Below are 138698 nucleotides of genomic sequence, written 5' to 3'. Positions count from 1 at the left end.
CAGGAGGGGCGCACAGAGGGTCCTGGGTGCTTTGAGGGGGTCTGGGGTCCAGGAGGGGCACACAGAGGGTCCTGGGTGTTGTGGGGAGCTCTGGGGTCCAGGAGGGGCACACAGAGGTTTTGGGTGTTTGGGGGGTTCTGGGGTCCAGAAGGGGCACACAGAGGGTCCTATGTGTTTTGGGGGGGCTCTGGGGTCCAGGAGGGGCACACAGAGGGTTTTGGGTGTTTTGGGGGGTTCTGGGGTCCAGAAGGGGCACACAGAGGGTCCTAAGTGTTTTGGGGGGGCTCTGGGGTCCAGGAGGGGCACACAGAGGGTTCTGGGTGATTTGAGAGGGTCTGGGGTCCAGGAGGGGCACACAGAGGGTTCTGGGTGCTTTGAGGGGGTCTGGGGTCCAGGAGGGGCACACAGAGGGTCCTGGGTGTTGTGGGGGGCTCTGGGGTCCAGGAGGGGCACACACAGGGTCATGGGTGTTTTGGGCCCCTCCATGGTGGAGCTTGGGGCAGACGGGCAAGCTGGGCTGTGCACCTTCCCCTCTGCACTATGGCCCTGGGGGCGGGGTCGGCAGGCGCCCTGGAATCCAAGCGCGGTGTTACCTGGGGAAGCAGAGGGAGTGTGGCGTGTGGCTGGTGCTGCCACGTGGTCAGGAGCTGCCCAGGAGCCACATCTGCAGGGCTGGGGCCTGGTGAGGTGTCAGGGGCTGGCCGGGTGGTCCCCGTCACCCACAGCTGCTGCCCCAGGGTCCAGGCCTTGGAGCTGCCCGAGGAGGGCGTGTGGGGGATGGTGGTGGGGACAGGCTGTTGCCTCGGGCTCGGCCCCACACAGTGTCCTGGGCTGTGCCTTTGTCAGAGAGCAGCACACCTGTGGGGGGGAAACTGAGGCACAGAGCAGCTGGGAGCTTTGCTGGTCACGGGCTTTGTGTGGCAGCACCAGCCTCAGGCCCCTGCCGTGTGCTGCCACACGTGGGGTCAGCCGGCCCCGTCTGCCGCAGGCTGGTGCTGTACTCATGAGGTGGCCTTGGGGTTGCAGCTACCATGACGACGGCCTCCCCTCAAGAACCCAGAGGGACCTGCTTGCCGTAGGGTGGGGAGTTCCAGGGTCGCCGGGCGCCTGCATGACGGGGTGCGGCCCGGGGCCCATGCAGGGACGGCGTTCAGCTGTGAGCCCGAGGGGACGTCCGTCCGCGCCTGCCCTGCCCTGGAGATCTGGGACCCTCTGCCTTCGGGACGGTAGCCGGGGCGCGGTTTACCAGGGTGGGCGCCTTTTCCAATTTCCAACGAGAGGAAGAGTCTCATCAGCTGTCACAGGACCCCCGTCTGCTCCCACCTCTCAACCGCGGAGGGAGGGAAGCCACACAAAGCGAAGTGAAACGGGCCATTTCAGAATGTGGATCAATAATCGTCCTCCCGGGGCTCCTGCCCAGGCCGATTTTACCTGCATGTTTCCGAGCTGTTTCTCCAGGACCCGCCGGGGTTCCTGCAGGGACGAGCCGGGACGTGTTCGCAAGTTTAGCTTTGCGTTTACGGAGCTGCGCAGGTTACGAGATTCGCTTTGAGGAGTCGGCTTACATGCGGACGGATGCCAGGGGACCGCCGGAGCCTCGGGCTGGCGCTGGCGCTGCTATGGGACAGCCCGCCGGGGCCGGTGCCCGACGGAGAGCTGCGGGCGGCAGTCTCCACGCAGGAGCTGGCCACCTCCCCAGGCCCGTCTGGGACAGGGCCAGACCGCGCCCCTCGCGGGTCCCGGCCGGCCTCTCCCGCGGCTGCTGCGGTGACGCTGGCTGTGTGCGCGCTGTGTGGCCGTCACACGAGTCTCCAGACACTGAGGTTTGGATTTCACATGATTTTCATGTGCTGCGAAATATTATTCTTCCTTCGATTTTTTTGACCATTTGAAACTAAGACCATCAGCTGACGGGCTGTGTGGACGCAGGCGGCCTCGCTCCCAGCCCTGCGGAGGAGGAAACCATGTTCTCAGAGGAGGCGGCTGCTTCCCCGACAGTCTGAGCGGGACCCAGTCAGGCCCTGGGGACGGGGCGGCTGCCTTCCGGGGGGGCCCCCCCAGCAGGAGCTGGCGCAGGGGCTCTTCCCGCCGCCGCACACCTGCTGCTTTCACACCGACCCCGTGGGGCCGTCCCGACACAGGCCCCCCAGCGCTGGAACTCGCTTCTGTAAGCCCCAACTCTGTGTGTGGCGGTTTGTAGTTAATCAGCATAAAAGACTCACTTTGCCCAGGTCACAAGTGTCCCCAACGTGCTTGGCGCTGGTCCCTGTCCCCTCCCTCTCAGCACACTGAGCTTCCGCCTCCCTTCCGGAAAGGTCAGATTCCTCTTTCTCAACAGGGGAGGTAACTCCAGGTGCGGCCTCACTAGGGCCTTGACCAGGGCTGGGGCCCTCAGTGGCTTCCCGACCTTGGTAACTGACGTGAGGCTGCGTCCCGCGGGGAAGACGCTCCGGGCACGGAGCGTGAGGGCGCCCGCCCCCCAGGCAGAGCAGGCCCCGCCACCACGAGGGCCTCAGTCACAAACACGGGGCCACAGGGCGCCAGGAGCCCATTTCTCTCCGGAAGCTGCAGCTGTTTGTGGGAGAACAGGGGATGGTCCCTGGGCGGCGTGGGGCTGGCTTCACACGTGCTCAGCAGCACCCGGCTCGGCCAGGGCCTGGACACGGCCCTCCGCCGTCCCGAGGTGCGGAGGGCTGGGTGCCGGGCACACACGCGTGGTGCCTGCTAAAAATACTGCGTGTCTGGAATCAGCACGGCCTCGGGTCGCTGCTGACGTCTCAGGCAGGACGAGCCTTTGCCGACACCCTGGAGGTCGGGGGGCTGCCGGCCTTCCAGCAGCGGCCTGGGGGTCTGAGAGCCGGGCGTCGGAGGCCCTCGGGGGCGGGCAACCTGGCCCGGGGGGCGCGGGACCCACGGCCACAGCCTCCCTGGCGGGCAGCATCCATCTGCGGGTGGAATTAAATACGGCTCTCTGGTTGCCATGGCGACCAGCCTCTCCCCCCGCAGTGTCAATGTGAATCCGTGCAGACCGTTTCCAGCTGAGATTCAAGCCAACAAATTCATCCGTACCCTGAGGTGAAGCCTAGTTTGAGAACCAAATAACGAAATTAGCAAACTTGAAACATCCTTGACGCCGACGCTTCTTTCACAAAACGCTTGTTGGGGCCCCCAGGGGACCAGGGCGAGTTCCGCTTCCGTCTGAAGCCGCCAGGCACTGCGCGAAGCTTCCCGATGGGCGGGCAGAGGCCGGTGTCCTGGGCCCCTGGCGGAATGAGGGTCCCAGGTGGGTTTACTCTGGAAACCCTCCCTGCCCGGGGCCCCGGCTCGTCCAGGCTGGGAGGCCAGGACCGCCTTCCAACGTCCTCAGCTGCCGGTGGGTGGACGAGCCCACGAGGTCTCTGCCCACCTCTGCCTGGGGCCCTTGGGGCGCGTGGGCCCCGGAGCAAATGTGACACCCACCGGGGCAGCAAATCCGCAGGAGGCCGTGCCTGGCACAGGGCGCCCCCCGCCACGGCGGCAGCTGGACCTCGGGGCCTGGGCAGCAGCACCGGCCGCCGGCCGCCCACCCGCAGGTCGGCTTTGTGGTGCCTCGTCCTCTGCGGACGCCCTGGCGCCAGCAGGGCCCCTCGGGAAGAGCGTGTTGGAGCTTCCTCGGCAGCTACAGGGACGCAGCTCCTGCTGGTTGAGGGTCCGGGCCCCAAGAAGCAACCTCCCCCGTCCGACCTCCCCCACGACAGCCCGGGGAACCCCGGGGTGCGGCAGACCAGGGGGCCCCGGTGCCTGCTCTAGAGCACAGTGGCCGCCCAGGCCGGCTCCCGCGTCTCCCACACGCGTTGCCGTCCACACCCCACAGGGCCGCAGGGTGGCCTGGGCTCCCAGCCGACGGCGCGGGGCCGGGAAGCCTCCCGGGAGCTCCTGCGGCGGAAACCTGTCGGCTTCCAGCGAGGGCCGGTCACGGGAAGGCGGAGCACAGGGAGCTGAGCTGCTCAGCTCAGCAGCAAACACGCCTGTCCCCGTAACCGTCCCGGTAACGTCACGGGCTCTCAGACGACAGAGCCCACGGCCGCCAGACGCTGGCTTTGCAGAGACACGTGCGGGTTCCCACTCCATGCACGTCACTCCCCGGACTCAGAAGTGACGCGTGTCCTCCGAACATTTGTAAACACGGAGCTTTGACCGCCGACCCCCCACGCCACTGCCCTGCATCGGAGCCGCACTCCCCACGTCCGTCCGGATCCCCGACGGGGGACGAAGGCGGCACAGAAATGGCCAATTAACCAGGTGCTTTTATGCTGTACGGCCTAGTCCAGTGCCCAGACCTCAGGAATTAGCCCAATGACCTGGTTGTCATGAAAACGTTCCCAGGTCGGGAGCCAGTGTCTCTTCTCTCTGGGGCCGACTGGCCTTTGACGTCCTCCCAGTCCTCCCAGTCAGACGGGCCTTTCTCTGCCCGTGGCTGCTGGGTCAGGGCTGGACGCCGCGCCCATGTGGCCCCGGCAGGACAGGTCCTGCCCCCACCGCACCCTCAGGTCCTGCCCCGGCCCAGGCAGGACCGGCTCCCTGACGCCGCCGCGTCTGCCCGGGCTTCCCCCGGTGCCTTCCCTGGCTCAGCCCGGGAGTCTGTGAGGTCAGTGGGCCCGGGCTGGGCCGTGAGGGCTGAAGGCTGAGCAGGGCGGTGACATCCGTCCCTGGGACCAGCCGGCTGGGCTGCAGGGTGGCCCCGGGCCTGTGGTCTCACCCACCCTGCGCCCCCTGGCGCAAGCCCCGGCCCCTCCGTCTGCCCGGCCCGTCTGCTCCGTCTGCCGCCCGGTGCCGCCCGGTTCCTGCCAAGGCTTCTGGCAATCGGGCCAAGCAATTTTACCAAATTAGATGTGGTCCAAAGCAGGTCGTTCCACCTGGCAATTTTGTTAAAATAATTATTTGAAAATTAATATTCCCAAATCCCTGGTTTTTCCAGGATTAGCAGTTTTGGAGCACCACACGACAGACTCTTTATATCTCAAAATGTTTCTTTCTCTCCTTTCAAATATCTTTGAGCCTAAAAATAATCTTTTTTATTTTAAAATTTTTAATAATGTTCCTGGCTTGAGCTGTTGGTAATGGCAGAAGTTTGGAACAATCTGAAAACCTAAGGATGGGGTGGGCCAGAGTGACACGTGTGCCTGTCCAGGGCCTCGGGGACGTCAGTGTCACCCTCATGGTCCCCTGTCCCCAAACACTGCTCTACATACGGGGACCTGGTGAGGGCGCAGTGGGAGGCTCTGCCCTCTGGAGTCACACGGGAGGTGGTTTACACGCACACGCACCAGCCACATCTGCAGGTCACGGAGAGGCGAGGCCAGGCCAGGGCAGCTGGTGGCAGTGACAGCCAGGGAGGTGCCATCTGGGTTGGGCAGTGGTGGTGACACGGACGTCCTCGTGGAAGACACGAGCTTCTGGGGAAGCACAGTGTCAGCCTCGCCGCAGAGACCGAAGGAGGGGTCAGCACCCGGCTCCAGGACACGCGTGGGCATGCACACGCGTCGTGGACCCGGGCACCTTCAGCTTCTAGACGCCACACGTGGAAAACTGCTGAGCCGACGTGGGGTTGGTTTCCTGCAGAGCCGCGAGTCCCCCCACGAGCCGGCGTGTTTGTGTGTTGTGGAAGTCTGTAAAAGCTAAAATCCTCATTAATTTCAAAATACAGTTCACAAACTCCAAATATTTGACCAGTGCGCCCATATGTTCCGCAGTTTCCCAGCTAGAGCAGGAGGCAGAGCAGGCGCTGAGGAAGGCGTGGGCGTGTGCGGGGCTGAGTCCGAGGCGGAGGAGCCGGCGCCCTCCCTGCGCTTCGGGCTGTGAGGGCGGGAGGTCCGCGGAGCCCCGGAGCAGCACACGGCCCGGGGCCCCATCCCTGCCACGCTGGAGGAAGAGGAGGGGACGGGAGGTGGGAAGGCTGGAGGCTGCCCGCGGCCGATGCGCCAGCACCAGCCCCTTCCTCCAGGAAAGCCAGGCAGGGCGCTTGCTGCCCCGCACCTGGGGTCCGCGGGGTCTGCTCCTGCCTGCTGCCCTGGGCGGGCACAGACCTGCAGCCCACGGGGGCCACCTGAGGCTGCCCAGCAAGGTGGGTGGGGGGGTGTCCAGGCCAGACCAGCCTGAGCCAGCGACCCTGGGGCCCCAGGGGCAGGTGCAGCCCCCACGGCTTCGGGTGGAGCAAAGGCTGCCTGGCTTCCTCCCGAGTCACCCCGGACCCTGCCAGCGGACCCCCAGAATGCGAGGGTGCAGCCCTGTGGTCTCTCCGTCCTGCGGTTGTAAAAATCCTTCGTAGCCTCTAAACTGATAAAATAAGCCTTCCTAATCCTCAGTCTAAAAAAAGATTCCTGATGAGGCCGTTTTCTCCAAACGCAATTTGGACACGGCCAGACCCAGCCAGCCGGTCTTTCAAGTCGACTTTCAGATCCCTCCCTCCCTCTCCACTCCCAGAATCGGCTCCCAGGCTGCCCCTCGGGGCCGGGACCCCTGAGGCCAAGTCCCCTGGCCGCCGCCGCTGCCCTCTTGGTGGCCTCGAGAGGCTCTGCACCAGCAGGAGGGGCCCCGGCTGCGCCTCGTGAGCTCCCGGCCTGGTCTCCGTGGCCAGCCGGGACCCCTCCGTGGTCCTCACCCTCGACCCCACGGCCGATCCCCGGGCCCCGGGGGCCTCGATGTCTCCCAATTTGCTCAGTGAAAAAGCCAAGAGGCAACGGCCAGCCGGGTTCGGTGAGCGCCCACACGGTGGCCTCCGGCACAGCAGCTGCCACGCGGCCGTGTTTGACTCACGCTGGTGCCGAGCCCGGGGCCTCGTGAAGCCCGTGTAGCTAACACCTCTCTACCTTGGGAGCTGCGAGAGCTACTCTTTAAGTTTCACATAACTCATGCACAGAAAACAATAAAAAATAAATTCGTCATTAAATTAGGAAGGATTGTTTTGTTTTTGAAGTTTTTATTCTATTTTTGTAATAAAACACCATGGCCCCAAGGGAAGAAATTTTTCCTCGCGTGGCACTCGGTGTGCTGAACACCACAGCCTGGCCCGGAGCCTGGGCTGGGGGAGAAGGCGGTTCCGGGCCTGGGGCAGGGAGAGAACTTGAGCCCCAGGTATCGTGCGCCGAAGTCAAGGCCACCCAGCCACAGCCCATCTCGGGGACTCGGGAGCACGGGCCACACAGGGCTGCGGGGGCAGAGGAGTCAGGGACACCAGCGTCAGGGCAGGAAAACAGCAAATGTCCCTCTGCCTGCCCGGGGAGGGTGGCCTCGGGGGTCTCCCAGCAGGGGAGCGGGGTGGCTTCTCTCTGCGGAAGTGTCCGGCTGTCAGGAGGCAGCGAGGACAGACCGGCTTTCTCAGGTCCTGACGAGAGCCTTGACGCGGCAGCGCCCGTCTCGAGGGAGCCACGCGCCGCCTCTGAGCCGCCGGGCCGCGAAATCCCCGAACACCGAGGCCTCGAGACGCGGCTGCGACTGTAAGACCCGCAGGGGCCCCGAGACCCCGTGGGCAGCACACGGGCCCCGCCCCCGCCCAGGGCGGACACGCGGCGGGACGGGCGACCGGCAAAACCCGTGCGGGCAAAACAGGAAGTCGGTGGAGGGCTGCGGCCGGTGCCACGGGAGGCCACACCGGCAGCTGCCACGCAGGGGCCCCTGTGGGTCCGGAATTGAACAGTAAACTGTAAACATCAGGAGACAACCCACAAAACGTGGACCTGGGCTTAATATGTGATTAAATGAAGAAATGTTATTGCTAATGTTTAGAGTCAGCAGCGGCATCGTGGCAATTTACAGCCGAGCCATCATCTTTCCGCGGCGCACTCGGAGTATTTATGGCCGATGATAAAATGTCTGGGATTTGTGTCAAACTGATCCGCACGGAGCAAGGCGAGGCATCGCCGAGAGGCGGGTGTCGCGGACGGTCGTGGTGCTGGGCTCTCTGCCCCCGTCCGAGGCAGAGGATGTCATGTAGAAGGCGAGCGTGTGCATGCGTGTGCGAGCGTGTGTGAGCATGTTTACAGAGCCGCTGCCCCTGACCTGCTGTGAGGCCTGGGCTGCAGCTGCGTGACGTCAGAGGGCCTTTGCCCCCTGCTGGGATGGGGCGGGGGTCCCCGGCCCTGGTCCCAGAAGCGCCCGGGCTCCTGCAGCCCCTGGGTCCTCGCCCGCCCAGGCCCCGGGACGCAGTGCTGTGCCTGCCCGTGTGGAGTGGGCAGGTGGGTGAGGCGCCTACGAGACGAGGTGAAAGTAACTGTCCCAGAAGCAGTTTCCGCAAACGAGTCACCGCCGCTGGCTGTCTGGTGACAGGAAAGTGGGGACAGATACAGACGCCGTTTTCTGGGCAGCCGCAGCTCCATCTGCAGGGCCGCCGGCTGCCGTCTGCGGGTTGACAGTCCAGGCCCGGGACCCCTGTGCGTGCTCTGGGGCGGGCGTCGTGCGGGAGGGACGGGAGAAGCCCGGGTCGTCCCACACGACTTTACAGACCGGGAGAGGGAAGACGCTGCCAGGTCGGTGGCATCAAACTGGGAACGGACGGAGAAGCTCGACACGTGACTCTGCCAGCGTGGCGCCCTCGGCCCTCCGGTTCCCAGCCAGGTGCGGGGAGCACAGGTGCGTCGCACTTGGCAAGAAGCCGGGGGCTCCGGTGGTGGCAGCGCGGCCGGCCCAGCGTGAGGGACTCGCCCCGATTTCCCACGGGTCCTCGCGGGTCCTCCCCAGGCCACTCGGTCTGGCAGGTCACAGCGCTGTGGCACAGGGCACAGCGACGTCCCTCACCCCCGGGTGACGCCCGTCTCGGCCAGGCTGTGCCAGGAACCGACTTCCCGCAGGGGAGGCCTGCGTGTGTCCGTCTGGTCTGGGCCCCCCACACGCTGACCCCGCGGCTGCCTACGTCCCCCGTCCCGCAGAGCTCCTCAGCCGCGCCCTGCCCCGGCCGGGGTGGAGCGCGTGTCCCTCCCGGCTCGGAGACAATCTCTGAAGAACGGACACTGCCCCTTCACTCCCAAGTACCGAGGTTCCTCCGAAGCTGCGGTAACTCCGCAGACACCTCGAGGACAGACACACGGCCACCGGAACAGAGGAGAGCCCAGAAACCGTCCACACGTCCGCAGCAATAGCAGAGCCGCGGCGCCTGGCAGGGAGGCTGGCGCTGGCAGCAGGTGCCACCGGGTGGACTGCGGTGGGAGGGGGAGGGGCAGAGCCGGCTTCACGCCGTGGACAAAACGCTGACCAGAGGCGCTGGCAGGCCTGGTGGGAAGGAGAGGGGAGCCACAGAGGAAGCTGTGACTTGGAAAAGATTATTGTTCAGATGTAGCTACACGTGATCCAAAACGCATCTAGAACGACAAATCAATGATAAAAAAGACCGATGATCCCCCCAAAAAGTGGGCAAAGACGTGAACGGCACTTCCCAAAAGCAGACACCTGAAAGGCTGGGAGCCCATCGTAAGGCACTTAACACCCCGAGTCACTGAGGGGCAAGACGAAGCCAGCAGAGTGCCCGCACAGCCCGCCTGAGCGGCGCCGGCAGAGCCCCGTGGCACGCGTGTGGCGCTGCGGGAACCCGGTTCTGTGCCGTGCGTGTGGGCACAGCCGCCTTGGAAAGCAGCGTCAGGTGGCATCTGCTGATGCTCAAATACGTGCTCTCTGCGACCCCAAACTCTAATCCCGGGAAATCACCCAGAAAATGAGTACTGACGTCCACTAACGAAAGCACAGGATGTTCTTACCAGTATTTCCCCTAAAAGCTAAACTTGGGAAACAGCCTAAATGCTCAACAGCAGAATAAATTATTTGAGGTGCATTCATATGAGCAATGCCACACAGCAATTAAAAGGGGGACAAGACCCTGTCCCTAAAAATAGGGGACTGTTGCTACGTGGATGAGTTTCACTGACGGAAAAGCGTGACATACAATTCTGTGTAGGTTATGTTCAAGGGCACCTGGGCCGGGCGGGTGGCCTGACGCTTGCGGTGGGTGCTCGGGGTCTCCACGTGGCGGGCGCTCTGGGCCTCCACGGGGCCAGGCGGGGGTGTGAGTCCCCGGCACGTGAGCAGCACCAGACAGAGCAACTGAGGGAGCCCCGGTCGGCACCCCCAGCCCTCCAGACGGTTCCTGGAGGACAAAGGCCACCCCGGAGGACAGGAGACAGCAGCCTGAGGCAGGGGGAGGCTCACGTCCCCACCAAGGACGCAGGGACACTGGGGTCCTGAGGAGAAGGGAGAGCCGCCGGCAGGGCTGTGGATTTCCAGCGGGAAACTGAGTCTGACCACCGGCGCCCAGGTGGGCGTGGGAGCAAACATGCAGCTTCACCATTGAGGGGACGTTGCCGCCTGGAGCCAGGGAACATGCCTGGGCTGAACGCTGTTCAGTGCCCTAAATTTAAACAGCTAGAATTATTTTTCAAGCACCATCATATTTAACCTTTAGAAATGATTGGCCTCTTAATGAGGTATCTGCATTCGACTGTAAGACTGGAATTTGACACAAGCTTCATGTTGGAGCACTTTCCTCCCTCTTACTCTGAGCACCAAACACCCATTGTGTGGGGGGCAGGGCTCAGAGGACGTCCTGCACCTGTCCTGTGGGGGGCGGGGCTCAGAGGACGTCCTGCACCTGTCCTGTGGGGGGCAGGGCTCAGAGGAGGTCCTGCACCTGTCCTGTGGGGGGCAGGGCTCAGAGGACGTCCTGCACCTGTCCTGTGGGGGGCAGGGCTCAGAGGACGTCCTGCACCTGTCCTGTGGGGGCGGGGCTCAGAGGACGTCCTGCAACTGTCCTGTGGGGGGCGGGGCTCAGAGGACGTCCTGCAACTGTCCTGTGGGGGGCGGGGCTCAGAGGACGTCCTGCACCTGTCCTGTGGGGGGCAGGGCTCAGAGGACGTCCTGCACCTGTCCTGTGGGGAGCGGGGCTCAGAGGAGGTCCTGCACCTGTCCTGTGGGGGGGCAGGGCTCAGAGGACGTCCTGCACCTGTCCTGTGGGGGGCAGGGCTCAGAGGAGGTCCTGCACCTGTCCTGTGGGGGGCAGGGCTCAGAGGACGTCCTGCACCTGTCCTGTGGGGAGCGGGGCTCAGAGGAGGTCCTGCACCTGTCCTGTGGGGGGGCAGGGCTCAGAGGACGTCCTGCACCTGTCCTGTGGGGGGCAGGGCTCAGAGGAGGTCCTGCACCTGTCCTGTGGGGGGCAGGGCTCAGAGGACGTCCTGCACCTGTCCTGTGGGGGGCAGGGCTCAGAGGACGTCCTGCACCTGTCCTGTGGGGGGCGGGGCTCAGAGGACGTCCTGCAACTGTCCTGTGGGGGGCAGGGCTCAGAGGAGGTCCTGCACCTGTCCTGTGGGGGGCAGGGCTCAGAGGACGTCCTGCACCTGTCCTGTGGGGGGCAGGGCTCAGAGGACGTCCTGCACCTGTCCTGTGGGGGGCGGGGCTCAGAGGACGTCCTGCAACTGTCCTGTGGGGGGCGGGGCTCAGAGGACGTCCTGCACCTGTCCTGGGGGGGGCAGGGCTCAGTGCAGCCTGGGGAGCCCAATGTCCTTCATGTGCTCCAGGTGACTTGAAATCACCGTGTCGACCCCGGTGCCAAGTGAACTCTTTATTCCCCAGGGAAGAGGGAAAATGCTCTAACCCCCTACGCGTTTGGGAAGAAACGGAAATGGAAACGAAGTTGTCGGGTGCTGCCTTTGCAGATGCCGGCGACCCCGGTGCTCACGCAGAGGCCTGAGCGAGGAGCCGTCCACGCACAGCCGCCGCTGACGCCCAAGTTAACCTGGAATTTATCAGTGATGTGGACGAATCAACGACACGCACAGGGAGGGCCGACCGCACTCGCCCTCCCCCCACTGCCCGCCCACCGCTGCGGAGCGTCCCCGCGAGCCCCACGCCTGGGTCTGGGCGCCGGGTGCACCCTGCAAGCACCAACTTCCGCGCATTCAGCCCCGGGGCTGAGCGGCCACACGCAGCACAGGTGGAGCAAAAGGAAGCTCCCTCCCAAACACGCCGAGACATGCCGGCACTGCACGGGACACTAAGAGGCCCGAGGTCTAAGATAATGTTATAACCAGAAACCCAAACAAGATGTTGGGGGAGAAGAAGAATCAGAGAAGGAAGAAAAGAAGACTCAGAAAGAAGGCGCCTCCAAAATTAAACATGAGATTGAGATTGCTGAGTGGGAGGACTGGGAGGAAAGGCGAGAAGCCCCCGAGAGGGGAAGGGGGCGAGGGGAAGGGCGGGGGCTCGGCCGCCTGGCCAGAGAGCCCGGAGGACGCGGCCACTCGGCCGGTGTCAGGACGGGGTGGGGAGAGCAGGGAGCCCGGCGGGGCGACAGGCCGGCCTGGCCCCATCTGCGGCACCTGACTCTGAGCTGAGCTGAGCACCCATCTGTCAGCACCGTGGCAGAATGAGGACAGTGTGACACGTAAGGACGGGGACAACGTATGTCCCCGTCCACCACGTCTCAGAGTCCCTTGAACAGCCCCTGGCAAGTATGGCCTGACTCTAGTTCTTGATGGGCAGCGGACAAAGCCCAGCTGCCCACGGGTGCGGAGCCAGGGGAAGTGAGACACTGCACACCTTCCCCTCCTCCCTGTGAGGTGCTCCCCTGCCCCTCCTCCTTGTGAGATGCTCCCTTGCCCCCCACCCTGTGAGATGCTCCCCTGCCCCCTCCTCCCCGTGAGGTGCTCCCCTGCCCCTCCTCCCCGTGAGGTGCTCCCCTGCCCCTCCTCCTTGTGAGGTGCTCCCCTGCCCCTCCTCCCCGTGAGGTGCTCCCCTGCCCCTCCTCCTTGTGAGGTGCTCCCCTGCCCCTCCTCCCCGTGAGATGCTCCCCTGCCCCTCCTCCCCATGAGGTGTTCCCCGTGAGGTGCTCCCCTGCTCCTCCTCCCTGTGAGGTGCTCCCCTGCCCCTCCTCCCCATGAGGTGCTCCCCTGCCCCTCCTCCCCGTGAGATGCTCCCCTGCCCCTCCTCCCCGTGAGGTGTTCCCCGTGAGGTGCTCCCTTGCCCCCCACCCTGTGAGATGCTCCCCTGCCCCCTCCTCCCTGTGAGGTGCTCCCCTGCCCCTCCTCCTTGTGAGGTGCTCCCCTGCCCCTCCTCCCCGTGAGATGCTCCCCTGCCCCTCCTCCCCATGAGGTGCTCCCCTACCCCTCCTCCCTGTGAGGTGCTCCCCGTGAGGTGCTCCCCTGCCTCCTCCTCCTTGTAAGGTGCTCCCCTGCCCCTCCTCCCCGTGAGGTGCTCCCCTGCCCCTCCTCCCTGTGAGGTGCTCAAGTACTTCGCTCTCTGTGTGTCCCTGTCCTCCACCCAACACGGAGACAGTCAATGAACTAGAATACCAGAATTGCATCTGAAAGCTGTGCTGCTCGTGTCACTGTGGTACCCTGTAGGGCAGCGGTCCCCGACCTTTCTGGCACCAGTGACCAGTTTCATGGGAGACAAGTTTTCCACGGACCGGGGGTGGGGGGCGGTGGAGCTCTACGCCCGTCCCCAGCAGGCCACGGACGGCAGGGGTGGGGCTGCAGCCACGAAGCCCCGTCCTTCCAGCCTTGCGGCGGCGCAGTGGACAAACAAGTAGGCAAGTACTCGCGGAGTCTGTGGCGTCCCGACCCATGTGCACCCTGCGGTGGTCGTCGCAGGCAGCCCCTTAGCACTGAATCTGCTGCAGTCTCCGAGTCCTGTCGGGAGAACACGTGAAATCCTGTGTGGGTAGAGGCTCCTCCCCCTGCCCTCCACGGTGCTCCAGTCGGAAGGGGCAGCGGGTGCCCCGTGCTGGCTGCGTCCTGCACGTCCCTCCTGCCACACGCATCTGCCTGTCTCTGCTGACCTCAAGGTGCCACCTGGTCCCCTCAGGGGCTCCTCCCCCCCTCCTTACCCGCCTCTGCCGCCTGCGGGGACACAGCGCACGCCTGGAGGGCAGGCCTGGCCCACGGGCCGCCCACCTGCGGCACCGGCTCTGGGGGTCTGTGGCAGTGCCAGGGGTCCCCGCGCCCGGCACCGTTTGGGTTCTGGTGACGGCTGCTCTGCCGAGAGCATCTCTGCTCCAGCCTGAGACTGTCCCCAGGACAGGTCCAGGGGGCCCTACCTCGATGGGCCCCTGTGCCCAGGCAAGCACCGCGTGTACTCAGAACATGGCTCTCGTCTGTCCCAAGGCCAGTCCATGTTCCCTCCTACAGCTGCAAGGGGGCCCTGGGCCATGTGGCTGTCCCTGGGGACCCACAGCCACGGGATGACAGATGCCGGATGGGCCGGGCCTAATCGTGGCCATGTGGCCTGGGCAGCTCCCCCTCCAGGATTGCAGAGCCTGAAGCTGCTTCTCTGTTCGTCACGGCTCTCAAAGTCCCCCATAATGTGCACGGGAGGGAGGCTATTTTGGACAAGGTTTTCAGCAAGGTGAGTATCATTCATTTTGTTCCTTCCAAATTAGCCTTCTCGGCTGCCTTTGGCAAGGACGTCCCGGCAGACTCGGCGGATGGATGGCCCCTGCCGCACCCCCCACCCCCGCCCCTCCTCACGAGTTGTGGCCCCCGCGCAGATGCGGGGCCTGGCATGGATGGTGAGCACAGGGACAGCCCGTGTGTGTGGACGACGGGTCCCCACGGCGTTGCTTTCTCTTTGTGGGACATTTCCCGTGACCTTGGGCCTCTGGGCCTTGTCTGAGTGTCAGGAATGGATCTGACCCTCGAGTCCTTGAGTGACCCGTGGAGTGGGTGCCCGTAGGTATGCAGGCAGGGCGTGTGGCCACGGCGAGGACCCGTCCACGACTGTGGGTGCCCATCCGAGACCCCTTCTGTCCACAGGAGAGTGACCCCTCCCTCGTGGCAGTGCCCTGGCTGGGTGGTTCCCCTGCAACAAGGCAGACGTCCCTAAGCAGGTGGCTTGAGGCAGGGACCCAGCACTGCCTGTGTCCTGATTTGCCCGGCCTGCGTGGGGTCACGGGGTTCACAGCTGGGCTCGAGGTGGGTGTGTGTCCAGGTGGGAGGTGTGTCCAGGTGGGGTGTGTCCAGGTGGGGTGTGTCCAGGTGAGAAGTGTGTCCAGGTGGGGTGTGTCCAGGTAGGGCGTGTCCAGATGGGGCGTGTCCAGGTGGGGAGTGTGTCCAGGTGGGGGGTGTCCAGGTGGGAGGTGTGTCCAGGTGGGGTGTGTCCAGGTGGGGGCGTGTCCAGGTGGGGGTGTGTCCAGATAGAGGGTGTATCCAGGTGGGGCGTGTCCAGGCTGCTCTCGTGGGCGGCTGTTGGGCTTTGGCTCTTCCTGCAGCAGAGCTGGGCAACATGCTTCCACACGCTTCCCCGTCGTGAACCTGGATAGGAAATTTCGCTTTGGCCCCAAAGGTCCCAGCGGGGCCAAGGTGGTGGTGGTGGGGGGGGTGTCCGGGAAGCTGCCAAACTCCCCCGACGTCGCCGTGGGCTGAGAGAAGCAGAGAGAAAGTGAGCTGGGCGCCGGCTCCAAGGGCGCTGCGGAGCTGGGCCTTCCCTTCCCGCCGATGCCCCTAAATCAGAGCGTCTCCGAGGGTGACCCAGCTTCAGCCCAGAGCTCAGGATTAATGACATGCTCAGCGAGAGGGAAAACCACATTTCCAGGATGTTTTCCAGTGTTTCCCTTTGATAAATGTGTTAAAATGTGCTGATGCGTCCTGTTTAGCCATCTTCATTACAGTTGTTCCCCGTTGTCTCGCGAGCACCCGATTCCCTGGCGCTCCACGCCTGGGAGGTTCCCCCCCCCCCCCGCCCAGCGCAGCCCTGTCTGCACGCACCGTGGGCCTGGGAGGGGCAGTTGGCACCGGGGCCTCTCAGAGCTGAGCCCCAGGGGACCCTGGCACTTAGCAAGGCAGGAAAGGTCCCCTGCGAGCCCCTGGCCGCCCCGGGTGGGTCTGCGCTTGCCCCCACGGCCTGGCCCACCCTCGGCGTGCACGGGGCCCTGGATGATTCCACAGCAGAAGGCTCCGGGGCATGTTCTGGGAGGCCACCGAGAGCAGAGGGACACTGGTGCCATCAGTCAGCACACGGCAGGCCAGACGCTGAGCTCCAGGTGTCCCCACCCCCCAGATGTGGCGTCAACTCCTGAGGCCACAGAGGGTGGGAGGAGCCCAGTGCTGAGCTGACACCTGTCTGTGTCCTCGCACCTCTGTCCCCAGAGCTCCTCACTTCCGGAGTCAAGGGGCCCCGCACGGAGAGAGGCCCCAGCGTCCAGGCATCCTTGCGGTGTCCTTGTGGATGCTGGTCACCCTGCTGGAGATGCCAGGGCACAGGCCCCCCCAGGGGCGAGGAGGTGAGTGTGTCCCTGAGAGGATGGTCCCAGGACTGTGGGGAAGGCCAGGCAGGGCCTCGGAGGAGGCGTTTCCTAGATGATGAGCTTCGGGCCCCCGCTGGCGCCAGCTCTGTTGCAGAGGGCAGCTGGCCCGCCCGAGCCCGGCCCCTTCCCCGGCACGGCTCCCTGAGTGGTGTGGAGAGGGCACCGGCCGGCCCTTGCTGGCTGGGTTTCCAGGGCCTGAGCCTCCTGTCCCCGGCCTGCCCTCGGGCTGCCCCGGCAGGAACGTGGCGTCCACGTGTGAAAAGGAGCCACCCGCCCTCGCCACAGTCCCCGTCCCTTGTCTGGGGCCCCCGAGGGCCCTGCTGAGCAGCCGCCTGGCCCTCCCGCCCAAGGGTGCCTCTGGCCTCGGCTCCTCCGTGTCTGCAGGGACAGCTGTCCAGTGTCGGCCACAGGAAGCTGCTGTGGTTTCCAGGCTGCCCTGGGCCGGGGCGCGGCTTGCCCAGTCCTGCGCCATCTGGCCGGAGCCTGCGGCGTCCAGGTGCCGGGCTCCTCTTGGGAGCTGCCCAGGACGCCAGTTGGGCCGAGAGTCTTGGGCCACCAGCCTGGGTGTCCTCGGCCCCAATTTAAGGCCCACCCTGGGTGTTCTGTGAGCGGCTGCAGTCATTTCGTCCCGAGTTCTCCCAGAGGGTGGGGAGTGCTGGCGCTGGGGAGTCGGTCATGGGGACAAGGGGCCGAGACTGGGCAGGGCGGACGTGCTCCGCGTGTTCGTGTCCTGTGCGGGGCTGGGGCTCGGGCTCTGCACACCGAGGACACAGACGCTGGCGCCTGACCGGCTCCTCCGGCTCCAGCCTCAGCGGCTTCCTGCTGGGCCGTGATTAATCACCATATGCAAATAGCTCATTTAAAAAAATTAATCATGCCAGGACGGTCTGATTCATTATTCAGCACGAGCTGTGCGCACAGAATTCCTAACGACCTGCCAAACCGAGGGTCGGGACGACTGTTTCAGACAGACCTGCAGTCGCCGGTCACCGGGGACGGCTCCCAGCTCCCCCTACTCTCCGGCTTGGTGACGGGGGCTTTCTTGCCTCGTCTCCATCGACAGGGACTTTGTGGGGCTCCAGGGCACTAGGGGGACCCAGGTCCTTGCTCGGGGCACCAGGCAGCCGGACAAGCCGGGGTCGGCATGGAGACCGGCCGAGAGCTGCCGCAGCCGGGCTCGCCTGGCAGACGGGTCCCGCGTCCCCCTGGCTGACGTGTAGCCGCGTGTGGCTCAGCCGGGGGCCCTGCCCATCCCCCTTCCCAGGCCTGGGTGTGGTGGCCCAGGGGTTCCTGGCGTTGTCTGGCGTTTTAGGGCCCCTGGGTGAGGCTCGAGGGGCGTGTGGGGCCCTCATGTCTACGGCCGGGGCCTGGGAGCAGCCCTCGCCGTGCAGGCTGGCGGCCCCGGCCCCGGGGTGGCAGCCAGGTTCAGTGTTGCCACGCAGGTTTCCTTGCAGAAAAAAGGGCAAACCTGCTCTGCGGGTTCACGTGAACCTTCTAATATTCCATTTAGGGTGTGAATTACCGCCGTGGGCTGCGCCAACGCACCGGCGGCACCACGCACACCCCTGAACCTTGACCTCGCCTCTGCGCACAGTGGTCTCATCAGAGGAGGACGGGCTAAAGCCAGCGGGCGCCTGGGGACACTGTTTGGGGAAGAGCGAGGAGCCCCGGGGCACCGCTGTGGACTCCATCTGCGGCTGGAGTCTGGGGGACTGTCCGGCGCACAGGGCCCCTCGGCCGGAGCTCGGTGCACACGGGCCGTGCACGCCCAGCCTCTTCTCCCGCGGCGTCTCTGGCCCGCGCAGGCACCACCGATGCTGCTGTGCAGTCGCTCGCTGGGAGGTGAGGCGTCCCGTCGTCACGCCCAGGCCAGCCTGTCCCAGGGTGTCTGGTGACGGGAGGCCCTGACGTGCCTCTCTGGGTGCCGTGGGACGCTGAGCTGTGGCCGTGTGCACGGTCGGAACGGGCGCAGCTGGCGCTCCAAGTGCTGCCCTGGGGCGGCTCGGTCCCAGCTCTGACGCCCACGAGGACGCACACCTGAGCCGGCAGACGCAGACGGCCCTGCCAGGAACTTGGGACGAGCAGGTCCACTGGCCAAGGCAGCCCCCGCCCAGCCGGCGTCCACGCAGCGCCGGGAACTAGAACAGCAGGTGCCACGACATTAGGGCACCCAGTTCAGCTCCTAGTTTCAGATGAACACTCTGGTTCTAGAAGCTTCCGTCCCTCTGCCCGAGACCACCACCAGCTGCGGCAGTGCCTCACTCTGACTCTGCCGGGACCAGGCCCTTCTGAGGGCCCCGAGCGAGGTGCAGAGGACGCGTCCCAAGGCCTCACAGGTGGCTGGTGCTCCCGATGGCACCTGCTCCTGAGGACGGACTCCCAGCCCAGACACACGCGTGTGGGCTGTCGGCGGCACCACCCGGGGGCTCAGCATCCAGGACGTGGGGACACCAGGCCCCTCGGGACGAGGCACCTGTTTCTGGCCTGTGCTGCTCCTGGGAGGCGTCTTCACCACAGACTCTGACTCCATCCTGGACGCCTGAGTCCAGCGGCAGCTAACGAGGTGCATGGAGCCTGCCCCACGTCCCAGAGGGCCACGGGAGGGGCCCAGGCCACACGGCTCCCCCTGGGCCACGTCCCCTGCATCCTCCTCTCAGCCTGCAGCTGAGTGAGCTGGGAGCATCTGGGGTCCTCGCCGGCTGGCCCCGTCCCCACCAGGACGCTGCTGCCGCCTCCGGGGGCCACAGCCCCAGCTGGACAGGGCGGGTGACATGCGGCAGGCGGGGCCTCCACCTGCAAGCCCGCGCGGAAGGTGCCAGAAAGAATCTCAGGGGCGTGTGTGGTGCACATTTATGCCACCTAGAAGGAAAACATTTCAAACCCAAAACAGCCTTCACCTTTATCTAAATCTGGAAAAATGTGTTTTTTCATTTGTTCAAGAAAGAGCATCTTGCCCAGGCAGCCTCGGCTGTGGCTGGATACTGAACCGCCAGAAGGAAACTCGCAGCCCAGTAAGTTGCACGGAACAAAAGAGAAATCACAGAGGCTCTTTTATAGATTTACAAAAGCAAAATGTCATTTTTTTTCAGGGTAGAAAAATCCTTTTTCTTCTTAAAAAAAAAACAAGAAAAAAATGCTGTATAAAATCATGGTGTTAGAAACCAGACTGCGGCCTGGAACTTTACCCCAGAGCAGGAGCAGGGCGAGGCCAGGACAGCGGCCGCGTCACCTCCCGTGTCGGGGAACAGAAAGCGCCCTTTGAGGAGAGAGCTCCTCTGGTGTCTGCTGACTGGGGAGGAAAAATCTTTAAAAAATGAAAAAAGAATTTTAAAAAATAGAGAGCTCTTCCTTAGAATATATTTAGAATAAAACTCAATTAAGCAAAAATTAAATTATGCATAACCTGTCAGAGCTGCAGCTATAATGTCAGGGAAAGCCGCGGTTCATCTGGCTTCTAAGTCATGGTCAGTGCCAGCTTGTGTTTATTGACTGTGACTATCTGCCCACCGTCCACCGGACACGCCGTGGCTTATGTTCTAGAAATCCACGTGCTAAGGGAAAAGGCCACCTATTCTGCCACGTCTGAGCAGGATTGTCTTACATCTCTTTTTCATACATTATTTTATTTTAAAACCAGTGGAAACAGAATTGGCTGGACAGGTGGCTCACGCCTGTAGTCCCAGGACTGTGGGAGGCTGGGGCAGGAGGATCGCTTGAGGTCAGGAGTTCGAGACTAGCCTGGGCAACATAGCTAGACCCCAGCTCTAAAAAAAAAAAAAAAATTAAAAATTAAAATTAAAAACATAAAACCAGTGGAAACAGAAATCTTTCAGTAGCACAAAGCCGAGTTCTGGGACCCAGGGACTGTTGACCCCACAAAACCTTTGCACAAAAAGGTTTCAGGCTGTTCCTGCAAAGGACAGCGTCACCTCGCACTCTGCCTGTGTGCGTCCCGGTCAGCCCTGCACGGGCCACGCTGCAGCAATCGGAGCCACGCAGTGTCCCGCACAGCGGGGGTCAGGGAAGCCGCCCTCCCCTGGTGGGGAAGCTGGCTGAGGACAGCGCTCGTGACGGTGCCCACCACAGCTCTGCTGTGCCCACCGGGGCAGAAGGGACAAGTCTGGACGGTGGGCGAGGAAGGGCTCGGGGACAGGGCCGTGGTGCCGCCCAGCTGGGGCAGGGAGGATGCAGCGTCTCGGGGCCTCTGCCCCACTCGAGGGCGTCCCCTTGGCTGGTGCGTTCCAGGCGGGGAAGGCAGGTGCCCGGTGGGGCAGAGCACGCCCCAGAGACGCGACTTGCCCAGAACGGCAGAAGGCACCGTCCCCGGCACTGCTCCCCACGGGGTGGAAAGGCCAGACCAGGCCCCCAGGGGCTCTGAGCTGGGGACAGCGGCCCAGACCCTGCCCAGGCCCAGGGCAGCATCCCCGGCTCCTGCAGGATGAGAGACCCCACTTCCGCTGTCCCCCGTGGTGCTGGCTCCCCCGCCCAGGTGGGGCCCGGCATGGGCAGGGGTGGAGGGGACCGGAGCGTGTGCAGCCGGCCCAGATGCTCCGTCAACACTCGGCAACGTCGAACAGACACGGTCCTGACTCCAGGTTCCTCTTGTCTCGCAGGTAACCTGAGGGAGGAGCCCGGCGGGCTGGCGGTTGGTTTTTCAAGTTTTGTCAGCATTTAAAGGCTGTTACTTCCCCTGTTCAGGCAAAACCCAATGGGAAAGTCAGAACCCGTGATTTCTGGATATTGGGGATTTTTTTTATTTTAGACAGAGTCTCACTCTGTCGCCCAGGCTGGAGTGCCGTGGCATCAGCCTAACTCAGCAACCTCACACTCCTGGGCTCAAGCGACCCTCCTGCCTCAGCCACCCCAGTAGCTGGGACTACAGGCACCACCATGCCCGGCTAATTTTTTCTATGTTTAGTAGAGACGGGGTCTCACTCTTGCTCACGCTGGTCTTGAACTCCTGAGCTCAAGCGACCCTCCCACCTTGGCCTCCCAGAGTGCTGGGATTACAGGCGAGAGCCACCGCGCCCGGCCATGGGGTTTTTAAAGATTGTGTTTCGTATTATATTTATTCTTTCAACAGCAGTGACTTCACCATCGGCAGATTTCTTGTGCAGACCTGATAGGAAAGGCTGGAGCGACTGGAAAAGCCAAAGCGATCGTTGGTCGGCCCCGCCGTGGGGAGCTGGCTGCAGCGTCGGCGGGCGGAGCGTGGACCTCGCAGAGGGCAGAGCCGAGTCCTGCTGGGATTCGTCGTCTCCCGGCCTCGAGGGCTGTGTGTGTCCCTGGGAATTCGGGAGCACACACAGGTTGGTAAAAGCAGCTCCCAGTCCCAAGGGCTGTCTCTCCCGAGCTCACTTGGTCCCCATTTGAGGACCTTACAGGCCGCGCGGCCTCTCCCGGCCCCAGCACCCTGCCGGGCCCACCGGGCCCTTCCAGACAAGCCGCCCCAGCACCAGGCGCTGAGGACCCTCGAGGGCTCTCCACGTGAGGGTCTCTGTCCCTGTGGGGGCAGGACTGCCCTGCCGGGGCCCACCGGCGCTTCCAACACAAAGCACAAAACCCACCAGTCCTCCCGGCTGGGAACACCCCCCTCGATTGGTCCCCCCCAGAAAAGGGTCTTTTTAATGCTTGTCACTTTTACTTCACTAAAATTTAAAAAACTGACCATGTCAAGGATTGGTGAGACCTGGAGGTACCGGAATGTTCATTCTCTGGGGGCGGAAACGTGAAACTTGGGAAAAGAACTTGGCAGTTTCCCGCAGAGTTGCGGGGGGCACCCCACGGAGCAGCTGTGGGACCGGAGCAGCCGGTCCCGTCACCTACGCAGGGACTTTTGGGTCATTTCAAGTTTACACCATGATGAATAAAGCTGCGATAAATATTTTACGAGTCTATGTGGGAACATGCTCTTATTTCTCTTGAATAAGCAGCCAGAGTGGAAGGGGCGGACGCTAGTCTACGCGGACAGTGTAGCCCCGTCTACGCGGACAGTGTAGCCTCATCTATGCAGACAGTGTAGCCCTGTCTGCACGTGAACCCCTCGCCGACCCCCACGCGCAGCGTCCCAGGGCCGCGGTGCAGCCCCTCCCCCCCCAGAGGCCTGGTGGCTGGTCAGGCTCCGGCACGAGGTCAGAAGGGAACCAGGAAAGACAGACACAGGGTAAGAGTTTTGCTGAATAGCAACATGCAATTATATGAAATGAAAGCCAGCGAAGTTCTAATCACTAAATTACGAGCTACATTTCCGTTTTCCTGTATAGCGATAAATAAAATAGAGACGGCAATTTAGAACTGTGGTGCAAGCAATTACTTCTCCACACATTTCCTTTTAATAAGCACATAAACAGCAAGTTCCTCATGGCTCAGGTTACCATAATGAAATGCACACACATCTCTCAGGCTCCCTGAGCCTTTCTGGGCAGCGTCTTCGTTCTTCCTCCGTGTTTCTGTTGGGCAGAGACGCTGCGGGTCCGGGAGCCGGGACTGCCCGGTGGGCGGTGCGGGCCCAGGCGGGCCAGCCAGGGTCCCCCGAGACCCCAGCGCCGGGTCTCCTCCCGGCCAGCTGCGCCTGATGGCCCTGGTCTCATGGGGTCGTGCGAGGGCCCAGAGCAGGTCACCCTGCCGTGGGGGTCGGGGAGGGCTTCCCGCAGGAGGGGCACCGAAGGGTCCGGGGGAAGGGTTCTGTGTTCTCCAAAGGGCAGGCCGTGACCCGGGAGCCAGGGTAGGGCCCACACAGAGTCCTCGTGTCCTGTCCAGAAGCGAGCTACACAGACAGCAGCACACGCCAGGCCCGGCCCCGACCCCAGGCTGCCCCTCCCAGACCCCTGCCCAGGGTCCATGCTCGCTGTCCATGCTCTGGCCAGGCCACGGGGAGTGGAGTCGTGGGTCTCAGGCCGCCAGCCCCCCGGCCCCTCCTAGGGCACCCTGGTGTGCTGTCCCTGGCGCTGCCGTCCCTGGCGCTGGCTTGGGGGCAGAGGAGGAGCCGGATGTGCACTGTGTGTGCGTTTGTGCCCTGCACGTAGCCCACCACTGCCGATTTCAAGCTGCCACTGGAAAACCAGCTCACGAAATTCCTGAGAATTCGGTGATGGGCCCTGACTCGCTAGTACCAGCTGGTGCCAGCACGTCGGGCTGGTGTGGGCGGCTGCAGCCCCTCAGCTCCCCAGCACTTCTCATCCTGCGGGGAGACCACCGCACTCTACTCCACCCCCTGGGGTCCACCCCCACCTGTGGGGGTTGGCCCCGCCCCTGATCTGGCCCCACCCATTGGGCTCTGGCCCTGCCCCATGGAGTACAGCTCCGCCCCATGGAGTCTGGCTCCGCCCCCACACCTGCCACCTGCGCTCAGCACACCTGGGACTCTGGCTGCCCAGCCCAGAGCTGCTCCTCAGCCTCCCACTCTGGGTTCCTTCCTGCCTGTGCGGGATTTGGGGTCCAAAGCCCAGCTATGCTGCTTAATTGTGGTGGCCCTGGGCGTCTCGAGCGTCACTGCCACCGTCCCTCACTTGGAGAAGCCAGTTCCTGCTCCTGCGAGGACCCAGCCAATGGGAAGGCCCCTCGCAGGACGCGGCCCCCTCCTAGGCCCTGCGCCTAAGAGTGGCCGGCACCCACGGGCCCTGCCGTCCTCGCGCCAGTTTGACCTGTCTCCACAGGAACACGGTGCGAGGACTCAGAAGTGTCATCGGCTGGAAGAGGGAATTCAGACCCAGGACAGAGCCTCCGGCAGGCCTGGGAGCCCTTCGGAAGGTGAAGCCACAGAAAGGCAGGCGGGATGACGGGGAATCCAGGCACAGCCCTGCCCGCAGCAGCGAGGGCCGCAGGGGCCAGAGGGCCGCAGGGCTGGGCACACTGTCCCCAGGGCACTGAGCCCACGTCCCGTGGAGCCGGACGCCAGCAGCGGGCAGGCCGGGGAGGTGCCACAGGACTGCGGAATGAGACGGACCCTAACCCTGGCCCCCTCCCCCGCCAGCAGGTAGGGTTGTCTTGGGGCCGGGATCTGCCCACCTCCTCAGGTGGCTTCTGTGGGGACTGGAGCACCTGGACAGTCCCATGCCTGAGCTCAGGTGGCCTGTTCTCCTCGGAGGGCTCCCCTACTTCTCCACAGAGGTGGCAGGGCTGTGCCCGCCGTGCCCACAGCCCCAGACTGCCCCCTGGCCTGGCTGCCAGGCTGCGGTCCAGCCCCTCTGTCCCCTCCTGGCGGAGAGTGGCGCGTGTGGTGCTGGCTGCTCCACTGCCTGTGAGGTGGCGTCTGCTACCCAGAGGGAGTGGCCTGGGCGGCCGGCGGCCACGGGCCTGTCCTGTGCACGGAGGGGCCCAGACCCTAGACAAAGGTCTGCAGAGCCCAGAGGGGGCTGTGGGGAAGGCGGGAGGAAAGGCAGAGAGAGGCACAGGAAGGTGACAGGAGAGCCAGGCGGCCTGGGGTCTGGGAAGGGCTCTGAGTCCCCTGGGGAGGAAAGGGCGTCTGGGGCTGCCCGGGGGAGGCCGAGGAAAGTGCTTTTAAAGAAGTGTCACTGATCATTGTGGCTCTAGCTTGCGTGTGGGTTTTCTTTTTTTTTTAGATAGCAGTAAATGATTAGGTTCCGCGTCACTTACGTTTGGCTGTCTCTGGCCGGCTCGGGAGCAGGGGTCGGACCTGCCTGCCCCGCTGTCAGTTCACCGAGGCCAGGCCTTCCCGGGCTGGGGCGTCCAGGGACCAAGGGGGTCCCGGGGTCATCTCCCTCTTCCCAAGTCCAGACCCAAATACGCGTCTGGTGGCCCGTCCCGCCTCCACCCTGGGGACTGGTCGGGTAGAGACGGGGCCTCCTGGCGCCCGAGCTGCTGCCCTCACTGGCCCTGCGGGAGGCAGGACCCCGGGACCAGTGCCCGCCCTCCGGGGGGTCTGCAGGTGCTGTGGGCCCTGGGCCCCCCAGGACGTGGCCTCCTTCCTGCACTGGTGGGTGAGACGCCGCTGCTGTCAGGACGTTCCCTGGGCTCCCGCCCTGGGGAGGGGCCCCTCCAGCACGCACCCCCAGGCCTCTGGGTTTGCAGCCATCTCCTCTCGGTCCCTTCAAGGGTACGGAGGTGCTGTCACCCTGGTCTCGTGCCCCCCACGCCGGGCAGAGAGGTCTCTGCAGCCTGCTCAGCCTCAGGCCCACCCAGGGCTGCTTTCCGAATGTCCCCCAGCCCCGGCACAGCCAAGCAGAGGGGCCTCCCCCGCCGGGGGTGTCCTCTCCCCCATAGTAGGCACAGCCTGTGCCCCGAATGTAGACGCTGCTGCCGGTGCGGCTTTAAATAGCCCCGAGTTTAGACAACTCGACTTTGAGGACAGTGGAAGGTAATGACACCTGACAAGTTTTATTTTTAAATGTATCTGCCCGGCTGCGAGAGGGGCTTACATAACTCAGGCCGGTGTGTTTCCTGGGTCCAAGGCGAACCTCTGGGGAGAAAAGGGAGGCGGGGGGAGGGGGGAAGCAAGGGGTCTAGGCCAGAGCAGACGGGGCTGGGACTGCCCTTGGCCCACGCCGGGGGGGGGGGGGGGGGGGGGGGGGCGGCAACCAGTGCCCAGTCAGCGCGTGGGCCCCCCGGAGGGCCGCTCCCTGCGCCCCCACCCAGGGCCCCTGTGCAGAGCCTGTGGGCAGCCCGTGAGACTCGTGACTCTCTGCGGCAGGTGTGGCGGGGAGAGAGCCCATCCAGCCCAGGGCCACGGGCCAAGCCCTGCGCTCCTGGGGGTCAGCGTGGCTAACGGTGGGGGGACACCCAGCCCTGGAATCAGCGTCTGCGGCAGAGCCGGGCGGGTCCCGGCAGGGCCGTCTCTGCGCCTGGCGGTGGAGGAAGCCTGCAGGCGCCGCGGGCACCACGCACGTCGGCTGTCTGGCCGGGCCCGGAGCACTGGCGCCGGCCACACGTGTGCCCCTGCTCTGAGGGCACCGAGTGGCATCGTGAGGCTGGGAGGGCCCCTCCCTGTGACAGAGGAGCCGGGGTGTCCTGGGGGCTGGGGACCGGTGTGGGTGGGGGATGCTTGAAGTCTGACGGGACGCGGCAGGTGGAGCAGCTCACGGACACTGGGAGGGGCTGGCGGGGGTCACACCCTGCAGCAGAGAGCCCGGACCTCAGGGCGGGGGTGAAAGGGGCCCCCACAGGCCCCCACGAGCAAGCCCGCCCAGAATGGGGCTCAGTCACCACCGTGACCGGGGAGCCCCGACTCCAGCCCAGCCCACGCCCTGCACGTCCGGCCCCCTTGTGACGTATCAGCAGCTCCGAGTCACCGGATCAATAGAATCATCCGGTCTACACAACACAGAGGAAAATGATGCCAACGGTGAATGCAGCCTGACAGTCAGGTGGTCTAACGTACCTGTGTCTGGAGCCCCAGAAGAGGAGGAGTAAGACAATGGGGTGGAAGATTTTTTGAAGAAGTAATGGCCAAAATTTTCCTAAATTTGATGAAAACATATAGTCACAGATCCAAGAAGCCCAGCCAACACAAAGCAGAATAAATACGAAGAAGCTACAGGTAGGTACATCCTAGCCAAACTCCTCAAAACCGCAAATAAAGGGAAAATGTCTAAAGCAGCCAGTGCAAAATGACAACCTAAAAGAGACCAAGGACAAAAGGGACAGCCGTCCCCACAGGAGATGGGACAGCAGCTTCAAAGTGGCGAAAGAGAGAACTTTTCAACCCAGAATTTGGTGTCCAGCAAACATACCCTTCAAGAAATAAAGGCAAAATAAAAATATTTTCATAAAGTGAAAATTCAAAGCATTTGTACCCGGCAGAGCTGGACCCCGGGAGCTGTCAGCGGGAGGGAGCTAACCCCGGACGGAAGCGGAGACTCCAGCACGGACGGCGGCACCACACATGGCAAGGACGTGCGCAAACGCAAAACACTACATGCTTTGCTCTCTCAAGTCTTTAGAAGACAATCGCTCACGCACACACCTGTTCACAGACTCACACACACACACTCTCAGACCTGCTCACACACTCACACGCCTCACACACACACACACACTCACACTCGCTCACACGCTCACGGGCTGTTGCACACGCTTGCCCAGCGTCCTCAGGAGAAGCCTCCACACTGGGCCGGGCTGCTCCTCCCGGGGCCCAGGGACAGGCCCGGGCGAGGGTCCTGCCTGTGCCGATTCTCACGGTCCCTCCATGCAGCCTCAGCCCCTCATTCTCGCTCAAGGAGCTAGAAATACCGTCAAAGCCAACCTCAGCTAAGGCATTTCCTACTTTCCCAAGACATCTGCTAACATCATTGACTGGTGACGTCTCTTTCCTCCCTGCTCAAAGCTCACACACAGAGTCCTGGGTGCGCGTGGGAAGCGACCTCTGCGGATTCCATCCGGGGTGGCCGGGGCGGCGCTCGGGCTGCGCTGCCTTGACACTAAGGTGCAGAAGCGTCTCCCCAGGCCGCCGTCCCCCCGGCCGGAGCCTGGACTCCCTCGCAGGCCTGCTCTTCCCCTGAAGCTCACCTTTGGGGCGTCCCTGTGAGCTGTGGGTCGAGCCCAGGGGCCTCTGTCACTTCCGAGGGAGCAGCAGTGTTTGGCGAGCGCGTCGTGCACCAGGGGCTGGCACCCCTTAGAAGGTGCACCCCCTGGCGTCTCTGGCCTGCCTGGTGCCCCGAGGTGGGACGTGTCCCAGGACTAGGCCTTGCTGCCTGTGGGACCAGGCTGAGCCAGCCGGGCCATCCACGGTGACCCTCCCACGGATCGAGGGGACAGCCAGGCCCTGGGCAGCCACCTGCTGCACGTCCTGTGCACGACCCACGCTGCCCGGCAGCCTCACGGGGACAGTGGTGTGGCCTTCCCCGTGGGTCACTGGGCTGCGGGGCTGGACTCCAAGCCCTTTCTGCTCCGGGCCATGGCCTGTTCCCAGGAGAGACCCTGTCCCCGTCGAGGGCTGGCCCCAGCTTCGGGCCTGAGACAGGGGTCCAAGCGTGCGTCCCCAGGCGGGGGGCAGGAGAAGCGGGGTGACAGTGCAGGAGTCTCCTGACGCCAGCCTGCGGCCTGGAGCTCAGTCCCACGGGGACGGGAGGGGCGGGCCCTCCTCCGTCCCCGCGAGGCGAGAAGCAGCCGGGCACTGACTGTCCCCTGCTCGGGGGGTGGTGACGGCCCGGGGGTTCACCCGCCAGAGACCTCTGTCCCACCGAGTCCCCTGGGTGGGAACCGGGCTTTGGGGAGGGCAGGGCGGCCCCCACGGTGGGCAGGAAAGACGGCAGGAGGGAGGAGGGGCTCCAGCCCCACAGGGCACCTCCCGGGAGGGGTATTTGCCTGTTCTAGAAGAGGAGGAGTTGAGACGGCCGGTGGGGCTGAGGGCTGAGCCGGCCTCGGGATGCAGGAATCTTCCAGAGCCGGAGCCGCAGCAGCAGCCAGCAAGGCCCTCCCGGCTCAGAAGGGGCGTGGAGTGCGGGGCTGTGTCCCAGCAGCACGGGCAGGGCTCGGGTGGCAGCGCCGCAGGACGGTCCCCGTTGCGGCTGCCTCCTTGCCGGGCCCCCCTGCGGGCAGACTCCAGACCCCACTCGCTTCCGAATGCCCCGGCAGGGCCGCCGGCAGCACCCGGTGCCTGCGGGTCACCCGGAGGGCAGGCCAGCGGCCCCGGCACAGCCTGCCGCCTGCCTCTGTGCAAGACGGTGAGGTCACCGCCTGCGTCCCAGTTTAGGCTCCGACTTCATGGGCATAATTGTGACATTTTCTCTCAAATCGCTGCATCCTGCCACAGCTGACTGATCCTGCGTTTAAACAGCCGCCCGCTGGGTCCCGGTGCTCAGGGAACAATAGGAGACGCCTGTGAATACCCAGCCTGTTGGCAAGACGGCAGCGACGCCCTTCAGAGCGGAGCCTAAGAATAGCCCAGGAATAGCACGGCGCCTGCAGGACGCTCCTCCTGAGCACAGAAGGGCAGTGGCCGCTGGCACCCTGTCCCATGCCGCGCTAAGGCACTGGAGCGAGCCACACGCGTGGCCGGTGCGGCCAGAGCCCCGTGCCAGAGCCAAGGGGCAAACCCAGAGGTTTGGCACCGTGTCCTGAGGGCCCCCCCCCCGCCGCCCCCGCAACACAGCCCCTCCCCCGCCTCGCAGCAGTCGCGATGCAGGCGGGGTCCCCACACAGCCCCTCTACACGGGCGGGCCGGACTTAGGGCTGGAGAAACTCGGGCTTGGTGGGCGAGTAAGTGGCCTGTGGTCACTCGCAAAGGAAGGGACGTGCTGGACCCGGCCCCCGTCCACAGGGACCTGGGGAGGGGCCCTGAGTTCAGGAGGCCGCGTCACACCTGGGCCGGAACCCGCGTGGGAGGGGGAGGGCAGGAAGTGGGCGGGTCCTGACAGTGGGGGAGGGGACGAGGACCCCTGGGGCTCCTCCCAGCAGCACCTTCTCCTCAGCCCAGGGGATGAGCCCCTCCACGCCCGTCCCACAAGCAGCGGCTGCAGACACCACGGCTCCGTCGCTGCCCACCGGGAACCTGGAGGGTGGGAGTCGGGCAGGAGCCCAGACAGGCCCGGGCGTCGGCCCCGCTGCTGCCAGGACCCGCCGAGGAGCCAGGCCCTGCGTCTGCCCTGGCAGGGGCCCTTCTGGGGGAGGCAGGCAGGAGGCCCCATGGCTCCAGGGGCGCTCCCGTCTGTGGGGCCCCACGGGCTCTGAACGCCCCATTTCCTTAGGGCACAGCCGTGACCACAGGCACCCGCGGTGGACACGGGAGAGAAGGTGGCCTGTGTCCTGGTCCGGCCGGAGCGGGGACGCCCAGGGACCCAACGCAGGATGTTACGAGGTGAGTCCCCGGCCTGCCCGCGACGGCAGGAGAGCGAGGAGGTCTCCTGACCACGGATCCCACGTGGCTCTCTGCAGTGGCTGCTGCCGTGAGCTCGAGCCTCCGGCCCCCTGAAGGGACGGCCCCGCACCCGGCCCAGCCCCTGGGGATGGGCAGGGCTGCCCTGGCCACGCTGTGTGCTGCAGAGGGCATCAGGCCACGGCACTCGGGCCCCACCGCACTTCTAGCAACAGCTCTGATCACCCAGAACTGCCACCAGGGCCACCACGGGCTGCAACACGCCTGCAGGGGCCGGAGCCAGCTCGCCCTCCAGCACCCCTGTCCTGGGGTCCCTCTGGGCCTCCCAGCTGCCCCCTGGGCCCTGTGGCTGCTGGCTGGCCGCATGCTCAGGGGTCAGTCGAGAGCCTGAGCGTCCGTCAGGCGCCATCTGGGCCTTGCCTGGCAGGTGCTGCCCAGGTACAGCTGGGGGCAGGGCGCCACAGCCCCTCTCTGGCCACTGCCCTGCTGTGCCCCCCACAGGACCGGTCGGGCCCCAAGAGGCCTCTCACCTTGCCCCTTGCCCACCCGGAGTCTGGTCCCAGGGGCATGGTGGGGGGGGGCACATTCCACAATTCCAGGTTTGGACTTTTCCCGCCCTCTGAGGTTAAAGGCTGGGGGATTCTAGAATCCCCCATTTGTCCCAAAAATGATCATCGAGTGCCCCCTCTCTCGGGGTGAGTGTGTCCCAAGGGCAGGAAGATGAGGGCCAGATAACCCGACCTCTAGCACAGGGGCAACAGCCGCGAACCCCCAGGAGACCCTCCATGCGGGGTCACCGTGGCAGGCGGGGGCGGGAGGGCGGGGCCTGCGAAGGGGAGGCGCCTTTAACAGGGTGGCTGGGCCAGGGGGACCCGAGGGCAGAACAGGCCCCTCTGGCGGAAGGAGCTGCAGACAGGAGCCCTGCAGAGGGGAGGAGGGGAGGTCAGGGCAGGCAGGATCCCTGCAGGGGGGAGGAGGGGAGAGGAAGGAGCCCGGGCCCCCCCCTGTCACAGCGAGGGTGGCAGGCCGAGGTGTCCCCTGGCCCAGGCAGGGGCAGCTGGCAGAGCTGGGCTAACCCCTGGCTGCCCCGCACTCCACCCCACGGCCGCCGGCCCTGAGACTCGCCTTCCTGGAAAGAGACAGCAGGACGGGGTCCCTCACACGCTGCTTCGAGAATTAAGAAGCGCTGGCAGCGCCAGCACACAGGTGGTGCCTAATAAACGTTAGGCACTGGGGCTGTGACTCTCAGGCCTGTGAGAGGGCTGGGCTTTCCCAAGGGGACTGTGCTGCAAGATGAAAGAGGGAGCATCCTCGAAGCCAGGTCTTCCCCTGGATCCCCTCCCCGCCAGCCACTGCCACCACCACCTGCCCCCTGCCCCCTGCCCCCTGCCTGGCCGTGTCCCCCTGGCGTCCTGGGTGAGCCCCTGCTGGGCCCCTTCCCGGGCGTTACTGCCTCTGAGCTTTTCTTGTCCGAGCTTGTGTTGAGCTGACGGTCGCTTCCTTACTGATTTGCAGGGACTGGCAAGGAAGGTGGCCCGGCATGGGCACTGTACCTGCCGATGTTCCTCGGGGCTCGTTCTCTCTCTGCCTGGTTGCGGGGAGGTCTGAGGTGAGGCGTTTCTGTGTGGTTGTATCTGTCAATCTTTCTTTCATGGTCTGTGGTTCTGTATCATACTTAGTCATTTCCCAAACCAGGAGTATGTATAATTTTCCTGCTTTCTTGTGGAATGTTTTAGACTCATTTTATGTTTCTGTTTAACTTGTTGATTTTTCTAGAATTTATTTTGTGTCAGAGCGCGGTGGAGCCAAGTTCATTTGTTCACACATTCCTAGCCCCAGCGGTCCCACGGCCGGCCTCATGCTCTCCTACGCGGGTGGCCTTTTACTACCCGGCGTTTTTGGGTGGTTTGGACTCGGTTCTGGAGACTCCAGTGGTTCCACTGATCTTTGTGGTGGGGGACGGGACAACCCGAACTTGCACGTCTTGATGAAATAAATGCCCGTCAGCCGGTAGGACCCGCCCACCCTCACTTCTGCTGCAGAATTTTCCTGGAATTCGAGTTTATTTGTTTCTCAAGGTAAAACTGAGACGGATCTTGCCCAGTTCTCTCTCTCTCTCTCACACACACACCGACATTGGAATCACACTACATGTATCCATTCATTTAGGGAGAATTAACATCTTTGCAATCCTGAGTCCTTAGATCCAAGAATATGGCAGTTCTGTTTTTTCCAGTCGTCTTTTTTGATCTTCAGTGATGTTTAAGGTTTTGTTTGGGAGTATCTTGCTGTCTTTTGTTAGATTTATTCCTGGGCATTTTATCTGTGTTATTGTGCTGGTTGTAAATGGGTCATTTTCTCGTTTTTCTTCTGACTGGTCGTTGTTTTTATGGGCCGTCTACAGATGGCTGCAGTCCGTTCTGCACCTGGCCTGTGGCGTCCCCTTCTTGGTCACCGTGTTCCTGGGAGTCCAGGTACGTAGCCCCCGCCCCAGTGACCGTCCTCTCACCCCCTCTCCTCTCGCGTCTGAGCCCCTCATTTCTCTCCTACCACTGCGTCCCGTGACCGGACGTCCTCGCCAGGCTTCCGCCTAATGAGAATGGCTATAATATCCCTGTGAGCGGGATCTTGAAAATGCTCTTTTATTCCTCATTTACTTAGGGTTTTTCCAGCACAAGTGGAGGCTGGATCTTGTCAAATGCCCTTTGGGCACATACGGAAATAATCACAGTTTTTCTCTTTAAGTTAGGGACAAGCTGAATTAGAACAATCAATCCTTACTGTCAAATCGTTGACTTTCTGGCACGAGCCCACCTGATTGTGATGCTTCCTTCTTTTTTATTTGCTGCTACATTTTACTGGCTAATGTTTTATTTAAGATTTTTACGTCAATATTTATAGGAAGATTGGTTGCAGCTTTCGTTTTTGTGCAACCTTTGTCGAAATTGAGTGTCAATGTTATTCTGTCTTCCAAAATTAATCTCACGGCTTCCTTCTTTTCCTTCACTCCAGAACTGTTTGAGAGCAACGGAGCTTCCTTTTCCTTCCCGTGAAACTGGCCTGATGTCCTGGGCAGGGCCGGGAGGTTCTTCAGTGACTTTCTCTGTCCCTGCTGTGGTGACTGGTCCGTCCCGACTCTCCTCTTCCTCCCCTCTTCCGGGGAGAGCTCTTGTGTTTGCGTTTCCTGGAAGAGCATCTGTGAGGGCGGAGTGCTCTAATTTTAGCAAAGAATGTGCACAATGTCTTTTTTATCGTTTGTTATTTGTACTTTCCTCATTTTTCTTAATTAGGCCGGAGCTAATCAGGTGCTGGATTTATCTGTTAGCGCTCTGGTTCTCTTGCTTTCTGTTGTCTTCCGTTATCTTCCTAATCCCTCCCTCCCTGTGCTTCTCTCAGGGCAACGTGATTCTTTTCCAAACGGAGCTGGGTGTTAAATATTGTGTTTGGTTTCTAATCACGAGGATTTCTCCGCTGAGCACTGTCTCTGGCAGTGATGGGGAATGATTTTTCTTCTTGTTTTTTTGAGATACTCTGTTCAGTGCGTTCAAGTTTTGGTTTGTTCTTGAACCTAAGAGTTGTTCAAGACAAGGCGTTTTTGTTTCGCTAGGAGGGCTGTTTGTTTCTGGTTGTGCTTTACATGTCTGACGTTGCTGTCTTATGCGCAGAGATGCTGTCTGACTGTTCATACTCTGGGGGCTCCACTGAGAGTTTTTGTTACCTAATTTGTAATTAATAATTAAATGTTCCATGGCAGCTAAGAAGATGGTTTTACTCTCTGTTTTCAGCATGAGGCACAGATATGGAGAGGACCAAACTCTGACCTTTTTTTTTCTTGCCCAAATTCCTTTCTAAGGTGCCTGGTGAGTCACACCTCACCAAACATAAAACCTCATTAAATGAGTCTTTGCGTTAACCCGTGTGATCTGGTTCACTGTCCCCCCGCCCTGGTCTGGCATCACGTGACAGGCAGCCAGCCCTCGACTTGAGCTCCCCTTTCCACCCACCCGACCCGGCGTCTTCAGACAAAGCTCAACTCTCAACCAGCGACCCACTGGAGGATCCCTAACGCCCACCCGTGACGTGGGCCCTCACTGCAAGACAGCTCACCCTTTCAGGCCGCACCGATGTATACACTCCACGTGTAGGTTTATGATTTTACCTGTAATTCGTGTCCCCATGAACTTATAAAACCAAAATGGGACCCGGCTGCCTCAGGCGCATTTTCTCAAGACCTCTTGAGATGGTGCTGCCCGGGCCTCGGTCACTCACACTGGCTCAGAATGAACCTCTTTAAATATTTTGGCAGAATTTGGTTTTTCTGTCAACAGTATCTCAATTATGGGTCTCTTAATATATAAAATCTTACAATTGTCTACTTAATCTGTCATTAACTGGAGACAGAATTAGAGTCTGCCATTATTATTTTTCTACTTTTTTTGATCAGTCCCTTTTTTCGTTCTAACCTTGTCTGATGCCATGAAACACCCCCCTCCCCATTTCCTCCTAGGCCTCTGCTCGCGTCTCGGGGCCAGCCTTCCCGGGTCGCTCGGTCCTGTGTCTCTTTCCACAGCCAGTACCCAGCGCTGCCTTGGGCTCCGTCGGAGTCTTTCTTTCAGCAGGTGAGTTTGGCCCTTTTACATTTATTGGTGTTACACAAACCTTATAGCATCGTATTTTACATACTTATGCTTATTCATGTTGTATTTTATTCATATTTAATCATATTTGAAAATTTTTATGTTATGCTTTCTGTACTTTGTTGGTTTTGTCTTTTTCTTTCAGCAAACTCAACCTGATCTGTGATTTCAGTGCTTTGGTTTGTGTAATTGTTCCTCTGAGATGCAGGATTTGCCTTCTATGGTTAAGTTTTTCTTGTGGTTTCGTAAAGAATTACAGCGTTATAGTAACACTTCCATTTCCTATCTTGCATGCCTCTCCCCTGCCCAGGGCAAAATCAGGGGCTTCTACTTCCTCCCTGCCCCCAGCAGAGTTTAACTGATGATAATATCTTTCTTAATTTGTCTAGAGTCTCCTCGGTACATTTAAATATTCTCATATTTTTATTACCTGATACATCAATAACAAATGATAAATTGAAAAGAAAATTGCTTTCCATCCTCTCTTCCTTTCCTTCCCTTCCCTCCCATTGTTACCTAAGCACTTTCCTTTCTGCGCTGGTGTTGACATCTGACCCCAGTCCTGGGCCCACTCCCTGCCCTGAGCTCTGTGCTGACATCTGCCTTCCAGCAGCTTCCGCGGTCGGCTCTGAGGCCTGAGATTACCAGAGAGTTACGTCGAGGGAGAGAGAGTATAGCTGTGCATAAAATTCTGAGTTTGGAGATTCTGGATGTGGCTCTCAGATAAAATACAGAGTGTCTAGTTAAATTTGAATTTCAGGTAAACAACAAATAATTTTTTAGCATAAGTATAATCCATGCAATATTTAAGTCAATGCAATATTTTATGGAACACACTTATATTTAAAAAAATGCATTGTTCATCTGAAATTGGAATTAACGAGGTATCTTTTCCTGTTTGGTTTGGCTGGTTGGTGGATGGGCTGTTTCCCTGCTTTTTGTTGGTTTCGCTGCATCTGCCGGCCCTGACTCTGGGCAGAGGTGGTGGGTGGGGGCACAGGCACTCGCTCCCGCACACTCTGGACGCTGGCGGCACCTGGACCCGTCCGGGAGCAGCGTGTTTGGTGCGGAGTCCAGTCTCGGCCCCCCAGAGACAGAGGACACGGTGGCTCGGTGGCCAGGGCTGTCGGGCTGCCCATGGCGGAGAAGAGGCTGGACCGGGCCTCTCCACCCCTGGGGCCTTCCTGTCTCCCCCCCTCCCGCTTTGCCACCAGGGAGCACCGACGGCCCCTCCCCCAGGCGCGCCTGAGGCCCCTCTTCCAGACGTCAGCCTGAGGCAAAGGATTTGCGACTAAGACCCCAAAGGCAAATACGGCAACAACAAAAATAAATAAATGGGACTTGGTTAAAATTAAAAAGTTTCTGCACAGCAAAGGAAATGATCAACAGAGTAAATAGACAATCTGCAGAATGGGAGAAAATATTTGCAAACTGCACATCCAACACAGGACTGATATCCGTAGTCTACACAGAACTCATACAAATCATTAAGAAACAAACAATCCCATCAAAAGGTGGCAAAGTCATGAACAGAAGTTTTTCCTTTTTTTATTTTATTTTTTTTTAATTTTATTTATTTATTTATTTTTATATGGAACGCTTCACGGATTTGCGTGTCATCCTTGCGCAGGGGCCATGCTAATCTCTGTATCCTTCCAATTATAGTGTATGCGCTGCCCAAGCGAGCACAGAAGCGTTTCAAAAGCAGAAAGACGTGACGCCAGCGTGATGCAGAGAAGGGAACTCGTGGGGTGGAGGGGTGCTGGGGTGCTGGGGTGCTGGGTGTTCCAGATGATTCCATGCTCTGCTCTGGGTCCTCCTAGGGCTGGGTCACATCACCCTCGTGTGGCCGTCTGGGAAACTGCAGGAACCCGCCTGTCTGGGAAGCTGATACTCTGTTCAGGGGCTGCCCCTTGGGAAGGGGCGATGGGAGGTGGCGGGTGCCTCCCCGACCCTCCTGCTGCTCCTGGGCATCCGGCTGCCCCTCCTGGCAACACTGGGCTCCTCCTCCCAGTGCCAGGCCGCGCAGTGCTGGGGCTGCCCGGGGCACACGCACACGCACACGCACACATGCACACGCACACACACACACACACACACATGTACACAGGCTGCACACTGCACGCGTCCCCACGCTCATGTTCGTGCTCACACACACGTGCACTCTCCACGCCCTCCCCCAGCAGTGGTTCTGGGGTCCAACCGACTGTCATGGACCCCACAGCCATCACGCCCGGAGTGGCCCAACACGTGGAGCGTGGCCCAGGGCCGCCTCTGACGCAGGCCCCGGGCGTACGCGGCTGCTCCCACCTCCCTCTCCACGCGCTGCCTGAGCGACCAGGCTCACACGGAGGTCCCAGCCAGCCTCCTTTCCAGACCCCACGTTTTAGTTCTCACACCAGCAGCAAAGTAGCCAAGCCTGCGTCAAACGGCCCCAAAGTGGAGCCAGAGCCGGTGCACTCCGGGGACAGGGGGCACAGCCAGGCCGCAGCCCCCCAGGGACTAAATTCGCTTATTGGTGATTGTAGTCTTGTCATAGATTCCACTGTGAACTAAACATCTGACGCCCCCAGCTGACTGAATGGACCCCTCCTGGCCCAGGGGACCCCAGAAACACCCTAAACCCCAGTTGCTGGCCGTAAGGGAGGTCAGACATGCCTCGTCATGCCCCTCCCTTCTTGGAGACGTCCTCTGTGACTCATTAACTCGTTAACAAGGCCGTGCAAGACAGAGCTTAACCCACACCTGCAGGTCATCCATTCACTTAACAGCACAGCTGTGTGTCCGGTGGCTCATCTCTGATTAGCAGACCTCCTTAGCTTAAAACATGCCCAGCCTTTAGACAAAGCTTCATTTCTTTAGCCAATTACAAATCAAAGAATCTTTAAGCCCACCTGAAACCTGCAATCGGCGGCTTGGAGACCTCCGCCTTCCATGTGTTGAATTCTGACTGTCCCTGTAATTCCTGTCTCCCTGAAATGCATAAAACCAAGATAATGAACCATGGCGAGACCACTTGCTCAGGGCTTCTTGGGCATGGCTCCGGGCCATGGTCACACATATCCAGCTCAGAATAAACCTTTTTAAATTATTCTACAGAGTTTGGGTTCTCTCCTGTTGACAACAGGATTTTTTGTGTATAGAATCATATTGTTTATCACTAAAAAAACCTATCAACATTTAAAGTTCTAATAATCCTGTACCTTTAAAGGTACCTAAAATTAACCCTCTCCAGACCCTGGGCCGTCCCCTGGGCACGGTCCCCACAGGACAGCACTGTGGGCGCAGGTGCCAGGCTCGGCCTGACCTCCAGCCAGAGCTCTGCCCAGGGTGCGTGTGTCGTGGTTCTGCATGTCCCAGACAGACGCCGGCCAGGTCGTTCCGAGTGCCCCAGGTCGGGGTTGGCCTCCCCAAGCCAGCCTGCTCCCCCCTGCAAAACCTGCAGCCCGACCCTCAGCTGCTAGACAATCTCCTCCCTCCTCCCTGCCCTGGGGCTTCTCCCCGCCCTGTCCAAGCGTTTGCCCCGACAGCGACACGACACCAGTAATGGGAATGTTTCTGGCATCACAGAAACGCCCAGGTGCAGCTCACACCTGGGAAGCCTGCTCAGGCACCCTGGGGTGGGGGCTGGGGAGGAGGAGGAGGCGGAGCCCCGGCCGGGTAGTGGGGGCTGTGCGCTGCGGCCTGCCTGGCCTCCCTCCTGCTCACTCCCTTCTCTTCTTCTTCCTCCCCTTGCTCAGGGCTCAGCTCGACTGTCCCCTGCTTAGGGACACTCCCCACCCCACCACTTGGGGTGAGAACCCCCTTCACAGGCTGTCAGGCTCTCAGTTCCTCATTTGCTGTCCTGTCTCCCCAGGGGGCCCTTCCGGGGGCCCCACCCACCCCCGCAGGTGCAAATACCTATCGTTGAATAAATGCACCAGGGAATGCTGGGAGGGGCCTGCAGGAATTTGGCCAGAAGGTCGGGGGGTGGGGCGGAGACGAACCCGGGGCCAGAGCCCCCCAGGGCGGCGCCGGCCGCGGCCAGGGCCACAGGGGAGAGGGGCGGCCTGGTCCGGGAGCGCTCACCTTGCCCCCTGCCGTGCCCCTCCGCTCCCTCGCCCCTGGCTCCCCTCCCCCTCCCCCGCCCGCCGCCCCCACGTCCTCGCTGGCGCCGGGTAACAGGAGGCGCAGGGCGGGCAGCGGTTCCCCCTGCAGCGACAGCGACCGCAACCGCGTGGCCCGCAGCGGACCCGGAGCCGCGTCCGCGTCCTCTCGTCGCTAGGCAACCGCCGTTGGTCCCGCGGCCTGGCGAGCAGACACCGCCGGGGCGCTGCGCTGAGGACCCCGGGGAGAGCGCCATGGACGCGGTCATCACGCAGGAGCTGGCCCGCGCCGAGAGCCAGCAAGGTGGGCCCGGGACCCTCAGCTCCCCACCTGGGAGGCCCCGGACCCTGCGACCCCCTCCCCGGGAGGCCCCGGGACCCTGCGACCCTGCCCCTGCCTCACAGATGACCCTTTGAAGCTTTCAGGTGGTCCCTGAACTTCCTCACCAGAGTAAAAGTGAGGAAAGTGCCTTTAGGGCCTCCAAAAGGGGCGGCCCTGACTGTGGACCCTCCGGCCCCAGGCCCCCCACCCCCCAGGGCCGGCCACAGGCCCAGCCAGACCCCAGCCCGACCCCAGGCCGACCCCAGGCCGACCCCAGCCCGACCCCAGGCCGCCCCCAGGCCGACCCCAGGCCAGCCGCAGGCCCAGCCCGACCCCAGGCCGGGCGGTCCCCCCTGTGCTCAAGGCGCTTCCCCCGCAGACGTCGCCGCGCTGCGGAGAGCCTACGAGCTGATCAAGGCGGCCAACCTGGGCAAGTCGGAGCTGGACCCCTGGGAGAGCTTCAGCCCCGACCTGTTTGTGCTGTGTGCGGAGCAGGCGCTCAAGGTAACTCAGCCCCCGCCCCAGGCCAGGGCAGAGGTGGGAGGGTCCTGCGTCGCGGCGTGGGGGTCTGGGCCCCCCGGAGGGTCCGCGCGGCAGGTGGAGGCGGGATCCCTCCGCGGCCTGATGGCCCGCCCGGCTCCACCTGCTCCTGTTCTCCCGCAGATGGGGCAGCCCGAGGTGAGCGATGACTGCATCCAGATGTACTTCAAGGTCAAGGGGCCAGTCACGCAGTTTCTGGGCCGAGCCCACCTGTGCCGGGCCCAGCTGTGCGCCCCGCGGTCCACGGACAACCTGGTGAGGGGCGCCCCTGCGCCTCCCCCGCCGTCCTCCCCACCCGCTCCAGGTGTCGGGGGAGAAAGTCTTAAAGCCGAATTTAGCGAAGTAAAGCACCCAAGTTCATTTTCACAGGGACGTGAAACGGGCACCGTGTCCTGTTAGGGTCTCGCCCCCGCAGTGCAGTCTGAGGTGCCCCGCGTGACCAGGGGTCTCTGCGCGTCTGCGCCCGCCTAGCGGGGCGGTTTCCGACCCCTCGCAGCCGGTCCGCCAGTCTCGGGTGGGCTTAGCTTCCAGGGCCGTGGCGGGGAGCGGCGACTGAACCGTGCATCCTTTCCGCTGTTTCAGGAGGAGTTTGAGAACTGTGTGACTCAGTACATGAAGGCCATAAACTTTGCGAAAGGAGAGCCCAGGTAGGCACCCTCGAATGGGCCTTTCTGGTCGGTTGTGTGGGGGGGCGTCAGAGCCAGGCCTGACCGAGTGGTTGTCTTCCTGTGGACTGTGGGGTGTTCTCCCGTTTGTGGTTTGTGTTTTTCATGCACTTGGCGTGGCGCGCGGTCGTTAGCGTGTGGAACGGGGCCTGTGCACGCCAAGTGCGTCCGTGTCTGCAGGCGGTGGTTGTCCTGATCTGCAGGTGGCTCCGAGAGTCCGTTCTCTCGAGGGCCCCTCTTGGCGGCTCCCCCTCCTTGGGCCACCCCCCAGCACCCAGCGCCTGCCTGTGCTGCCCCTGGTAGATGGTCCGGCCGGGCCTCCCGTCCCTAGAGGTGACCTGTGACACTCCAGCACGGTTTCTACTGGCCCATGCCTTCTCCATCAAAGATAAATGTCACTGTTGAAACTGCAGAGCTTGTGGACAAACTGGCGTGAACACAACACGTTTAAACAGGGTGCAGCACTGAAAGACGTGCAGCGTCTGCTTTCTTTCTGGGGATGCCTTCTCTGGCCACACCTCGACGTCAGTGCTGGGGCTACGGGCCCAGCCGCAGACCTGGCTCCGTGGGGACAGGGCGGTGGGGAGGCCTCACCTCAAACCAGAGTTCTGGGGTCAGTGGGTGTCTCCAACGGGAGCTGTGTCCTGGAGCCGTGGGCGCCCCCATGGGGGAGCCTGGTCCACGCTGCATTCCAGGGGTCTCGGGGCAGCTGTGGACGGGCCAGGTGGGTGGCGGGGAGCCCTGGAGGCTGTCAGGGGCACCTTCAGGAAGAGGCCTTGTTGCTCTGTGGGGACCTGGGGGAGGAGCTGAGCAGAGAGAGGGTGGCCCAGGGGTGTCCGCGGTGGTGGCGGGGGAGACAAGGAGCCGCATTTGAGGGCATGTGGGAGTTAGGGGAGAGCTGACAGGATAAGTCCCCTTCTGGTGTGGGTGACGGAGCAGGCTGCCGGGCCCTGGGAGCCACTCCTCCGGCGTGGAAGCCCCTCCAGGCCGGGCGACTCCGGTCGGGACACCTGGGCTTCCCCTCCTTTCCTGGGAAAGATGAGTCCTGTCTCAGGGTCATGCTGTGGCTCCCCGTAAACTCCCTGAGGGGATGTGACCGAGGCAGGACACCAGCAGGCACCTGTGGCCCTGCAGGGCCCAGCTGCCGTGATCCCCTCCACACGCCCTTCATGGCACCGGGCTGCCTGCCCCGGGAGAAGCCCAGACTCCCAGGAGGCGCCTCTGCTCACTTCTCCAGCCCCTCGTCCACTTCACCTGGATGCTGGGAGGCTTTGTGCCCGAAGTTTCCCTCCTGGTCATCTTCAGCCACGGCAGGATGTCTCCTCCAGGGAGCCTTCCTTGATTCCCTCGTCCCATTCTTGTCTGTCCCTCGAGAAACAGAGGAGGCCTTGCTCAGTGCTGTATTTTCATGGGGTCTGATCAGCTGGTGGAATGACTGACTGAAGAGGTCGTGGTCCACACTCGGGAGCCTGTGGCTGGGTCCTTGCAGCTGGGGCTGGGCTGGAGCCACGGGCACACTGGCAGCAAGGCCGCCACAGCTGCCCCGGAGATGGCTCTGTGCCGGGTGCTCACACAGGTGCAGCCCGAGCTGCTTAGCCATGGTGCTGCCATCTGCTGGACACGGGGAGGAATGCGCGACTCCGCGGGGGGCTCCGAGGGAAAGGGGAGGGCCCTGGTTCTGCAGCTCAGGCCGCCTCTCCTTGGGCCGTAGGTATTACTTCCTGGTATACAACGCCTCCGTCCTCTACTGGCAAATGGTGCGGCCCTTTCTCAAGCCCGGATACCATCACCACCTGATCCCCAGCCTCTCCCAAATCGTCAACGTGCTGAGTCAAATCGAGGAGGAAGACAAGGAGTGGCGAGCGGAGCTGATGCTGTGCGTGGGGGTGGCCCTGCCCTTCCGGGGGACGAAGTGGCGTGTCCAGACTCAGAGCAGAGGAAACAGGGTCCTGCGCCACCCGTCCTGGCTCATGGCTTTAAAATCCTAGTTCAGTAAATTCGTAATGTAGTAGACGCTTGAGCAAGATAAAACCAGAGCGAGTAGGCAGGTCCAGGGGCCCAGGCGGCCCCCGAGTAGCCAGGCTGTGGGGGCAGCCAGGGCAGGACAGTGGCTGCTGGGGCCTCAGCCCTGAGAAGCCACCACCGCCGCCATCGGCAAATGCTGCTGGTCACGGCGTGGGCCGGACTGGCAGGGGCTCTGTCAGAGCTTTGCCGTGTTTGGGTCGCGCTCTGCGCAGGCCGGTGCTGGGCGAGTGTTCACAGCAGGAGTCCTGATTGTGCCAGCGCCTGAGAGTCCGCACTCAAGCCCAAGTCCAGAGTCTGTAGGCTTTGGTTGCTGGCTTTGTAGCCATTGGGGAACCTTTAAAAGCAAGTAAATGCAAATAAGACCTTTCTTTAAAATGTCATTTTCAGGCTGGTGTGGTGGTTCACACCTGTAGTCCTAGCGCTGTGGGAAGCTGAGGCGGGAGGATTGCTTGAGGCCAGGAGTTTGAGACCAGCCTAGGCAGCAGAGTGAGACCCTGTCTCTACAAACAAATAAATAAAATATTATTTTTAAACGTCTTGGGAAATTAAAAGGCCTTTCCTGGTGAGCCACACACCCTGGTTATGGCTGGCGGAGCTGCTCCCAGTCTATCTTTCTGAAGTTGGTGAAACATAAAAATTATAAAAGTATAGTAACCTGGTTATTACACATTTGCAGCAGAACACTATTTCTGCAGGGTTTAATATCAGCCCTGTTATCTAGGGAACTTCTTGAGTGTTACCTGCAAGCTGGAAGAAAGGAGGAGGCCGCTAAGTTCTGTTCTACCGCGGCACCGTTCATAAAATCAAATGTGCCACAGAAATACCGACAGATATTCTCTCTTATGGTAAGTTGACATGTTAAAATATACAGATATGAGAAGTACTTGCTTAAAAGCCAGTGCTCAGGAAACTATGCATAAAAACTGCAAGCAAGTCCTTTAATTGAGAGAGATAAAAACATACATGAACAAAGCAAATGCACACAGAATAGCGGTTCATCCTATGGGAAGACATATAACCATGATATTTTGAAAACAAAACAAGATCTTTTGCCTTTATTGTTACCCTTTGAATATTTCCTTTATAACAGCATTGATTTTTTAAGTCAATACAAAATTTATAAAACTGTAAGAATTACTGTAATACAAGAATGTGTGTGAAAAACATTCATCAGCTATTCATTTTTATGTAAAAGGAATGAGCTTAAGTTGTATCTGCAAAAGCTAAATATAACAATGAGAAGATCTATGTTAGTTACAAATATTAATTACAGGAGGAATATTTACAAAATAATATCTAGACACAAAATCTAGATCTCTACCTATGGTTTAATCCAAAGTAATATTCTGTTCCATTTGATGACAGGTTCGTCATGAATTAATGGATGAACTTCAGTTAAAAGAAGAAAAGAAAAATTCCATTAGCCTTTCTGTCTCTTTCCTCATTAACATGCTAAAAGCGTAAGTAGCTGGGGAGGGAGAGCAGGAGTTGAGTTTCCCGAGTGCTGAGCTCAGGAAGGCTGTGCCTTCCACCTGGGCACGCCTGTGCCTGCAGGTGAGGGAGTTTGGGTTGCACGAGCTGGCGTGGCTAGGCGGGGCCTGGGCGCAACCTGGCGCCACCTGTGAAAGCCGAGCCACCGGAAGAGGAGTGCAGCTTCTCAGCCAAGCGAAAAGAGTGGCTCCAGGAGAAGAAAGTCACCAACAGTGTCAGATTCCTCTGACAAGTCATGCCAGATGAGTCTGGATTTCACTATGACATTGAAGAAAACAAGAGCAGTTTGTAGGAAAACCCTCACCCAATGGGTTAGAATGAATGGGGGAAGGATCGTTACCAGGGGGTCCAGGGAGGACTGTTGTGAGAAGTCCCCATGCAGGGCAGGAGAACTGCAATGCCAGCTGGAGGGAATTCGGATGGCGGAGAACATAGTGTGTTTTCTAGGAGTGAGGAGGTGAGAGTGTTTGAGGGCTGAGGGGAGTGAGGAGGTGACAGAGTTTGAAGGCTGAGGGGCAGTGAGGAGATGACAGGGTTTGAGGGCCGAGGGGAGTGAGGAGATCACAGTGTGTGAAGGCTGAAGGGAGTGAGGAGGTGACAGTGTTTGAGGGCTGAGGGGAGTGAGGAGATGACAGGCTTTGAGGACTGAGGGGCAGTGAGGAAGTGACAGCGTTTGAAAGCTGAGGGGCAGTGAGGAGATGACAGGATTTGAGGGCTTCAGGGAGTGAGGAGGTGACTGTTTGAGGAGAGTGAGATTATGAGTGTTTGAGGGCTGAGGGGAATGAGGAGATGACACTGTTTGAGGGGTGAGGGGAGTGAGGAGGTGACAGGGTTTGAGGGCTGAGGGCAATGAGGAGATGACAGTGTTTGAGGGCTGAGGGGAATGAGGTGACAGTGTGTTGGAGGGGAGTGAGGAGATGACAGTTTTGAGGACTGAGGGGAGTGAGGAGATAACAGTGTTTGAAGCCTGAGGGCAATGAGGAGATCACAATGTGTGAGGGCTGAGGGGAGTGAGGAGATGAGAGTGTTTCAGGGTTGAGGGGAATGAGGAGGTGACAGAGTTTGAAGGCTGAGGGAAGTCAGGAGATGACAGGGTTTGAGAGCTGAGAGCAGTGAGGAGATGACAGTGTTTGAGGGCTAAGGAGAGTGAGGATGGTGACAGTGTGTTTGAGGGTGAGGGGAGTGAGGAGGTGACAGGGTTTGAGAGTGAGGGGTAGGCAGGAAATGAAGGTTTGAGGGCTGAGGGCAGGGAGGAGATGACAGGGTTGAGGGCTCAGAGCAATGAGGAGTTGACAATGTTTGAGGGTCAGGGAAGTGAGGAGATGAGAGTGAGGACTGAGGGGAGTATGGAGGTGACAGTGTGTTTGGGGGCTGAGGGAAGTGAGATGACAGTGAGGACTGAGGGGAGTGAAGAGGTGACAGGGTTTGAGGGCTGAGGGAGTGAGGAGGTGACAGTGTGTTTTAGGGAGTCAGGAGAAGAGAGTGTTTGAGGGCTGAGGAAAATGAGTAGATGAGAGTGTTTGAGGACTGACGGGAGTGAGGAGATCACACTGTGAGGGCTGAAGGGAGTTAAGAGGTGACAAAGTGTTTGAGGGGAGTGAGGAGATGAGAGTGTTTGAGGGCTGAGGGCAGTGAGGAGATGACAGTGTGTTTGGGGGCTGAGGGGAGTGGAGATGACAGGGTTTGAGGGCTGAGTTCAGTGAGGAGATGACAGTGTTTGAGTGCTGCGGGGTGTGAGGATGTGACAGTGTGAGGGCTGAGGTGAGTGAAGAGATCACAGTGTTTGAGGGCTGAGAGAAGTGAGGAGATGACAGAGTTTGAGCACTGAGTGCAGTGAGGAGATGACACGGTTTGAGGGCTGAGGGCGTTGAGGAGATGACAGGGTTTGAGGGTCAGGGAAGTGAGGAGATGAAAGGGTTTGCGGGCTTAGGGGACTCAGGAAGTGATAGTGTGTTTGAGGGCTAAGGAGATTGAGGAGATGACAGGGTTTGAAGTCTGAGGGGAGTGAGGAGATGAGAGTGTTTGAGGGCTAAGGGGAGCGTGGAGGTGACAGTGTGTTTGGCTGAGTGAGGAGATCACAGTGTTTCAGGGCTGAGGGGAGTGAAGAGGTGATAGGGTTTGAGGGCTGAGGGGAAGTTAGATTACAGGGTTTGGGGGATGAGAGCAGTGAGGATTTTATAGGGTTTGAGGGCTGAGGAGTCAGGAGGTGATAGTGTGGGAGGGCTGAGGGGATTGAGGAGGTGACAGTGTGTCTCAGGGCTCAGGAAAGTGAGGAGATCACAGTGTGTGAGGGCTGAAGGGAATGAGGAGGTGACAGTGTATTTGAGGGGACTGAGGAGAGGAGAGTGTTTGAGGGCTCAGGGGATTGGGGAGATCACAGTGTGTGAAGGAAGAGGGGAGTGAGGAGGTGAGGTGACAGTGTTTGAGGGCTGAGAGGAGTGAGGAGATGACAGTGTTTGAGTCCTGAGGGGAGTGAGGAGGTGACAGGGTTTGAGGGCTGAGGGAAGTGAAGAGGTGACAAGGTTTGAGTACTGCAGGGAGTGAGGAGATGACAGGGTTTGAGGACTGAGGGGAGTGGGGAGATGAGAATGTTTGAGGGCTTAGGGCAATGAGGGCATCACTGTATGTGGGCTGAGGGGAGTGAGGAGATGAGAATGTTTGAGGGCTGAGGGGATTGAAGAGGTGACAGTGTGTTTTAGGGCTGAGGGGCAGTGAGGGAGATGACAGGTTTTGAGGGCTGAGAGCAGTGAGGAGATGACAGGTTTTGAGGGTTGTGGGGAGTGAGGAGAGGACAGTGTTTGGGAGCTGAGGGGAGTGAGGAGATGACAGTGAGGACTGAGGGAAGTGTGCAGATCAAAGTGTTTGAGGGCTCAGGGGAGTCAGGTGAGGACAGTGTTGAGGGTGGGGGACATTCAAGAGATGGCAGTGTGTTCGGTGCTGAGGGGTATGACGAGATCTGGGTGTTCATGTGCTGAGATCGTTCTGGGGAGAGTGGGATGCTGACCACAGGTCCTAGCGCGGATGAGGGGAGGGGACACGATTGTCCGTGGGCGGGTTCCGCGGTGTGGTCCTGCCCTGGTGGAAGGGCCTGTGCAAACCTTCCTGGGTGATGTTTTCATGGTGCAGCTGGAGTGAGGGCGGGTGAGGAAGTGTGACATCGTGTCTGGGACATTCGAGGAGACGAAGGACAAGGGATTATTTTAGCCCTTCTTTTTAGTGGGAAACAATTTCCTAGACCCTCTTCGGATAAATGGAATAAACGCAATAGGATCTTTTGATTATTTTGTGTTTGAATTAATTCCAGAAAAGTGGATAAAAATGAATTACCTGAAGATGTCAACAGTATTCTGAAAATGGCCTACAGATATTTGAGTCAGTACAATCCCCAGCACTTTCCTTCAATCAGAGAAGAAAAGTAAGTGTTTACGTTTTTCCAGCGTACATTTACATATATGTAATCTTTGTGCAAAATTTGGCAAGTACTGGAAAATGCGGAAAAATATAAAAACAATCAACTGGAACTTCTTTAGCAAGAGTCAGCCATGTGGATGTTTTAGTAAATTTCCTTCTCATCTTTTTTGTACTGAGGTTGGTACCGTTTGGGCAGTACTTTCGTATCCTACTTTTTGAAATCAAATTTAACTTCCCAGCATAAGCATTTGCAAGTTGTTACAGCATCTTCTTACACATTTCTGAATAGCTGCGTAATACCTCATTGTGTAGAGGAACACACGTTTTTCTCGAGCATTTCCCAGGCTAGTCGGTTCCAGTTCTGTGCTTTCTTGGCTCCTCTGAGCACCCTTGGAGTCCAGGGTGAGTCCTGCGCTAGAGTCCTAGAAGCAGGGAACTGAGCCGGGGCTGCCTGCGGAATCTGCACAGCACCCCCCAGGTATTTTCACGGAAGTGACAGGGTTTGTTCCCTGACCCCACAGCTGTTCTGTCACATCCTCATTAGCACCGTGTGTTCGTTTAAGAGATGAGGTGGAGCCCTGTTAACGTAGTGGGCTGAAGTTATCTCATTGTTTCGGTTTTATGACAGCCCTGGGAAAGGCATGGCTGTGCAACAGATTGCCACCAACTTAGCAGCTTGAAACCACGCTCGTTTGTAACCTCTGCGTGGCTGTGGAATTCGGAATCCAGGCGCAGCCGCGGTCAGGGTGTTGCCGGGCCGGGTCTCTTGTGGAGGCTGGATGGGGAAGGAGCGACTCCAAGCCCACGTGGGCATTGGCAGGATTCTGTTTCTCATGCAGTGAGGGCCTCGGGTCCTCGCTGCCTGGGAACCTCCACGTGACAGCTCGTTTGTGGCAGGCAGCCAGGAGGGTCGGCGAGCGCACCAGACGTCGGAGTGGTTTGAATCCAGCTGAGGCAGTGGGATCAGCTCAACACGGAGCTCGCCTACCCGTTAGACGCAGGTCACTCAAGGGGAGGGGATCACTGGAGACCCCGAACCCCAGGAGGCAGGACGGGAGGTCTCACAGGTCTGGGGTGGGGGCCGGGTGCCAGGGAGGGTCAGTGGGCTCTCCGGGAGGCATGTGAGTGGGCACATAGGTGTGCATGTGTGTGAGTGTTTTCCTGAAGGCGGCTGACGTGTTCCGATTCTCCAGTGGTTCTAACTGGAGCCGGGCGGAGCTCGGCTGTGGCCTCGGCTGTGGCCTGCGGCGTCCCCTTCCGTGGCTGGGGCTCCCGGTCAGCGCTAGGACTGATGTGAGGGTCTCTTCTGACTGTCTGCCCATCACTCTGTCGGGGCAGACTCCTGCCGGCAGGATTCCGGGGCGCTGGGGCACACAAGGCCGCGTCCCGCCCCTCGCGGAGCCTGACCGTGAACGGCTGTCAGCGCTTTCCTGTCCGTTTCTTTGCTGATGAAGTTGAACATTTTTTCATATATTTACTACCATGTTTTCTTTTTGTTAACTTTACGTTCATTTCTTTGACCTGATTTCTTAAAAGTATATAAATCATTTCACTATCGACTTATAGAAACTTTTTCTATTTTAGGGTGTGAGCCCTTCAGCTCCAGTGTATTTACAAATTGTCCCAGTTTGTTTACCTTTTAGTTTTTTAATAATTCTGGGTGTGCCAAACTACAAGGACAGTGTGGGCCACGTCCTGGCCAGACGCTGCTGTCAGCCTGCGCCTGTGTGCGCTGGGACCCCCAGTGTCTCTGCGTGCGGCTCCGCTTCTGTGTGAATGTCTGGTTCTGTTGCGCTCTGGCTAGAGGGGCTAGCGGGGCACCTTCTGATTGGGACACTTAGGTTTCCTTGTAGCTTCGTGCCGTCAGCATTTGGTCACTGCCCCGGGTCACTGCCCCCGGGCTGGGAAGAGCAGGAGTGTTCTCTGCTTGCCGGGGAGACGCCCTCACACAAGCTGCCAGTCAGAGCTGCCTTTTGGTGGGTTTCCGTGGATTTCCATGGATTTCCGTGGTCCTTCCCAGGAGCTCCGAGAGCCTCGGAGACTTCCCGACACTCTGGGGCCACTGACACTTCTCCACTTGGACTCCTGTATCTGGAATTCTGGGTGAGAAAAAGGCCATTCTGTTAATTTAAAACCAGAAAGGGCTGAGAGCCAGTGACACATCCTTTTACAGATTCTCTGTTCTTGGCTTGCCCTGCAGATGCCTGCCCTGGAGCTGGGGAGGACGAGGAGGTGGGGAGGCCAGGCCCACTAGGGCCTTTGGAGGTGGCGGGGGTGGGCAGAAGTACCCACCCCACCCCCAGATCAGCCCCTGTCCCCAAGCGGCCCCCTGTCCCAGAGCCCCCCGGCTGGAGAGGGGAGGATGGGTGCAGGTGCATGTCATCGAGTGCTGCGTGGGTGGTAACCACGGGCCAGACGTTCGCATCAGTGTTTCTGGGTAAGACGCTGGTTATTACCTAGGAAAGGGCAGAGAAGATGTAGGCTTGTCCCCAGGGGACACTTTTGGTGGTCACCACTGGCGGTGCTTCCAGCATGTAGTGGGCAGAGGCCAGGGACACTGCTGACACCCTACAGCGCTCGGGACAGGTCCCACCCAGCAGCATAGTCTGGTGCAAAACGTCAGGTGTCAAGGCCTGGAAACCCTGGTCTGTCTAAGCCCGGGACCACTCTCTTGAGTCCTACAGCTTAATAATAACTCTTGAAATGAGGAAGTTTAGTCCAAATCTTGTTCTTTTTCAAAGTTGTTTAGGCCATTGTTGGTCCTTTATGCTTCGATATAAATTCTAGCATCAGCCTGTTGATCTCTGCGAAGACCCAGATTGGTGGCTGCGGAGGCTGTTGGTCGGCAGAGCCCGGGCTCTGCGGCAGGAAGCACCGTGCCTGCCCCGCGTGGCCTCTTTCCTCGCCGGGACGCGGCTCCACGCCGGGGGGAGGCGCTGGGGCAGGCGCCGGGCTCTGGTCCTGCAGCCCGAAGGCTGGGCTGGGGCCGCCACGGCAGGATGTCTGTTTTATTAATTCATTTTATTGTATTATTTTATTTCTTATCTTTCATTCCCGCCTCTGGTTGAACAATGGCTGCCTACCAGCAGGCGTACTGTTCTGTCACCCACTGCCGTTGGTTTGTTTCCAGAATGCTGTTGCTTTTTGAATTGGCTCATCTTTCTCTGACCCTGAAATGCGTGGACATCTCCTCTGCCTGCCTCTCGGACCTGAAGAAAATTGGAAGCCAGGTAAGTGGCGTCGTCACGACGCTGACGGGGGGAGGAGCGCCGGACGCTCACTGTGGGTCTGCACGTAACAGCCAGAGACAGGAAAAGCCGTTCACACAGCCGTCGCCGAAGGGCCCCACACGTGTGGCTGGCAGTGCCCTCCGTGTGTTCCGTGTGCGTCTGTGCGGCTGCGGCTGTGTGGCTTTTGCAGTTTTGCATCTGCCCCTTCCCCTCGGCCTCCGTGGCAGGCGCCAGGCCACACGCCACCGGCCGTTGTGCAGTGCGTGGGTGTCCCAGCCCCACTGATCCAGGGCTCACGCCCCAACCCCGTCACCGGACATGGAGCCACACGCCGTGGTCCCCCCGGTGGTCCCCCCCACGGTCCCGCCGTCCGAAGTGGCAGTGACCCGTGGGCAGCCGCGGTCTGAAATACTAAGATGGTTTGAGAAGGAGAGAAACCGCACTAACACGACTTCCATTACAGTCTGTTGTTACGATTGCTGTATTTACCATGTCGTTGTCAGTCTCTTACTGTGCCTGATTCTTAAATCAGACTTCACCGTAGGTGTGGACGTGTAGGGAGATCCGCGGTGTGCGGGGGGTGGTGCCAGCCGGGGTCTCAGGCATCCACTGGGGGTCTTGCAATGCAGCCCCTCAGGTAAGGGGGGACCCCGGTATAATTTTTTGCTTATTACATAAAGGGCTGTCCTGAACATTTGGAGCCTAAAGCTTTTTTCTGCATTTAAGGTTTTTCCCTAAGATAAGTTTATTGACGTAAAATTACTAGGGAATTTTTACTTCTAAGATTTTTAAATACATATTACAACATTGCCCTCCAGAAAAAGTTTTACACTCTGCCAAACGTGTGTAAGAGTGCTTGCTTCACATTTGCTTTTTAACTGAAGAGACCACGAACGGCCTCTTCCAGAGAGCAGAGTTTCCCGTTAGCTGTTTGCAAGCGCGGCTTTGAGTATGGTGCACAGTAAGTTTGCTTCACCCAAGGGTGACCAGGTTGGACGAGGGGTCTCGAGGACGGTGGGACCGGGCGCTGGAGGTCACTGCACTGTCTCCGCTGAGCGCCTGCCGTGCGTTTAGCCCAAGTTAGCCGAGAGCAAAACCCCGGCTGACCCTCTGGAGTTTATTACCGGATCAAGCCGTGAGGCCTGGCGCAGACAGGGAGACACAGAGTTGGGCACAAGGGGAATCGGCTGGTCGTGTTCACAGTCGGGCTGATGTGGGAGCGGCTTTCAGGGGGGCACAGACGCCCCTCCTGGCCTTGGCAGTCGGCAGCACCTGGCCAGGACCGCCGGGGCGGCCGGGTGGGTGGGAAGGGCCGTTAAGGCAGGGGACAGTGTGTGCGGGCGGCTCCCAGGACGAAGAGTGTGGGAGGCTCATGTCTGAAGGACTTTACCAAGTGCTTTTGAGGGTGCCACTCCCATCTGGTTTTCCATGACACGGTGGCCAAATGCAGCACGGGGGTCACACGCCTGGGTCCCACCCGCTTCTGCCTCTCAGCAGCTGAGCCCCCGGTGTTTGTCACTGTGCGCTGGCTGCAATAACAAGGCCGTCTCCGAGGGCGTCTCCGAGGGTGTTGCAGAATCGAAACCGAGGCCTGGGGCATCACAAGGCCTGGGACGGTCCTTCCCCCCGTAACGGGGTTCACGCAGCGTAACGGGGCTCATGCAGCGGCAGCTGGCTGTTGCCGCCCCACGGCCCTGGCTCGGGCCTCCGTCCGGCCCCGCCCGCCCTCGCCCCTTGGCGCACGTGGCCGGCCCTGCAGCCCCGCTGGGTGGCCGCCTCTGCCTCCCGAGCTGCCTGGTGCTGTGGCCTTCGTGGTAGCACGTCTCTGGCATTTCTTGAAGTGTCTGGAACCAGGTCTTTCTTTAATTCTCTAACTCAAATACAGAGAGTTAAAGAGTAACAGCCCAGTGAAATGGGGAAAAGCCAAACACGAGGATCGAGCGAATCACACCTCGAGTCCAGGGCACCCTCTCCTCACGAGCCTGCTCCAGCGTGTTCAATATTCATTCCTGGTTTCTGTGAATATTCTCTGAGTACCTGAGAAGGACATCTTTATTTTTTAAGTAAAGTAGTCCTTAAGTAGCATTTCAGTATAAATTGGTTTTCACATTTTTATATCCTTACGACTTTTTATCTGTTTACTCCATTGATCTCTGTGAAGAGTATTTTAATGTCAGCTTTGCGATGTGTGGCTGTCATTTTTCCGTGCTCCTTGGTACATAAAGCTTCAGAATTGCTGCATCTTCCTGGTGAAATATCACACGTCTTTGGGTAAATTGGCGGCTACGTTACTACGCGTTGACCGCCTTTATGCCTAAGTGTATTGTTTACATGTCACTAATTCATGGTCCATTGTGCCTCCTGGGGACGGGCGTGTCTGACGTCACACCCCCGCGCCTACATCATGCTGGCACTTACCGGCTGCTCAGTAACTACTCGCTGAGCGGTGGAGGGATTGTTGGGCCGATTACAGTCTGTGCAAAGTGTGTGTGTGTGTCCGGGCTTTCTGGTTTTGCCGGCGCTTTCCTTGCAGGGTCTCCCTGCTGTGCTGAACCCAGGAGCCGGAGCACCCCAGGGACCGGCCGTGAGATCAGGGAGAGGCAGCGAGCAAGTCCCCGATACCGAACTGTAATGTCTGACATCCTGGCATCCTCCTAGGAGGGATGTGGCAATCCTGTGTGATTGACCAGAAATAGGTGAATCTTTCCTTAAACGGGAAATTATGCAGCAGGGGCCGGTGAAACCTGATGCCTTCTGCCCCGGCCAGGGTGGGATAGAAGAGATATTGACCCTTGAGCCTGAGACAACTGGAAAACCAAACAAAACGTATGAAATACCCGGAGCAATGGTTTCCACAGCGCTGAACAAGACTGTGAAGGAGGGTGGCCTTGGAGAGGTGGGATCAGACGGACGAGCCCCTGAGAGCTCAGCTGCCCAGCGTTGGTGGCCTGGGACTGGTGGGGGACACCCGGGCTGAGGGGACGAGGCAGCTGGATGTCACCGGGGAGGCCCGAGCCGAGGGAGCTGCACACGGAGAGTCTGGAGTCCGCAGAGGGTCCCCGTGGGCTGAGGACGGGCAACACGTGTGTGCGTGTGAGGAGACCCCCGGGCTGGGCGAGAACCACCGTTTGGAGAAGGGAGTCCAGGGAACAGTCTGCAGAAGTCGCGCAGCGCTGGGGCGGTTCCTCTTCCCGCCAGCCGGCGTGGAAACCTCAATCCGGAGCATCAGGTGGAGGCTCCGAGGATTTGTGTCCCCAGCGCAGAAGAATCGTCCCGGCTGAGCACTGCTCTGCTCCCGCGCGACAGAGCTGGACAACGAGGACGGTGGCAGAGCCAACTCTTCCCGCAAAGTGACCGGACACCAGCGCAGATCTGGAGGACCCAAGAACACAAAAACCGGCATCCAACAAGTGAAATTTAGTGTTATCTGATAAAAAAAAAAAAGAATCACCAGATAATCAGACAAACATGACCCGTTGGGAGGAGAAAAGCCAACCTGTCAAAACCGAGGGGACAGGTGACATTAGCCGACGCAGACGTTGGGATGGCCGTGCTCGTGTTCAGCATGTCCAGGAAGCTGGGACGGGTTGAGTGTGGAGCAATAAGGGAGATACAGGAAACACCACGTCGGACGGGTGGGATGGGAGCTGATCAGTCACTGTAGGGGAGGGTGAGCCGGGTGGAGGGCAGCGTGGAGACTGTTCAGTGGCCCGCGGAGAGAGACACATGTCAGGGCCGCGGGCCGGCTCTGGGCCAGCCGGGACTCGTGCGATGAGAACCCCTCGGGACCCTCGGGACGGAAGAGGAAGGGAAACAGCAACGTGAAGAAATTTCACAATGTTTGAGTGAGACGATCTTCATCTTCGAGAGGGGAGGGACAGACGCAGGGGTGACCCCAGACTCGCCCCAGGAATCTGTAGCACCCAACAGACAAAGATCGTCTCTAAAATACTGAAACAAAAGGTCAACCCAAAAACCTAAACCCAGGGAAAAAAAGACTTTAAATATTTGTTAATATATGCAAAATGGAAAGTTTGACCTACATGACAACACATTTTAAAGGAAGTTCTTCGGGCAACAGGAGGAAGGTGCCAGCTGGAACGCCAGGTCCCCGGGGCGCGGTGGGGAGGAGGCCGCGAGAGGACAGTGATGAGAGGGGACCGAGGGGCTGACGGCGCGCAGAGCCGAGATGCGCGGCCACAGCCCGGGGCGCGGGGAGGTGAGCGGCAGTCCCCGCCCAGGGCTCGGTGTCTGCGGTTTCAGTTTCCCACCAGCAACCGTGGTCAGAAAACGTTAAATAGAAAATTCCAGGAATGAACAACTCGTAAGTTTTCAATCGCAGTTTTTAATCAGAAGGGCTTTTGTATCCTAACCCCAGGCAGGGCTGAAATAAGAGAAAATGTGTTTGCTACATTTTGTAAGAGGAAGTTTATCTGAGGTTGGTTTAATTATTTAAAAATTCGATGTCCATTGACATTAACGAGCTGCCCCCTCACCCAAACTGCTGCGTCCTCTGCACCCTCATCTTGTGCTGTGTGTTTGTTGAATTCCTACCGAGTGGTGGTTTTTTTTTTTTTTTTGACAGAGTCTCGCTTTGTTGCCCGGGCTAGAGTGAGTGCTGTGGCGTCAGCCTAGCTCACAGCAACCTCAAACTCCTGGACTTAAGCAATCCTACTACCTCAGCCTCCCGAGTAGCTGGGACTACAGGCATGTGCCACCATGCCCGGCTAATTTTTTTGTATATTTATATTTTTAGTTGGCTAGATAATTTCTTTCTATTTTTAGTACAGACGGGGTCTCACTCTTGCTCAGGCTGGTCTCGAACTCCTGACCTCAAGCGATCCACCTGCCTCGGCCTCCCAGAGTGCTAGGACTACAGGCGTGAGCCACCATGCCCGGCCCCAAGCGGTATTTTTAAATGACCTGTGACGTTAACGCCCACAACACTTTCATTAAACATCTCCCTGTGTGCAAACCTGTGTCCGCAGGCTCCTGGGAAGCTGATTGAAATTGAATGTCTGCAGTACGAACTAGAAGCTTCAACACTTGAAAATAAAATGAAACTCTATATCCGAGCAGCTGTTGAGGTGAGCCCTTAAGCAGGGGTTGTGGTCACTTTGCATTATTTTGCAAACTTCCTGGAACTTGGTGACTTTGTCCCAGAGTTGACGGTGCTGGGTGCTGGGGACGTGGCCTGGACCCCACTGCTGGGCTCACCCTGGCTCCGCCCCTGGCTCCCGTGTGACAGCGGGGTGAGGCCAGCCTCCTGTGGGCACACGGCCTCCGCCCCCCACCCCATAGGAATGCGACGGGGGCCCTGTGGCCTGGGCCCCACCAGCCCCCAGCACGGTCCCCACCGGCCCCCAGGGCCACCTCAGCCTCACTGGCAAGGTGGGGGCAATGCTCGGTGACACCCGGGTCCCAGGAGGGCTCTTTGCCGGCCTGACTGAGGTCCAGGAGGGCACCCAGTGGGGGGTGCTCAGCCCGGCTGGGCCTGGGGACCTGAGCAGGGACGATGGGGTCATCAGGGACCTGGGGGTGAGTGGAGAGGGCTCCTCTCTCGGGTTCACCGAAGTTGCTGTTGCTGCCTCAGTTTGGGAACCACAGGATTGTGGAGGAGGTTCCCGTCTGTGGCTACCGAGAGGCGACTGCTGTCCTAAGGGCAGGTGGCCCCCCAGCTGCCGTCGAAATCGACGGCAAAGAGTTGGGGACGGCGTGAGTGCGACTTACCGCCTCTGTGTGTCTCTGTTTCCGAGAGTAGGGTCGGAATGGCAGCCACCGCCGGGAGGGGTCTAGAACTGGGTTTGGACCATTCCATCGGTGACAGGTGTGCAGCTGAAAAAGAACGGAAATGTGCTGAAGCGGCAGTGGTGGGTGGCCCGGACGTGGGCCCGCGGGAAGGGCTGCCAGCCTGGCCCAGGGACCCTCACAGCCGCCCTCCCCGCCGGGCTGTTCGCGCCCACTGTGCCGCTGGCCTTGCGGGAAGGCCCGAGTGCCGGGCCTTCCTCGCGCCTGTGCTCAGCCTGGCTCTGCCCACGCGTCTCTGGCCGCCTGGCGGGACTCGGGCTCCCGCAGGTTTGCCTGTGCGCGTCTGTCCCTGCCTCGCGGGCCTTCTCGAGGGAGGGGGCCTCTGACGGCCGACTGCGTGTGCTGGTGCCTCGCACGCGGTGGGCGCGTAGGAGCGTTTGTTTAAAACACGATTCACGGAGCACGGCTGGGCTGCCGCGTTTTGTCACGAAGCTGCAGCAGAGGCTGGGGGCTGTGGCGTCGTGGATTGTGCCACTGTGCGCCCCCTCCCCCCGCACCTCTGCTGCTGAGGATTCTGGGGGGCTGGGCCCCGTTTATGAGGCTTGGACGGACTCAGCGCCAGGCAGCACGGCGGGCTTGTGAATGCCAAGTGCAGGCTCCACCCAGATGGCCCAGGAGCAGCGTGAGGCCCAGTGTCCGCGCCAGGCGCTGTGGGCCGTGACAGGCGGGTGCAGGACAGACGGGCGCCCGTGGGGTCTCAGGAGGGCGTGGAGCGTGGCGGGAGCAGCCACTCCGGGCTGAGCCTGTCAGGCCCCGCGAAACACGCAAGGTCAGGAGCTGGGCAGGCCTGTCCACGCGTGTGCAGAGCGCGGCCACGCCTCGGCAGCACCACGTCTTGGGAGGCGTCTGCTCCCTTCTGGGGAGGACGCTTGGCGCAGGCGGAGGCAGCGTGATGGGCGTCAGTCCCATGTTCCCGGCGCTCCTGTCCCCACGTGCTTCCCTGGCCGCGTCCTCGCGCCGCAGGCCGGGAAATGCCGGCGTCCGGCTCTCCCAGGTGGTGACGGGATCAGCCGGTGACGGTGCTGATCTCGCGAGCTCACGGAGCGGCCGGTGTCCTCGCAGGCCCAGCTGGACATCATCCGGGGGCTGGACGTCCTGCTGCAGCGAGCCGTGCGGCTGGGCGACGCCCGGGTCATCCACGTGGTGTGCGCCACGCAGTGGAACGCCTGCCTGCCCCTGCTGCAGCACAACCTGCGGCACCACCTGCGCAAGCCGCTGGCCAGCGTGGCGGAGGTCCTGGAGAAGGCGGACAGGTAGGCGTGCGCTCGGCCCGGCCGGCCCGACGGGGGTGGCGCCGGGCAGAGGGAGCAGGCGGGATTCTCCAGTGTCACGGACTCAGGTGACATTAAACTCCCTGCCCTGAAAGTGGGGCCAGCAGAACCATCGCCTGTATCCACTGAGGGCGTGAGTGGATGTTCTGATGACAAGGACGTCACTCTGTCCACCTGCCCCACAAAGCTGGGCGGGCCCGGGCCCCCCACACCCAGAAGTGCGCAGCCCCCGCGGGACCGAGGACGGAGGCTCAGCACAGCCTTCCTCCAAGGCGGCCCCGGCCAGGGCGTCTGCGGCCCTCGAGCTGACGGAAGGGACCTGTCCCGCCACAGAGAGGCCTCAGTGGGGCTGGTCGGGGCCTGTGGGGACGTGGACGGGTCCTCCCCAGGCGGGGTGGGGCCCCCAGGAAGCCTGGGACCGAGGGGAGCGTGCCGTGCCTGCAGGTGTGACCCGCACAGGCCTGGCCCGCGGTGGCGGGTGGCAGCAGGTGCTGGGGATGGCGAGGGGTGTCCGTGGGGCGTTTGGCCTGAGCACAGGCCGTCTGCTTGGCGACAGCTCCTTTTAGCCGTAGCCGTTCCTGCCGGCACGTCTGGGGTTCTCGCGGTGGGTTTTTTATTTCCGCGTGACCGGTGGGAGCACCGTTGGTGTGCGCATCCGCCCTTCGCCCGTCTTTGTGACGTGCCTGTTCAAAGCTTTCGTTCCTGCTAAAAATGGTGTGGTTTCCTCATTTAGTGGGGTTGCTCATGTATCCTGTGGCCGGGTCCCCGTGGGGTGCGTGTGGTGGGCGTTTCCTCCCGGCTGCGGTTTGCCGGCTCTGGGTCCTCGCGGTGCCTTTCAGAGAGCACGAGGTTTTCGTGTTGGAGAGGTGACAGTCGTGAATTCTTTACCAGTTTGGTCATGGTGTTTTATGTCCTGATTTTCTGTTTTCTGCGAGTAGCGACTCCCGGCCGCCTGGTCTCAGGACCCGTCTACACCGAAAGTATTGAGGGTCCCAAGGAGCTTTTACTTAGTAAGTTGTGTTTATGGACATTTATTGCATTAGAAATTAAAATAAAAAGTATTAAACACAAGAACACACGAGCAGACCTTCCCTTAGACATCAGAACGGTGACATATCATGTGTCCAAAAGCCTCTAGAACATTCTTTCATGTGTGTCCATGGAGGATGGGAGTGGACGTGGAAAATACTGCCTCAGGGTTGGTGTGAAAGTGGTCGGACCCTGTGGACCTGCCGCCCGTGGAGAACCAGGATTCTGGAAGTTTCGTGGTGTTTGCGTTTGCGTTTGCGCTGGTTCAGCGACCCACTGAGAAGGAAGTTCCGTGTGTGGGGTCAGTCAGGGGTTGAGCCCCGTTTCTTCCCTGTGGAAAATACAGACTGTTTCGGCTGTTTCAGAACCACCTTGGAAACAAAGCCCTTCCCTGCAGAAGGCTGTGGCGGCTGGTGAGGGGCGGGTGACCTGCGGGTCTGTCCCTGGGGCGTCCGGCGTGTCTGTCCCACTCTGGCCATCGCCGTAGGTTTGCAGCCGCTGTTGACATTCGTGACATCAGTTTCCAGTTTGTTCTTTCTGCAGATTGTCCTTGCCGTTCTGGGACCTTTGTGTTTCCATGCAACGTTTGGGGAAAACTCGTCAACTTCCGGGGGAGCCTGCTGGCATTTTGATAGGAATTACATCGAGGCTGTCAGTGAATTTTGGGGGAAGGGACATCATGACGGCATCGGCTCTCCGGTCCTGGCCTGTGCTCGGTCTGCACGACTCGGGCGTTTTCTCTCTGGCGTGGCGTTGTGTGGTTTTAGCGCAGGGCTCGTGCCGCTGCAGCCAACTTACTGCTGAGTGTCTCATGGTTCTCCACGTGGTGGCCGATGGCATTGTCTTTCTGACTCTACGTTTCTCGTCGTTGGCCGTCACAGAGACGCAGCTGACGTGCAGATGTTGGCCTTGTGCCGTGACCTTGCCAGACCCACCTGCCCACCACACGCGTTTGTAGATTCTCAGGATTGTTAGCGCAGACAGATTCTCTTTTTCCTGCCTCTTGCGCTGGGACGACTCCAGCACAAAGTCCCAGTGGTGGCAGCCGAGGGCATTTGCTGTCCTCGTCCCTGATCTTGGTGGGGACTCAATCCTGTCCTGCTGGGTAAGACATTAGTTGCAGAATTTCCATCACTTCCCACTCCAGGACGAGGAAGTTTCCTCCTTTTCCTAGTTTGCCGCTAAACGTTTTGTTTGTTAAATCACGAATGGGTGTGATTGTTGTGAGCTGTTTCTTCTGCGTCTGTTAAATGATCGCGTGACCTTTGCTCTTTACTGTGTGAATCACACCGGCTGGTTCTGAACGTCACCCTGAACGTCACCCAGCCGCGCATTCTCCGCACGTCGTCTCTTGTGTGCACTGCCAGGGTCGATCTCCGGTGTGTGGTCACGGATTGTCCCGTGTGCTCGGGAGGACGCTGACTGGCATGTAGCAGCTTCCGTGATGGCTTCACCAGGCTGTGACGTCAAGGTCATGTTGGTTTCCGTATCTTGCCTTTTTGGTCTGATTTTCCTGCAATTACCGAGAGAGATGTTAACAATTCCACCTTCAGCTGAGGGTTTATCTCCCCTTCCCTTAGTTGTGCCACACGTGCCGGGCGTGTTCGCGGCTGTGTCTGGGTTGACCGTCTTTGCGTTTGGCGGCCCCTGTCCGACGTCAGCGTGGCTGGGCCAGCGGGGGCTGCCGCGGCAGGTGCCGTGTGTCTCTCTCTGGTGCAGAAGCCGTTCCCCGGGGCAGGTCTTCCACGCGGCACGTCGCCGAGTCTGGCTTCTGCCTGGTACCACGATCCGTCTTGTGACGGGGACACTGGACCTCCTGGCGTCGGCGTGGCGATGGGCCCAGGCCGCGCCCGCCGTGGGCTCGCCTGATCTTCCCGTCTGTTCTGCGGGGGCTCCTCGCCTGCCCGCTTTGGGGTTAACTGAGTATTTTTGGAATTCTGTTTTGTCTCCTCTGTTGGTTTCTTGGTTTTTCGACTGTTCCTCTCGGGGGACAGAATCCTGTCTGGGACCAGTGACGCACCACGGCCCTGCCGGCACCTGCACTTCCGGGTCCCACTTCCCGCGTCCCAGAGGTGGAGACCTGAGGGCGTCGCGACCCCACCCCCGCACTGGCGCCACGCCGTGGCCGCCCACGCGTGCCCACGTCTGTGGCAAGCCCAGCGGCTCTCCTTGCTTGGGTGCAGACCCGAGTCCCTGCCGCCCCCCTTCCGTTGGCGCGACCTGGCACTGCGCCCTCCGCCCCTGCCGCGCCCTCCGCCCCTGCCATGCCCTGACCCCCCAGCGAGGGGCCTGGCCTCTGCGGAGCCTTTTCGCTGGTGCTGGCGTTGGGCTGACGGGTGTTTCTCCTCCTCGAACACCGGGAAGCGCTGTTTGCTTCCCCGCCGGCCGCCGTGGTCTCTGGTGAAAAGTCGAGTCCTTTACGGTCCCTGCGTGACCCACGCGTGTTTCCTGCTCCCTCTGGGAATCCCCTCACTTTTGTCCCCAGCACTTGGGGTGCGACGGTCCCAGGAGTCTGTTTACACGAGTCTGCTCAGGGCTGTCTGCGCCGCTCGGACACGTGAGGTTGTGGTTTCGTGGGCGTCACCCCCGCGGTGCTGCCTGTGCCCGGTCTGTGCGGCTTGGCGGGAGTCTCTCGCCCTCCGTCCCTCTCGCTGGCGGTCCCCGTGGCCTGTCTGTGGTCCACTGGCTGCTTCTGTCCCCACGAGTCTGCGGTCGCTCAGCCAGGGTCGTTTTCCATCGCGGTTATTGCGGCTTTTAGTTTTAGCGTTTGCATTTTTCCCAGTTTCCGTTTCTCCCGAGCTTCCCTGTCTGTCCCCTCATCGCCTGTTTGGACGTCCCCTCGGCTGCGGCGTGTGGCCCCGCGTCTGCCCACACGCCCTGCCTGCAGAATGCGGCTCCCACGCGTGTGGTTTTCACGCCTGTTCCTGACGCGAGCTCACCCCGGGCCTTCCTCTGTGGGGGCCCCGTCTCCCGGGCTGGCGGCTCAGCGCCCCTCGAGCCTCGCACGGGGGCAAGCGCAGTTCCGGGGGCCGCGCCCTCCCCGGCACAGACGCCACCCCGCGCATGGCGGCTGTCCCACGGGAAAGGGGCTCATTTCTGGCCACAGGCCGGGCCGTGGACCCCACCTTGGCTCTCACAGGCGCTCTGGCCCCCCCCCCCCGTGGGTGCCGTGTCACCCCGTCCTGCACGGGGCGGAGCTGTGCCCGTGGGCGGCAGAGCCCCAACCTGACGCCGGGGCCACCTGCTGCTCCACAGTCTCCACTCGCTCCCGTTTTCCTGGAGGTGACGTGCGTTTCAAGGTGACTTTTACTCTCTGTCTTGGCTGAAAGTCAGTGGGGTCACGAGTCCTGCGGGTCGTTTATTCAGCAGAATTTGCCCGGTTTGTTCATGTTGTCTTGGGGCCACAGTTGGGACGTGGGCCCCTCCCGTGCTGTTGGGGGACGGCTTTGTGGGACACACCACGCCCACGCTTAGACTCGGGGCCTCTCCCGCCCAGCCCAGCCCCGCCCAGCCCCACGGGGTCCCAGCAGAGGCAGCAGCGGTGGCAGTGCCCGGCGTGGTGGACTGTTCTGGGCAGGTGGCACATGTGTCCGGGGGAGCCCTAGCAGGGGCGGCCCGGGTGAGAGAGAGGAGCGGGGCGGTGAGGCTGTGCCCCTGGCAGAGCCCGTGGGCTCCGGGCTGTGGCCGGGGCGCTGGGGCCCCTCTGCTCTCACCCCACGGCCCTGCCGAGAGCCTCCCAGGAGTGGGGGCGGCCGGCGGCTGGGACGGGGTGAGCAGCAGGCAGTGCAGGGTCCCCGCACTCCAGGGACCCGCCGTGCCGACCTTGCTGCTCAGCCCCTGGGCTCTGAGGTGTCTGTGGTCTGCGGGGCCTTCTCTCTCTGTCCCCGTTTGTGGGCTCAGGTGAGGTGGGAGCATCCCCGGAAGGAGACGGCTGGAAAGTGCGGGGGTGCCAGCCCCACCCTGCACACGGCCGTCCCCCCAGCGCCCGCCCGCCCGCCAGGCCCTGACGCCCTGCCCGTTGCAGCCTCCTGAGCCTGCTGCGCTGCCAGGTGCACATGGAGCTGGCCCACATCGAGGAGGACGAGGACCGGCTGGAGCCCGCCCTGCAGCACCTGCAGAAGGCCCAGCGCCTCGACAGCCTGGGCCTCTACCAGGACAAGCTGCAGATGGCCGTCAGCCGGCTGCACCTGTGCACCATGCTGTACCAGGTCCCCGAGCGCGCCGAGGACAAGGCCATCATGGCCATCGAGCAGGTGCTGGCGCAGCCTGGGAGGGCCGACGGGTGGGGGGAGACCCGGGCACGGCGCAGGGCTTGGCTGGGCTCTGGGGGTGGGGGGCGGGCAGCGTGGAGGGAGCCGGGGCCCAGGTCAGCGCTGTTGTCTGGCAGCGCCAGGGCGGCGTTCTCAGGACGATGGGATGGAGAAGGGCCGCTTTGGACCAAGCCGTAACTGGCTGTCTCCGTCTTCCTCCCGCAGGCAAAAAAATCCGTCCTGAAAGACAGCGTCCGGCGGGAGCGGGCCCTGCTGGTGACTGCGGGCCTGGCCCTGGCCCCCGACGCCTTCCAGATCGTTCTCGACAGCGAAAACGAGGCCAAAGGTGGGTGCCGCCGGCTCGGGGCCAGCGCGTGCCCGCCTCAGAGGGGCCACGCTGCTCACGGCAGAGCCCGGACAGGGTGGGGGGCCGCTGTGCCCCCGAAGGTGAGAACTGCCCACACGTCACATTTGCAGACCCCGGACCGCGCCGTGCTCTCTGGGGTCTGTCACAGGGCCCCGGGGGGCGGGGGCGGGTGTCACCCCCCTGCAGGGGCCACGTTAGTGGCTCAGCTGCCACGGCAGAGTCACACACTGGGCGGCGGAACCGATAGGAATTTATCTCCCCGCAGCTCTGGAGGCTGGAAGTCCGAGCTCAGGGTGCCGGCGGGTTTGGCTCCTCCTGAGGCCGCTGTCCTCGGCCTGCAGGCGCTGTCCCCTCCCCGTGCTCTGGGGGCGTCAGCGGCGGACTCTGGGCTGCTTCCCGGACGCCCGTCAGACGGGGCTGGGTCCGCCCCGGGGCCCTTTCACTTAGTTACCTCCGTAGAGACCTGTCTTCACGTCATTCGGCCCTCTGAGGCCCTGGGGGTCAGGACCCCAGCGCGTCTGTTTTGGGGGGACCCAGTTCAGCCCACGGCACTGTCTGAGCACGAGGACTGCCCCTGGGTGTGGGTTCAAAGGTCAGATCCGAATGGACCCCACTCTTGCCGGCCGCTGCCTTTTATCCAGGGCATCTGGCCTGGCCCCGGGTCACGGACGTGGCGGGTCCCCATGTATGGGGTGGCCAGGTTGGGGCAGGTTGGGCCTGGGTGTCCCTGCGGCTGGCACCAGCGGCTGGCACCCTCACCCGGCTTGACCCCAGGTCGAGTTGCTGGTGAGGCGAGAGGAGGGTGCGCTGGCCCCAGTGGCCTGTGGTGGGCTGCGGTGGGCTGTGGTGGGCTGCGGTGGCCTGAGGTGGCCTGAGGTGGCCTGAGGTGGCCTGTGGTGGGCTGCAGTGGGCTGCAGTGGCCTGAGGTGGCCTGAGGTGGGCTGCGGTGGCCTGCGGTGGCCTGAGGTGGCCTGTGGTGGGCTGCGGTGGGCTGCGGTGGGCTGCGGTGGCCTGCGGTGGGCTGCGGTGGCCTGCGGTGGGCTGCGGTGGGCTGCGGTGGCCTGCGGTGGCCTGAGGTGGCCTGTGGTGGGCTGCGGTGGGCTGCGGTGGGCTGCGGTGGCCTGAGGTGGCCTGTGGTGGGCTGCAGTGGGCTGCGGTGGGCTGCGGTGGGCTGCGGTGGGCTGCGGTGGGCTGTGGTGGGCTGCGGTGGGCTGCGGTGGGCTGCGGTGGCCTGCGGTGGCGGGTGAAGGGCAGTTCTGGGGAGCGGCCCCGGGAGGCGCCCCCGCCCTGTTGTCTGTGGCTGCCTCATCCCCGGGTCACTCGCTCTCAGTTCCATTTTTGTCCCGAGGACTGAGTCTGCGAGCACCACGACTCGTTTTACCCCCTGAGCGTGTGCTGCTGTGGCCTGGGGCCAGCGCATGTGCACCTGGGGGCCAGGACAGCGTCCGGCAGGACATCCTGCCGGGCCCCCGGGGGCTCTGGGGAGGATGCCCTGTGTTGGCTGCGGAAGGTGGGTCTTGGCAGGTGGACGCCAGCCGGGAGGCACAGCTCCGAGGGCCCCAGCCTGGCGTGGCGGGCCCCACCCAGGGACAGACGAGGCTGCCCTCGGGCCCAGCGCCTGCTGCGTCCCCAGCCGCTGCGCTGGGCGGGTGGCCTCGCTGTGAAGTTGAGCTCTGGGTGTTCCGGGTCTGTTTGCCGGGACAAGGAGGGGTGAGATAGGACCGCCGGGCTGCAGCGCGGACGGCGGGTGTGCGGGGGCCGGGCCAGCAGTGAGGCGGAGGCTGGTGCTTCTGCTTGGACGGCGGGAGGACAGCGCGGCCACGCAGGGTGGGCCAGGCTGTCTCCAAGGCCACGTCTTGGCTGTGCGAGGGGCTGGGCTCCCGGGAGCCGTGGGTCCAGGAACCCGCGTTGCCCCCGCGGTGGGCGGGCAGCGGCCAGCACGGGGCGCCGTGGTCGGGCGTGTGCCCTCGGACACAGCCGCCAGCCGCCACGTCTCCCGACCCTTGACACACGCAGCCGCAACATCGCGTTTCGTTTTCTGCTCTCAGTTTCCACCGGGAAGAACCGGGGCCGGTTCAGCTTCCTGGCCGCGAAGGCGCGGCACCACATGGCCAGCGTGGACAAGGCTGCCGGGCACTTACGGCGCCTGGGGAACGAGAACGACAAAGAGAGGTGAGCGAGGAAAAGGCACTTTCCTGGGAACAAAGGACGAGACGCAGATAAAGCAGAGCCCGGCAGGGGGGCCTGTGGCCTGGGCTGACGGGGGCCTGTGGCCTGGGCTGACAGGGGGGCCTGTGGCCTGGGCTGACAGGGGCCTGTGGCCTGGGCTGACAGGGGGGCCTGTGGCCTGGGCTGACGGGGGCCTGTGGCCTGGGCTGACGGCGCTGCCAGGGCTTGTGCGGCTCCAGGTGGTGGGCGGAGCCCGCAGGGACCTGCCCGATGGCGAGACTCCCCTCTGCGCCCCAGGAGGGCTCGGCACACGGTGTCAGGACATGGTGACCGGCCCAGGCTGGCGTCTGGCACAGACCGGAGGGGTCCTGACCCCAGGGAGACCTGCCCCCCGCCAGGGGAGTGAAGGGCGGGGTGTTTCTCGTTGTCGGTGCCCCTGACGCTTGGCAGGCGGGAGCAGAGAGTTGCGCCCCAACCGGGCCAGCCGCACGCGCCCAGGGCCGCCACTTGCCGTGGGCGTCGAGTGTCTCAGGTCACCCTGCGACCTTGACCCTGGGGAACCACGTGGCTTTTTCTCACACGTGGTCCTTCTCAGTGGCATCTGGTTTTACCGACTGTCTGTGTCACGTTTCCCTGTTCGGGTGTCGGGGACCAGGATCCAGATCTGGGCGGAGCTGGCCAAAGTGGCGCGGAAGCAGGGCGTGTGGGACGTCTGCCGGGCCGCCAGCCGCTTCTGCCTGCTCTACGACAGCGCCAAGGTGAAGAAGCCGTGGCGGCTGAGGAGAGGTGCGTGGCCCGTGAGCGCCCCAGGCCGGCCCAGTCCCCGCTGCCAGGGTGGCCCTCGGGGAGCTCCGTCCGGGCGGCTCCTGGCGGTGCCGGGACTGGCTGCTCCGGTGCCTGCGTCCCCTGGGGCCTCCCCGTGGGACGGGGCGTCTCCAAACCCATCGGCAGTCGATCTGGGTAACCGTGCCCAACGCTGGTGACAGTAACAGCAGAGTCACCGACAGTCTCGCCTCGTGCCCAGGCGGTGCTGTCTGGCCGTGTGCCGGGGACGCCTCGTGCACGGTCCGCACGTTAGATCTTCCTCACTCAGAGGGTCCTCGGGGCTCAGGCTGGGGCAGCCAGAGCTGGCGGGCGGAGGGCGGAGGGCGGAGGGCGGAGGGCAGCCAGAGCTGGCGGGCGGAGGGCGGAGGGCGGAGGGCGGAGGGCAGCCAGAGCTGGCGGGCAGAGGGCGGAGGGCGGAGGGCGGAGGGCCCGGGCAGGCGGTCGGCACCCCGGCCCCAGAGAAGCGCCAGTCTCAGGGACAGTGGGAGACACGGACGCGCAGTGGGAGGCAGGCGATGGAACAGGGAGGGCCTGGGTCGTGCAGTTGGGGGGGTTCCTCCCCCCCCGGAATGCAGCAGCCAGACTTGGGAGGGAGCAGGTTTCCGGGGCAAACCAGGAGCATCTCGGGGACGTCGGCCCCTCCCAGGGACCCTCTGCACCCCGGGGGGGCCCCGCGGGTGCTGGGGAGAGACGCAGGCATCAGAGTGGCCGGGGTGGCTGCGTGTGGTTAGTTTGCTGGAAACGCACGTCTCACGCGCTGCCTCCCCCCCAGGACGGAAGAGGCGGGGCTGGGAGGGCTCCGAGCACGAGGCCTCGGGCCACTCGGAGGTCTCGCTGCCGCGGCAGGTGGGCAGCGACCTGCTGCGGAGGTTCGCGGAGGTCGGCTTCATCAGCGCCGAGGTGCGTCCTGTGCCACGGACACGGGGTCCCTGTCGGGGTTGTCGGGGGTTGTCGGCCTCGTGTGCCTGGGAGCCATTGGGATGTTCGTTGCGGGACCCACCTGTGTGCTCCCACCAAGCCGTGCTGGGGAGGGAAGAGTTCCCAGATTCCTGGGAGCTTTTCTAGGAGAAAAGTGTAAACCGAAGCGTGTCTCAGTGTGTGTTGACGTTGACTTGACGTTAGGGATGATTTCTGAACTGCGAACCGGGTTTCCATAGACGCAGCAGCGATCCCACCTGGGCATTTACATCAGGGCAGACTCCAGGAGCACTAGGGGTGGGTGGGCGGGGGCCCCAGCGAGCCCGTCCCCCCACACGGCACCTGGACGCCGGGCCAGCCCTGCCCAAAGTCAGCAAGGGAACGTGGCCTCGCGGGACCGGCCCCAGGCCCCCACCCCCCAGCTCCGAGCTTTCAGCCCCATGGCTGCGCCAGTGCCGGCGGTGACGCTCGGGACAGTTTCATGACCCAGGGGTCCTCGGAGCACTCTGGTTGAGGACAGTTGGTGGTGTAGTAGGTGCGGCCCTTGGCTCGGGGCCCGGAGTGTGGCTGCCGCCCCCAAGGGGCCCAGCTAGGCCCCCTGAGCACTGGCCAGGGGCCCCCGGGGGGAGCCGGAGTTGGCCGAGGCAGACGCAAGGCTGTCCTGGCCACTGGGCTGCGACGGTGGCCTGTCCTTGCCCAGGGCTGCCACCCTCAGCCCCACGGCCTGTCCCCAGGGGCTCCGCAGCCGCTGGCATTGCAGACACACGGGTGAAACAGAGCTTCGCGTGCCGCTGGGTGTGCGGTGGTTCTGGGACGCTCCTGTCCGTCCCGGGAGGTGTGGCAGGCAGCGCCCTCCCCTCCCGGTGTGCGGGCTCCTGGGTGCCGAGGCTGGGGGTTCGCTCCCCTGTGGTCCGTGGGTGGCCTTCGCCCTGACGGCTGCTTGGGGTTCCTCACCCGCGTCTCTCCACCTCGTGGGTGGCACTTTCAAGCCCGAGTGGAAAGAGAAAGCGTGGGCTGTGTGTCCCCAGCCGCCCTGCCGCGCGCTCCCCTCGCAGGCCACGGTGCACCTGCTGCGGTCGGAAGGCGTGGAGCTGAATGACCCGCCCATCCCCCCCGAGGACCTGAGCCAGCACCCAGCCGGCTACGTGCCGGAGCCCCCGGAGGCGAACGAGGACTGGATCACGTACAGGTAGGCGGGGCCCGCCGCGGCCGTGGAGCGCTGCCTGCGCACGCGGACACGGAAGGGCCGTTTTCACGTGAACGCGTGACCCAGCACACGGAGACAAGGTCACCGGGACCTTCTCTGTTTCCAGCCACGCACCCTAGTGAGGCCGTGAGCACGTTAACAGTGTGAGTCAACGTGTGAGACGGTTTTCCCAGTGTGTTCTGATAAACCGTGTTGGTTCAGTGAGTCGCATTATCAGCCAAACCCAGCTGTCGGGGAGAGCGTGTCGGGGTGGAAAACGCAGAGGGCTGGTCTCTGTGTGCGGGGACGTCTCTCCAGCCCGGCCCCGGCCGGAGCAGGGCTCCCCACTCTCCCCGCTGGCTGGGCTGTGAGAGGACAGGAGGGCCCGAGAACCAGGGCCACGTGGTGCCCATTCAGCCCCTCGCTGAGAGTAGCTTTGAAAGTTTAAAAATTTGTAAAACAAAATGGAGAAAATTCACAGCAGAGACCGCTGGGGCTCACGAAGTCTGAACACCCCCGGCCCTTCACAAAGAGTGTGCCGGCTGGCCGGGGGCGGACAGACGCTCCTGAGGACGGCAGTCTGCGTGCCCTGGGGGGAGGGTGGGCGCGGAGGGGACAGGCAGCCCGGGCAGGTGTGCAGGTGAGAGCAGGGCTGGGAGCTCAGGCCATCGGAAGCAGCCGGTGTCCGGGGGGGGGCTGGGGACAGACTGGGGCGGGGCCGGGGGGACAGAAGGGTTGGGCAGAGCAGGGCCAGGCCCAGGGTGCTTGAGGTGGGACTGTGGCGGCGAGGCAGCCCCGGCAGGACTGCGCAGAGGGCCCCACGCCCTGCGGGAGCCTGCACTCCTGAGTGGGCGCCGCGGGAGACTCTGCAGGTGCCGTCGTGAGGGCGGGTTTGGGAAAGGCTGTGTTTCCAACCCAGAGCTTTGTGGGATGCGTTTCGCAGAACCTGGATTGAAAGCCTGTCCCAGTACGCCACCAACAACTGGCTGCGTTCTGCAGACATCGGGCAGGAGATCCAGGAGGCCTGGGTGGTGCAGAACGCCGTGGTCTACGTCCTGAACCACAACCGCCACCTCATCCAGGCCGGGCGGCAGAAGGAGCTCGTGGACAGCTTGTACCACCTTCTGAGCACCGTCAGGGACACCAGCCACGGCGGGTAGGTGTGGGCCCCGCCACGCTGCCGCCGTGGGCAGGGAGAGGCAGGGAGCTCAGTCCTGTCCCTCGGAGAGACCGAGCTTTAGGTGCAGGGGCTTCGGTCAGTGTGTCTACTCCGGGGGTGACGGAAGCCACAGAGAGACCCGCAGGGCTCAGGGAGGTTGGCAAACCACCCCCGGGTCTCTCCCTCCCACGGTGCGTGAGCCGGACGCTCACCTCTAACCACAGGTGGCCTGTGGCCGGCCATGGTGCGCGGCCTAGCCTCGCACTGGCGGGGCTGAGACCCGTGGTGGAGCCGTCACTCCTGCCCGCGGCCCGGCCGCCTCCCTCTGCCGCAGACACAGTCGGGAGACAGGTTTGCCGACGGCCTGAGTCACTCAGGAAAGCGACTCCGCACACAGGTCTCGTCCTGGTCTGGGATTTTGGGGCCGAGATGGGGATGGTGTTGAAAATTCTGTATTTTTTAATTCAGATGGATGTGACCATGTGAGGGACTGATGTTTTCCCAGCTAAAATTAGAAATCCGAAGATACCAAGTTGGGTCAAAATTTTATCTGACTAAGATGAAAAGACTGTACTCTTTGTTGCTTTGGTTTTTGGTCTAAACAATAGGATGTTAATTTTTTTCACCAGATACTGAAGTAGGACTGAGGGGTGAGTCAGAGTGCGGCAGGGGATGCACATTGTGAGTTTAAACTATGCACAATAAAGGAAGATGGGCCGTGCCGGTAGCCGCTGGGTGGCGCTCGGCCCGGGCGTGAGGCCCCAGCAGACGCCCCGGCCTGTCCGGGGAGCCCTGGGGCTCGGCCCGGCCCTCAGCGCCCGGGAGCCTGGCAGCTGCGCCTCTGCCTGTAGCTCCACTGTCCCGAGAGTTTCTGTCGTAGACAAAGGTCCCACCCCTAATCCCCACTTCTTGGCATACGGTGACCATTTTTGACTATTCTAAATGTTTCAGCGCTAGCGTGTTCCCTGTGAGAACCGGGAAGGTTCTGGTCTAGACCCGTCCACCTGGTAATGGACGTAACAGCTCCGACCATCCCGGACGGCCCCTTGGGGGTCCCGGCAGCAGGTCAGCTGGCGCCGCAGCCTGTCTACCTGTGACCAGTTCCTCGGGGACACTCTGAGGGGTCCAGCTGGGCCGCGGCTCTCACCGAAGCGTGAAGCCCACCTGTTAGGAGGAGGTGGCGTCACCTGGGCAGCAGGGACGCCCACCTGCTCTTCCCACAGGGCTCTGAGAAGGGCCTGAACCCGCAGCTGGCAGAGCAGGTAGCTGCTTTCCTGCTGAATTCCAGAGATGAGTCATGTGGCCACACTCGGTCACCCCAGACTGTCACCTTGGACCTGAGGCCGCCATGTTGGGCCCCTGTGGGAGCCTGAGCCATCCCCGGTTGTGGCTTCACCTCCGAAATGCTCTTTGCAGGGACCCCGAGATGCTGGCTGTGCTCTGTGACGCCCTGGCCCGCGGCCTGGTGATCGGCTGGATCCCCACCCCGGCGTTCGAGAAGTCGAGAAGGGTCGTGCGACCAAACATCTTCCACACCCCCCTGGACTCGGGAGCCACCTCTGAGATCAGGACGGCGGTGGAGGTAGAGCCCGGTGGGCGGGGGCAGCCGGGGTTGGGGGGGGAGATGTTTTGTGCTGGAAGCTGCGTTAATTTGATTAATTAATCAAATAAGGTTACATTCAAGAAAGTTCAGTTAGATATACCTAAAATGTACATTATTTTGTAAAAATCTAACTGCTATATATTTAATAATTTTAAAGGATGAAAACTATTTGTTGATTTTAAAGTTATTAGGTTGCTGCAAAAGTAATCGCAGTTTCAGTCCATGAATTTTGAATCATTATATTAATAACAAGGCTCAAACACATGTTTATTAATTAAAATAGGAACGATTACAATCAATACATTTTTGCCAGCAAGAAATAAGTTTGTTTATTCCTGTAGCCTAAAAATCCGTGCTTCAGGATTTGACAAACTCTTGGAAAGCATTTTCTGCTTCCCGCTGGCTGTGGAGCGTTTTCCCCGCAGAGTTGTCGGGATGCTGGAGGGAAGTGGTGGGAGGTGGGCGAGAGGCCAGGCGGGCGCGGGCGGGCGAGGGGTCAGGCGAACGGGGGCGGGCGAGGGGCCAGGCGGGCGCGGGTGGGCGAGAGGTCAGGTGAACGTGGTGGATGAGGCAAAACTTCGCAGCCCAATTCGTTCAACTTTTGAAGCACTGGTTGTGCCACCTGTGGTTGGGCGTCGTCATGGAGAAGAACCGGCCCTTTCTGCTGACCAGTGCGGCTGCAGGCGTTGCAGTTTTTGGTGCATCTCATCAATCTGCTGAGCAGACTTCTCGGATGTGATGGTTTCATCGGGATTCAGGAAGCTGTAGTGGATCAGACCGGCAGTGGACCACCAACCAGCGACCATGACCTTCCTTTGGTGCAGGTTTGGCTTTGGGAAATGCTTTGGAGCTTCCTCTCGGTCCAACCACTGAGCTGGTCGTCACCAGTTGTCGCATAAAATCCACTTTTCTTCACATATCACAATCTGATCGAGAAATGTTTCGTTGTTGTGTACAAGAAGGGAAGATGGTGCTTCAAAATGACGATGTTTTGATTTTCGGTCAGCTCATGAGCTTTTCCACCTTTCCAATTTGCTTGAAATGCTGAACAACCATAGAATGGTCCACGCTGAGTTCTTAGGCAACTTCTCGTGCAGTTGTGAGAGGATCAGCTTCGATGATGGCTGTAGCTGGTCGTTCTCAACGTCTGACGGCCGCACTGTGCTCCCCATCTTCAAGGCTCTCGTCTCCTTTGCAAAACTTCTTGAACCCCCGCTGCACTGCACGTGCGTTAGCAGCTCCTGGGCCAAATGCGCTGTTGATGTTGCGAGTTGTCTCCGCTGCTTTACAACCCATTTTGAACTTGAATAAGAAAGTCGCTCGAGTTTGCTTTTTGTCTAACATCACTTCCATAGTCTAAAATAAATATCGGCCGGGCGCGGTGGCTCACGCCTGTAATCCTAGCACTCTGGGAGGCCGAGGCGGGTGGATTGCTCAAGGTCAGGAGTTCGAGACCAGCCTGAGCGAGACCCCGTCTCTACTAAAAATAGAAAGACATTATATGGACACCTAAAACTCTATATAGAAAAAATTAGCCGGGCATAGTGGCGCATGCCTGTAGTCCCAGCTACTCGGGAGGCTGAGGCAGTAGGATCGCTTAAGCCCAGGAGTTTGAGGTTGCTGTGAGCTAAAGCTGACGCCACGGCACTCACTCTAGCCTGGGCAACAAAGTGAGACTCTGTCTCAACAAAAAAAAAAAAAATAAAAAAAAAAATAAAATAAATATCAAATAAGCAGCAAGTAATAAGTCATTAGCAAAAAAACATAAAGCGAGAAATGTGCATTAAAATTATGTATAACATAACCACATTTATTTAAGAACATATTCCAATATCAAACAGTAACTTTCAACAGTGCTAAAACTGCAATTACTTTTGCACCAACCTAATAACTAACCTTTTAATGACTTTGTTGTGTCTACTTTTTGTTGGAAAACATTGGAATATTTGGTTGCAGCACAGAGGTCCCCAGGTTCAGTTGATCCTCTAGATGGGTGTCAGTCATTTGTGACCTTAGGGTTGTCTTGATTTGGGTGAGGTAGGAGAAGGTCGATTTGCAGCAGTAAGTGGTTGAAAAGCAAGAAAGCATTTTTCGAGCATGGTGTGGAAGGCTTGGATATTGAACTGCATTTTTCCATATTTCAACAGGATCTTTCTTAGCATCAGACAATAACTTTAAAATGTCATCTACTGAGAGCTCAATCAGTTCCATCTCTAGTTCGTCAGGTGCCTTGGTGATGTCAACTAGGCGAGGCTGAAATGCTAATTTGAGTGTGATGTCATGATGCTCAAAGGCAGTGAACCTGTCATTGTGTTCTCCAATTGATAGGCCTATAGCAGCTGCACATTCTTCAGATGATTCGCGTATGTCATTCTGCTCACCAGTGACCTTTGCTAACTGGGGAAAATGTCTGAAATTTCCTTTTGAAAAAGAAGTGTTTTGAAAAAAGATACCTTTTTTCAAAATGCTAGGATTTTTTTTTTGCCACATGTCATATATAGTTTAACCTTGCAAAGAAATATTCAAGTTATTTTGATTTGACATAATATCACAGGTATTATGTGATATTACACAGAAGTGCTGCATTCCCATAGAAATTTTCTTTCAATAATTCACATTGCTGATTCCATTCTTCATAAATTTTAACTCACAGAGATAAAATTTTGGCCAACACCTGTCCCTGCAATAGCCAATGCACTTTAGAATGACATGACAAATCCATACTGATACCTCATCTTTCAGCTTTCGCATGTTATGAAACTAATGATGCCATGTTGCATTTGCATGAATATAGTTAACAATACTTACAACTTGTTGCAAAGTATCACTTAAAATAGTAATTTTAGCCCAGAGATTTTGCTGATGCAAGATACAGTGAAAAGAAAGGAGAACGTCTGGATCTTTTAATACTTTTTTCTGTGCAAGAAACCCTTCATGTTTTCCTGTTGTGGAAGGTGCACTGTCTGTACATACACTCACTAAATTTACCAGTTCAGTCCAACTTCATGGCATTTATCTTGAAAGTTGTTGAGGATATTTATTTCCTGTGTTCTGTTTGCAAGAGTGCCCACAGTGAGTAAGTCTTTGTAGCAAAGAAGATCTTCTGTTATGACCCAATGAAGTATAAAACCTGCGCCGAGTCAGTAGTATCAGCTGATTCATCCAAAGCGATTGAACAGTATCTTTTCCTTTTATAAGTGTTGCATTAGGTTGTTCTGTGAACTTGAAGGCTAATTCATGCTGCTGATCAGTTATGGTTCTCCTTGAAAGAGGCAGTTGTTTGTGCTTTGAAATGTTATCGGGGTCTGAGCATCCTACAACTTCAACAATGCATTCTTTCACAGTTTCTACATCACTGGATGGCTTCCCTTTTCCCCAGAGTATATAAACTACTTTATAAGTTGCTTCAGTGGCATTATTTCCAGGTCTCATTGCTGCTTCAAAGAATTGTCTTTGCTTTTGCTTTTCATTTGTTAATTTCTGCTATACCACCTTTCGAGCCTCTCCCCCTAATTTAAAATATTTGTGGTCCTTATGAGTGTCATAAGGCTGATGAGCATTGAATTTCTTTAATGTTGATATTGCAGCATCACAAAGCAGGCAAATCATCTTATCTTTAGCAGAAAAAAGATAATATTGCAATTCCCAATCCTCCTTAAGAAATCTGTTTTCTTCCTTCAGCATTCTCTTGGTCGTCTTTGACATGATGGGCTGTTCAGCAGACAAAATTTAAAAATACTGCTGAGCTGTGCAACTATTCACAAATTCCACTTCAAACAGAAACGCAGGGCAGCACTGTCGAAAGCTGAGAACACACTGGCGTACTCGACCCCATAAACTCGCGAACCAGCCTCTTGCCGTAGCGGCCCCAGTCAGGCGGGGAAGTTAGAACTAAATCGTGAGCGTAGCAGCCGTCAGTTTAGCCCTGGTGGCTCCTAATGTTCTTATTGTGCCGGTCAATCTGGGAGGATTATTTCATTGCAACTTATTTTATTCTTTGGTATTTTAAATATGTTCTTTTTAAATATAAAATAAAAATATAAAGGATGAACAAAAATGTATTAATAAAAATGAAAGGATTTGTTCTTTAAAATTTGGATTCAGCCAAAAGGTTGCACTTGACACATGTGGGCTTCAGGCCGCAGGTTCCACCCCTGGTCAACCCGTCACCGTCACCGGTGGACGCAGCAGGGCAGGAGTGCGGGGGCACCCTCAGGGCCCAGGGCCGCCGTGGCCGGTGGTGGCCGAGCACAGCAAACTGAGAAGCACAAGTGCCCCCGTGAGCGCCGAGGTCCCGGTGAAACTGCAGCCCCACGTGCCGAGCGTGCAGAGAGGGCGGGAGGACCTCGGAGGGCCGCCGTCCCGTGGAGTTTATCCCAACGAGCGACGTGAATTTGTCCGCAGTAAAGGAGAAGAGATAATGTTCTCGATGGATGTTGTGAGATGTTTGATGATCCGTCACCCATTTCCAACGCTAAAGAATCTGATAAAACTTGGAAGCAAAGCCAGTCTCTGACCACGTTTTAGCATGTGCCGGGCACTTACCGTGCTCCAGGCCGACGGCGGGCCGGAGCCGGGCTGGGGAAGGGCCTCGCGCCGCAGCCCTGGTGAGGACGGCTGACCCAGGCGCACTCCTGCCGTGGGCCGAGTGCGGCGCGTGGCTCGTCAGGAGGGACCGGGGGGCCACATCGGATTTAGGGCTTGGTTCTCGGAAGGCGCAGGGGGCCGGCTCCAGGGACCTGCAGGGAACAGGACCCTCGGCCAGAAAAGGAGCAAGTGAGGGAGGAAGGTTGGGCGTCGGGGCGGCCCCGGGTCCGGTGTGGGCCCCAGGGTGTGGACCCGAGGGCTGGATCCGCACAAGAAAGAGAAGACCCTGGACCAGGATCCGTGAGAACGTGGAACCGCATGGTCACGGCGGCAGGACGGCTCAGCACAGCGTGACATCCGGGAGGAAGAGCCGTGGCAGGACGTCCTCACAGCCAGCGACAGCTCCGTGGAGCAGGCGGAGCCAGAACAGGCAGCTGCGCTGTGGCGGGACGGGCCCCCGCCGTGAGCCTGCAGCTGGAGAGGGTGACGGCCGGTCAGCCCACAGAGGCAGCGCGGCCAGGCGTGTTGCAAGGAGCAGGTGTTCACGTTACGCTTCAGTGTGAAAGAGCAGCCAGAGAGGAATGTCCCGGGTTGCGAAGGGTCACTTGGTGGCCAGCGCTCACCGCACCGGACCAGGCTCTGAGCAGGGCCTCGCCGGGCTACCGTGGCTGTGCCCCCTTGGAGAGGGGGGAGCTGGGCACCCAGTAAGCAGGGCAGGGAGCCGGGTGCGGCCCCAGCTCACGAGCCCCCAGCTCACACACCCCCACCCTGCGTAGATCCCAGCCCCAGTGCGGGAGAGGCTGGTTCAGCAGGTCAGCCCCCCACTGGCTGCCCATCACCGGGGCTTTGGGTGGTTTCTGACCTGCGCCCTGGGGGCTGGTAGGCTTCGGGGCGGGCAGGGCACACCCTGGGGCTGGTGGGAGCCCACTATGGCCGTGACGAGGGCTGCCTGCTTGGGCGTGTGCTGTGTCCTCGGCCCGGGCAGGGGCTTCTCCGACACCAGGCTTGCCTCAGTGCCCCCGGTAGGCGTGAGGACTGGTGTGCGTTTGAAGCTCCTTCATGGCTGGACCAAGGGCCAGGTCCGTTCGTCCTTTAGTGTTGAGTGATTTGGATCTTGGCTCAAGTTCCCCCACGTAAAATTCAGGTTTCATAACAAGGACACGTCTGTCCTAGGTCTGTGAGTTTGCCCTGAACCTGACCAATGGGAGTGTCCCTGAGGAGGTGGTCCCCACGCTTGCCCGGCAGCGGCTCATCGCCACCTGGGTGAAGGCCAAGCAGCTGCTGCAGCAGCAGATCGGGCCACGGCTGGGCACGGAGGAGCAGGTGGGCAGCTGGGGGGCTGGGCCCAGGTGGGCAGGTGGGCACAGAGGAGCAGGTGGGCCGGGGGTGGGTGCAGGCGGGCAGGTGGGGGCCTGGGTGCAGGCGGGCCACACCACACCCTGGTACTTGGTGCTTCGCCTGTGCACTGTGGACACGTCTGGGACAGGGCAGGGCCTTGCAGGGGGCGTCCCCGGGGGCCCCTTCACCTCAGCTCTTCCCGGCAGCATCGGGGGTGTCTGGGGACTTGCTTTTCCCACTGAACCTGCTGCCCCCGGCCACCCTTGAGACACGGGCGGCTCCTCTGCCTGCGCATCCGCAGGGTCCCAGCGCTGCTGCGGATGCTGGCCGTCCTCGGGGCCCCTCCTCCAGGCCTCACCTGGAGGCTCACCCAGGCCAGAGTGTCACCTCCTTGGTGGGGCCAGGCTCCCAGCTGTGAACACAAAGGGCTGTGGGAGCAGGAGGCCGGGGAGGTGGCCCCGGGGAGCAGAGGGCTCAGGGCTGGCCCCACGAGCACCTCGGCCCCTGCAGAGAAAGCCGTGGGGGCACAGAGCCCACCGCAGAGTCCCACAGGGCACGTGCTGGACAGTTGGCACCTAAGCCAGGGCGGGGCGGGTGGGAGGTCGCAGGGGCCTGGCGGGGGAGGGGCCCACACAGGTGAGGAGGGGGAGAGGGTCACCTTGCCTGCCCCGGGCAGCCCCCACCCCAGGGCCTGCCGGCCTCCCATTCTTTGCTGGCCTGAGATGGTGGCGTGTAGGCAGGGACGTACGCAGGAGCCTAAAGTGAACACTCCGCGTTTGTGGTCCGATTGTTGCCGTAGGGCAGATGTTTCACGGTGTTAGATTCCAGACTGTTCCGGCTTCCCCCACAGCTCCGTCCCCGGCACCCACAGGCTGACACGTGCTCGGCCTTCCCTCCCGCAGGGCACCAGCGAGGACATCGGCTGTGTGACCAGGGTCCTGGTGGCCTTGGAGATGTACTCGTGCAACGGGCTGGGCCTCATGGACTTCACTGTCCCCCCGCTGGCCCAGGTGGGTGTCCCCTGCTGTCCTGGGCGAGCGGGAGCCGTGGGAGGCAGACCCTGCCCAGGGGAGCCGAGGAGGTGGAGGCTCGGGGGTCCTGCCTGGGGGGCGGAACTCGCCCGGCCCACGCTGTCCCCTCCCGGCACTAACTCAGTCTTGCGTGTGGCATGTCCTCTCCTCCCACGTGAGGAAAAGAGCTTTCTCTGCGCAGACCTTCCGTGCCCTGCCCACCCGAGCAGCCTGGCGCAGGTCACGGCGCCACAGGGGCTGCACATGCTCCAGCCCTCACCGGGCGGGTACAGGGACGCACGTGGCCCTCGAGGCATCACGGCTCCTGATGCGGTAGCTCAGCTCTGGCAGCGTTTTACGGTGCGGGAGATCCCGCGAAAGTCATTCCTCTGTTTGGAATAACATGCCAGGCGGGTGTCAAACCATGCTTAGGGCTTGGCCAGAACAGGACAGACAAGCACGCGTGCCCACAGCGCAGTCCCGTGCGGCCGGGCAGTTGGGAAGCCGCGTCGCTGACACTGTGCCCCTTCTCCCGCCGCCCGGAAGCTGGTGAAAATGGCCTCCGAGTGCAACTGGCCGGAACCCCTGGTGGAGCTGCAGACCCTGACGCGGCTGACACACTTCGCCCACACGGCGCGTGACCACGAGATCGCCATGGCCTGCTCGCACAAGGCCGTCCAGCTGGGCATCAAGTACCTGCGGACCTTTGGCCCGTAAGTGACCCAATCCCCGACAGTGGGCAGGGACCTGGAGCAGGGTCCCAGGTCACAGGTCCACGTGCGGGAGGGTCCGAGGTCGCAGTTCCACGTGAGGGAGGGTCCCAGATCACAGGTCCAAGAGGGAGGGTCCGCGAGATGCACGCCGAGGAGTGGTTCTCAGACGAGTGCTGTCCACCCCACCAGGTCACAGGGTCCTGTCTGCAGGTCTCGCTCAGGCCTCACCCAGGCACGTGACAGCCTCCAGCCCCAGGGCGTGTCCTCACGGACCACATGGTCAGCAGTGGCCCTGTGGAGAGCTGGGTTAAGGATTCTGAGGTCACACTTGCCTTGGTGGGGAGGAGTGTGTGGCCCATGGGCCGTGCATGTGACGGGCACAGAAGGGGTGTCTCAGTCCATTCAGGCTGCTGTGACAAAGTGCCGCAGGCTGGGCCCTCACACAGCAGGGACTTTTGGCTCCCGGAGGCTGGAAGTCCGGGATGAAGGTGCAGGAGTTCAGGGGTCTGGGGAGGACCTGCTTCCTGGCTGGTGATGGCGCCTGTCGCGTGTCCTCTCTTGGCGGAGGGACAGGGAGGGGCTCGGGCCTGTGGACGCGGCTGCCCCCCTTTGCCAGGCTCCGCCCGAAGGACCTGCCACTCCGGGGCCCCGCCTCCCCGGCCCCCCCCCCCCCCCCGAGGTCCCGCGCCCCCGAGGTCCCGCCCCCCGAGGTCCCGCCCCCCGAGGTCCCGCCCCCCGAGGTCCCGCCCCCCCGAGGTCCCGCCCCCCGAGGTCCCGCCCCCCCCCAGGTCCCGCCGCTCCCCCGAGGTCCCGCGCCCACCCCCCAGGTTGTGCCCCCCTCCCCCCCCCCCCCCGTCGCGCCCCCTGTGGTCCCGCCCCCCGAGGTCCCGCCCCCCGAGGTCCCGCCCCCCCGAGGTCCCGCCCCGAGGTCCCGCCCCCCCTCGAGGCCCCGCCCCCCCCGAGGTCCCGCCCCCCGAGGTCCCACCCCCGGCAGCGTCACCGGAGCTGCGGCTTCAGCGTGGGAACGTGGTCGGTGTGGGCTGTCCCTGACAGACGGCCGCTTTGTCTGAAGTCACTTTGAGTGACAAGGTGCACCCTGAGTAAATCTGAGTGGGCGCAGGGAGGAAGGACACGCCCGCTCCAGACCTGGCTGTCCCCGGCTTCCCGCCCTGCTGCGAAGGGGCAGGGCCCAGGGCGTTGCCAAGGAAGCCGGGTCCAAGGAGCAGGAAGCAGGCGACGCCCTTCTGGGCAGCCACCGCCAGGGGCTGAAGGAAGCGGAACGTCCCAGCAGTAACTTTGAGCCGAGGATTCTGACTGTCGTCAAGCATAAGCTGCGCCGAGCTGAGCCGCCCGCGGGGGCTTCCGAGCCGGACGCGGCAGAGGACTCGCGAGGGAGCTGCGTCGTGCGTGGGGACGGGCACGCCGCGTGCAGGCAGCGTCGCTTAGGGGTCGGAAGAGAAGGCACCTCTCCACCCGGAGCTCTGCGCCCACCGGCCCTAGCCTCCGAAGACGACGGCGACGTCGGGCAGGGAAGGAGAACGAGAGGAAAAGGACCGTTCCCAGCAGAGCCGCAGAAGGGGACGTGCCGGCAGGAATTCCTGGGGCTGAAGGAAGACGACGCCCCACGGAGCTGGTCCGGGCAGGGACCACGAAGCCGGCGTGGTGCGCGGGGGCGACGCGCGGCTTCTGTTCCCTCGGTCCTTAAGTTCTTTGAAGGACGCTTGCCCGCGTGAGACAGAGACAGCATCGTGCCGTGGGGTTGTGATAACTGCGAGGTGACACGGGACACACAAGGACGGGAGGGAGAGGAGAGGAGAGTGTTCCGGGCTCTCGAGCGTGCAGCAGATTAATTCTCGGCAGAGCGAGGTTGGTTAAGGCCGTGTGATCGCTTCCCTCCGGCAAGTGCCGGAACTCGGAGCAAAGCAAAGGCACGGCTAGAAACCCGACAGAGGACAAGCCGGAATACTCAGAAATAGTTACTCCCAAAGAGGGCAGGAGCCGAGTGCACACAGGGCAGAGGGCAGAGGGCAGAGGGCGAGCGGTGGGTCCAGCCCCAGCTCCGCTCAGTGTCAAGGAGCCAGCGTGGGACACAGAGAGCGGGGCCCGGCTGCAGCCCCCTCACGAGAGCCGCCCCCAGGAACAAAGAGAGGTCGAGAGCCAGCGCCAGTCATGGGAGAGCCCGGGGCCTCGTGGACGTGGCCGGTGCGTGATCAGAGGCGCAGAGACACCTCCCGGCCGTAAAAGGACTGAATCGTCACGAAAACGCAAATGTGCCGAGTGTGTGTTCGCCCAACAGCAGAGCTTCAGGACACAAGAGGCAGAGGGTGGCACCACCATGGTCGTGGTCGTGGCCGTGGGTCCCAGCGGTGCTGTCCTCGTGGCAGGTGGGACGGGGGTCAGCCAGGACGCAGGCGGTCCGAGTCACACTGTCCACAGGGGTCACCCAAGCGACCCTTACGGAGCGCCCTGCCCGAGACGCCCCTCCCCCCGCTGCAGGGTGTGTCGGCCTCAGAGGCCCGGCCGGTGCCCGCAGGCCGAGGGGCAGCCCCTTCTCCTCTGACCCCTCCGACCCCTCCACGCCGCCCCTGCGGTCAGGCCCCGGCTCTGGGGTCCCAGGCCCTCGCGGGGAGTCTACCCGGTACATTTATCTCAGAATAAATTCTAGCCCCCCACGTGGATGGGAATCGTGCCCAAGCCTCGGCTCCCGGGTGGGTGTGTGTGCGCAACAAGGGACCAGCAGGTGCTGCTTGGGCCTCACAGCCACGTGCCCCTGAGCTGGGCACTCTGGAGACTTCCGAGACCACCTTCCAAGTGGCAGGAGGGGCCCAGAGAGGGGCTCGGCCTGCTGGCCTGCTGCCGCGCAAGGAGCCCCTAAATCTGGGTTGTTAAGACAACAGCTCAGACTGTCTCAGTCAACTCGGGGGGTGAACTGGGCCCACAGCCGGGGAGTGTCCGTGTCTGCAGAGTGAATGTCCACACGCAGGTACACATGGGCCACACGCAGGCCACACGCAGGCACATGCAGGCACATGCGGGCCACACGCAGGCCACACGCAGGCACATGCGGGCCACAGGCAGGGCACACAAGCCTCAGGAGGCCGGAGTGTCACCTCCGGTCCTGGACGAGTCCCCACGGCCGGCCTGGATTTGGGGGGCAAGTCGAGTCCTGTCCCCGAGGGCTTCAGGGATGGGAGCTGTGCCTCCGTCTGTGGACCCCCCCATGTGGGGCCACAGGGAAAGTGACAGTGGGGGGGGCCCAGTGCCACCGGGCAGCAGCAGCCTCCCCCGCGGCTCGTCCTGCAGGGTGGAGGCCCGGCTGGTGGCGGAGATGCTGAGCACGGCCGCCTGCACCCAGGGCAGGAGCATCATGGAGAACCTGAAGGGCCGAAAGCAGCTGCGGCTGTCGGCCGCCAAGGCCTTCCTGGACAGCGCCAGGTGCGGTGACGCGGGAGGCCGGGGGACCTGGTGCTCAGAGCTGTGGGTGGTCCCGTGGGCCCAAGGAGGGTCTCCGGCCCACGAGGTGCCCGGCCAAGAGGGGGTCGGGCTGTTTGTGTGCTCAGCCCTGGGGGAGAGGATGGCAGGGAGCCCCAGGCAGGTGGGGGGCTCCAGGGTGCAGGGGCAGCCCTTGCCGGGTCACCGGCCTGGGGACCCTCCGGCTGGAGCTCGGCCCGAGCCGGGACGCCCCACCCATGCCCGTCCTGAGAGGGGGCAGGGCACCGAGGCAGCCCAGCCCCACCGGGCCCCCTCAGCCCGGTGGCTCCGGGCGCTGCGTCACCATCAGCCTCTTTCAGGTTCGGGGGTGTCGCGGGCAGCAGCGCCCTGGTGATGCTGGCCGCGCGGCACTACTGGAACACCTGGCTGCCCCTGCTGTCCTCCGCGGCCAACAGGAAGAAGGCCAAGGCCGGCGTCCAGCGGATCATCGGCATCATCAACAGGACGGATGCCCAGAAGCAGGTGGGCCGCGGGGCAGGCCCGGAGGTCTTCCCGAGAGGACCGGACATGCCGGGGACAGACAGACCCACAATGCCGGGGCGCAGCACCCCCAATGCCTGGGTGCGGCCCCTTGCTGAGCTCAGGGCTCTGCTCTGAGCCCCCAGGCACCTCCCCTGGGGGGATTCTAAACCGCAGGGGTGTGGGAGGGGGTGGGGGGGCCAGGCCCTGCCTGCCTGCGGGGCAGAGCGGCGCTGCCAGGACCCGGAGCAGAGGCCGCTGGGGCCAGAGAGGGCGGGGGCCGGGGGCGACCGCCGAGCGCAGACCGACCGGCAGACCTCGGATGTGTTGAGCTACTGGGCTCCCGGTCGGCAGGCATGGCCCCTGCCGCGAGGGCCCTGGGCTGTGTGGTCCCCGCCCAGAAGAGCCTGAGAAGTGCTGTGGACGGAGACGAGGGACCGAGACCGGGAAAGGACCCCAGAGGAGAGCAGGACCTGGGGTGTCTCAGGGAAACCCCCCCAACCACCCGCGAGCCTCAGGCCCGGGCGCCCTGCTGTGCTGCGGACACTGCCTGGGCTGGGGGTGGGCTCGGGTCAGACCAGCGCAGCACCGGGGACCTCAGGGCGCAGGACCAGGCCCGGCGTGTCCTGGGGAGACCGGCCAGCTCTGGGCTCCGTCCTGCTGGCCTCGCTGTGACTGGGCGTCAGGCGTCAGCCACCCGGCGCCCTCAGAACCAGGGTCGTCTTCTCAGAGAACCAGCACCGCACGGCCTGAAAGCTCCAGTGGGGGGAGGACGAGGAGGAGGATGGGGAGTGCGCGCCGATGGTGGAGGGGACAGCTGGCGGGATGCAGCAGGTCCCACGCAGGGTCCGCAGATGTGCTCCCCGCCCTGCCAGCTCCTTGGCCTAACTCCAGAAGGGCCGAGCTGGGCCGTGTGGGGCCTCCCCACTGTGCAGCCCGGCCCAGCCCCGGCGCCCGCTGGCCCCCTCTGGGGAGCCCCCCGGCGCCCCGAGTGTGGTTGTGGCAAAGGGCCTTCCAGGGCCGGCTGCCCTGGGGATTCGGGACCCAGCTCTGCCCTGGGGCTGCCTTCCGAGCCGGGACCGTGAGCACGGCCCAGCCAGGCTGCCCACCCCCCTGCCGCCCAGCTACCCACGTGTGGCATCCCAGGGGCGAGACGCAGTGCCCAGGCCCAGGGCTGGGCCTCCCACAGCCACCCGGCACGTGCCCTGCCTGCCCAGGAAGACCAGGGCCAGGTGTGTTGCTTGTGGCCAAAGGAGGTCATTGTGGTAGGCGTGAGGTTCTGGTTTCGGTTCTCTAACAATTCCGAGTGCTCGCGGGCCGTCTGCGCACCTTCTGCGGAGAGAGGCCCACTCAGGCCTCTTTGCCCGTTTTCAAATGGGGCTGTTTGTTGCTGCTGTTGCTGTAGGAGTTTTCCGTGTTCCGGACATTCTGTCCTTGTCGTTTCCTCCCACCCTCCGGGCGACGCTGCCCTTGGTTGATGGTGTCCTTGGACACGCAGAGTTCTTCGTTTTTGCGAAGTCCGACCTACCTGGCCTTTCTTTTGTTGCTTGTGCTTTTGGTGTCATTGCCAAGTCCAAGACCGTGAAGATCTTCTCCCATGTCGTCGTCTTAGAATTTTATAACTTTGGCTCTTAGGGTGAGGTGCTTTATCACACTGAGTTACTTTTTACATGTAGCATAAGGTAAGTCCAATTTCATTCTGTCGTGTGTGGACTTAGGTTTCCCAGCGAAAGGCTGTCCCTTCCCCGCCGAGTGGTCATGTCGCCCTCGCTGAAGGCGATTTGGCCACGCGCCCGGGTTCATCTCCTGGCTCTGTTCCCTCCCGTGAGTCCGTGTGGCCGTCCTTGTGCCGCCGCCGTGCTGGTCCGACCACCGCAGCTCCGCGACACGTTTCTAAGTCGGGCGGTGGGAGCACTCCAGCTTCGTTCTTTCTCAAGATTGTTTTGGTTATCAGGAGCCACTTTCAATTCCTTATAAATTTAAGCATTGATTCTTTAAAAAAGGCTGTCGAAATTTTGCCAGGGATTGCGTTCGATCTTCAGACCACTTTGGGTAGAACTGACATCTTAACAATGAGGATTCTTCCCACACACACACACACACACACACACACACACACACGCACCCCTCATTGTCGTATGTTGGTCTTGTGCCCGTGGCTGTGTCCTGAATTCATTTCCTGCCTCTAGTAGCTTTCCTGTAGATTCATGAGGACTTTCTGCGTGCAGGGTCCTGGCTTCTGGGAACAGGGACAGTCCTCCCTGCCGTCCTCACTCCGGCACCATTAACTCTGTTTCTGGTCGGCAGCTCTGGCTGGAGCCTCCGGCACGGCGCTGCCCGGGGTCGGCCTCTGCCCTGACATGGGGGCGCGACCGTCTTTCACACCACGCACGGCGTTAGCTGCGGGTTTCCCGCGAAGGCCTTTACCTTGCTGAGGAACTTTCCGCCTGTTTCTGGTTCTCTGTGGGTTTGTGCTGTGAAAGGGTGTTGGATTTGGTCCAGTGCCTTCCCATCAGTTGAGATGGTCGTGCGGCGTGTCTCCAGGGTCCTGCTAACTGCCGTGCCACTCGGGTGGCTGTCCCGGCCCTGAGCCACCTGCCTTGCTGGGAAGACCCCTCGGTCACTGTCACTGGTCTGTTCGAGGCACCGTTGGATTTGACTTGCTCGTGTTTGGGGGGCGGGGGGGTTCTTCATCTGTGTTCATAAGGAGATCGGTCTGTCACCCTCTGTTCTTGTGACGCCTTCGTCTGGATTGGGCGTCAGAGTGATGCCGGCCACGCAGAATGGGTTGGGGGTGTTCGTCTCCAGGTTTTGCTGCCAGCTCTTCCGTAAACGTCCGGTGGGGTCCGCTGGTCAAGCCGTCTGGCCTGGGACCTTCCTTACCGGGAGGATTCTGATTCCTGGTCCGACCTCTCCACGTGTTGAAGGTCGGTTGAGCTTTTCTGTTGCTTCTTGAGTCAGTTTAGCTCGTTTGTGTGTTTCAGGGAATTTGTTTCTTCTAGATTATCCAATCTGTTGGTGCGCAGTTGTTCATAAGATCCTCTCGTAAGCCCTCTCCTGTCCCTGAGGCGGGCGGTCCTGTCCCCGCCCCCTTCTGCCCTCTCTCCTTCCGCTTTTGGGTTAGATTGTTCTTTTCCTAGTTCCTTAAGATGCAAAGTTAGATCATCGATTTGAGATCTGTCTTCTTTTTGACCGTGGCCCGTGCAGCTGTGGGCTCGCCTCGGAGCAGAGCTCTGGCCGCGGCCCACACGGTCCCACCAGCGCGGCTCTCATCCCGCTGGCTTAGAGCCAGACCCCGACTCGGTGTTTCACATCTACACGTCCCGTTAGGGGAGCAGCCTCCCTGTGCGTGTGTGCGCACATGTGCGTGCGTGTGCATGTGTGTGTGCGTGTGTATGTTCCTGTGTATGTGTGCATGTGTGTGTGCATGTGTGCATGTGTGTGCATGTGTGCATGTTTATGTGTGCATGTGTGTGTGTATGTGTGCATGTGTGTGTATGTGTGCATGTGTGCAAGTATGTGTGTGCGTGCACGTGTGCGCGCATGTGTGCGTGTGTGCACGTGTGTGCATGTGTGTGTGCATGTGTGTGTGTATGTGTGCATGTGTGCAAGTGTGTGTGCATGTGTCGTAGTGTAATTAACCTCACACTGCAAAGCCTTTTCTTATAGTTAAAACGTGATTTTGTTATGACTTAGTTTTTCAGAAATTTAGCTGCAATTTCTGTAATTAGATACGGAGCCAAATGAAAAGCAAACGGTGGAGAGACAAAACGCAACGTTGAAATATGTGCGTTGCTTTGCGTTGCACCTTAGGAACAAGGGAAGACCCTGCTCCTGCACCAGTGGCCCAGCGCGGACTTCCAGGGCGGCGGGACCACCGAAGGCTACTTCCTCCCAGGTGGGTGGACGCGACGCAGACAAGTCCGTGGGAGAGGGCGGGACTTGAGAGCGGCTCGGACACTCCGTGCTTTTAAATTCTGCTCCTTGAGAAAGCCGCCTTAACCACGCCAGTTGCCACGGCAACGTCGATACAGCTTTTATTGTGGGGGGTCCCTGAGTGCTCTGCGCGAGTGACCCTGGGACCCCATTCTGCACACAAGCCGGCGCCAGCTCCTCCGCCCCGCCCAGGGCCGCGCAGCCGAGCCCAGAGCAGGACTGGAGCTGCGCCGTGGCTGCTGGGGTCCCGTCTCGCTGTGCGGACACACAAGTCCCGTTCCCAGCTCCACGCGGAGGGTGGAGACATTCTCCTGCACAGAATAACCCCAAGAACAAACGGACAGAAACATACGGGCCTTAGAGGACTGCATTTTAGAATAGTCATTCATGTTTACGGGAAAATATGATTGTCTGCTAAAAAATAATCATCCCTGTCAATGCAAGAGTTCTAGCGTGTATTTGGGAAATCTTTAAGGCTGTGGAGTAGAGCATCGCGCCTCGAGCATTTCAGTCTGTGTAAAACACAGTTGATGTGCAATGGTGAACACAACACGGCCGTGTGCAGTGACATCCCGCGTTGAGTGCCGGCCCCAGCAGCGTAAGCGTTTGCTAGTCTGCGAGGACAGGGGTGTGTGCCCGGCAGCGGCCCAGACCCCGGATGTCTGGACGCACAGGAAGAGGCTGCCGTGGAGCATCACGCCTCTGGGGAGAACCTGGAAGTCACACGACATTTTACTCCATTCTCCAAAATAAGAATTTTTAAGTAATTTTAAAAATTCAAATTCTAGGAAAAAATATCAGATAGCAGAATTGAACATAGCAGATATTTTGTGGAAAGAGGCACACTTCCAAATGTGTGGAAATTTGGCCGGGCACAGTGACTCACGCCTATAATCCCAGCACTTTGGGAAGGCTGAGACTTGTGCCCAGGAGTCTGAGACCAGCCTGGGCAATGTAGTGAGACCCCATCTCTACAAAAATTTTTTTAAAAAATTTAGCTGGGCATGGTGGTGCGTGCCTGTAGTCCCAGCTACCTGGGAGGCTGAGGCAGGAGGGTCACCAGAGCGCAGGAGTTGGAGGCTGAGTGAGCTGCGATGGCGTCACTGCGCTGCAGCCTGGGCAATGGCGTGAGACTCTGTCTCTAAAGAAAAAAAATATATAAATATCTAAAACTTCTTAATGATAAATTTTTATTATAAATAATGATAAAAATGGTAAATGATAAATGTAAAAAAAATTTTAAAAAGTTAACAAAGTGGGAGAATACTTTTATCAAATTTGGCAGCTAAAGGCTAGCTTCCTCTGACACACGAACACTGGAATCGGGGGGCTCTGCCGTGCTGGGCGGGGGGCCCAGAGCTCAGGCTCAGCTCACACAGCTCCATCCTCCCTCACGAGCTCAGCCCTCCCCGTCCTGATGCCGCATCTGGGGCCCCCGGGGAGGGGACGGAGGGAGGCTGGTCCCACTGCCCGGCCAGGGAGGCCGTCCGCAGAGACACCTGGCAAGCAGGGTCTCTGCCACAAGCCCTCGTAAATTGGTTAGAAAAGCATCACATGGCCCCAGGACATGACCCGGCCCGTCCAGGAAACGTGGAGGCTGCTGGGCCTCGGCTTGGTGGGGCAGGTGGAAGTGGGAAGCGCCGGGGGTCAGCGTCCCGGGGGTCAGTGTCCCGGATGCCCCAGGTCTCAGCTCCCCTCCCCTCCCCCCTTTCCCCTCCCCCTTCCCCCTCCCCCTCCCCCCCTTCCCCTTCCCCTCCCCCTTCCCCCTCCCCTTCCCCCTTCCCCTCCCCCTTCCCCCTCCCCCTCCCCCCCTTCCCCTCCCCCTTCCCCTCCCCCTTCCCCCCTCCCTTCCCCCTCTCCCCCCTCCCCTCCCCCTCTCCCCCCTCCCCTCCCCCTCCCCCTCTCCCCCCTCCCCTCCCCCTCCCCCTCTCCCCCCTCCCCCATGCCTCCCCCCACCCCCACTGCAGGGGCAGAGGACGACCTTTCGCTCCGCGCCGCTCTGTACGGGCTGCTGTTCCACAGCCACGCTGACCAGGACGACTGGGAGGGGGGCCTCAGGGTGCTGGACGAGGCCGTGCAGGTGCTGCCGCGGACGGCCCACCGCCTGTGAGTGGCCCCCGCCTCACGCCATCCGCCCGCCGTCCCGCCGCGTGCCTCTGTTTCCCAGTAGGAAGCCGTGCGGGGAGGGCGGGGGCGCGGCACAGCGCGGTCCCAGCTGGCTCGGCCGTGCGTCAGCAGGGGACGCGCAGATCGGTTTGGAGGCGTCTCGCGTCTCTAAACTTTGATCCTGCGGTTCAGGCGTCGCCTTCCCGCTTTGCCTGTCCCTCAGCTTGATCTTCAAACACATGGTCATCGTGAAGGCCAAGCTGGGCCGGGATTTCTCCATGGAGATACAGAAGTTCAAGGACGAGAGCGAGGAGTACCTGGCGCACATGTGGCACCGCCTGGCCCTGAACTCGAGGAACGTCTACGGAGAGCTCACCTGCTACCACAACGCCATCCAGGCCTTGCAGGTGGGCGCCGCAGCCGCGTGGGGTCCCGGTGGATGAACCGGCTTCCCACCGCAGACGGAGGCACAGGGAGGGAAGCGGCGGCCGGCGGTGGGTGGGCAGCGGCCGCATGGGTGGGGGGCAGGGATGTGGCGGATGGTGTTGCTTTTGCTCCTGCCTTTGTGGCCTGGAGCCACAGGGCCTCGCGCTGACCTGGGGACAGGGCGCGAGTGGTGGGCGAAGCCCCAAGGCTGCGCCACGGCTTCCTGGGAGCCGCGGGGTCCACGCGGGCAGGGGGCTGCGGCGTCTGGGATTTGGGGTCTCGGGGGCATTTGCTCCTCTCCCGAGGCAGATGGCCCTCACTGTGCTCGGAGTGGTTTGGGGAAGGCTGGGGGGTCTGTCCGTTGACCTCATGCCTCTGGTGACCCGGAGCTGGGCCCACGCGCGGCCTGAGCGCCTCACGGCGGGGACTGAGGGGGTGTCCCCGTCCTCTGCACGGACAGGCATGAACCTTCCGCTGTTCGTAAACGTCTCGAGAGGTTTTCTGTTGGGCTGTTTCTCCAGCTCGGGGCAAATCCTGCCACAAGGTCTTCAGAGTTGTTCGGGTCGGGGTGGCCCTCGGCACCAGGGTGACTGGAGAGGGGTCAGGAGGCCGGGCCGGGTGCACCTGTGGCTCCTGCGTTTGCCGCGTGGGTGCCCGTCCCTGGGCACAGCGTGCTCAGCTCGGGGCCAGACCCTGGGGATCGTCCTGCCCGGTGGGGATCGTCCTGCCCGGTGGGGATCTGCGAGGGCAAAGGTCATGCAGAGAAGGCAGGAGGCCCCGCCCCCAGAGGGAAGCTACTGGGCGGGGCTGTCCCGGGTCCCTCTAGCGGCAGAAATCCTCGAGAGTTCTGTCCTCCCTGACCCCGAGTCCTCCCCTTCCCTCCTCTGTGTTTTGGGGAAACCACTGATGTTCTCAGTAGATTCTTAGGGTTAAATAATTGCTCATCAGCACGGTCAGTTTGGGAACATTTCTTCGCCCCCCAGAAAAGCCGCGTCTGGCAGTACCCCCGCCCCCCGCCCCCCGCCGGCCGCAGGCGTCTCTGATCCACTCTGCCTGCACTGGACACTGGTGTGGGCGGAGTCCACGATGTGTGGCCTTTGTGGCCAACGCCAGTGCAGTGGGGGGCCCCGTCCCTCCTGCCACCCTGGGCCCCCAGTCCTGGCGCCTGGCACCCGCTTCTCCTGGCCTTTGTGCCAGGGGACCCCTCCCCGCCCCGACTTCCGTTCTGTGGGGCATCTGCGCCCCGAGCGCCTGGCAGAGTCGGCCCCACGGGCACTTGCAGAACGGACGGCGGGCGCAGGTGAGCGCTCGGAGAGCTGCCGGTGTCCAGCGTTTGGCAGCAGAGCGGGAGCAGTGACGTCTGCTGGTGGGAGCCCGGGCGACGCGGGCGTGAGGTCATCCTGCAGCCCTGCAGCCCCGTCTCGGGAGCTGGCTTGGGGGCGAGACTGTGGCCAAGCCCGTGCGCCTGCCAGGCCCCAGCGGGGGCCCTCCCTGCCCTGCGGGGGCCCCGCTCCAGCGGGAGATGGGGGTGACGGGGGCGACCACACAGATAAAGCCACATGCAGAGGGGGGAGGCATCTCTAGGAGCCCCTCGTGTTCCTCTGCCGCGGGAGGGAGGCGTGGGCACCTCGGGGCCCTGGCGGGGCTGGCGGGGGCGGGGCGTCCTCTCCGGGCATAGACAGAGTTTGCACTGCAGGTGCCAACACCCCTGTGCACACCTGGGAGACCTCAGGGAGCCTCGGTGGCACAAGTAGCCTCACTGGAGGAGGTTTCGGTAAATACGGGGTGAAAAGTAACCCATGAGCCCAGTTCGTATTGCAAATAACTGTGCAGCCCAGTTCCTGGGGTGCGAGCTGGTCTCTGTCGGGCCGCAGAAGCCGCAGAGCGAGTGGCAGAAGGTGGACTGCATCCTGGAGTTCAGCGAGTGGCTGTACCACAGGCAGTTTCCTCTGGAGGACGTGGTCTTCCACCTGCAGTGGGCGATCGAGATCCTGCTGGCCATGAAGCCCCCCCAAGCCAGCCCCGAGCCGGAGCCCCAGCCGGAGGGTGAGCAGACGCCCGCCAGGGTGCCGACCCCACGCGGCCCTGGGCGGCCTGCGGCGGCCAATCTGCTCCTATCAGGGGACTCGGCCTCTCTCTGCAAACCGCGTCCCTGGGAAAAGCTGCGTGTGGCCTGGGGAGACCAGGAACCCTGATGCAGGGAGCGGCGTCTGGGCACCGCTCGCGCTGGCGTCGGTCCCGTGGCCCAGACCAGGTGAAGGGCTCGTCCTCCCAAGCGTGTCTGGGCCCGGCCGGAGGCCCCTTCCTGCCCCAGGCTGGCTCCGCAGAGTCTCACAAACCGCCTCAGCTGCGGCCAGAACTCACTTCTTGCTCCCTCGTCACCCGGCCCTGATGCCAGGGCCCTGTGCCCACGGCAGGGACTCTGGGGGGGGGGGGACAGGAACAGCCCATGCGGCTCAGGGGTGGACACACAGGGCGTCTGGGAAACAGTGCAGTGGGCATCGAGCCCCTGCAGCCAGCCCAGGGGTACCCACACCACGGAGGTGAGGGTGACAGACCCTTGGCTGGCGCTCTGGTTCCCACCCCTCCGCCAGAGGGCAGCTCTCACCAAAGAGGACAAGGGCGGGCGAGGGTGTTGCAGCAGTGGAGGGCGTGGGGTCAGCCAGCCCCAGGCCGGGCTCCGGGCTTCTCTGTGCTGGGGCTGAGGCAGTCCCCAGCAGGGAAGGGCACAGCCGCGAGCGACACGAGAGAAGCACATGGGCCCGTCCGCTCGGCGTCCGGCCCACAGGTCTAGGCAGGTCGGGGCTGGAGACCTTGATTCTCACAGCCGGGTGAGACCACAGTGTGGGGGCGTCACAGCCCGGGCAAGTCTGAGGACAGACCCCGAGCCTCCTGCCGCCCTGGAGACAAGCCCTGTCCCCAGGTCTGGGGACTCGGAGACGGGATGCTCTGCTGAGACCCTGTGCAGGCCGTGCCGGGCAGGCTGCTGGGTGGGCGCGCGTGGCCGGGCCCGACACCCCCAGGTCTGCTCTCAGCCTCGGGCACCTGTTCTGCAGAGGAGGGTGTGACGGTCCAGACGCCCCCCGAAAGTCCAGCCCCCAAGGACATGGCGATGGCGTCCCTGGAGCGGCTGTGCAGCGTGCGGCAGCTGGAGACGCTGGCCCGCGCCTACACCGTGCTGGCCCTGGTGGTGTCGCCCGCCAGCACCCACTACGCGGACTACGCCCTGGTGGCCTCCGTGCTCCTCAGGCACATCTGGCAGGTGAGACCAGCATCTGGGGCTCTGGGGGTCTGCAGGGGCACGGCTTTTTTTTTTTTTTGAGACAGAGTCTCACTCTGTTGCCCACGCTGGAGTGCCGTGGCGTCAGCCTAGCTCACAGCAACCTCAGACTCCTGGGCTCAAGCGATCCTCCTGCCTCAGCCTCCCGAGTAGCTGGGACTACAGGCATGCGCCACCATGCCCGGCTAATTTTTCTATATATATTTTCAGTTAGTCAGATAATTTCTATTTTTAGTAGAGACAGGGTCTCGCTCAGGCTGGTTTCAAACTCCTGACTTCAAGCGATCCACCCGCGTCGGCCTCCCAGAGTGCTAGGATTACAGGCGTGAGCCACCGCACCCGGCCAGGGGCAAGTTTTAAAGAAATCAGAGCCTTTCCAGATACTTCCTAAAGACCTTCAAGATAAGAGCAAATTTCTCCTCTGTGACATTTGCATTTTTCCTATTGAATTACTCCCATCAGCATTAAAAACAAACTCCTGCTTGGCTCTCCCCAGCCTAGGCTGCCCCCTGCACCCCCGGAGCACCCTGAGAGGCCATAGGGTCCCCCCAGGGCCAGAGCCCCCACTCCCCAGCTGCCTGCCCAGGTCGCCAGGCGGAGTGCACAGACTGGGCAGCGAGACAGGTCCTGGACGGGTGCGCACTGGGCTTCCAGGGCCTTCCTGGTTCCCCTCGGCCCCGCCCCCTGCCAGCGCTGGCCCCACCCCCTGCCAGCCCTGCCCCCCGCCAGCCCCGCCCCCCGCCAGCCCCGCCCCTGGGACCTGCTGCAGCCTGCGCTTCCCAGCAGGGTCGGTGGTGACAGACCTGTCCCCGGAGGCCGAGGCGGAGGCCGCGGTAGGGTGTGGGGGGACCATGGGGCTCCCCCACGCAGTGGGCGGAGCAGAAAGCCAGGAGGCGCCGTGTTCAGAACGTCCCGGCCCAGCCTTCTGCGGGCCTGCGCCACCAGATGCAAACGCATCAATTAGGGACCTTAAACTAGGGCACTCTGTGCCTGGCACGTTCTCCTTGAGGGTGAGCCGTGACGGCCCCCCAGGACGCGCATCGGGCGGAGAGGGGCCACCGCCGCCTGTCAAGGGCACACACCGCCCCCCGCGTCCCCGCCTGGGCCCCGCCACCGCCAGGGCGTCCTGCGGTCATGGTGCGCGGTCGCCAACAGGAACCCCAAGTGCCCATGTCCCGTGACACCCCCGACAGTGACGTGCGGGCCGAGTGTCACCCGCGGGTCCCCAGGCGCCCTGGGCCAGCCGCTCTCTGCTCCGAGGGGCCTCCCTGGCCTTGCCCAGGGCGGGCGGTGGACGTGAGGGTCCCGGACCCCCTCGCTCTGCGGCAGCCTCCACCGGGCGCAGGAGGGGCGCGAAGGTGTGTGTTCACTGCTGCGAGTCCGCATTTCCTTTGTCCCAAGGTTTCTCTGACGACAGCAGGAAAATTAATTCCAGAGAATAAAATTCCTACAGTGGCGAGCTCGCACGTGTTGCTGCCTAAAAAAGAAAAGGAGAAAAGTAAAGAAAAGGAGAAGAGTAAAGAGAAGGAGAAGAGTAAAGAGAAGGAGAAGAGTAAAGAGAAGGAGAAGCCCGTAGAGAGGGAGAGGCCCGTGGAGAGGGAGAGGCCCGTGGAGAGGGAGAAGCCCACGCGGAGGGAGAGGCCGAAAGAGACGGAGAAGCTGCGTGAGAAGGAGGAGAAGGAGCACAGCAAGGAGGCCAAGCAGGTGACGTCCCTGGAGGGCGGGGCCAGGCCTGCAGCGCTGTCGTGCCAGCTCCTCTGGGGACAGCGTCAGGGGACGTCTGTATCGCACCCGGCCTTGCCCTGGCGGGAATCCCATGCCCTTTGCCAGTCTCTCTACCGCGAGGTTTGCACAAAGCCGCCGCCCCAGGTCTGGGGGCCCAGGGGCCCTTGGCAGCTGGCACCGTCTGTCCCTGGCGTGAAGGCCGCGTCCAGAGTGGTGTGAAAGTGGTTTCCGTGTCCCGTGAAACCTTCCATCCTGGAAACGGTTGCTTCTCCCAGAGCCGCCGCGGTCTGAGAACCGCCACCCTGGGCCCTGTGGGGGTCACAGCGCAGCTCCCCAGCGGCGTCGGCCTCAGCGCTCGCGGGTCCCCAGCCCGGGCTCCCGCGGGCGGACTCTGGCTGCACAAGGGGCAGGAAGGTCACTGTGACTGTTCCGAACAGTGTCCGGAGCCATATCTGGGGCACGGAATCAGACGTGGCCCTGGCAGGCCGCCCCCCGGGCCGAGGGCGGCAGTGGCGCCGTCTTCCCAATTCTTGCCCCACCGAGGGGCACGTTTCACGCCTGCTTTGCAAAGCGGAACCTGCCTTCTCGCCCCCGCAGCACGTGCCCAGCAGAGGCCCCGAGGTGCTGCCGGCCAGCGTGGAGGAGTGGGCCTCCTACGCCTGCCCCGACGAGGTGCTGTCGGTGCTCAGACAGGACAGAAGCGACTCAACCGTCAACTCGGCCAGCGTCCAGAATCCTGTGAGTCGGGGTCAGGAAATCCTTGGAGGCCTCGGTCCTGCGGCCCCCCACGCCCAGGGCCGTGTGCCACCAACTCGCAGTGTGACCTGTGACCAGAGAGAGATGTGAGGCCGGGTGGAGCCTGGCACCGTGGGACGGGGACACGCCAGCCCAGGGCCCCACCCTACGCGGCTCTGTCCCAGCGGCCTGTGTCGCGGGAGCGTGTCCCTCCTGCCCCCGCGAGCACCTGCCCCGGCGGCCGCTCTGTGGTCGGTGACCTGCCCTGACGAGTTCGCACAGGCCGGGCGGCCGGAAAAACAGAGATTCATCCTCTCACAGCCCTGGAGGCCGAAGCCCCAACCCAGGTGTCGGCAGGGCCGCTCCCCGCAGAGGCTCCCGGAAGAAACTTCCAGCCTCCTCCCCTGGGCTCCAGCTCTGGCCTCGCAGGGATGGAGTCATGCGGAGAACGACCCTTCAGCTCGCGGCCTGACCCCCTTCCCCTCCCGTGGCCTAAGTGTGTGTTGTGTGTCTGTGCAGACGTACACGTTGTATTACCTGGACCGCTTGGTCACCATCCTGCAGAAGATGTCCCTTCATGAGCTCACGGTCCCCATCCTGCAGCTGGGAGTCCTGATTTCAGACGCCGTGGTGGAAAGCAAGAGCCTCGCGGACCTCTACCACCTCCGGTCGGTACGCCCCTCCGTTTCCAAGGAGATGCTTAAGTGCTTAGAGTGAAAATTTCCCTAGAGCAACATAAAAACAAGCAACATCTTAAAATAGTAATTTTCTTTATTCTGTAAATAATAAGATCCCTAAGATTTATAAGCCAAATCAAAATAATTGAATCAAAATGGTATTTTTACTTTAAAATTCCTGTGTGGGCCGGGTGCGGTGGCTCACGCCTGTAATCCTAGCACTCTGGGAGGCCGAGGCGGGTGGATCGCTCAAGGTCAGGAGTTCGAGACCAGCCTGAGCAAGAGCGAGACCCCGTCTCTACTAAAAATAGAAAGAAATTATATGAACAACTAAAAATATATATATAGAAAAATTAGCCGGGCATGGTGGCGCATGCCTATAGTCCCAGCTACTCGGGAGGCTGAGACAGGAGGATCGCTTGAGCCCAGGAGTTTGAGGTTGCTGTGAGCTAGGCTGACGCCACGGCACTCACTCTAGCCTGGGCAACAGAGTGAGACTCTGTCTCAAAAAAAAAAAAAAATTCCTGTGTGATCCTCAAGAGAATGTTGTTGTCTCAAGGACACACCCTGAGCACCAGGGAGCAGCCCTGGGAACGCTGGGTTCCGCCCGTAGCAAAGCGGATACCGCAGTAGAGTGAGTCGCACGGGGTTCTGCTGTCCCGGTGCACATACGGTCTATGTCTGCACCATGCTTTAGTAAGTGTGCAAAGCATTGTTTTGAAAAACTACATACCTTAGTTTAAAAATACTTTATTGCTAAAACATGCTAGCAATTTCCTAAGACGAGCGGAGTCTGCCACACTGGCCGCCTCCTCCCGTCAGGACAGAGTTCTCTGCACCGTGAGTTGCTGTCCGACAGCCTTTTCCCCGGAGTAGGTCTTCTCTCAAAACGGAAATGAGTCGAACCTTTCAAACTCTCTTGCTGCTTTACCAACACAATGTGTGGAATGTTCTACATCATTTTTGTCTTTTCAACACTGTTCACGGCCGCTTCCCCAGGAGCAGGTTCCAGCTCAAAAACCCACTCTGCTCATCCAGGAGAGGCAACTCCTCACCTGTTCATGTCCTGTCCCGAGACTGCAGCAATTCAGTCCCATCTTCAGGCTCCACTTCCGGCTCTAGTTCTCTTGCCGTTTCCACCACATCTGCGGTTCCTTCCTCCACCGAGGTCTCGAACCCTCAAAGTCCTCCATGAGGGTTGGAATCCACATCTTCCAGACTCCTGTTCATGTTGATAGCTTGACCTCCTCCCATGAGTCAGGAATGTTCTTAATGGCGTCTAGAATGGTGAGGCCTTTCCAGGAGGTTTTCAACTTACTTCGCCCAGATCCGTCAGAGGAATCACTAACTATGGCAGCCATAGCTTATGAAATTGTATTTCCGAAACGATAAGACTTGAAGGTCAAAATTCCTCCTTGCTCCATGGGCTGCAGATTAGATGTGTCAGCAGATGTTAAAAACAACATCCATCTCCCTGCACTTCTCCATCAGAGCTCCGGGGTGACCAGGTGCATTGTCAGTGGGCAATAATATTTTGAAAGGCATCTTTTTTCTGAGCAGTGGGTCTCAGCAGTGGGCTTAGAACGTCCAGTGAACCCTGCTGTGAACCGATGTGCCGTCTCCAAGCCTTGCGGTTCCGTCCACAGAGCTCAGGCCGAGTGGAGTTAGCATCATGCGTAAGGGCCCTGGGAATCTCAGGGTGGTCAACGAGCACTGGCTTCAACTCAAAGTCACGGCTGCCTTAGCCCTAACAGGAGAGTCAGCCTGTCCTTTGAAGCTTTGAAGCCAGGCGCTGACTTCTCCTCTCGAGCTAGGACAGTCCTAGGTGGCACCTTCTTGCAATGGGAGGCCGTTTCCTCTGCACTGAGACTCAGTTGTCAGCGTAGCTGCCTTCGTCAGATCTCCTGGGCCCCTGGCTGCGGCGTCTCCATCAGCACCTGCTGCTGCACCTGTGCCGTCTTGCTGTGGAGACGGCTTCTTCCCTTGGGCCTCAGGCACCCACCTCTGCCGGCTCCAAACTTTCCTCTGCAGCTTCCTCTCCTCTCTCGGCCTCCGTAGCCCTGAAGGGTCAGGGCCTTGCTCTGGACTCGGCTTTGCTTAAGGGAACCTTGTGTCTGGTTTGATCTCTGTCCAGACCGCTCAGCCTCTCTCCATATCAGCAGCCAGGCTGTTTCACCTTCTCACCGTTCAGCGTTCGCTGGAGCAGCACCTGAGTCTCCTTCCAGAACTTCTGCTTTGCGCCCGCAGCCGGCTGTTTGGTGCGGGAGGCCCAGCTTGGGCCTGTCTTGGCCTTCGACGTGTCTTCCTCACCAAGCGCAATCATTTCTAGCTTTTGATCTAAAGGAGGGACGTGGGACCCTTCCTTCCACTTGCACAGGGAGAGGCCACCTGGGCCACTAATGTTGCTGTGTCTCGGGAAGGGGGGGCCCAGGGAGAGCGAGGGAGGCAGGGAGCTGCCAGACACACGGTAGCCGGGGAGGTTCGCCGTCCTGTATGGGCGCAGTTGTGCCCCAGAACAATTACAATGGTGACAGCAAAGACCACGGATCGCAGGTCACCGTGACGGACATGAGAATAATGAAAATGTTTGAAATACTGTGAGAATTACCAAAAGGTGGCACAGAGACACCAAGTGGGCACAGGTCACGCAAGCCTGGCACCTCTAACGCAGTGACGTGAAGTGTGGCAAAAGCAGGTGTCTGTGCCCGCGGGTGTTTGGGGGAGGCCGTGAGCCGTGTGTTCCGCTTGCTGTCAGCGAGAGTGGCAGTGCAGGTGACAGGTCACACGCAGGGTCCGGGTGGAGTACAGTGGTGGCTCTGGGCAGTGTCAGCCTTCCAGTGAGCCAGGACTCCCCTGGACATAAAAATGCCCTAAGTGACCGTCAAAGCGGAGCATCTCTCCCACAGGTGAGTGGGGGGTCGGAGCGGGGCCTGCTCCTGCCTCCAGTGGCCGGGGACGGGGCGAGGCCAGGTGAGAAGGTGAAGGAGGCGGAGACGGGGGGGGGGGGGGTGAGGCCAGGTGAGAAGGTGAAGGAGGTGAAGGAGGCGGGGAAGGGGTGGGGGGGGCGAGGCCAGGTGAGAAGGTGAAGGAGGCGTGAAACAGAAAATGCCTGAAATTCGACAGTGCTACCTAGTGTCATTTTGCGTAGCTTTAAAAATTGTTGAGGCCGGGCGTGGTGGCTCACGCCTGTAATCCTAGCACTCTGGGAGGCCGAGGTGGGCGGATCGTTTGAGCTCAGGAGTTCGAGACCAGCCTGAGCAAGAGCGAGACCCCATCTCTACTAAAAATAGAAAGAAATTATATGGACAGCTAAAAATATATATAGAAAAATTAGCCGGGCATGGTGGCGCATGCCTGTAGTCCCAGCTACTCGGGAGGCTGAGACAGGAGGATCCCTTGAGCCCAGGAGTTTGAGGTTGCTGTGAGCTAGGCTGACGCCACGGCACTCACTCTAGCCTGGGCAACAGAGTGAGACTCTGTCTCAAAAAAAAAAAAAATTGTTGAAAGTGTCCTCAGAGTGTGGGTTTGTTTTTGCTTCATGAGCCGCGTGCAACATAGGGTCCTGTGTGACTCTGGCCTGTGTGACAGCGTCTCCCCCGCCCCCCCCAGACTCGCCCTGGTGTGTTCCGAGTTGAAGCTGAGGGAAGCAGCCGCCTACCATGAGGAGGCCGTGGGGAACGTGTACATCGGGGACCTGGAGCAGGCAAGGTGGGTCCCGTGTCCACGAGTGGTGCTGGCCCAGGGTCCCCTCTCTCCTTTGGGCCTGGTGGTGCCGGGGGAATCGAAGGCTGCCGGCTGCCCTGAGCTCCTGTCCTCGGGCCGTGGGGAGAGGCCTGGGGCCTCCTGACAGCAGTGCCTGGGGGCACGGTGGCTGGGGGACAGTGCAGGGGACAGTACCTGGGGGCACGGTGGCCGGGGACAGTGTCTGCGGGGACAGTGCCAGGGGGACAGTACCTGGGGGCACGGTGGCCGGGGACAGTGTCTGCGGGGACAGTGCCAGGGGGACAGTGCCTGGGAGCATGGTGGCTGGGGGACAGTGCAGGGGACAGTGCCTGGGAGCATGGTGGCTGGGGGACAGTGCAGGGGACAGTGCCTGGGGGACAGTGCCTGGGGGACAGTGCAGGGGACAGTGCAGGGGACAGTGCCTGGGGGACAGTGCCTGGGGGACAGTGCAGGGGACAGTGCAGGGGACAGTGCCTGGGGGACAGTGCCTGGGGGACAGTGCCTGGGGGACAGTGCAGGGGACAGTGCAGGGGACAGTGCAGGGGACAGTGCCTGGGGGACAGTGCAGGGGACAGTGCAGGGGACAGTGCAGGGGACAGTGCCTGGGGGACAGTGCCTGGGGGACAGTGCAGGGGACAGTGCAGGGGACAGTGCAGGGGACAGTGCCTGGGGGACAGTGCAGGGGACAGTGCAGGGGACAGTGCAGGGGACAGTGCCTGGGGGACAGTGCAGGGGACAGTGCCTGGGGGACAGTGCAGGGGACAGTGCAGGGGACAGTGCCTGGGGGACAGTGCCTGGGGGACAGTGCAGGGGACAGTGCCTGGGGGACAGTGCAGGGGACAGTGCCTGGGGGACAGTGCAGGGGACAGTGCCTGGGGGACAGTGCCTGGGGGACAGTGCAGGGGACAGTGCCTGGGGGACAGTGCAGGGGACAGTGCCTGGGGGACAGTGCCTGGGGGACAGTGCCTGGGGGACAGTGCAGGGGACAGTGCAGGGGACAGTGCCTGGGGGACAGTGCCTGGGGGACAGTGCCTGGGGGACAGTGCAGGGGACAGTGCCTGGGGGACAGTGCCTGGGGGACAGTGCAGGGGACAGTGCAGGGGACAGTGCAGGGGACAGTGCCTGGGGGACAGTGCCTGGGGGACAGTGCCTGGGGGACAGTGCAGGGGACAGTGCCTGGGGGACAGTGCCTGGGGGACAGTGCAGGGGACAGTGCAGGGGACAGTGCCTGGGGGACAGTGCAGGGGACAGTGGCTGGGGACGGTGTCTGTGGGGACAGTACCTGGGGGCACGGTGGCCGGGGACGGTGTCTGTGGGGACAGTGCCTGGGGGCACGGTGGCTGGGGACGGTGTCTGTGGGGACAGTACCTGGGGGTACGGTGGCCGGGGACGGTGTCTGCGGGGACGGTGCCTGGGGGTACGGTGGCCAGGGACAGTGTCTGCGGGGACAGTGCCTGGGGGCACGGTGGCCGGGGACGGTGTCTGTGGGGACAGTGCCTGGGGGCACGGTGGCTGGGGACGGTGTCTGTGGGGACAGTGTCTGGGGGTGGTGTGGTGCCTGGGCAGTGGGTTGTGTCTGACCCCTGTGCGGCAGCGGGGAGGGGCTGGGGGCTCCGGCTGGACATGCACGTGGTCGGGTGTCAAAGGCCCTGAGGGAGGGGCCCGAGCGGGGCCAGGGTGGGCCGGGTGGGCCAGTGTCCCGGAGACGGGCAGCCTGGCGTGAGTCTGTTGAAGTCTGGGCTCCTGCAGCGTGACTGCTCTGGACCTGGCGGAGGGACGGCGGGGTCTGGGGCTAGTGGCATGGGGGATGCGGGGCCAGGTAGGCACACCAGAGACCCCTGGTCCAGCGGAGCCGGGCAGGGCCCCCAGGAGCCCTGGGGCTGGTGCCAGGCTCAGGAGGCGCCGGCGGGGCCATGGCGGGTGGGCGGCCAGGGCAGCCCTGGTCTGGGCGTGAGGACAGAGCGTCCGGAACATCTAAGGCCGGACGTGTGCGGCTGGAGCTTGGAGGAGAGAACAGGCTACAGGCATGAATTTGGGAGTCAGATGTGCAGCTAAATATTGGGGTTTTTAAGTCTTTGTAAACACGAGTGAATCATGGCTTATCGTAGCTGTTTTAATTTGTATTTCTTTGATTACCGATGGACTTTAACGTTTTCACATGTTACTGGCCATTGCATTTCCTCTCTTGCGTGTTGTCGGTTGCACTTACATCAGCTGCAGAAAAGAGATCGCATTCAAGAGAGAGAAGATCCGGGACCCCGTGTTAGACGCCAGCCTGCCGGCGCTGAGCGAGCAGACGGCCCCCGCCGCCCACGCCAGGGTGAAGCCGCAGGTGGTGAAGGACCAGGTAACGCACCTGCCGGAGCTCCCCGAGTGCCTCGGCTGCCGTGCAGGGAGGCAGCTGGAGCCGGAGGACGGAATTTGTTTCTTAAGTGCTTGCCGTATACCACTCTCGTGCCGGGTGTTGTGGGTGATCCAGAGACCCCTCGGGGACGTCCCCTCCCTGGGATCCCTGGAATCCCCCATGTGCACCGCAGGCCACCGTGGGCCGGGCCTGCCCGGGCTGGAGCAGGGAGGGGGAGGAGTCGGCTGGGGGAGGGGCTCCTGGTGGAGCAGCGCACGTCCCCGGGAAGCCCCCTGGGGCGGGGTGGCCAGGAGGGTCCCGTCACCCGACTGGTAACAGGCTGCTCCTCCAGACCGGGGGCCTCGTCACCAGGCCACGTTTCCCTTTGTGGGGTTGCTATGGCGCAAGGTGACTGCGCAGCCGCCGTGCTTCTGCCCCGAGGGCGCCAGGCCTGGACGCCCTGCAGGAGCCGACGCTCCGTGTGACGCGGGAGGAAAACCGGAGGCTCCTGCGTAGGGCAGGGCTCAGCCTGGCACCGCCTGAGGGTCAGGTGCACGTGCGCTGTGACCCGTCCCAGGCTGGGCAGGGGCTGCCACATGCGGAGGGGCCGGCACGGGGGGTGCCCACAGACCAGGGCTGGCGGCCGCCTTGGAGGGCGGGAACCGGCTCCACCGCCCTGGCGTAGGGCGTCTGGGGTGGACGGTGTCTGTCAGGAAAGGGCAGTGGCCTGAGCGCCGGGGCTGCGGGCCCGCGAGGCGCCCCAGTTCCCGGTGCTGCTGGGAAGCCCTGGGTGGAATGCGGCTTTCCGGGCACCCACTCCTGCCGCGTCCCCCCGCTCCTGCCGCGTCCCCCAGTCCTGCCGCGTCCCCTGCTCCTGCCGCGTCCCCTGCTCTTGCCATGTCCCCCTGCTCCTGCCGTGTCCCCTGCTCCTGCCGCGTCCCCCCGCTCCTGCCGCGTCCCCCCTGCTCCTGCCGCGTCCCCCCACTCCTGCCGCGTCCCCCAGTCCTGCCGCGTCCCCCACTCCTGCCGCGTCCCCCACTCCTGCCGCGTCCCACCCTCCTTGGCCAGAGCCCATCGTGTGGGACGCGGATGCCAGGACGGTGCTGTCTCTTGCAGATCCTGCAGAGGAACGCGGAGACGGGCCGGGGCCTGGACGGCACGGCCTTCCCCCGGCTGTGGATGCTCAAAGGGGAGGTTCTGCTGCAGATGCACCTGTTCCAGCCCGCGCGGCTGCTGCTGGCCGAGGCCCTCGGGGCCTTCCAGGTCAGGCGCCCTCCCTCCCGCTGCCGCCAGGGGGCTTCCCCTGCTCCTGCACAGCGGATGGGGCCCCTGCGGCTCGTTTGCATCTTGGCTCTGGGAGACCCTGTGGTTCTCCGTGAGGTCCGTCCGTCCGCCTGTCCTTTGAGGTTCGCTCTGTTCCACTAACTGCCGTGGGTCTCTCTGCCGCTGTGCACGTCCCTCAGATGTCAGCAGTTCAGTCCTGCCTTGCAGGGAACCTCTTGATCTTTCACGTTCTGACGTGCGTGGGGAAGGCCCCCAGACAGTGTCTTTGGCCTGAGGTCGGATCGCTCTGGAAGGCGGGCCGTGTGCAGGCCGCCTGGGGCCGGTCTGGTCTTGGTTAGTTTTGTTCTTCTCCTTGGCTGTGGACTGGACCGGACCGGACCGGGGCTCCCACGGAAGCCCTGCTGTGCTCCCCGGCTCTGTGCCCCACATGGGTGACAGCCCTCAGGCCCCATCCAGGAGGGACAAGGCCCACGGGCACACGCCCTCTCTGACAGTCCTGGCCACGTCTCCCCGTGGCCAGCGTCCCCTCCCTTCCACACACTGAAATGTGCACAGTGGTCAGATGAGCAGCCCCGGCCCAGCCCTTCCCTCCGGCCCCACCCACATCTGGAAGGGCAGCTGCCCGGGCAGAGGGTCCTGCCCGGATCCTCCCACCAAACACCTTTGGGATGGAGGCCGCTGCCTTCTTGCCTCCGCTGCTGGGGGAGCTAGTGGGCCTGCGCCGTGGCCGCCTGCCCGAGCCGGGCTCCTCCGAGCAGGTTTCTGACACACGTCGCCCTGGCGGTGGTGCCCCTGGATGGGCGAGGCCGGGCTCCCTGGGCTCCATCTGAGCTGCTCTTGGCACCAAGAAACGTCCAGGGTGTGGACTCAGCCCCAAGCAGGATCTCCCCAAAGGAGGGAGTCGGGGCAGGGCCCAGGGAGCCGACCTGCCCACTGTCAGACGGGTCACCACGCACCCCTTCCCCAGAGGAGGAGCCCTTGTCCACGCTCTCGAGGGCCAGGGTGACGGCATGACCGAACTCCACGAAATGTGTGCCCGAGATGCACAGCGAGTGCTCAGACAGCACTGCGGGGGGAGGGGGGGCACAGGGGGGCGAGGGGAGCCGGCGGCTGGGGGCGCAAGGCCAGCACTGCCCGTACCGTGTCTCTGTCTCCGTCTCCGTCTCTGTCTCTCCACCTCCCTCCCCCTTCTGCATAAACCCAGTCCCTCTGCATATTCGCGTCTGCCTCCGTGTGTCCCCCGTAGGCCCTGGATGAGCCGTGTGCGGAGTCCAGGTGCCTGCTCCTCCTGGCCCAGCTGGCCAACAAGGAGAACCAGCACGGGCAGGCGCAGAGGCTGGTCGAGGAGGCCCAGCGCCTGGGCGGCAGCGAGGAGTTCTGGCACCAGTCCACCCTGACCCTGGCCAAGGCGCTCCTGTCCACGGAGGACGCAGGACGAGAAGCCGCGGTGAGAGGCTGGTGGCGGCCGTGGCGGGCAGTGGGCGTGGTGCTTGGTGGGGGGGGGGGATCCGGAGCGGCACGTGCCCATGGGCGCTGGTGCTGTCCCCAGGCTTGCCACCTGTTCCAGAAGCTCATCGGCACCTTCAAGGCCCTCAAGACAGAACAGCCCAACCGAGTGCGCGGGCTGGACTTCCTCATCACGGACCTGAAGGCCAGGTAGCCGCGGCCGGGACACGCCTGACCTGGGAGTCGCTCTCGCTCCTCCCATCTCTTAACTTTATGCCACATCCCAAACCTGGGGGCGTTCAGGGTCACATCCTGGGACACCCCCAGCCTTCCACACAGCTCCAGAAAGCTCTGGAAGTTTCCCGTGCTCCCTGCCGGCTCCCTCTGGGACACAAACCTTCCACGCACACGCCCTTTCTGCGCAGCCCCGGGAGGCGCTCGGGGGCCTCAGGAAGAGCCTAGAAAGGTGTTTCCTCCTGACGTGCGGACGCGTCCGTGAGGTTTTTGCAGCACCTTTTCCGGCATCGTTGGCGAGTCCTCCCCCTGGTGTGTCCCGTGTGGCTTGCGCATCTCTCCCCAGTCAGACCCGCGGGCCCCTCATAACGGGCCTTTCACAGACCCGGCTTTTGGGTTCCCGCCCCCCAGCATCAGAGGTTTTGTCTTGGTGTGGTCTCATTGAATTTCTGCTTCATCTCTGTGAAGCCGTCTGTGGTGGTGGGACGGCTGTTGGTGGCTGTTCTGTGGCCATGTCCTGAGCTCTGTCCCCTTTGAAACGTGCAGCTGTGAGCGCCGCTGGCAACACCCACAGGCCAGAAACGTGGGTTTTCTTTTCTACCCATCAGGCATTTAGGGGAGTGTCTGTGAACGTCCGGTGGACGCACTGCCTGGGGGGGTTTGCTAATGTCCTTGCTGTGACCCGAGGACGTGGCCTGCGTGGGAGCGGGTTTTGAGGAAGGGCTGCGGGTGTTTCCCAGCACTGGGTGAACACTCGAGAGTGGGGGCCACCCGGAGCCCCCACAGCAGGGCTTGGACCCTGGACGTGGAGCCTCGGTCGTGGCAGCGGCCGCTGAGCAGGTGTCTGCCCCGCAGGTGCCTGAGCCTCCAGGTCAAGGTTGCCCGGGAGTCAGTGGACAACGAACCGCTCCAGGGCTCGATGTCACTGCAGGAGATGGACAATCGCTTGATGGAAATTGAGAAAAGATTTGTCAGTTGTGGCTACAGAGAGAAGTGTGTTGACGTAAAACTAGAGCGTGCCCAGGTAAAGAGGTGAGTGCCGCGCAGCTTCTGCCCGGGGCCGAGGAGCTGCCTCTGGCGGGCTTGGCCTCCGTGCGGGGTCGGGGCAGCTGCTCTTTGCAAGGGACAGGCCTGGCTTCTTCCCAGCACCCCCTGCCCTCAGAGGGTCAGGTTAACCCACCTGGATGAGGGTTGTGAGTGTAGACAGGGTGCTCTGCCACTGTGGGCCTCAGAGAGTCAGGATAGTCCCACCTGGATCAGGGTTGTCACTGTAGACACGGGGCACTGCCACTGTGGGCCTCAGAGGGTCAGGTTAACCCACCTGGATCAGGGTGGTGAGTGTAGACACGGGGCACTGCCACTGTGGGGCTCAGAGGGTCAGGTTAACCCACCTGGATCAGGGTTGTGAGTGTAGACACGGGGCACTGCCACTGTGGGGCTCAGAGGGTCAGGTTAACCCACCTGGATCAGGGTGGTGAGTGTAGACACGGGGCTCTGCCACTGTGGGGCTCAGAGGGTCAGGTTAACCCACCTGGATCAGGGTGGTGAGTGTAGACACGGGGCTCTGCCACTGTGGGGCTCAGAGGGTCAGGTTAACCCACCTGGATCAGGGTTGTCGCTGTAGACACTGTACTGCCACTGTAGGACTTTAGAGAGTTAGGTTAAACCCAGCACAGGTGATATTGTGGAATTGCTTCTTCAAATTTCTTTTAAGCACATAATTAACTTTTTATAAACACAGTTTATCCTCTACATAGTACATTGGTCCAGCTCTTTTTTTGATCTCGCTGCAAGATAATGTTGACAATATCTTTACATGTAAAACATCTAATTACAACATTCTAAGTATTAATAAGATATGCACTGTAATTATACAAAACTTACATATTTGGTCCGTGGTTTAATGTGCGTCTTTGACATTGTTGTTCTGAATTCCACGTTGATGTCTTATTAAGGTTATGTGCCCGAAATGAGAAAGATGAAGACCAAAAAACTGCGTATTACTTGGAAGCGCATGAGTTGGCCCAGAGAGCGGTAGCTGAAGAAGAAGAGAGATACCACAGGATTCAGGGCTTATTGTCCCTTCAAGGTGTAAGTGTATGTCCTGGTCCTTCTGCACATTTTTGCTCATGCTCACTGTCATGTAAATACACGCTACTCGACTCTATCTTGAAAACACACCACCGATTTCCACTTCCAGCTGAGATGGAGTAACCGTCACTAGGTTTACGCTCCCATCTGAAACAACAAAGAAAAAACGGCAAAACATATGAAACAGGGATTTTCAAAACACTGAACGTCAACAGTGATGACCAGCCAGCCTGAGTCAAGGTCCAGGCTTCTGGGGGCTGCGGGGAGGAGAGCCTGGCTGGGCCTGGACTGGTCTGTGTCCAGGGGAGGGAGCCGGGGTCCGCAGGACGGAGCCCCAGCGAGGAGAGTGGAGCACAGAAGGAAAACTCGAGAGCAGCCCAGGGCAGCACCTGAGTGTCCAGCTGGAGGAAGCTGCTCCACACGGGGGAGAGACCACCCACAGGTTACAGGGAACAGCGCCTGCCCCCACCAGCCCGACTGCAAAACCTCATGACCCACGAAGCCCTGGGCAAAGCAGACAGGACAGCACCAGTGACAAACATGAGGCTGTGCCTCACTTGGAGGGACACTCGGCTGTGGAGGAGGCGCCACTCCAGAGCCATCTGAGAAATCTGCAGAGGAAGCCCGGAAGGGACCAAACTGTCTTCAAGTAACGTAACTGTCCCAGAACAAAGCTCAAGAATATTTTTTTTTTTTTTTGTAGGAATACACAAATGCCCGCCAGCCCCCAGAGTAAATTGCACAATGTCTGAAAACCAATCAAAAATCATCACGTAGAAAAGCAGGAAGATACAACTTACGGAGAATCATCAATCAATAAAAAACAACCCCAAACTGGCACAGATATTACACTTGGAAGACTAGGACATTAAAACAGTTATTAAAACTGTATTGTCTGTGTTCAGAAAGTAAAGTAGAGACATTGGAGAGATTAAAAAAAGAAAAAGTTGAACTTTTAGAGTGAAGACTACACTGTGTGGGATGAATGACAGAGATTGCGGAAGGGAAGACTGGAGAACTTGGAGACAGCAATGTAAACTGTCAAGATGAGAAAGGAAAGGAAGGAAGAGAAAGGAAAACGAAAGGGAAAAGAGAACAAAAACTAAAATGGACAGAACATCAGTGAATTGAGGAACAATTCTAAGTGCACAAACACGGGTGTGGTTGGACTCCTGGAAGGAGAGAGGAAACGAGAGCAAAGAGGAAAAAATATTTGAATAATTAATGATTTAAATTTTTCCAAATTTGATAAAACTAAACATAAACCCACAGATCTAAGAAGGTCAATGAATCCCAAGCATGAGAACTACCAAGAGGAATAAAACTATACCAAAGTACACCATGACCAAATTGTTTAAAACCAGGGATGAAAAGAGCATCTTAAGATCAGTCGGGGGAAACCCACACATCCCGTGCAGAGCAACGAGGCTGGAGGTCGGTGGGTTTTCCACCAGCACCGACGCAGTGGAGAAGGGAGCGAAGGGGCAGCTATAAAGTGCAGAGAGAAAACTGTCAATCTGGAATTCTATACCCAGAAAAAAATATATACGTGTTTAAATGAAGGTGAGATAAAGATGTTTCTCAACACATTCTTTTAGCTCTTGAATGTCTGGTCAGCAGACTTGCACTACAAGAACTTGCAAAGTCGGTCCTTCTGGCAGAAGGAAAATGATGCCAAATGAAAATGTGGATCCACACAAATAAGTGAAGCGCAGCAGAAATGTAAATCCATTTCCCTGTGAAGTCAAAGAGAAAGTATTTTGAACTGAAGGGAAAAATCACATGTCAACATTTTTAAGATGCTGCCAATGCAATACTTAGGGGGAAATCTGTAGCACTAAACACCTATAAGAGAAAAGAAAAAAGATCCAAAAGCAACTGCCTTGCCTCCACCTTTTAAAAGTAGCAAAAGAGCAAACTAACCCCAAATAAGTAGAAGAATAAAAATTAAAGGTCAGAGTAGATATCAGTGAAATAGAAAATGGAAAAATAAAAGAGAAAATTAATAAAACCAAAGCTGGTTCTTTGAGAAGATCAGTACATTGGGAAATGTCTAGTTAGACTGCTCAGAAAAAGAGAATATAAATGTCAGAAAGGAGAGGTGCAACATAGCCATAGATTCTACAGATATTGGAACAATAATATTATAAACAACTTTATGCTAATACATTCACCAACTTAGATGAATTAGGAAAATTCCTTGAAAGCACAAACTGCCGAAGCCCACTCAAAAAGAAAGAGATAAACTGCATAGCCCTATATATGTTTTTAAAACTGAATTGGTAGATAAAAGTATTTTCACAAAGAAAATGTCAACCCCAGATGACTTTACTAGTGAATTCTCCCAAATACTTAAGAAAAAAATACCAGTTCTACACAAATTCTTCCAGAAAATTGAAAAGAAGGAAATACATCCCAATTTTTCTATGAGGGTAATATCCTGATATGAAAACAAAATAAAGATGTTAAAAAACAAAACTAAGAGCAAAACTAAAGATTGGCATTTCTCATGAACACTGGTGCAAAAATTCTAAACAAAATTTTAGCAATTAAATCCAATAATATATAAAAAAGGAGACTACATCATGACCAAGTTAGGATTATCCCAAGAATAGTTTAACATTCAAAAATCAACCAATTTGGTTTACCATATTTTTTTAAAACTGACAAAAACCATATGGTCATCTTGGTAGATGTTAAGAAAAGTATTTGACAAAAGTCAACATCCGTTCCTCCCAAACACGCTTAGAAAACTATTAATAGAAAAGAACTTCCTCAGCCTGGTCAAGGGCATCTTGACAAAATTAGAGCTAACGTGATAATCACTGGTGAAAGAATGAGGCCCCTTTGATAAGGACCAAGAGGAGGATGTGCCTGTCCTCTCACCCCTTCATCCAGCATTGTATTGGGGGTTCTGGCCAATGCAACAAGGCGACAAAAAGAAGCTAAAAGCATCCAGATTAGAAAGGAAGAAGTAAAACTGTTTTTGTTCGCAGATAACATAATTATCTATATAGAAAATCATATACAATCTATCCAAAAAAGCTACTAGTACTAATAAGTGAGTTTAGTAAGGGTTGTAGGATATAAGAACAATATGCAAATATCAGTTGTATATTTCTAAGTACCAGGAACAGATATTAAAAATTTTTTTAAAATATCATTTGTGACAGCATAAAAACTGAAATTTGACCAAGAAAATGTGAAAACGTATACCTTGAGAACTACAAAATATTGCTGAGAAAAATTAAAGAAGAACTGAATAAATGGAGAGAGATGCATCGTGTTTGTGGCTCAGAAGACTCAGTATTGTTAAGATGTTGGTTCTTCCTGAGTTGTCTATACTCCTGATCAAGATCACTGCGGGCTTTTGTTTTTCTTTTTTTTTTAGAAATTAACAAAATGATTTTAAAATTTATATGAGAATGCAAAGTTGTGGCCAACACAAATTTGAAAAAGAAGAACAAAATTGGAGGTCTAGTGCTACCTTGATACCTTATAGGAATCAAGACAGGGTGGTTTTAGTGTAAAAGTAGACAAAGAGACCAAGGAACATAACAGAGAACCCAGAAATAGACACACATACACGCAGAGGAATCTTATTTTTCAACAAAGGTGCAAAGGCAGGACAGGTTTTACTGTCCAATCTGCTAGAGCAACTGGACATCCACATCCAAAAAATGAACTTCAGTGCATCCTTTGTACCATATGTAAAAATTCACTCAGAATGGATCATAGACCTAAATATAAGAGGTAAACCATAAAACTCCAAGAAGAACACATAGGAAAATACCTTCGTGACCTTATGTTTGGCAAAGATTTCTTACATGTGACACCCAAAGCATGAGTCATAGAAGAATAAATTGATAAACTGAACTTCTCTTCGAAAGAGAATTGAGAGAATGAAGAGACAAGTCATAGACTGGGAGAAAATATTTACAATCCGGTATCTGATGAAGGTGTTGTGTCCAGAATACATAAAGAACTCTCAAAAGTTGATAAGAAAACAAAAAACCCAATAAAAAATGAGCAAAATACTTTAACAGACATTTCCCCATAGAAACTATATAGATGGGAAACAGCACGTGAAAAAATGATGAACGTCAGTAGTCAACTCGGGAAACACAAATTATAACCATCGTGAGAAGCCACTACGTGGCCCTTACGACGACTGCGGTTTGAGGGACTCACGGCGCCAAGCACCAGGCCCAGCTGCCTCGCGAGCACCTGGCAGTTTCACGGCAGGTTAAACGCAGGCCACCCGCGCCCAGCCGGGCCTCGCCCAGTGTCCGCCCAGCAGAGGAGAAAGCGGATATCCGCACAGACACGTGGAGCTGGGCGGTCAGGGCAGCTTGGTCTGCAGTGGGCCAGAGCCGGGAGTGACACCCAAGTGGGCGAGCTGCGGAAGGTCCGCACGGCCCACCGACACTGGGCTGGGAGAACACGTGTCGCGCAGCAAGGTGACAGACTTACAGACGCTGACGTAGACCAGACAGACTGTACAAACAACCTCATTCATACAAAATGATGAAAGTGCAAACTAGTTTATAGAGCCAGGAGATCTGGGGGTGAAGGGCGGCTGGGCAGGCTCAGTGGCGTGTGATTCCGTGGTGCGTTCACGGTCAGAGCGTGTCAGTTTTACACTTACGCTGTGCGTCGTCACGTGCCGGCCGGCCCTCCTCGGAGCTGCCCAGGCGCAGGCTCGGCCTCGGGAAGCTTCGAGGCTCTGACGGCCGGCCGACCCGCCAGTTGCAGAACCTCAGCACGCCCCTGACGCGGAAGCTGGCCCAGCGCAAGCTCAGCCTGGCGGAGGCGTCCCTGGACACGCTGCAGTTCATCTGGGAGGCGGCGCTGCGGGAGCAGCTGGAGCGCGGGTGGATGGAGAAGCTGCTCGCGGGCTACCTGCGGAGCGCCAGTGACTACACTTCCGTCGGCTTGGTAACTGTCGGCCTGGTGGTGACAGATTCTCCTCGGAGAGACTGCCTGGGCCACAGGGAAGCTAAGGAGACCCCCTTCCAGCAGGGCTTGTCCCCGTCACCATGTGCCTGGCCGTGCAGGTCGGCCGGTGGGAATCCGAGGGCATTCCCTGCCTGGGCAGCTCCGGGCGGCTGGCGGGCTCCCAGGCTTGCCGCGGGAGGGTGTTGTCCCATCATTCACGGGCACTGAGTCGGCCAATACGATAGAGGCCGCGTGTGGGCTTCCCTGTGGCCTGACGGCGCTCCCTCCCGAGTCCCGAATTTGCTTTGACTAATCACGTGCTTAGAGAGCATGAAATACGAATTCAGTTAACTTGGCATACATATAATGAGCCAAAGACAGCCCTAAACTGGAACTGGATTTGTCAGCGAGCTCTAAATGACGGTTATGTGAGCAAATGCTGCGACCATTCCACACCGAAGCCCTGGGGACCCTGCCCCGCCAAGCCAGCCCCCCGAGCAGAGGCGTTTCTCCGCGTGCTCTCGGACGTCCCCACTGCCCGGTGGCGGCAGCGGGCGGGCAGGGTGGGTGGACGCACAGCGGCCCCTGGGCTGGTGCCTTACATGTCCGTGTCCCTGCAGCAGTGGCTCATGCTGAAGCGCACCCTGGCGCACACGGTGCTGGCGCAGCTGGAGAGCGTGCAGCCGCTGTGCGCGGGCGGCGTGGAGCTCCGCGCCCGGCTGCTGGGCCTGGCCGGGAGGGCCCTCCGCCTGCTGGCCGTGCAAGCAGACCCCCTGCGCCCCGCCTGCTACTGGGACGAGGGCCTCGTGGTAGGTGCCCCCGCCTCCACCCCAGTCTGCTCAGAAACCTGGTGCCTGTGTCTGAAAAACAAGCAAAGGCTGAAGTCTCACCTGCGCTCAGCAGTAAGAACCGGGATGTACCACAGGCATCGTAGGTCCCAGAGACGAAGGGCAGGGCCTCGGGCAGGGGGAGAAAGGCAGGAAGCAGCTGAGACAGAGAAATGGGCCCTGCTGCACGGAGTGGCCGGAGGGGGAGGCGGCAGCGTGGGGACCGTCTGCAGGCACACACGGGAAGCCACCCTGAGGCCCATCCCAGCACTGGGAGTGGTGAGTGGGTCCCGGCCCCAGGTGTCTCTCCTGCCTCGGTGGGTCTTCAGAGGCTGCGCAGGCCGCCTGGGTGTGCCCGAGCGCTGGGCAGGCCCCGTGCAAGCACGCAGCACGGCGGCCCCCACGCCGCCCAGGGAAGCCGCTGCCTCCGTGCGCCCAGGCACCCCCGCCCCAGGCCACCTGTAGAGCCCTGCAAGGCTGCTCTGCCAGCCATGACCTCAGGTCACCTTCCCAAAGGCCCGTCCCTGCCCTGGCTGGCACTGGTCCCCCTGTAGAAGCCAGGTTAGTCCCCATAGACCAGCCCCTGCAGGAAGACACCCCCAGGGACGGGAGATGCCAGCCCGTGCGTCCAGCAGACCACGCCCAGCGCAGCTCCCTGACCGGGTGGCTGTGCAGCCCTGGGGTCAGCCCCAGGGTGTTATCTGTAGGGGCCTGCAGGGCAGTGAACTGGTGGCCCTGGGTCCGGAGGCTCCCTCTCAACCTGAGCTCGTGGGGCCCCCTGCCCGTCCCTTCCCCACTCAGCACGGATGTGCAGGGAGGTGTTTCTGAACGACTGACCAGAGTGACCAGGGGCACAATTGCCGCTCTGACCGCTGCCTCGAGTGCTGCTGCCCGTGCTGGCTGTGGCTCCTGGCCGGCCAAGGCAGCTCAGCCAGGCCGGGGTGCCAGGAAGGGGGCTCCGGCCAGGAAGAAGCCAGCCTGCCACCTGCAATGCCCTCTCCAGGGACCCTGCAGGGCCGACTGCGGGGCCGACTGCGCCAGGCCTCCCGTGGGGTGGGCGCTGCCCATGCCCACCGCACGTGTATCCCACAGGTGGGCGCTAAGCTGAGCAGCGTGAAATCTCTGCAGCTGGAAGTCGAGGAAGATGGTGTCGCCAAGTCCAGCAGGGACCTACCAGCCTTCATAGCGGCCCCCGGGGAGCACAGCAGGAAGGGGGAGGCCCTGAAGGTACAGCCTCTCCCACCCCTCTCGTGGCCTCTGCCCCTAGAGCCCAGCCTGAGCCCGAGCCCTGTGCCCGCAGCGGCGGATGGTGCTGGCCCAGCAGTTCCTGGCGCAGGCGTCCGAGGTCCTGATGCAATGCCTGCAGGTGGCCCTCGGCAGCAACCTGCTGGGCATCGCGGCAGCCGCCAGCCTGGAGGTGGTGGAGTGCGTCGGCATCCTGGACCCGGCGGCCGCCTGCCAGTTCCTGGCCCTGTCTCAGGTGTGGCTCTGTCCTGGGCGCCCCCGGAGAGGCCCTCGCCCTGGGGCTGGTGCTCAGCTGTGGAGAGAGCTGTGGGCCGGCCTGTCCCCTGTGGGTCCACGAGCAGCAGCAGCCGGCTCAGAGGACACACCCATTCACCCCTGCCCCGCTCTCCGCGGCAGTGAGGGCCGGCGTGCCCTGCCCGCGCAGGCTTGGGAGGTCCGGCAGAGCGCACAAGTGGACCCCACAGCACTCTGCAGGGCCAGGAGCCCAGCCCCCGGGGGAGCTCGCGCAGGAGAGCCCGTCCCGTCCTCCTTCCAGGCCGCGGCGACCTGCGTGCCCACCCACCCCCCGCCTGTTGCAGAGCTGCTCGGCCTCGGAGATGATGCGGGACGTCCTGCTCACGGCCACGGCCAACACCAGCAGCTCGCAGCTGGCAGCCCTGCTGCAGCTGCAGCACCAGCTCCGGCGCCAGGACAGGACCTCCACCAGCCTGTTTGCCAGTGTGGAGCACAGGCTGGCTGCCATTTCCAAGGTAACCAGGTGGGACGCGCGCTGCTCCTGCCCCCCGGCTCCCCAGCTCCCCAGCTCCCCGGCTCCCCGGACAGATGCCACAGCCCTGTGTTCCCGGTCCAAGGCCCGACCGTGCTTTAAATCCCCCCAGCTCGGGCTCCGACCCTGCTCCACCGTTTTCTAGCCGTGTGGGTCTGTGAGGGTCGCTCAACCGCTCTGAGCCTCAGCGTCCCCACGGGCCTTGTGGGGACAGCAACAGCCGGCCTGGTAGGTGGCAGTGAGGCGGGTGAGCCACAGCTATACACGCCCGGCCCAGGGCCTGCAGCAGAGGACCGACCACCAGGCCAGGACAGGGGACGGTGCCGGACGGCTGGCACTGAGTGGGGACGGCTCCCAGCACCCGTGGGCTGAGGAGACCCCCGGGCTCTGTGAGGGTGGGGAGCTTCCTTTAGCCTGGCCTGTTCTAGGAAACGTTTCATACCTCGGTCAGACGCTGTTCCATGTGGGGCCAAAACCGACCGAGGCTGGGCCACACGCAGCCTCAGCAAACCCAAGGGTGGAGACCGTTTTCTAACCACAGTGAAATTAAACCACAAACCAACAACGAGAAGATTATCTGTGAAAACCACAGTTGCCTTGAAACGAAGCAATATGATCATCAACTTGAAGAAATCACAGTGGAATTTAGAAAATACTTTCGACTGACTCAGAGAATGAAAATCCTGCACATCAAAACTTACAGGACGCGGCTAAACCAGGGCTGCGGGGAGAACACAGCCCTGAACACGAGACGCAGCCAGGAAAGCCGTGATACGAGCTTTGCTTTGCGCAACAGACCACAGCGAGGGAGGGAAATGGAACAGCGTAAATAGGTGTAACGCTAGAAACAATGAAGTCAAAGGTCAAAAGCAAAGTCGGTTCCAGAGAGAAGATAATAAAGTTGATAAACACTTAGACTTGCTAAAGAAAAAGTGAACACACACTTCCATATCGATGATGAAAAGCCCATCCGAGATCCACAGGCACCAGAGAGCTAATAAGGGAATATTATTCACAACTTTACTCCATTCATTTGAAACTCGAATGAAATGGACAAATTCCTCAAAAAAGTACAACTCACCAAAGCTGACAGAAGAACAGAAAATCTGAAAAATTCAGTATCTGTTAGAGAAACAGATTCTCATTAAAACCATTCCTACAAGGAAAACTCAGACACAAGTGTCCTCACTGGCAGATTATTCCAGACACTGAAGGAGGAAGCAGTCTCAAAACCCCCCAGTGAGCAGAAAGGAAGGGCCAGGCGGCTGTGACACCCAGTCGCAGCAAGGACTTTGCAAGGAAGCAAAGCCTCTCATCAACACAGACACAAACCACAACGTTAGTGAACAAAACCAGCTCCAAAAGCGAGGGTCCCTTGGAAAACAGCGTGGTCCACGGGGCCCAGTCTCCAAAAGTCGCTCCCTGGGGTTCACCATATCAACAGGGGAAGAGGAGAAAGACCGTAAGCTCTTGCTCGCTGCCAAAAACGCATTTCTCAAAATTCAACACCTGAATTTATGATTTAAAAAATTAAGATAGAAGGAAATTTCCTTAATCTGAAAGAATATCTTTGAAAAGCCCAGACCATATTATTAACATGCAATATCACCAAGTTTTCTGCAAGAGCGGAGCTGCTACAGCAAAGTGCTTGCCTTCAACCCAGCGCGGGGGACGGCAGGGGACGGCAGGGGACCGAGGACACAGATGTGGTCGTTTGCGGTCGCGTGGGGGGGCTGCAACACCCTCCAGAGCCCCGAGACCCCTGCTCAGCCAGGATCTCAGACAGAAAAAGTTTCTAAAAAATTTTAAAAAGAGTCTGTAGATGACTGTTTGAATGAACACGCACAGTTAGCAAGGCCACTGTACCGGCTGTGAGATCCATCTGCAAACATTGTCTTTCCACGTGCCAGTCACAAGCAACTGGTAAGTGAAAAATTTTTAAATGATACTATTTTCAGGAGCATAAAAAATACATACACGTATCAAATGCCCAGGGGAAATCTAGCAAAGCCCGTGCAAGGCCAGCCCACTGCCAACCGCAGACGTCCTCGGGAGGCCGGACAGAGCACCGAGTCGCGGGCGATGCCCACGTCTGTGGGTTAAGGGAGGGACGTCTCCCGGCCGCTGGCCACCTCTCTGCTTCCGCCAGCGCCCTGGCTCCGGGGCCCTGAGTCGCCGCAGCAGCGTCTTCTGCAACGATGACCTGAAGGTGACCACGTGTGTGTGGCTCTCGTCCACCCACACGGCCCTGCGGGAGCCCCTGCCCGGCCCGGACACGAGCCCTGTGCCGAGGGAGACGCCACAGCAGGGAAGACGGAAGTCGGACTGCGCGGGAATGAAGAAGTCCTGGCCGTCCAAGGAGTGACGCGGCGAGCCCAGAGCAGGAAGGGACATTCGCCGGGACGCAGCGGACGACGGTCTGTATCCTGCCCCAATAGAGGGTACGTTAGTTTCCAGTAAGGAAAATGGCACGAGGTTGGAATGTCGCAGGAGGAGATGTGCACACCGCAGACAGACATCTGTAAAGGTGCTCAAGTTCACTGGCAATCAGGGAAATGCAAAAATTAAAACCACATTCAGATGCCACTGGGCACCTACCAGCATGGCTAAGATGGAACGGAGGACGTGGCCCCGTGGAGGTGGGACGGCGGCACCTGGAAGTCTCAGCCCTCGGCACCATGGGCCCGGCTGTGCCCAGTGGTGAGGCTTCTGCCTGGTCCCCAAGGAGCGTGTGATGAGTGTCCGTCGCCGTGGCTCTCACAGCAGCCAGAAGAGGGAGCCGCCAGATGTCCACTGGCCACCGGCTAGATTACAAAGTGGTGCCGTGTCCACGCAGCGCAGACGCCAGACAGAAACGCCAGCCGAAGCCACTGGACGTCCGCCCTCGTGGGGTGGCCACCAGCAGCCTCTCTCCCCTGGCCACACGGCGTGGCCCCTGTGAAAACCTATGGAGCTTTTCACATGTGGTCACGCCACTTTCTCTTGTATGTTCTACTTTGACAAAAGGTTTCTAACGATGGGGTTTGTTTCGCAGTCACAGCTGCCGGGGGAGGGCAGCCGCCTGCAGCCTGTGGCTGCCCGCCAGGGCGGCGCCGGCCGTCCCGTGGCAGCGGCCTGAGCTGTGCGCCGTGTCTGGGCTGGGCCCTGGCAGTGCACGGCCCGCAGGGGAGCAGGGGCCTGGGTGGACAGGCCGGAGCCACTGCGGGACCCCGGCCGGGCAGCCTGGGGGCTGTGCCCAGCTCCCTGGGTCCCGGGGAAGAGAGGGCCTTCCCTGGCGGGGGTGGAGGGGGCACGGTGGCATGTGTCTGCATGTCTACCTGCGTCTGCATGCATGTGTGTGTGTCTGGGGGAGCATGTGTCTGTGCACACATGCTTCTGTGCACGCGTGTCTCCACGTGTGGTGTGGAGACGGGAGCGGGGCCCTGCTGGGGGAGGTGGTGGCTCTGCCTTCGGTGCCTGTGCGCTTTGTCAGGCAAAGCCGGTTTCTAACCGCTGAGAACTGGGGAGAACTCGAAATTCAGACGAGCCACGATTTGCCTCTGCTGGCCCTGTGTGGCCGTCGCTCGTCACTGGGGGGCGGTGGAGGGACTGCGGTCCCCCCAGGGCGCAGTGACAGGCCTGCGTCCCCGATGCCTCACGGATCCGTTTGTCCCAACACAGGCGTGGCAAAACCTCTGCGTCACGGAGCAACATTTCAACTTCCTGAACGAGATTCCACCTACGATTCGGATCGTCCTCCTGCACCTCTCACAGGACAGGTGCGGCCTCCCCACTCCTGCCCTGGCCTCGCAGGGAGGCGCAGACTCAGCCCTCGCCCGGCGGCCTCGGGGGCCGCAGAGGCCCTGGCTGGCCCCGAGAAGGGTGTGGACACACACGGTGGCTCCCACCAGATGTGGGGGTGGGCGGCCAAGGGACCCTGAGGTCCCTGTCCTGTTCCTGCTGGAGAGGGCAGGGGCCACCTCCTGTGACCCGTCTCCAGCATGGGCCTCTGGGTCGGGTCGGGTCGGGTCGGGTGGGGTCTGGGTGGGCCTGGAGTCCAGACCTGAGGGTCACTGGATGGGGGGACAGAGGCTGGACAGCTGCCCTTGCTGGTCTGGGCCGCTCTGAGCCTCTGCAGCGAGGGGCAGCCAGGTGGCAGAGCGTGGCCAGCCTGGCCCATCGAGGCACGCGTCGGGGTGGGGAGGGGCCCCTGCTGGGGGCCGTGTGGTTTACAGGATTGGCCTCACCGGGGCTTCTCGGGGGTCCTTCGAGCCGGGCTGTGAGGCCTCCCTGGGGACTCGCCTGTGACCTGCCATGTCCTGCCAGCAGGTCCCGTCTGTACGGCGCTGCCTACGAGAAACCCAGGTCCTTCCCCACAGCCAAGGGAAAGGTGCTGCCAGTGGGTGGTGAGTCGCTGTTGGCAGGCGTGCGGCGGGCGGCGGGCAGCGGGGCTGGTGGGAGCAGGAGACAGAGGCAGGGGGCCCAGGTCTGACCTCCCCCCCCCCCCCACACATGTAGGCACCAAGGTTGGGGCCTCCCTGCAGACTTTATCTTTCAGAGTGAAAAGACCGGACTGGGAGCCCTGATCCTGGGTGCAGCCCTGCCCAGCCCATGGCTGAGCCCATGACTGGGTGGGAGCAGAGAGGGTGTGTCTGTGTCCCCCGCAGGCCACTGCAAGGTGACACGGCTGGCCGTCAGCCCTGCCGCCCTCTCACACCTACTGGCCTGCACCAGGCAGTTCCCGGAGCCAGAGGCCGAGGTGTATGTGGAGGACCCAGCCCTGAGCGCCGGCGTGGTGAGGCCCCCCAGCCCCTCGGAGAGCAGGGACCCCAGCAGGCTGAGCAGGGTGGGATGGGGGCGGGCTCCGCGCAGCGGGGGGCACTCGCTCTTCCCTGCATCCTATGGCGAGTGCGACCCGACGCCCCGCCCAGAGCCCTGGGGAGCTCCCTGAGCACCCGCTCACCCGGTCCCCGCCACGCGGGCAGGGGGCACCCGCTCAGCCATCCCCGCCACGCAGGCAGGGGGCACCTGCTCACCCGGTCCCCGCCACGCGGGCAGGGGGAACATTCGCTGGGGGCCGGGCTGGAGGTCAGGTGCTCTCCAGAGGCTCTGCCAGGTGACGCGGTCCAGGGCACCTGGCCCCCCCACGCTGCGCCCGTTTCTGCGGGGCTCCAGCCCTCCTGCTCTGCCGGGACTGGGCGGTGGTGGGGTCCTCCTCGGCACTCCCCAAGAGCACGGGCTTGTCCCCCAGGAGCCGGGGGACGTGCGGGCTGCGGAGGACGCGCACAGTCCGCCGAGGGTCCCCAGCGTCCTGCAGCCCATGGAGGAGTACCTGCGGCCGCTCCTGCCCCTGTTCAGCTTCCCCGAAGCCAGGTACGGTCCGCGGGCTCCGCTGCTCAGCGCCGTCGGCCAGGCAGGCTCGCGACGGACCCGGTGCCGCCGCGAGGGGGCGCCGCTCCCGGCGTCCGGGAAAGGGGCAGGGAGGGGACCCGGCCCGTTTCTGCAAGTCCCTGAAGGGCAGGAGGGATCCACCGGGGGCGGGGCAGACGGGGGTGGGCCTGGAAGGCAGCTCGACCCCCAGGACCCTCAGAGTCCCGGAGGGAGCCGAGCGGTGGCTGGGGGAGGGGCGGAAGGCCTCGCGCTGTCTCCCTCTGAGGTTGCTGGCGTGGGGACGCGCGTGTCCCGTGTCCCGGGTGCTGGGACGCCGCTGCACGTGCTTGCTGTGCTTCTCCGCGGAAATGGGCGGCGTGTGGAGGCTCCTTCGTTCGGATGCCAGGAGCCACCCCACCCGCTGGGGAGTCCTGTGCGGGCAGCCCGGCCTGGGTCCTCTGGCCGCTGTGGAAGGGGCAAGGGAGGGGGCGGGGACAGGGGAGGGGGTGGGGGCAGGGAAAGGGAGAGGGAGGGGAGGGGAGGGGGGCAGGGAAAGGGAGGGGAGGGGAGGGGGGCAGGGAAAGGGAGGGGAGGGGAGGGGGGCAGGGAGAGGGAGGGGAGGGGGGCAGGGAGAGGGAGGGGGTGGGGGCAGGGAGAGGGAGGGGGTGGGGGCAGGGAGAGGGAGGGGGCGGGGACGGGGGCAGGGAGAGGGAGGGGGCGGGGACGGGGGCAGGGAGAGGGAGGGGGCGGGGACGGGGGCAGGGAGAGGGAGGGGGCGGGGACGGGGGCAGGGGAGGAGGAAGGGGAGGGGAGGGGGCGGGGCCAGAGGAGGAAGGGGAGGGGAGGGGGAGGGGGAGGGGCGGGCGGCACGCAGGACTCTGCACCGCCCAGGAGACGGGCGATAACCCCGAAACCCTGCTCTCCCTGAACTCACGCGAAGTCACCTCGGCCCGTCTCAGTGAGCCCAGTCCCCAAAGGCAGCCCTGGGGAGAGGCTGGTGGCACCTGCCACCTCACTGTGACACTGGCCGAGTGGATGTTCTGTTAAATACATTCTGGCTGGGTGCCATTTTCACCTGTTTTTTGGAATCGGGATACGCACCTTTGACTTCCAGAGCGCAGGTACCCACCGCTGTCGCAGACTCCGGGAAATCCAAGGGCAAAGACAAGGAGAGGAAACTGTCCGCGGGACCGAGTGAGTGCGGGCGGGGCTGGCGCACGGCTGCTGTGCCCTTGGGCTGGGACCCCACCCCCGCCTGGGGTCGCCGAGGGGCTCAGAGCTTGGGGGTCCCGGGTCCTAGGCCCCGCCAGCCCCTCCCTGTACACTGGACGCCCAGAAGTTTCCATGCACGGCCGCTGGCCAGCGCTCTGGCTTGTGCGAAACCTCCCCAAGGGCCCACGGAGCCCGCAGGCTGCCCTGTCGCGGGAACCGCCAGCTCCGCCACACCTCAGCGCTCACCGACGAGGTGGCCGTGATGGGTCTTTACCCATCCTGCGCAGCCTGGCTGGGCACGGGCAGGGGGCGAGGCCTGCCGACCCTGCCGACCCTGCGCCTCGCCCGCTTCTCTCCGCACGGAGGAAGCCGCCGTCTGCGGGGCTCCGTCTTCCCCACCCCTCGCACGGGGGCCTTCCCATGGGGCTCGGGAAACAGGCCCTGGCTGTGCTCGCAGCGTGACCCGAGTCCCCAGGAGCAGAAAGGCACATCCGCATTTGCAGGGCTTCACTTTTGCCACCTGGTGCCTTTGATCTGACGGGTGGCACCCCCCAGGGTGCCGCTGCCCCCGCCCCCGCAGGCCCCGCCCCCTTCAGGCCCCGCCCCTCGCCAGGGCCACACGGCTGGCCAGGGACAGTCAGTGTGTCCTCAGGGGCGTGTCTCCCCGAGCCGATCTCACCGTCGTCCTGTCTCCTGTCCGCAGTTCAGCCCGACACCGCAGATAAGATGATCCTGATCGCCGACCGGCACCTCCTCGAGCTGCCGCTGGAAGGTCTCTCTGTGCTGGACAAAGGGACGGTGTCCTCTGTGTCCCGAGAATTTTCTCTCCAGATGTTGTGGAATCGCCTCCACCAGGAAGAGATGGGTGAGAGCCGCCCTTGGCCACAGTCGCGTTTGATTTCAAAATGGAAATATTTAAGTTACTTTTCAGATAAAAGAATGTGAAGTCCTGTCCAAAAATAATTATCAAATGTTGCAACATTTTTCTAGGGACTTTTTCACTGAAAGATATTTATAGACTGTAAACATGCAAAGATGTTTATAAAATATAATACCTACTATGTGCTGGTATTCTGTTAGGTGCTAAATGCACAGTGAAGAACTTAATGCTGTTCTTCTCCTCACAAACATCTGTTTCAAAGGAGGGTCCAGAGCAGTCGTGAACAGCCAGCTGACGATTAACCACTTAAGGGAGAGCACGGGGTGCCTCGCTTAGGCCTGACGGCGGGGGAGGGGAGCCAGGGCCCCGGGTGCTCCTGGCCTGTTCCCGGCGCTGTTCACACAGACCCACCCGGTGTGGACTTTCTCCAGGCTGCATACTTGTGATATATGCAGCTTTCTGTGTATTTGCTACACTTCAGTGAATATCGGGTTAAATTAAAAATTTTGCTTTTGCTTCCAAGATGAAGTTACAAAGGCCAAATTTGCCCTTCCAAGGGACACTAAAAACAAGACGAGATACATGACACGCGTTCTCAAACACTGGGCATCGGCAGTGCAGAATGGAGGTTCCCGAGGGAGGAGACCCGGCTCACCTTCTGGAGAGGGTTTCTGGCCACGGCGTGGCAGCGTGGCTGGGAAGCGCAGGCCTGCTCCCCGGGTTGAGGGCGTGGACCTGGGAGTCTGGGGAGCCAAGTGGTGAGAGTCTGGGGCCGGATTCTAGGGAGGGGGGAGCCGCACAGAGAGCTCGAGCCCCAGAGGTCTGCAAAGACCCTGCTCAAGTCTTGGCCGAGAGCCAGCCAGTGCGGAAGCTCCCCAAGGTCTGGGGAAGAAATAACATTGGAAACGGTAAAAATGTGGGTAAATATTTAAAACTTTTCCTTATGTTTAAGATCTTAAAGTATGTTTGAAGAAAAAGTTTAGAGCAAAAGAAAATCACAATGGTTTGGAGTTTTCCGATACCCTGTAAAATGAGTGACGACAGTAGTTCGAGGCAGAGGGGTAGCAGGTGGCAGCTCGCGACCGTAGAGTTTTCATGCTGGGCGTCGGGGGCGTGAGGTTACTTGAAGGCAGACTCTGATAATTGGAGATATAAACTATAAATCCTCAAGCAGCCACTAAAAGCAAATCAGCAAAACAAACCAAAAAAGAACCCAAAGAGTTTACAGCTAATACATCAATGAAGATGAAATGAAATCATAAATAATACACAATCCAAAAAAAGGCAGAAAAAGAGAGGAAATGGAACAAAGAACAGATAGAAAAAGTAGAAAACAAATAGAAAGATGGTGTATTTCAACCCAGCCATATCAATAATTACATTAAATGTAAATGGTCTAAAACCCTCAATAAAAGGTGAAAGTCACTTGACTGAATGAAAATGCAAGATCCAAAATATGTTTCCTCCAAGAAACCCAGTTTAAACAAAAAGACGACAGAGGCCGGGCGCGGTGGCTCACGCCTGTAATCCTAGCACTCTGGGAGGCCGAGGTGGGCGGATCGTTTGAGCTCAGGAGTTCGAGACCAGCCTGAGCAAGAGCGAGACCCCACCTCTACTAAAAAAATAGAAAGAAATTATATGGACAGCTAAAAATATATATAGAAAAAAAAAATTAGCCGGGCATGGTGGCGCATGCCTGTAGTCCCAGCTACTCGGGAGGCTGAGACAGGAGGATCGCTTGAGCTCAGGAGTTTGAGGTTGCTGTGAGCTAGGCTGACGCCACGGCACTCACTCTAGCCTGGGCAACAGAGTGAGACTCTGTCTCAAAAAAAAAAAAAAAAAAAAAGACGACAGAGCATTAAAAATAAAGGGCGGAGAAAACATTGTACTATCCAAGAAAGCTGGCATGGCTAGACGAAATCAGAAAAAAAAAAATAGACTTTATAGCCAAGAATGTGACTAGGGATGAAGAGGGCCCTTTTGAAATGACAAGGAGGTTAATTCACAAAGAGAACGTAAGGTCCTCAGTGTTTACGCATCTGTCACGACCTGCAAAAGACGTGAAACAAAGCTGATAGACCTACAAAAAATCAACCAATAAGCAGCGATAGTTGGGGACGTCAACATCCCTTCTCAATAGTAATTGAACAAATAGGCCTGAAATTGGTAGGATATGGAATGTTTTAAGCTTATCAAGCACTTCATGGAATTGACATTTATATAGCATTCCACTCCATGACAGGAGAATGTACCTTTTTTCCACGGGCACACAACATCTGACGGGATGGACCATAAGTTGGGCCATAAAACAAGCCTCAAAAATTGTAAAGGATTCAAATTATTCAGAGTAAGTTCTCTGACCACAACAGTTAAATTAGAAATTAATGACAGAAAAATCTCTGGGAAACCCCAAATATGTGGAAACTAAATATTCTTCAAAGTAACCCACGGATAAGAGAAAAGAATTAAAAGGGAAATTTGGAAAATATTGTGACCCTAATAAATATGAAAACACAGTGTCATTGTGGGTCCAGGAAACACCAGTGAGCGGGAATCCTGGCACCGAGCACACACCCCGGCAGGGAGGGGGACACGGTGACAGTGAGCATACACCCCGGCAGGGAGGGGGACACGGTGACAGTGAGCACAGACCCCGGCAGAGAGGGGGACACGGTGGCAGTGAGCACACACCCCGGCAGAGAGGGGACACGGTGGCAGTGAGCACACACCCCGGCAGGGAGGGGGACACGGTGACAGTGAGCACAGACCCCGGCAGGGAGGGGGACACGGTGACAGTGAGCACACACCCCGGCAGGGAGGGGGACACGGTGACAGTGAGCACACACCCCGGCAGGGAGGGGGACACGGTGACAGTGAGCACAGACCCCGGCAGGGAGGGGGACACGGTGACAGTGAGCACAGACCCCGGCAGGGAGGGGGACACGGTGACAGTGAGCACACACCCCGGCAGGGAGGGGGACACGGTGACAGTGAGCACACACCCCGGCAGGGAGGGGGACACGGTGACAGTGAGCACACACCCCGGCAGGGAGGGGGACACGGTGACAGTGAGCACACACCCCGGCAGGGAGGGGGACACGGTGGCAGTGAGCACACACCCCGGCAGAGAGGGGGACACGGTGACAGTGAGCACACACCCCGGCAGAGAGGGGACACGGTGGCAGTGAGCACACACCCCGGCAGAGAGGGGGACACGGTGGCAGTGAGCACACACCCCGGCAGGGAGGGGGACACGGTGGCAGTGAGCACACAGCCCGGCAGGGAGGGGGACACGGTGGCAGTGAGCACACACCCCGGCAGAGAGGGGACACGGTGACAGTGAGCACACACCCCGGCAGGGAGGGGGACACGGTGACAGTGAGCACACAGCCCGGCAGGGAGGGGGACACGGTGGCAGTGAGCACACACCCCGGCAGAGAGGGGACACGGTGGCAGTGAGCACACACCCCGGCAGGGAGGGGGACACGGTGACAGTGAGCACACACCCCGGCAGAGAGGGGACACGGTGGCAGTGAGCACACACCCCGGCAGAGAGGGGACACGGTGGCAGTGAGCACACACCCCGGCAGGGAGGGGGACACGGTGACAGTGAGCACACACCCCGGCAGAGAGGGGACACGGTGGCAGTGAGCACACACCCCGGCAGAGAGGGGACACGGTGGCAGTGAGCACACACCCCGGCAGGGAGGGGGACACGGTGGCAGTGAGCACACAGCCCGGCAGGGAGGGGGACACGGTGGCAGTGAGCACACACCCCGGCAGAGAGGGGACACGGTGACAGTGAGCACACACCCCGGCAGGGAGGGGGACACGGTGACAGTGAGCACACACCCCGGCAGAGAGGGGACACGGTGGCAGTGAGCACACACCCCGGCAGGGAGGGGGACACGGTGACAGTGAGCACACACCCCGGCAGAGAGGGGACACGGTGACAGTGAGCACAGACCCCGGCAGGGAGGGGACACGGTGGCAGTGAGCACACACCCCGGCAGAGAGGGGACACGGTGGCAGTGAGCACACACCCCGGCAGGGAGGGGGACACGGTGGCAGTGAGCACACACCCCGGCAGGGAGGGGGACACGGTGGCAGTGAGCACAGACCCCGGCAGGGAGGGGGACACGGTGACAGTGAGCACACACCCCGGCAGAGAGGGGACACGGTGACAGTGAGCACACACCCCGGCAGAGAGGGGGACACGGTGACAGTGAGCACACACCCCGGCAGGGAGGGGGACACGGTGGCAGTGAGCACACACCCCGGCAGGGAGGGGGACACGGTGGCAGTGAGCACAGACCCCGGCAGAGAGGGGACACGGTGGCAGTGAGCACACACCCCGGCAGGGAGGGGGACACGGTGACAGTGAGCACACACCCCGGCAGGGAGGGGGACACGGTGGCAGTGAGCACACACCCCGGCAGGGAGGGGGACACGGTGACAGTGAGCACACACCCCGGCAGAGAGGGGACACGGTGACAGTGAGCACACACCCCGGCAGAGAGGGGGACACGGTGGCAGTGAGCACACGCCCCGGCAGGGAGGGGGACACGGTGACAGTGAGCACAGACCCCGGCAGAGAGGGGGACACGGTGACAGTGAGCACACACCCCGGCAGGGAGGGGGACACGGTGGCAGTGAGCACAGACCCCGGCAGAGAGGGGGACACGGTGACAGTGAGCACACACCCCGGCAGGGAGGGGGACACGGTGGCAGTGAGCACACACCCCGGCAGAGAGGGGGACACGGTGGCAGTGAGCACACACCCCGGCAGAGAGGGGGACACGGTGACAGTGAGCACACACCCCGGCAGGGAGGGGGACACGGTGGCAGTGAGCACACACCCCGGCAGGGAGGGGGACACGGTGACAGTGAGCACAGACCCCGGCAGAGAGGGGACACGGTGACAGTGAGCACACACCCCGGCAGAGAGGGGACACGGTGACAGTGAGCACACACCCCGGCAGGGAGGGGGACACGGTGACAGTGAGCACAGACCCCGGCAGGGAGGGGGACACGGTGACAGTGAGCACACACCCCGGCAGGGAGGGGACACGGTGACAGTGAGCACACACCCCGGCAGGGAGGGGGACACGGTGGCAGTGAGCACAGACCCCGGCAGGGAGGGGGACACGGTGACAGTGAGCACACACCCCGGCAGGGAGGGGACACGGTGACAGTGAGCACACACCCCGGCAGGGAGGGGGACACGGTGGCAGTGAGCACACACCCCGGCAGAGAGGGGGACACGGTGGCAGTGAGCACACGCCCCGGCAGGGAGGGGGACACGGTGACAGTGAGCACAGACCCCGGCAGAGAGGGGACACGGTGACAGTGAGCACACACCCCGGCAGAGAGGGGACACGGTGACAGTGAGCACACACCCCGGCAGGGAGGGGGACACGGTGACAGTGAGCACAGACCCCGGCAGGGAGGGGGACACGGTGACAGTGAGCACACACCCCGGCAGGGAGGGGACACGGTGACAGTGAGCACACACCCCGGCAGGGAGGGGGACACGGTGGCAGTGAGCACACGCCCCGGCAGGGAGGGGGACACGGTGACAGTGAGCACACACCCCGGCAGAGAGGGGACACGGTGACAGTGAGCACACACCCCGGCAGGGAGGGGACACGGTGACAGTGAGCACACACCCCGGCAGGGAGGGGACACGGTGACAGTGAGCACACACCCCGGCAGGGAGGGGACACGGTGACAGTGAGCACACAGCCCGGCAGGGAGGGGACACGGTGACAGTGAGCACACAGCCCGGCAGGGAGGGGGACACGGTGACAGTGAGCACACACCCCGGCAGGGAGGGGACACGGTGACAGTGAGCACACACCCCGGCAGGGAGGGGACACGGTGACAGTGAGCACACACCCCGGCAGGGAGGGGACACGGTGACAGTGAGCACACAGCCCGGCAGGGAGGGGGACACGGTGACAGTGAGCACACAGCCCGGCAGGGAGGGGGACACGGTGGCAGTGAGCACACACCCCGGCAGGGAGGGGGACACGGTGACAGTGAGCACACACCCCGGCAGAGAGGGGACACGGTGACAGTGAGCACACACCCCGGCAGAGAGGGGGACACGGTGGCAGTGAGCACACGCCCCGGCAGGGAGGGGGACACGGTGACAGTGAGCACAGACCCCGGCAGAGAGGGGGACACGGTGACAGTGAGCACACACCCCGGCAGGGAGGGGGACACGGTGACAGTGAGCACACACCCCGGCAGGGAGGGGGACACGGTGGCAGTGAGCACACACCCCGGCAGGGAGGGGGACACGGTGACAGTGAGCACACACCCCGGCAGAGAGGGGGACACGGTGACAGTGAGCACACACCCCGGCAGGGAGGGGGACACGGTGACAGTGAGCACACACCCCGGCAGGGAGGGGGACACGGTGACAGTGAGCACACACCCCGGCAGGGAGGGGGACACGGTGGCAGTGAGCACACACCCCGGCAGGGAGGGGGACACGGTGGCAGTGAGCACAGACCCCGGCAGAGAGGGGACACGGTGACAGTGAGCACACAGCCCGGCAGGGAGGGGGACACGGTGACAGTGAGCACACAGCCCGGCAGGGAGGGGGACACGGTGACAGTGAGCACACAGCCCGGCAGGGAGGGGGACACGGTGACAGTGAGCACACACCCCGGCAGGGAGGGGGACACGGTGACAGTGAGCACACACCCCGGCAGGGAGGGGGACACGGTGACAGTGAGCACACACCCCGGCAGGGAGGGGGACACGGTGACAGTGAGCACACACCCCGGCAGGGAGAGGGACACGGTGGCAGTGAGCACACACCCCGGCAGGGAGGGGGACACGGTGGCAGTGAGCACAGACCCCGGCAGAGAGGGGACACGGTGACAGTGAGCACACAGCCCGGCAGGGAGGGGGACACGGTGACAGTGAGCACACAGCCCGGCAGGGAGGGGGACACGGTGACAGTGAGCACACAGCCCGGCAGGGAGGGGGACACGGTGACAGTGAGCACACAGCCCGGCAGGGAGGGGGACACGGTGACAGTGAGCACACAGCCCGGCAGGGAGGGGGACACGGTGACAGTGAGCACACACCCCGGCAGGGAGGGGGACACGGTGACAGTGAGCACACACCCCGGCAGGGAGGGGGACACGGTGACAGTGAGCACACACCCCGGCAGGGAGGGGGACACGGTGGCAGTGAGCACAGACCCCGGCAGAGAGGGGACACGGTGACAGTGAGCACACAGCCCGGCAGGGAGGGGGACACGGTGACAGTGAGCACACAGCCCGGCAGGGAGGGGGACACGGTGACAGTGAGCACACACCCCGGCAGAGAGGGGACACGGTGACAGTGAGCACACAGCCCGGCAGGGAGGGGGACACGGTGGCAGTGAGCACACACCCCGGCAGAGAGGGGACACGGTGACAGTGAGCACACAGCCCGGCAGGGAGGGGGACACGGTGACAGTGAGCACACACCCCGGCAGGGAGGGGGACACGGTGACAGTGAGCACACACCCCGGCAGGGAGGGGACACGGTGACAGTGAGCACACACCCCGGCAGAGAGGGGACACGGTGACAGTGAGCACACACCCCGGCAGGGAGGGGGACACGGTGACAGTGAGCACAGACCCCGGCAGGGAGGGGGACACGGTGACAGTGAGCACACACCCCGGCAGGGAGGGGACACGGTGGCAGTGAGCACACAGCCCGGCAGGGAGGGGGACACGGTGACAGTGAGCACACAGCCCGGCAGGGAGGGGGACACGGTGACAGTGAGCACACAGCCCGGCAGGGAGGGGGACACGGTGACAGTGAGCACACACCCCGGCAGGGAGGGGGACACGGTGACAGTGAGCACACACCCCGGCAGGGAGGGGACACGGTGACAGTGAGCACACACCCCGGCAGAGAGGGGGACACGGTGGCAGTGAGCACAGACCCCGGCAGGGAGGGGGACACGGTGACAGTGAGCACACAGCCCGGCAGGGAGGGGGACACGGTGACAGTGAGCACACACCCCGGCAGGGAGGGGGACACGGTGACAGTGAGCACACACCCCGGCAGGGAGGGGACACGGTGACAGTGAGCACACACCCCGGCAGGGAGGGGGACACGGTGACAGTGAGCACACACCCCGGCAGGGAGGGGACACGGTGGCAGTGAGCACACACCCCGGCAGAGAGGGGACACGGTGGCAGTGAACACACACCCCGGCAGGGAGGGGACACGGTGGCAGTGAGCACACACCCCGGCAGGGAGGGGGACACGGTGACAGTGAGCACACACCCCGGCAGGGAGGGGGACACGGTGACAGTGAGCACAGACCCCGGCAGGGAGGGGGACACGGTGACAGTGAGCACACACCCCGGCAGGGAGGGGGACACAGTGACAGTGAGCACACACCCCGGCAGGGAGGGGGACACGGTGGCAGTGAGCACAGACCCCGGCAGGGAGGGGACACGGTGACAGTGAGCACACACCCCGGCAGGGAGGGGGACACGGTGACAGTGAGCACACACCCCGGCAGGGAGGGGGACACGGTGACAGTGAGCACACACCCCGGCAGGGAGGGGACACGGTGACAGTGAGCACACACCCCGGCAGAGAGGGGACACGGTGACAGTGAGCACACACCCCGGCAGGGAGGGGGACACGGTGACAGTGAGCACAGACCCCGGCAGAGAGGGGGACACGGTGGCAGTGAGCACACACCCCGGCAGGGAGGGGGACACGGTGACAGTGAGCACACACCCCGGCAGGGAGGGGACACGGTGACAGTGAGCACACACCCCGGCAGAGAGGGGACACGGTGACAGTGAGCACACACCCCGGCAGGGAGGGGGACACGGTGACAGTGAGCACACACCCCGGCAGAGAGGGGGACACGGTGACAGTGAGCACACACCCCGGCAGGGAGGGGCACACACACCAGCAAGGAAAATGTCCTGGGATCAGTGACGAGTGTTTCTATCCTCAGACATTAGAAAAAGAGCAAATTAAACCCAGATAAGCAAAATAAAGATTATGATAAAAATAAGAATAAAAATCAATGAAACAGGAAACAGAAAAACAATAGAAAAAAATGGAACAAAAAAGAAGTTCCTGGAGAAAGTCAATAAACTGAAATAACCTTTAGTCACACTGATCAGGACAAGAAACAGAAGACAGATTATCAGCATCAATAGGGATAGAGGCGGCATCACTTCAGATTCCAGCGATAATACAGATAAGCAAATATTATGAATAATTTTATGCCAATAAATTTGACAACTTAGATGAGATGGAAAGATTCCTTGAAAACATAAACTACCGAAGCTCAGCCAAGAAGAGTGACCTGGACAGTCCTGTGCCTATTGAAGACACACAAGTTTAGTTTGAAATCTTCCCAGAGCAAAGCGTCCACACCTGGGCGGCTTCCACACACCCCCTCTCACGGAAACCGAGGAGGAAAGACTTTCTAGCTCATTCTGTGAGGCCGGCGTTATCCTGATACCACAAGCAGAAAAAGGCATTAGGAGAAAAAGGAATCCAGACCCCATTCCTCACGAATATAGATGCAAACAGACATTTTAAACAAAATTTTAGTAAATCCTCTAAAACAATATAGTGAAAGGGATTTCTATCATGCCCAGGAATACAGCGTAGTTTAACATTCAAGGAATCTACCAATGTCATTCGCCATATTAACAGACTAAAAAGTAAACACTCTGATGATTCCGACGGATGCAGGAAAGCATTGGACAACATGCAACGTTCACTTCTGGTCACAACTCCCAGCAAACTAGGAAGAGGAGACGTCCTCAGTCCGGTACGGGGCCCCCGCAGACGGCACCCTGAGCACGCCGTGGCGGGGGACGCTGAGGGCTTTCCGCCAAGGCCAACGGCCAGCAGGGCCCTCCCGCCACCCCCCTCCAGCCAGGGCAGCACGGCAAGGAGCGGAAACCACACGCACCCAGACTGGAGACCAAGGACTAGAGTCGTCTGCGTGTGCAGGTGGCGTGTTCGTCCATGTGGAAACGTGATCTTATCCAAAAAAGCCACCGCGAGTGAGTTTAGCAGGTGGTAGGGTCCAAACTCTATTTGTACATACTACTAATAATCAGAAATTTAAACACCACCCTTTACAATAGGGTCAAAATAGTAAATACTTAGGGTAGATTTAACCAAAATGTGCAAGACTTATACAGTAAACACTGTGACACATTGCTAAGCGAAATTACGGAATTCGGGGGACACGATCATGGAAATGTCAAAAACCGGTGGATGTAACCAAAGCAGGATCTAGCAGGGAATTTTAGCTTTAAATGTTCATGTCAGGAAAGGAAAAGGGCTAGAATTCTAACGCATGAGCTCAGCGCCCAACTGAAGAAGTTAGAGCGAGAAGGCAGATTAATCCCAAAGGCAGGCAAGGGAGGGCACAGAGGAGGCCGGCAGGGACGAAACTGGTTGGTTGCAAAGAAAACTCATAAAACAGACACAGTTTTGTCATAATGGTCAAAAAAAATTAATGAGGCACAAATAAGCAATGTCAGGAATAAAAAGAGATACAAACTCTAAAGATGTCCCTGAGGTTTAAATAGACTATTCCGGACAACTTCGCATTGATATATTTAAAATCGTGCGCAAAATGTGCAAAGCACAAGAAAAAAACACTTCCGGACTCAAGAAGGAAAGAAAACCCGGACAGTCTGGCAGCCGGTGGCGAAGGAGCATCACAGAAGCGAGTCTTCCCACGGAGAACGCGTCGGTTTTGCAGTTTTCCCGCTGAATTCTACCAAACTCTCACGACACAGATCGCGTCAGCCCGACTCTTGACTAGCCCAGGAAAAAAACACGCCCCCGTCCTTCCGCAGGCCTGACTGGCTGCTCGAGGGCAGCACGAGCAAGAAAGAAAGAGCCTTCCGTCACCCTGTAGCCCTAAAGCCCTGCGGGGTCAGGGGTGAAAGGACAAAGGCGTGAGCCTCTGGCTCGGTGCAGAGTAACAGCACTTGCTAAAACGCTCACGTTCAGAATAACCTTTCTTAGTGAACCAGGAACAGAGGAATCTCCCGTCCTGATAAAGGATCCGCCAAAACCTAGAGCAAGCGTCCGCGTCCCCTGTATCGGGGCAGGCAGGGCCCCCCGGCACCTGCACCTGCCGTCTGCCGGGCCGTCACGGGGGAGCAGCGAAAGGGACGAGGGTGGGAGAAAGGAGGAAAACTGTCATTGCTCTTGGCGTGCGCTGCCCACACAGAACCTCCCACAGAATCCACACGCCCCTAGCCACGGTTCCGTGTGGGGAGGGGACAGGTTGTCCGTCCCGTGCAGACGGCCCTGGCGCAGAGCCCAGCCACTGCGGGCACACTGGTGAGTGCCCAGCGGGGTGTGTGAATGGGCAGCTGGGGGCCTGGGAGCCGGTGGAGATGGGCCTTTCCCGCCCCAAGGGCCTCCATGTTTGAGAAGTTATTGCCATTTCAACTTTACAAAAGTTAAATTGTTCTCACTACGTATATTTTTATCGAGGTGAAATTCACGCAACATAAAATTAACCATCTTAAAGTGAACGGTTCCGCAGCGTTTGGCACCTTCACACTGTTGCGCCCGTGTCCTGTCCCCACAGACGGCGGCACGAGGAAGGAGGGCCGCGAATCTAAGAGGAGAAGCCTCACCAGGAAGGGGAAGAAGGTGGGGCAGGGGCAGCTCGCGAGGGCCGGGCCGGGGACGCGGGACAGCCGGTGACACCGTGCCGTTGCAGGGCAGCATCCGCCGGACGATCCCCGCCGACTGCGTCGTCGTGGACGTGGACAACATCAAGTGTATCCTTTGACAGGCCCCGGTGGCCCGAGCCAGCCTTGCTGCTGTTCCTCCTTGACGGAAGCGCAGTCGTCGTGGACCCCCACGAGGAGGCCCGGGGCCCAGGTGGGCGCTCGCCGCAGGCCGCCGGCCCACCCACGACCCAGGGCCTGGTGCCCCTCTCTGGGCCTCGAATCTGAACCCGAGCCGGCCCTTCGCTGCTTCGGACACTGCCGTTTGCCGGGTTTTCCACCGCGGAGGGGAGGGGCGCCGTTCCCGCCTGCTGCCGGGCGCGAGGCCGGGACCCAGCCCCACCCTCTTCTCGCAGAAACGCTGGCTCCTGTCTCCGTCACGCGGGAAATTTTGGAACGATTCCGAGACACGTTCACTGCGCGATGGGTGGGACATCTGGGGACCAGTCACTTTCCCAGGTTTGGATCTGGGTTCCCGGGAGCCAGTCCCAGGACGGGTGGGTCTCGGGGCACCACAGGGTGCAGCCAGCCGCTGTCTCCAGCCGGGTCTGCACCTGGGCCTGGTCAGGCACCGGCACGAGGCCCAGCGCAGGGTGCACCCCCAGGGGGCCTGGGCTCCCGCAGGGTCTGAGCCCCGAAGCCCCAGACTGCTGTGGGGGCAGAGGGCGCTGGCTCCGCGCCACAGGGACCCACATGCGTCCTTGCCCTCAGTGTGGACGACTGGGGCGGCGTGCAGGGGCAGGTGTAGGGGGGGGCACGGGGACAGATCTGGTCCCGGGTGCGGTCAGGCCGACGGTGGCGCCCGCCCGCCCGCGTCCCTCCCGTCTGCGCAGCCAGGCGCAGTGGGAGCAGGCCCTGGGCAGCTGCAGTGGCTTCTTCTTCTACGGGATGGAGAACTTCCTGTCCCACATAGTCGTGGAAAGATTGGTCGCCATGAACTTACAAGGTGAGACGGGCCCTCAGCACCCCTTCCCCAAAGCCCCCTCCACCAGGACCCGTGGGCACAAGGAGATTCCGCACGAGGACAGAGCAGGGCCACCGGCACCTGGGGGAGGGACCGGAGGGCCTGGGATGCTCCGGCCGGGCACGGCCGCCCCGCCCTGCCCAGCCCCTGGCCCCTCCGGCCACACCGGAGTCTGCAGACGGACACATGCGGCAGCCACAGCTTCGGCCCCTCCCGTCTTGTCTCGCAGAGACCCCAGTTCAGACCCTGCCCGGTCACCCCTCCAGGGCGGGGCCTTTGGAGGCCAGGGCTTTTCTAGAACATGCTAGAAATGTGGCCCCTCCTCACAGAGTCGTTGTAGTCTAAATGTGGGCTCTCGTGGCCTTGCCTTCCCGTTTACCGTCCACTGAGGGTGGCGGAGGCTGCCAGGTGCCCCCGCCATGGCCCGGGACAGCCACAGCCCAGCCAGCCCGAGGACGCGTGGGCTTTGGCAGGAGGGGGCGTGGCACGAGCAGCAACACAGTGTCCTGCGTGTCCCACTCACACACGTCCCCAGGCCCAGGAGGCGGCCGGTGCAGACAGCAGGCGCCCCGGGACAGCAGGCGCAGGGCGCTCAGACCCCGCCACGGGCGAGCTGTCGGGCGGCAGTGGTGTTCCGCCTCCAGGAAGGCTGCCCCTCCTGTCTCAGCACCCACGGCCGCAGACCACGGGGTGTCTGTGCCCCCGGGACAGCCCGTGTGGACGCCCGGTGGCCCTGCTGGCTTTCTCCTGGGCGGGTGCCGGGCGGCCGGTGCCGTGCTCAGCTGGCTGGGCCTTTGCGGGGGGCCCTGGAGAACGTCCCTCCTTGTGGGGTGTGTGGCCCGTCGGGGGCAGCCCAGCAAGCGTGTGGATGCGCGTCTCTGTGGTCAGGGCGCCATGTCCCCCACTGTCCTGGAGCCCAGGTCTCCTTCCCGGCCGCTGCTGGCCCGAGGCCTGCACAGGGGTAAGCATGTCGCCCGGGCCCCCTCGCCCAGGCGCAGTTGGAGGCGGGCTTGTTGGGAAGTTTGATTCCAAGCACGACGGTGAGCGAAGCAGCAGACATTGCGAACTCACGAGGCAGCGCGCATGGGGAGGCCTCGCCAGGGTGCCCGGCTACGGCCCCCCGGCCTTGCCCCTGCACAGCCGGACACGCTGTCTGTGGGACCAGCCCCCGAAGCCCGTCCTCAGCCAGGCGGGGCAGTGGCAGCCCCCTGCATTTGCCGCGCTCGTGGCAGACAGTCCGCCCAGGCGCATTTGGACACTGGCACCTGTTCCGGGGGCGCAGCTGGCCAGGGCGGCCCCCCCTTCCCTGTGTGCCGGGACCGTCCTGCACCCCAGGGACCTCCTGCATGAGGCACCCTGGGACGCGTGGCCTCCCTGCGCCTGCCCTGCACACGGAGCGTCCAGAGCACGGGTCCTCCAGCCGCCCCGCTGTGGCAGCTCAGCCACGCCCCTAAACACGGCAGGTGGAGGCCACAGCTGGGGCCTCTCTCCAGGGACTGGGGCAGCCTCAAACACCCCATCAGTGCGGAGCGCTGGAAGCTTCCAGGCATGATGGGGGAGCCGAGGCCCCTCAGCTGGGCAGGGGGAGCCGCAGGAGGGGCCGCGGGGGGCCCTGTGGTGTGCAGGAGGCTGTGAGGGCGGGGGCTCCCGCAGCGGTCAGGCCCACGTGTCCACGTGTGGCTCGTGGGTCGGAGGCACTCGGTGGCCACAAGGCTCCACCCACCGAGCCCAGGTGCGCAGGCCGGCCCCGCCCGCCGGTCGCAGCTGCTGAGCCGGCCCTCCCGTGTGCCGCACGCAGACTGCCGCCTGCTGGTCCTGCTGGACATGACGCGGTCCCATGACAGCCTGCGGCGGCACGTGGAGAGCTCGGAGAACAAGAGGTGCCGGGGGTGGCGGCGCGTGAGCCATGGGCGTGGTCCTGTGGCGAGGGCGGGGCGGGAGGGACGGTCGCCCTGAACCCCCAGGAGGCGCTGCCCGGGGAGGGGCTGTGCTCGGGCGGGTGGAGGGGCTGCCGCAGCTTGGGAGGCCCCGCTTGGCTGGAGCTCAGAGCCGGGTCCTGCCCGGGTTGCTGGGCGGCACCTGCTCCAGAGACCCCGTCACACGCTGCGCGGGGCCTCTTCCCCGGGGCTGGGAGTGCCCGGAAGGATCTGGCAGCTCTCTGAAATGCCATCTCTTGTCAACGGCATTTGACGCGGGAGCTGTCAGTGCGCACATGCGTTCCAACCGCGGGCGCAGCGGGCTGTGGACGGGGAGGGCGGGGAGGCTCGGTCCTAGCGCCAGCCCGCAGGAGCCGCGTCCTCACAGCCCGTCCCAGCTGTCCTTGGAGGCGCCCATCGAGACGGCCATCCTCCTGAGCCTGGTGGGAGTCCGGAGCATCGTGGCAAACCAGTGGCCCACGCGGCTGCAGGACAACGCCTGGCGGGCCAGCGTCCTGTGGGAGAGTGAGTGGGCGCCGCGCCCACCTGCCCTGCGCCCTCGGGGGGAGCCCTCGCAGGCGCCGCGGCTGCCTGAGGGGACGTTCCGTCCCCAGATCTGCTAATGTTCGGCAAGTCGGTCGGGGCTGTGGTCCGCCTGCTGCAGAAGACGGGAGGCGACGAAGCGGTTAGCCGAGGTAAGGCGAGGCCGGCTGGCCCCACACAGCCCCGCAGGCACAGGGCGCCCCTCCTCCCACCGAGGAAACCGGGGCTCTGAGGCGATAAGAGCCAGGAAGAGGGTGAGCGTGTCCCCGCCCGGAAGCCCCCCGCCCCGTTGCTGCGCAGCCCCGGCGTGTGAACACGCTGACGGACGGGGACGCCACAAGCGCAGCCTCTGCGGTAACGGCCGTGGGGGACCCGGCGCCAGCCCTGCTTAGGGAGACACTCCAGGCGTTAGAACTCACAAATTCCAGATTCCAAAAGCTCCGCTCTCCGGGAACAGATGGGAAAACCCCTCCTCCCAGAGCAAGGCCTCGTGGCTGCGTTGGCCACCGGGGCTGGGTGGCCTGCAGGCCACAGCACCAGCAGGTCACCCTGGACGTGGCCAGTAATCCCAGCCCAGGAAAGAACACGCCTGGAAGTGAACCCCAAGCTGGGGTCAGCGATCGGCCTGCCGGTCTCTGTCCTCCGTCCCTCGGGGAGAGCCCGGGCAGGGACACAGGGCATGACCTGTCACGCTCAACCTTCAGAGCCCACGAGCCTGAACGTGAGTGTGCCAACAGGGGTGACAGGGAAGCTGCAGGTACGTGTCACACGGGGACGCTGCTGAGAAACAGCAAGCAAGACACTGAGGAGCGGCACTGAGCAAAGCACTGAAGGAATAATCTTCCATAACTAAGACAGGGTTACACCAGGATGACTCAAAACGATGAAATCTCCTATACACGACTCCAAAGGAGTTTACCATTCGAAAATCACGTGGTCCACAGGGCCTGGGGTGTGCTGTCCAAATAATAGTAAATGCTCATAGAGTGACTGAGTGACCGAGTGAGTGAGGAGGTAGTGGCTCCACCTGGGGGGGCCGCAGCGTCGGCCCCTCGGCCCCTGCTCGGGCTGCAGGTCCTGGGGGCCGACAGCTGTGCCCAGTGGGCGTCGGCCTCACCTGCCACGTCCTGCTCTCCACAGACGAGGCTCTGCACACCTCGCGGGACAGGCCCTCGCTCCGCCTGCCGCAGCCCAGGAGGTCTGAACTGCTCCCCGCTGCCCTCAACTTGGTCCTCTATGGGCTGCCAAACCAAGCCATCGGGTAGCAGGTGGCGGATGGCGGCGTCTGGACTGTCTCCGAGGGCCCCTGCCTCAGCGCTTCCCTCTGCCTTGGCTCTGCACCGAGGACCCCACGGCCCCCCCAGGGCCGCCCCCCAGCCACACACAGGGCAGCCACCTGCCCCATCTCCTGCTCCCGGGGGTCTGCGGGCAGGCGGGGGCGCCAGGCAGCAGGGCCGACCCGTGGCCGCCTGGACCCAGAGCTCATCCCTGCCCTGTGTGCACCTGTGGTCCGTCGGGGCGGAGCCGCGGCCACTGCTGGGGTGGGGTGGGGTGGGCTCCCCTGCCGCGAGGCTGCCAGTGCCGTTCCCTGGGGACGAGGCCCCCGCCTGGGCGCCCAGCGGGCGGCTCCTCACAGCACTCGCCGGTCGCTAGCGTGCTGCCCCTAGGACAAC

General features: G+C 61.0%; 1 protein-coding gene and 1 non-coding gene across 2 annotated transcripts; one reads left to right on the top strand and one right to left on the bottom strand.

Annotated features, from left to right (window-relative positions):
- Nucleotides 1-36251: 36251 nt before the first annotated feature.
- LOC138376719 (U6 spliceosomal RNA) lies at nt 36252-36355 on the bottom strand. Its single transcript, XR_011231701.1, has one exon. It is a non-coding gene; the product is annotated as a U6 spliceosomal RNA (small nuclear RNA).
- Nucleotides 36356-39006: 2651 nt separating this feature from the next.
- CFAP46 (cilia and flagella associated protein 46) lies at nt 39007-138485 on the top strand. Its single transcript, XM_069460240.1, has 59 exons — nt 39007-39055; nt 39453-39577; nt 39737-39868; nt 40196-40260; nt 41990-42154; nt 43025-43148; nt 43669-43763; nt 47099-47209; nt 50336-50435; nt 55424-55522; nt 57306-57496; nt 62568-62796; nt 63019-63139; nt 65209-65332; nt 65985-66115; nt 66927-67054; nt 68128-68261; nt 69202-69414; nt 70834-70999; nt 76781-76930; nt 77848-77955; nt 78502-78668; nt 81972-82103; nt 82460-82622; nt 86433-86517; nt 88523-88661; nt 88885-89068; nt 90962-91133; nt 92144-92349; nt 93769-94071; nt 94690-94830; nt 95347-95495; nt 99114-99212; nt 101442-101574; nt 102688-102834; nt 104102-104302; nt 104405-104511; nt 105391-105567; nt 106491-106626; nt 111376-111564; nt 112185-112373; nt 113484-113618; nt 113692-113871; nt 114215-114385; nt 118063-118160; nt 118711-118787; nt 119049-119176; nt 119633-119754; nt 120866-120945; nt 121667-121828; nt 133458-133522; nt 133593-133653; nt 133721-133756; nt 133959-134061; nt 134436-134548; nt 136365-136446; nt 136871-137007; nt 137097-137177; nt 138166-138485. The coding sequence occupies exons 1-59, from the start codon at nt 39007-39009 to the stop codon at nt 138288-138290; spliced, it is 7935 nt and encodes a 2644-aa protein (XP_069316341.1). The 3' UTR covers nt 138291-138485.
- Nucleotides 138486-138698: the final 213 nt, after the last annotated feature.

The sequence above is a fragment of the Eulemur rufifrons genome, chromosome 28 (genome assembly GCF_041146395.1).
Source record: "Eulemur rufifrons isolate Redbay chromosome 28, OSU_ERuf_1, whole genome shotgun sequence".
NCBI classification, from domain to species: domain Eukaryota; kingdom Metazoa; phylum Chordata; class Mammalia; order Primates; family Lemuridae; genus Eulemur; species Eulemur rufifrons.
The sequence above is the reverse complement of the archived record's forward strand: the minus strand, read 5'-3'. Positions and strand labels throughout refer to the sequence as shown.

Excerpts from the sequence above, each read along its gene's own strand:
- CFAP46 (XM_069460240.1), top strand. The coding sequence starts at position 39,007 with ATGGACGCGGTCATCACGCAGGAGCTGGCCCGCGCCGAGAGCCAGCAA. Across the intron at positions 71,000-76,780 it reads AGATCAGGACGGCGGTGGAG|GTCTGTGAGTTTGCCCTGAA; the intron begins GTAGAGCCCGGT and ends CGTCTGTCCTAG. Across the intron at positions 82,623-86,432 it reads GGACGGATGCCCAGAAGCAG|GAACAAGGGAAGACCCTGCT; the intron begins GTGGGCCGCGGG and ends GTTGCACCTTAG.